General features: G+C 44.7%; 1 protein-coding gene across 1 annotated transcript; it reads left to right on the forward strand.

Annotated features, from left to right (window-relative positions):
- Nucleotides 1–10,500: 10,500 nt before the first annotated feature.
- On the forward strand, nucleotides 10,501–109,950 carry SNX5 (sorting nexin 5). The gene is made up of 13 exons (XM_077282833.1): nucleotides 10,501–10,658; nucleotides 68,557–68,661; nucleotides 72,686–72,796; nucleotides 74,750–74,871; nucleotides 80,064–80,187; nucleotides 80,498–80,593; nucleotides 90,287–90,392; nucleotides 94,139–94,214; nucleotides 104,080–104,119; nucleotides 104,224–104,310; nucleotides 105,443–105,602; nucleotides 107,544–107,629; nucleotides 109,273–109,950. Exons 1-13 carry the CDS (start codon nucleotides 10,629–10,631, stop codon nucleotides 109,321–109,323), a joined length of 1,194 nt encoding a protein of 397 aa, XP_077138948.1. The 5' UTR covers nucleotides 10,501–10,628; the 3' UTR covers nucleotides 109,324–109,950.
- Nucleotides 109,951–144,179: the final 34,229 nt, after the last annotated feature.

A 144,179-nucleotide genomic window follows, 5' to 3' on the forward strand; every position in this document is an offset into this window, starting at 1 on the left:
TTCATATGTCTGCATATATATTTTTTAAACCAATTTTACATTTATATCTACATTTTATACCTATTTATACACATATTTATAAGTTTTTAGTCACAAAATAAATAAAGATTGTTTTTTATAGGGTGAAGGGAGCATTATCATTCTTATTGCTTTTTATACACATTCATTATAGTTGCAACTAGGAGTTTTAAGTATGCCCACAGTCCAGTAGTTCAACAGTAGCTGCCGGGTTGGCCTGTTGTGAATTCCGCTCTTGGACTCCCTCCGGTGGTTGTAAGTGGCACTTTTGTGAGTTCTGCTCTTGTGCTCCCTCCGGTGGATTTAAGTGGAACTGCTGCTCCTTGGATTTAGCAGTCAGCAGCTGCTTCCACTGATCGTCTATTCTGGCTATTTATCCTGGCTCTATGCTTCAGCCAGTGCCAGTTGTCAATGGTTCCTGCTTGGATTCACATCTCTCTTGGATTTCCCTGATATTCTGACCAGTTCAGCAAAGATAAGTCCTTGCTTTGTTCTTTTGCTTTCCACTTGTTGTGGACTTAATCGTTCAGCACATTCTTGTTTTTTCTAGTCCAGCTTGTCAGTATGGATTTATTCAGTTAAGCTGGAAGCTCTGGGAAGCAGATTTACCCTTTGCACCTTTAGTCAGGTGTGGAGATTTTTGTAAACTCTGTGGTGGATTTTTCTAGTTTTTAATACTGACCGCACAGCATTCTGTCCTGTTCTATCTATCTAGCTAGATTGGCCTCTTTTGCTACATCCTAGTTTCATTCTGTGTATGTCCTTTCCCTCTCCACTCACAGTCAATATTTGTGGGGGGCTGTCTGTCCTTTGGGAATTTTCTCTGAGGCAAGATAGCTTTCCTGTTTCTATCTTTAGGGGTAGTTAGTCCTCCGGCTGTGACGAGGTGTCTAGGGAGTGACAGGAACATCCCACGGCTACTTCTAGTGTTGTGTTAAGCTCAGGAACTGCGGTCAGTACAGGTACCACCTCCTCCAGAGCACGTCCCATGTTGCTTCTAAACCACCAGTTCATAACAGTACAACTGGCCAAAAATGAATTAAATGCATCTCAAAAGAAGGAAAAAAGAAAAATTCTGAGCCATTTTTTTTTCTGTAGTCTGTTTTGTCTTTTTTTTCCTCTTAATCTCTGGGTGGTTCAGGATTTTGGCTCTGGCATGGATGTTCAGGGTTTGTTTTCTCGTGTGGATCAACTTGCTGCAAGAGTACAGAGTATCCAAGATTATGTTGTCCAGACTCCGGCTTTAGAGCCTAAAATTCCTACTCCTGATTTGTTTTTTGGGGACAGATCCAAGTTTTTGAACTTTAAAAATAACTGCAAATTGTTTTTTGCTTTGAAACCCCGTTCCTCTGGTGATCCCACTCAGCAGGTTAAAATCTTCATCTCTCTGCTGCGTGGTGACCCTCAGGACTGGGCATTCTCCCTTGAATTAGGGGATCCGGCATTGCTTAATGTAGACGCATTTTTTCAAGCGCTCGGATTATTGTATGACGAACCTAATTCTGTGGATCATGCAGAAAAAACCTTGTTGGCCCTATGTCAGGGTCAGGAAGCAGCAGAATTATACTGCCAGAAATTTAGAAAATGGTCTGTGCTCACTAAATGGAATGAGGATGCTCTGGCAGCAATTTTCAGAAAGGGTCTTTCTGAAGCCCTTAAAGATGTTATGGTGGGGTTCCCCACGCCTGCTGGTTTGAGCGAATCTATGTCTCTAGCCATTCAGATTGATCGGCGCCTGCGCGAGCGCAAAGTTGTGCACCATATGGCAGTGTCCTCTGAGCGGAGTCCTGAGCCTATGCAATGTGATAGGATTTTGACTAGAGCAGAACGGCAGGGATTCAGACGTCAGAATGGGCTGTGTTTTTACTGTGGTGATTCTGCTCATGTTATTTCTGATTGCCCTAAGCGTACTAAGAGGGTCGCTAGGTCTGTTATCATCAGTACTGTACAGCCTAAATTTCTCTTATCTGTGACCCTGATTTGCTCATTATCATCCTTTTCTGTCATGGCATTTGTGGATTCAGGCGCTGCCCTGAACTTAATGGACTTGGAATTCGCCAGGCGCTGTGGTTTTTCCTTGCAGCCTTTGCAGAGCCCTATTTCTTTGAGGGGGATTGATGCTACACCGTTGGCCAAGAATAAACCTCAGTATTGGACTCAGCTGACCATGTGCATGGCTCCAGCACATCAGGAAGATTGCCGTTTTCTGGTGTTGCATAACTTGCATGATGTTGTTGTACTGGGTTTTCCATGGTTACAGGAACATAATCCGGTGCTGGATTGGAAATTTATGTCTGTGACTAGTTGGGGTTGTCAAGGGGTACATTGTGACGTTCCTTTGATGTCAATTTCCTCTTCCCCCTCTTCTGAAGTCCCTGAGTTTTTGTCGGATTTCCAGGATGTGTTTGATGAGCTCAAGTCCAGTTCCCTTCCTCCACATAGGGACTGTGATTGTGCTATTAACTTGATTCCTGGCTGTAAGTTCCCTAAGGGCCGACTTTTCAATCTGTCTGTGCCAGAGCATGCTGCCATGCGGAGATATGTCAAGGAGTCTTTGGAGAAGGGGCATATTCGGTCGTCTTCGTCACCATTGGGAGCGGGATTCTTTTTTGTTGCCAAGAAAGATGGCTCCTTGAGACCCTGTATTGATTATCACCTTCTTAATAAGATCACGGTCAAATTCCAATACCCTTTACCTTTGCTTTCTGATTTGTCTGCTCGGATTAAGGGGGCTAGTTGGTTTACTAAGATTGACCTTCGAGGGGCATATAATCTTGTTCGTATTAAACAGGGTGACGAATGGAAAACTGCATTTAATACGCCCGAAGGCCATTTTGAATACCTTGTGATGCCTTTCAGGCTTTCTAATGCTCCTTCTGCATTTCAGTCCTTCATGCATGATATTTTCCGCAATTATCTTGATAAATTCATGATTGTGTATTTGGATGATATTTTGATTTTTTCCGATGATTGGGAGTCTCATGTGAAGCAGGTCAGGATGGTATTCCAGATCCTTCGTGATAATGCTTTATTTGTGAAGGGGTTTAAGTGCCTATTTGGAGTTCGTGCCTTTCACTTGGCTCGTCCTGATCGGCCTGGGGGCTCTGGTGTGGGTTCGGTGACCCCTCCTCAAGGGGGGGGGGGTACTGTTGTGAATTCCGCTCTTGGGCTCCCTCCGGTGGTTGTAAGTGGCACTTTTGTGAGTTCTGCTCTTGGGCTCCCTCCGGTGGATTTAAGTGGAACTGCTGCTCCTTGGATTTAGCAGTCAGCAGCTGCTTCCACTGATCGTCTATTGTGGCTCGGCTATTTATCCTGGCTCTATCCTTCAGCCAGTGCCAGTTGTCAATGGTTCCTGCTTGGATTCACATCTCTCTTGGATTTCCCTGATATTCTGACCAGTTCAGCAAAGATAAGTCCTTGCTTTGTTCTTTTGCTTTCCACTTGTTGTGGACTTAATCGTTCAGCACATTCTTGTTTTTTCTAGTCCAGCTTGTCAGTATGGATTTATTCAGTTAAGCTGGAAGCTCTGGGAAGCAGATTTACCCTTTGCACCTTTAGTCAGGTGTGGAGATTTTTGTAAACTCTGTGGTGGATTTTTCTAGTTTTTAATACTGACCGCACAGCATTCTGTCCTGTTCTATCTATCTAGCTAGATTGGCCTCTTTTGCTACATCCTAGTTTCATTCTGTGTATGTCCTTTCCCTCTCCACTCACAGTCAATATTTGTGGGGGGCTGTCTGTCCTTTGGGAATTTTCTCTGAGGCAAGATAGCTTTCCTGTTTCTATCTTTAGGGGTAGTTAGTCCTCCGGCTGTGACGAGGTGTCTAGGGAGTGACAGGAACATCCCACGGCTACTTCTAGTGTTGTGTTAAGCTCAGGAACTGCGGTCAGTACAGGTACCACCTCCTCCAGAGCACGTCCCATGTTGCTCCTAAACCACTAGTTCATAACATTGGCCATACTATGCCCGGTCGGGCACGAGTTGACTAGGATATTGTACCATCCATTGGTAGATTACAGGGTTGTAGAGGCGCGGTTAGATATATAAGAACAGCAGCAGTGCTGGTGCCATACCTTGAGGAAGAGGGACGAAACGTGTCGGGATTGGCACCTACACACGTCCGTTACACACGGACAGGTGACATCACCACCTAACCACGCCCCCCACTCACCTCGCCACGCTGTCGGCGGCGCCATCGGCCGAGGCTACCGCTGAATCAAGGCGGCGGGTTTCCACGGGGGACTGCTACCCTAGGGAGGACGCCCCCATTGCCAACTACTACCGGACAGTGGGATAACCGCTACGCAAGTGGACAGTCCTTGCACAGGACTATATATCAATCCAAAGTAAGTGCCTTCAGCGCGGCAACCTCTTCACAGACTCTGATCATTATTTGGCAGTTATCACACCATACTAGCTGGTCTTGCTTGCTGCTGTTTCGTTAGGCACACGTGTTCAGCGCCATTGTGATTTACAGATATATTATTTGTATGGAGCATTATATGGGGCTCCTGATTCAATATGGAAATTCAAAAACACGTAACCTACTGATGTCTCAATTAATTTTACTTTTATTGGTATCTATTTTTATTTTTGAAATTTACCAGTAGCTGCTGCATTTCCCACCCTAGGCTTATACTCGAGTCATTAAGTTTTCCCTGTTTTTTGTGGCAAAATTAGGGGGGTCGGCTTATACTCCAGTATATACGGTATATATAAAGATATATTTAAACAAGAACATAAATGACACAAGTGATGGGAGGAGTAACACGAAGACTGGGGTGATACGGGGGAAATAGGTTGTTTATACATTTTTTAATGTTTCTGACATCAGTACAGCTCTGATCTTCTTACACATGCACTGACAGAATGAGAATTGGACCTGAGCTGCTTTTTCAGCACTGTCCTCCTTTGTATACATGCTATGATTGGACAGTTACATTCAGTAACCAAGCAATCACAGCGATCGGAGAGCGGGTACCACTGTAATCTCTAGCCGTGACGGTAAGCTGTCAGTGACTGCTGCCAGCACGGAGCGGTCAGTGTGTGTTTTCACACAGAGACAGTTCAATTACATGACGGGTATAGCATATCATGATGCGGGAACTGACACCATCATTTGGCGTTCAGGGGTTAAAAGAAGTGACAAAAGACAGGACATGTACACAGCAATGTGGCTCTTACATTGCTGTGCACTATGTTCAATATTTGGGGCACTTTTTCAGGAGGATTACACCAGAAAAAACGTTATGTGCTCGGAGCCTTTGTTTTTCCCGTAGTAAAAAAGCCTGAAGAAGCTCCCCATAAACAAGGCTTCGTTTTCCAGAAGCAGCTTTGCTGGCGGGTTTGCAGTAGCTCCAGCGTCTTTTTCTTCATTCTTTCCAGCATGGAGCGCAGGTGGCTTCAGCTAGGAAAAAGATGTTGTGTACATAGGATGTGTGGAACCACAGACCATGGGTTTTTAGGTCTCTGTGCGGTCAGATAGCACTCAGACCAATAGAAAGTATTGAACCAGATCAGATGAGCCCTATTTCACAAGGACCATGTGTCTGTGAGAAGACCCCACAGCTTGCATCGGTCTTGGTAATTTTGCCACATACTCCATATTGTCCGTGCATTGTCCATTACTACATAGAGCAGAAGCTGACACAAGCGAAGGCCCCAGGCTTTAGCGAGGGCTGTTGGACCAGTCAGGTGGGCTGCAGAAGAAGTGAGGTGGGCTGTAGGAGCAGTGAGGTGGGCTGTAGTAGTGAGGTGGGCTGTAGGAGCTGTGAGGTGGGTTGTAGCAGTGAGGTGGGCTGTAGTAGCAGTGAGGAGGTCTTTAGGATCAGTCAGATGGGCTTTACAATCAATAAGGTGAGCTGTAGGAGCAGTGAGGTGGTCTTTAGGATCAGTCAGGTGGGCTGTAGGTGCAGTGAGGTGGTCTTTAGGATCAGTCAGGTGGGCTGTAGGTGCAGTGAGGTGGTCTTTAGGATCAGTCAGGTGAGCTGTAGGAACAGTGAGGTGGTCTTTAGGATCAGTCAGGTGGGCTGTAGGAACAGTGAGGGGGTCTTTAGGATCAGTCAGGTGAGCTTTAGAATCAATAAACTGGGCTGTAGGAGAAGTGAGGTGGTCTTTAGGACCAGTCAGGTGGGCTGTAGGAGCAGTGAGGTGATCTTTAGGACCAGTCAGGTGGGCTGTATAAGAAGTGAGGTGGGCTGTAGGAACAGTGAGGTGGGCTGTAGCAGTGAAGTGGGCTGTAGTAGCAGTGAGGTGGTCTTTAGGATTAGTCAGGTGGGCTTTAGAATCAATAAGGTGGGCTGTAGGAGAAGTGAGGTGGTCTTTAGGACCAGTCAGGTGGGCTGTAGGAGCAGTGAGGTGGGCTGTAGGAGCAGTGAGGTGGGCTGTAGGAGCAGTGAGGTGGTCTTTAGGATCAGTCAGGTGGGCTGTAGGAGCAGTGAGGTGGTCTTTAGGACCAGTCAGGTGGGCTGTATAAGAAGTGAGGTGGGCTGTAGGAACAGTGAGGTGGGCTGTAGCAGTGAATTGAGCTGTAGTAGCAGTGAGGTGGTCTTTAGGATCAGTCAGGTGGGCTGTAGGTGCAGTGAGGTGGTCTTTAGGATAAGTCAGGTGGGCTGTAGGAACAGTGAGGTGGGCTTTAGGATCAGTCAGGTGGGCTGTAGGAGCAGTGAGGTGGTCTTTAGGACCAGTCAGGTGGGCTGTAGGAGCAGTGAGGTGGGCTGTAGGAGCAGTCAGGTGGGCTCTAGGTGCAGTGAGGTGGGCTGTAGAAACAGTGAGGTGGTCTTTAGGATCAGTCAGGTGGTCTTTAGGATCAGTGAGGTGGTCTTCAGGATCAGTCAGGTGGGCTGTAGAAGCAGCAGTGGGGTGGTCTTTAGGACCAGTCAGGTGGGCTGTAGGAGCAGTGAGTAGGCTGTAGGAGCAGTGAGGTGGTCTTTAGGATCAGTCAGGTGAGCTTTAGAATCAATAAACTGGGCTGTAGAAGTGAGGTGGTCTTTAGGACCAGTCAGGTGGGCTGTAGGAGCAGTGAGGTGGTCTTTAGGACCAGTCAGGTGGGCTGTATAAGAAGTGAGGTGGGCTGTAGGAACAGTGAGGTGGGCTGTAGCAGTGAATTGAGCTGTAGTAGCAGTGAGGTGGTCTTTAGGATTAGTCAGGTGGGCTTTAGAATCAATAAGGTGGGCTGTAGGAGAAGTGAGGTGGTCTTTAGGACCAGTCAGGTGGGCTGTAGGAGCAGTGAGGTGGGCTGTAGGAGCAGTGAGGTGGTCTTTAGGATCAGTCAGGTGGGCTGTAGGAGCAGTGAGGTGGTCTTTAGGATCAGTCAGGTGGGCTGTAGGTGCAGTGAGGTGGTCTTTAGGATTAGTCAGGTGGGCTGTAGGTGCAGTGAGGTGGTCTTTAGGATAAGTCAGGTGGGCTGTAGGAACAGTGAATGAGGTGGGCTTTAGGATCAGTCAGGTGGGCTGTAGGAGCAGTGAGGTGGTCTTTAGGATCAGTCAGGTGGGCTTTAGAATCAATCAGGTGGGCTGTAGGAGCAGTGAGGTGGTCTTTAGGACCAGTCAGGGGGGCTGTAGGAGCAGTGAGGTGGGCTGTAGGAGCAGTGAGGTGGTCTTTAGGATCAGTCAGGGGGGCTGTAGGAGCAGTGAGGTGGGCTGTAGGAGCAGTGAGGTGGTCTTTAGGATCAGTCAGGTGGGCTGTAGGTGCAGTGAGGTGGTCTTTAGGATAAGTCAGGTGGGCTGTAGGAGCAGTGAGGTGGTCTTTAGGATCAGTCAGGTGGGCTGTAGGTGCAGTGAGGTGGTCTTTAGGATCAGTCAGGTGGGCTGTAGGAGCAGTGAGGTGGTCTTTAGGATCAGTCAGGTGGGCTTTAGAATCAATCAGGTGGGCTGTAGGAGCAGTGAGGTGGTCTTTAGGACCAGTCAGGGGGGCTGTAGGAGCAGTGAGGTGGGCTGTAGGAGCAGTGAGGTGGTCTTTAGGACCAGTCAGGGGGGCTGTAGGAGCAGTGAGGTGGGCTGTAGGAGCAGTGAGGTGGTCTTTAGGATCAGTCAGGTGGGCTGTAGGTGCAGTGAGGTGGTCTTTAGGATAAGTCAGGTGGGCTGTAGGAACAGTGAGGTGGGCTTTAGGATCAGTCAGGTGGGCTGTAGGAGCAGTGAGGTGGTCTTTAGGATCAGTCAGGTGGGCTTTAGAATCAATCAGGTGGGCTGTAGGAGCAGTGAGGTGGTCTTTAGGACAAGTCAGGGGGGCTGTAGGAGCAGTGAGGTGGGCTGTAGGAGCAGTGAGGTGGTCTTTAGGATCAGTCATGTGGACACTAGGTGCAGTGAGGTGGGCTGTAGAAACAGTGAGGTGGTCTTTAGGATCAGTCAGGTGGTCTTTAGGATCAGTGAGGTGGTCTTCAGGATCAGTCAGGTGGGCTGTAGAAGCAGCAGTGGGGTGGGCTGTAGGAGCTGTGAGGTGGGCTGTAGCAGTGAGGTGGGCTGTAGTAGCAGTGAGATGTTCTTTAGGATCAGTCAGGTGGGCTTTAAAATCAATAAGCTTGGCTGTAGAAGTGAGGTGGTCTTTAGGACCAGTCAGGTGGGCTATAGGAGCAGTGAGGTGGTCTTTAGGATCAGTTAGGTGGGCTGTAGGAGCAGTGAGGTGGGCTGCAGGAGCAGTGAGGTGGTCTTTAGGATCAGTCAGATGGGCTTTAGAATCAATCAGGTGGGCTGTAGGAGCAGTGAGGTGGTCTTTAGGACCAGTCAGGTGGGCTGTAGGAGCAGTAAGGTGAGCTGTAGGAGCAGTGAGGTGGTCTTTAGAATCAGTCAGGTGGGCTCTAGGTGCAGTGAGGTGGGCTGTAGAAAGTGAGGTGGTCATTAGGATCAGTCAGGTGGTCTGTAGGATCAGTGAGGTGGTCTTCAGGATCAGTCAGGTGGGCTGTAGAACCATCACCAATAGATGCAAGCGTACTACAGGAAAGGCTGGAACAGTGTCAAGCCCTACGCTCTCTAAGTGCCCCCTAGCTGCCTGCAGAGGTTGGCACCCTATTGTCCTACGCCGTGGCGCCCCCGCTCCATGCCATTATACTAGTACATCCAAATAATAAAGGGTTACTTAGCTTGTGTACAAATTCAGCAAGTCAGCAATTCAGATAGCTGCACCACCGGGCCGATCCCCTATCCATGTAGTGCTTAAAACCTTATTTGGATGTACTCCTGATGAACCTCTTTGAATTAGAAGGGGAGAAACGCGTTGAGTCTAAAGGGATATGATTTTTGCATAAGACATAATGTGGTTTAGTGTTTTGGTCTGCATTAGGGTCACAAAAAATAATTATGTCATTGATTAATGAGCTAACATATGGTGGTTTTAGACATTTATTGTAAATTGTAACACTGCAGTGTGGCATTAAAAGGTTAGAAGTTGGTATGGGATATGTTTGACACTACAGCAGACACATCTCCCTACTAGTATAATGGCATCTTGAGACCCTATTATACAGGAGCAAACGGACCGAAATCACATATGTGTTTAATTTTATCTCGCATCCCTATCTGCCGTTATTTGTTGTTTTTTCTGGCTAGAGAAATTACGGAGTAAAGGGACACAGATTACCAAGTTAGTTGAGAACTTTAGTTCTAGCTAGATATATTTTTACTGACATATTTATGTCCCTCCAAGTCATCTACATTCATACATTGTATATGTGAGTATTTCTTCCCCTATCCCGCTAGGGTATGACAGGGGTAGTAGGGAGAGCCGGCGAGGAGCGAGGGCGCCACGGAGTAGGACAATAGGGTGCCAACCTCCGCAGGCAGGTAGGGGGCACTTAGAGAGCGGAGGGCTTGACACTGTTCCAGCCTTTCCTGTAGTACGCTTGCATCTATTGGTGATGGTTTTGTCAAGTGCACACATATTTTTAATATCTAAAATAAAGGTTAATTTTTATGATAATTTGAAATTACTTCTTGGGGATTTTTCTGTGAGATTAGTTCAATTTACTCCAAGCATTTATATATTTTTGACTGTGAAGAGTGGGCTGTAGAAGCAGCAGTGGGGTGGGCTGTAGCAGTGAGGTGGGCTGTAGTAGCAGTGAGATGTTCTTTAGGATCAGTCAGGTGGGCTTTAGAATCAATAAGCTGGGCTGTAGGAGAAGTGAGGTGGTCTTTTAGGACCAGTCAGGTGGGCTGTAGGAGCACTAAGGTGGTCTTTAGGACCAGTCAGGTGGGCTCAGGGCTGTAGGAGCAGTTTGCCGCCCTCTGTGCCTCAGCACGGCTGCTCTATGTACAACAAACACCGTCCTGAAAGTGAAACACAAAACTCTTCCTTATATTACAAGGGGCGTGGCCAGAGGATGGGCGGGGCTACAAAACTTTTTTTTTTTTTTTTTTTTTTTTTTTTTTACAGAAACTACAAAGTCACCGCCCCCTCACGGAATAAGCGCCTGAGAGAAGAGCTATAGGGGCGTGGCTATACCGGAGGGCGGTTCTTATAGGGTCTTTAGTGGGCGTGGTTAAGTAGTAGAGTGCAGTGTGGGAGGGGCGTTAGCGCTGTGTGCTGCCGGTGAACTTCAGTGCCTGTGAGTCCGGGAGCGGAGCGGGGTCCCAGCAGTCAGCGGCTTCTCCCGGGGACACTGCGCTCAGTACCGACAATGGCGGCAGAGGACAGCGGCCAGAACAAGGTACAGAACTGACGCGCCTGGTTGTGTGCGGTCCCGGTGAGCGCTGGGAAGCTGCTATTTCACCGCAGCACTTCCTGATCTCTGCCCAGTGCTCCCAGCGTACACATCACGTGGGCTGGGGTTATGGTTTGCACTTTTATTAGTTTTGCTTGTGATCATGTGATAAAAGTAAACAGAGGACTATTCTAGACAACTTATCTTGTGGTGGTCCTGCGTCCCAGTGTTCTAATGTGGGGGGCACACAAGCCTTGTGTCATTGGAACCCCTGAAAAGGCATTAACTGCCATACGGCTGTTGTGTGTCCATGGTGCCCAATTCCCAGGTCTCCCCCTTATCCCAGACATCCTGTACCCCGGTGTACGGTAACAACAAGGTCTAATCACATCACTCCTACTGCAGGCGCGGTGTCACTAGGATGTTCCCAGGTCCCCCTTATCCCAGACATCCCGTATCCCGGTGTACGGTAACAACAAGGTCTAATCACATCACTCCTACTGCAGGCGCGGTGTCACTAGGATGTTCCCAGGTCCCCCTTATCCCAGACATCCTGTACCCCGGTGTACGGTAACTACAAGGTCTAATCACATCACTCCTACTGCAGGCGCGGTGTCACTAGGATGTTCCCAGGTCCCCCTTATCCCAGACATCCTGTACCCCGGTGTACGGTGACAACAAGGTCTAATCACATCACTCCTACTGCAGGCGCGGTGTCACTAGGATGTTCCCAGGTCCCCCTTATCCCAGACATCCTGTACCCCGGTGTACGGTAACTACAAGGTCTAATCACATCACTCCTACTGCAGGCGCCGTGTCACTAGGATGTTCCCAGGTCCCCCCTTATCCCAGACATCCTGTACCCCGGTGTACGGTGACAACAAGGTCTAATCACATCACTCCTACTGCAGGCGCGGTGTCACTAGGATGTTCCCAGGTCTCCCCCTTATCCCAGACATCCTGTACCCCGGTGTACGGTAACAACAAGGTCTAATCACATCACTCCTACTGCAGGCGCGGTGTCACTAGGATGTTCCCAGGTCTCCCCCTTATCCCAGACATCCTGTACCCCAGTGTACGGTGACAACAAGGTCTAATCACATCACTCCTACTGCAGGCGCGGTGTCACTAGGATGTTCCCAGGTCTCCCTTATCCCAGACATCCTGTACCCCGGTGTACGGTGACAGCAAGGTCTAATCACATCACTCCTACTGCAGGCACGGTGTCACTAGGATGTTCCCAGGTCCCCCTTATCCCAGACATCCTGTACCCCGGTGTACGGTAACAACAAGGTCTAATCACATCACTCCTACTGCAGGCGCGGTGTCACTAGGATGTTCCCAGGTCTCCCTTATCCCAGACATCCTGTACCCCGGTGTATGGTAACTACAAGGTCTAATCCCATCACTCCTACTGCAGGCGCGGTGTCACTAGGATGTTCCCAGGTCCCCCTTATCCCAGACATCCTGTACCCCGGTGTACGGTGACAGCAAGGTCTAATCACATCACTCCTACTGCAGGCGCGGTGTCACTAGGATTTTCCCAGGTCTCCCCCTTATCCCAGACATCCTGTACCCCGGTGTACGGTAACAACAAGGTCTAATCACATCACTCCTACTGCAGGCGCGGTGTCACTAGGATGTTCCCAGGTCCCCCTTATCCCAGACATCCTGTACCCCGGTGTACGGTGACAACAAGGTCTAATCACATCACTCCTACTGCAGGCGCGGTGTCACTAGGATGTTCCCAGGTCTCCCTTATCCCAGACATCCTGTACCCCGGTGTACGGTAACAACAAGTTCTAATCACATCACTCCTACTGCAGGCGCGGTGTCACTAGGATGTTCCCAGGTCCCCCTTATCCCAGACATCCTGTACCCCGGTGTACGGTAACAACAAGGTCTAATCACATCACTCCTACTGCAGGCGCGGTGTCACTAGGATGTTCCCAGGTCTCCCTTATCCCAGACATCCTGTACCCCGGTGTATGGTAACTACAAGGTCTAATCCCATCACTCCTACTGCAGGCGCGGTGTCACTAGGATGTTCCCAGGTCCCCCTTATCCCAGACATCCTGTACCCCGGTGTACGGTGACAGCAAGGTCTAATCACATCACTCCTACTGCAGGCGCGGTGTCACTAGGATGTTCCCAGGTCCCCCTTATCCCAGACATCCTGTACCCCGGTGTACGGTAACAACAAGGTCTAATCACATCACTCCTACTGCAGGCGCGGTGTCACTAGGATGTTCCCAGGTCTCCCCCTTATCCCAGACATCCTGTACCCCGGTGTACGGTAACAACAAGGTCTAATCACATCACTCCTACTGCAGGCGCGGTGTCACTAGGATGTTCCCAGGTCCCCCTTATCCCAGACATCCTGTACCCCGGTGTACGGTAACTACAAGGTCTAATCACATCACTCCTACTGCAGGCGCGGTGTCACTAGGATGTTCCCAGGTCCCCCTTATCCCAGACATCCTGTACCCCGGTGTACGGTAACAACAAGGTCTAATCACATCACTCCTACTGCAGGCGCGGTGTCACTAGGATGTTCCCAGGTCTCCCCCTTATCCCAGACATCCTGTACCCCGGTGTACGGTAACTACAAGGTCTAATCACATCACTCCTACTGCAGGCGCGGTGTCACTAGGATGTTCCCAGGTCTCCCTTATCCCAGACATCCTGTACCCCGGTGTACGGTAACAACAAGGTCTAATCACATCACTCCTACTGCAGGCGCGGTGTCACTAGGATGTTCCCAGGTCTCCCCCTTATCCCAGACATCCTGTACCCCGGTGTACGGTAACTACAAGGTCTAATCACATCACTCCTACTGCAGGCGCCGTGTCACTAGGATGTTCCCAGGTGGTGATAACATTGCGGATTTGTGGGCAGAGAGTCTGCAATAGCTGCAAAGTGAACAAGATTTCGGATTGACACGACCTGCACATTTTAAAGGAAACCTGCCATTTAAAGGGACTCTGTCAGCACAGAATGACTGTACAAACCAATCACAGGCGCTTGGTGCTTCACGACGGGGCCAATCATTTATTTACACCTTCCCACCTGCTTGTTTTCTCTCTCGCAGCCCTTCTCTATCGTTATGAAGTTAGATCTGTCAATCAAGTATGAATGACATAGTTGGAAAGTTTATTTAAAGAGGTAGTCCACTACTTTAGCATTGATGACCTATCCTTAGGATAGATCGTCAATGTCTGATCGGCCGGGGTCTGACACCCAGTGCCTCCACCAATCAGCAGTAGTAAGTAGTCACTTGCCGAGCTGGTCCGTCTACTTGTAGTGGCCGGGGCTTGGTACTGCAAGTCCGCCTCCTATTCAAATCAATAGGTGGCGGATGTTTAGTACCCTGCGGGGACCACTACGTGTAGACGGAGTAGCTCGGCACATGAGAACTTGCTGCCGACACTGACTACTTCTGATGGGCAAGGGCGTCGTATCCCGGCCGATCAAACATTGATGACCTATGAGGAAAAACGAACAGTTCATCAGCTCACCGGTGGAGAAGATATATTAAAGCAGGGCCCGGTGCATGGAGGGATCAGACTGGCTCCTGAGCTAAAACCACAGAAGAAGTAGGGGAATAATCTAGCAAACGCAAAAATGTTTTCCAGGTCACCACCTGACAGCACACTGGAGGACGTCCTTCTTACCCATGATGGGACAGGAAACACGAGAGGTTAAAAGGACCCTCCCCCTACCACCCTTCAGTGTTTTTCCTGTCCCATTATGGATAGGAACGGCGAGAGGAAGCTACCGTTCTGTGCGGGGGGATGTGGATCGGGGGGGCTTTGCTTCACCCTTCCCTCCATGAGGCACCCGCTGGCTGACACCCGCCCGAGGGTCCCTCTGCCTACCAGTGTAGCGCTGCTCCTGGTATGAGGATCGCTTCCCCCTGCCGGGGGCTCTCGATCCTTCCGTCACGCCCCCTGGTGTATGCGATCCTGCCGGTAGCCTCTGCAGATGTCGGCGTCTCCATGCGGCCGGCATGGGGGAAGGAAATTCTCGCTACACCATCCTCTCTTTCCGGCCGCGCGTCACTTCCGGTTTGCGGCTGAGGGGGGCGGGCGGCGTCTCCGAAACAGGAAGCGGTAGTGAGCGCGGTACAGATGAACAGATGAACAGAAATATAAGGTATGTGCAGTAAGCGTTCTCCGGTGCATCATGGAGGACGCAGCTAGAGAAGGGCAGGAGTCCACAGCGCCAGTAAGTAGAGCAGGGCCGGTATTATGGATACTTAAAAAAAAAAAAAAAACCCCGGAGCATTTGCTAGAGTTTGTTATTTTTCTATAGGCGGCCTCATTACCAGAAAAATCGTTAAAGAAGCTGGGCAAAAGCAGGAAATGTCCTATTTGTGCAGCCAAGCTGAAAGATACCTGGCAGAAACCCCTATGTGAAGCATGCACCTGCAAAATCATAGGAGAGGAGCAGGCTTCTCTTATGTCAAATATGAGAGCCATGATAAGAGAGGAGGTCCAGGCTTCTGTATCAGGTCTGGTACTACCTCAAGCCTCACCTTCAGAGAGACCGAGCAAAAGGCAGAGGGTTGATTACTCCTCGGAAGACTCGTTACGTTATCTGTTGTATCGGATATAGAGGAGGAACAGGAGAGCAGAGACCCTCCAGAGAGAGGGAGAAAATACTTATTCTCCGCAGCAGACACAGGAGAACTGTTGGAGGCTGTGCGGCATACTATGCAGATAGAGGATCCACAACCATCTTGTTCGGTTCAGGATGAAATGTTTGGTGGCCTGCGCTCACAGACTGCGAAGGTGTTTCCAGTAAATTCCCATATCAGATCCATGATTCTGGATGAATGGGAAGAGGCGGAGAAGAGATTGACTATCCCTAAAGATTTCCGTCTCCGCCTGCCGTTTGACCCGGAGGAAGTTAAGGAATGGGTCGATATTCCTAAAATAGACATTCCATTGGCTAAAGTGTCTAAAAGAACTTCAATCCCCTTTGAGGACTCTTCCAATTTAAAAGAGCCCATGGACAGAAAGGCAGATGGACTTTTGAAACGGGCCTGGGAGAGTTCTTCGGCGGTTATCGGAGCTAATATCGAAGCAACATCAGTAGCTCGCTCCATGGACCTGTGGCTAAATGATCTTCAGGATCAATTAATAGCCAAAACTCCTAGAGATACTATCCTAAAAAATCTGCCTCTGTTAAAATTGGCAACCGCCTTTTTGGCAGACGCGTCCGCGGAAACGGTTAGATTTGCGGCTAGAGGTCAATCTCTCTCTAATGCGGCCCGAAGAGCTATTTGGCTCAAAAGCTGGTCGGGTGATATGCACTCCAAAAATAAATTATGTTCCATACCCTTCTCTGGGGGCAGGGTCTTCGGACCGGTCCTCGACGATATCTTAGAGAAAGCCTCAGATGTAAAAAAGGGGTTCCCCGAAGAAAAGCCTAAAAAATTCCAGCCCTTTCGGAGACCCCGCTATAATCAGAAACAGGATTACAGGGGTAAAGGGAAGCAAGGTAGATGGAGCTACCAGAAAGGGGGAGACAGTAGACCCAAAACCAAAGACTCGAGTTACTCAGGTCAGAGGTCTAGCTACCATAGAAAATGACGCCATCAGAGTAGGGGGTCGTCTAGCCGGATTCCTAGAAGGTTGGAGGGAAATAACAACGAGTCCTTGGGTGTTACAGGTGGTGTCCCAGGGGTACAAAATCGAATTTTCCTCCCTTCCACCCGAAAGATTTCTAGTGTCCAGCACACATCTAAAATCGTCATCCCCCATGTGGTCGGATATACAGGACCTCTTAAAAATGGCGGCAATTGTTCCGGTCCCCTCTCAAGAAGAGTACAGAGGTCATTACTCGAATCTCTTCTCGATAACAAAACCATCGGGAGAGTCGAGAACGATAATAAATCTGAAGCACCTAAACAACTGGGTGGTATACAAAAGATTCAAAATGGAGTCAATTCGGTCTACCATTCCTCTGTTGGGAAGGGGTATGGTGATGTGCACTCTAGACCTAAAGAGTGCATATTACCATGTTCCCATTTACCTAAACCATCAAAAGTTCCTGAGGTTCGCGGTAAACATGGAGGGGAAGATCTATCACTTTCAATTTCGTTGTCTCCCCTTCGGCCTGGCGTCGGCTCCCAGGGTTTTAACGAAACTTATGGTAGAGGTAGTCGCATATCTGAGAAATCAGGATTTGATGGTAATCCCTTATCTGGACGACTTTTTGGTAGCAGCAGAGTCAGTAAACCAGCTCAGAATCAACTGTCAGTTCCTCATCTCCACTCTAGAGAGGCTCGGTTGGATCATAAATTGGAAGAAGTCAGATTTAATACCGAAATCCAGAATAAAATTCCTAGGAGTCATGCTCGACTCAGAAACAAGGATGTCCTACCTTCCGGAAGACAGGCTAAAGGGAATAGTAAAAAAGGTCCATCATTTCTCCCGAGGCCGAAATACGATCAGAGACGGGATGATAATCCTGGGATTAATGACGGCCTGCATCCCTTGCGTGAGATGGAGCCAGTTTCATTCCCGGCAGCTTCAGCAGGGAGTACTGAGGAGCTGGAACAGAAGGCAAAATTCTTTAAATCAAAGACTGAATCTCTCTTTTCAGATCAAGAGGTCTCTGGTGTGGTGGACTCTCTCCAAAAATCTCCGGCTGGGAGTACCATGGCTTCAAACCCCGAGTGTGTCAGTCACGACAGACGCAAGCCAGGAAGGTTGGGGAGGTCATGTCCTGGGAAGATATTTCCAAGGTCGTTGGGAAAGGAAGGACAGCAAGAAATCATCAAACCACAGAGAGTTGCATGCGGTTTGGAAGGTCTTAACGGCGGCACAACATATGCTGAAAAACAAGCATGTAAAAATCTTCTCGGACAATACGACGATCGTAGCCTTCCTTCGACATCAGGGGGGCCCAAGACATCTGGCATTACAAGATCTGGCGGAACAGATCTTCAAGTGGGCAGAGAAGTCGGTGCGGTCAATCTCGGCTGTACATCTGGAGGGATCCAAGAACCAGTTGGCGGATTTCCTGAGCAGGAAAAGTGTATCCCCTACAGAGTGGGAACTAAACGCCGAAGTATTCAGGGATCTTTGTCATCGTTGGGGGAAGCCGACTGTGGATCTATTTGCTACAAAGCAAAACGCAAAGGTCAAAACCTTTTACTCCCTAAATCCCTGGGAGAGCCCAGCTGCGATCGATGCCCTGTCACAACCCTGGAACGACGGTCTTCTGTATGCGTTTCCACCTCTGGCCTTGATTCCAAGAATACTCAGGAAAATCTGCGAGGACGGGGCCAAAGTCATCCTCATAGCTCCTCACTGGCCGAAACGAAGTTGGTTTCCAATGTTAAGAAGATTATCAGTGGAAGAACCCCTCCTGTTACCAGAGAGAAAGGATCTTCTTCTACAAGGTCCAGTACTACACCAGAACCCAGGAGCGCTTCAGTTGGCAGCTTGGATCCTGAACGGAAGGTCTTGAGGGCAAAAGATCTTTCAGATGACGTCATTTCTACCCTTCAAGCCAGCAGAAAGCCGGTGACATCTGCCATCTACACAAAAATATGGAAAACATTCTGTGGATTCTGTGGGAAGATGACAGTTGATACTGACCATCCAGATATCCCAAAAATTCTTGACTTCTTGCAGTCAGGATTTCAAAAAGGCCTTAGACCAAGTACATTAAGAGTCCAGATAGCGGCCCTAAGTGTATTTTTTGATTTTTCGTTATCTACCCACCCCTGGATTAGTCGATTCTCTAGAGCAGTCCAGAGGCTAAGGCCATTCATTAGGAAATCAGTCCCGCCGTGGGATCTTAATCTGGTCCTGAATTTTCTGTGTGATCAGTCCTGGGATATAACGGGAGACATAGACATTAACAAACTCTCTCTTAAAACCGCGTTTTTAGTTGCGATCACATCGGCAAAAAGATTGGGGGAACTACAGGCTCTTTCGATACAGAACCCGTATTTACAGATCTTTGATGATAAAATAGTACTAAGGCTTGATCCGGCTTTTCTCCCTAAAGTCGTTTCTGATACTAATATGAATCAGGAGATTGTTTTACCATCTTTTTGCCAATTCCCTAAAAATCAAAAAGAAAGATTTTTTCATAACCTTGATGTAAGAGAGTCAGTACTCAGATACCTTGATCTATCTAGACCCTGGAGACAGGACAATAACTTGTTCGTTCAGTTCAGGGGTTCAAATAAAGGGAAAAAAGCGTCTAAAGCGACTATCGCACGGTGGATAAAGTCTACAATTGATTTAGCCTACAAAGCTAAAGGTCTAAATTCCCCGGTTAATCTTAAAGCCCACTCATCTAGGGCCATGGCCACATCATGGGCGGAGAAAGGGGGGGCTACGGCAGACCAGATCTGTAGAGCGGCATCATGGTCTAATCTTAGTACCTTTTCTAAACACTATAAACTAGATGTAGTTTCGCCTCAGTTGGCCTTTGGTAGAAAGGTACTTCAAGCAGTGGTCCCACCCTAAATACCATTCTCCTTTGGTATTTCTCCAGTGTGCTGTCAGGTGGTGACCTGGAAAACAGTAATTAGACTTACTGGTAATTGTATTTCCAGGAATCCATCCTGACAGCACTGTTAGTTCCCTCCCTATTGTCTGATCTTTATACTTATGTGATGTAACATTTGTATGATTGATTATTTTGTTGTAATAAAACTTGTGTTTGCATCCATCCAGATGTGTTACTTTGGAAAAACACTGAAGGGTGGTAGGGGGAGGGTCCTTTTAACCTCTCGTGTTTCCTGTCCCATCATGGGTAAGAAGGACGTCCTCCAGTGTGCTGTCAGGATGGATTCCTGGAAATACAATTACCAGTAAGTCTAATTACTGTTTTTTATATCTAAATCATCACATTTATTTGGATATGGCTAAAAACAAAAAATGAAGACTGTATAAAATAACATGGTGGGCATCCGGTCTACGCGTTTTGAGCCTTAGTCTTAGAGATTAAGAGCCTGTAAGGCTCGAAACTTCTAGCCCTGGTGCCCACAATGTTATTTTATGCTATCTTCATTATTAACCATATCCAAATGAATGTGATGTTTTAATATTTTAATAATTTTTTTGCGGTTGCTGGATTTTTCCACTATTTCTTCATAAGAATAGGTCATCAATGTAACAGTAGTGGTCAACCTCTTTAAATGATTGGCGCCCGCCATGAAGCACCGAGCGTCAGGTCCTTTTTACGAATTCTAGGAAATATCAGGTCCAGGATTGAGCTGGGTAATATTTTTCCAAGGATAACCTTTCCTTTGGTGCTGAAATTTGTATTTTATGAATGTGTTATTTAGGCTTGCCCTAAGTGTAATGGTGCACTTGTCCTGCACTCCTCTGTCCCCCGATGGTCGTCCCTCTATTGCAACATTTCCCAAACTCCAGTCCTCACGGACCCAGACAGGTCATGTTTTCAGGATTTCCATAGTGCTGCACAAGTGAGAGAACTCGTGATACTTCCATCACCTGTGCAATACTAAGGAAATCCTGAAAACATGACCTGTTGGGGTCCGTGAGGACTGGAGTTTGGGAAACACTGCTCTATTCTTAATTGACAGTGGAGAACAGAGGTGATGATGACATTGTGCAGTAGAGCCTCTCTCCACTGTCAATCAAGAAGCGGCACGAGCGCAGAGAAGAGGAGCCCGGACTGTAAGGACTGATACACCGAACATTGCACTTGTAGTTTGAATAAGACACTGACTTCTGCGTAGTGAAGCTCTGGATGGCCACGGAATGGGTGTCCTGTGGAAGATTGCTACCCAGCCCTATCTGGCTCTACTTCTTGGGCACCTTTGCGTGGTCATAGTTATCAGCTTTGTTCTGTGCATGTGTCACTTTGAACTGTACAGCTTTTCATCACTACAGCAGTCTATAGTCCCCAGCGGGCTATGAAGACACCTTAAGACAGCACAATACTCGTTCATTTGGTAATTTGATTTTTATGCATTCAATATCATTATCAGGAGACATTGCCTTGTGTAGAAGTGAATGTACTGCCGAGAACGTGTCCTGTGTATGGGGACAGAAGAATTGTATTAGCGAGTGTTCAATCCTTGATCAGCTAGCCACTGGACTAGGGCCCTAGGTCAGTAGTCTGTGGCTACTACCCTGACTAGGAGGCCTGGAGTGATATCCTGCTGCAACGATGAAGTCACATCAGGTATAGAAGTCAGAAGTGTGGGGGATTCTAGTAGAAGGCAGGTCGCTGGGCTACCATCTGTGATAACTTAGGAACCGTCAAAAATCTGATGTATATGGATGCCTCATGACTGCCCTTGGCTAAAGGGTTTTTTCAGGACTGAGCGACTGATTACCTAACATCTCAAAGGTCAGCAATATATCGTTAGGTGTCTTTACTACTAGCACCCACACCAATCAGCCGAAAATTGCTTCCACAGGAACCGCTGCGGGTTTGACGCTGCAAATTTATGAAGCGTCAAACCCGCATCGGCCAGATGTGACAGCATAGTGGATGGGAATTCGAAATGCCATGTCCACTATGCGTCCAGACGCCCAGGAATCACCCATGGAGGCTGGCATGCGGCTCGTCTCTCCAGACCGCAGCATGTCAATTACATCAATAGAATGTATTGGATGCAGTTAATCCGCACGGATCAGTGAACACATGCAGATTTACCTGCGTTTAATAGAAGGCAGCGCTTTGGACGCAACGAACATACGCTGCGTCCAAAGTGCTGCTAGTTCTGGATTGTAGGCACCCGGCCTTAGTCTCTTATTTTTAAAATGAACTATATTATGACGAAGTGTGCAAGTCTATGGGGACATTAGAAAACGATCTGTTCTGCCAATTTTGTTAATATGCCGATAAATAGTGTTTCCTGCTATGGAAAAAAAACAACCGTTGTTACTAGTACCTGTCGTCATTTTCTGATATGCGCTTACACAAATGGTCGTAGTGGATATCTAACTAATCGTATAATGGTATATTGCTTGAGTTCGCTCGTTTAGGCCCCATTCATACGTCAGTTTTTCTCAGATTGAACATGTACCCATTATAGTGCATGGGGCTGTTCACATGTCTGTGTTTTTGTGGAGTGTGTTCACAAAAAAAATCATGGAGACTTGTTTTTTTTTTTTTAATCCATGTCACAGATAAAAATCGCCCATACAAATCTTTGGATCTGTGAAGATCATGGACAGGGTGCAGGCCATGTTATGTCCATGATTGCCAATGTAATGTATAGAAGAAGCTTTATAAGCTTTAGGACTCTGCCCTGTCCTTCAAACCGCACATCCTAGCTCTCGCCACCTCCTGTCGCCTCCAGCTCAAAAATATTTCCAGAATCCGTCCTTTCCTCAACCCTCACTCTACCAAAATATGGTTTGTGCATGCCCTAATCATCTCCCGCCTCGACTACTGCAACATACTCTTCTGTGGCCTACCTTCTAACACTCTCGCACCCCTCCAGTCCGTCCTTAACTCTGCTGCCTGACTAATTAATCTCTCTCCTCGCTACACTCCTGCTTCCCCTCTTTGCAAATCCCTTCACTGGCTCCCAATTTCCCAGCGTATCCAGTTTAAACTACTAACACTGACCTACAAAGCCATCCATAACCTTTCTCCTATATATATTTCCAAACTAATCTTTCAATATCTTCCCTCACGTAATCTCCGGTCCTCCCAAGACCTCCTTCTCTCCTTCACACTTTTTCGCTCCTCACCCAATCGCCTCCAAGACTTCTCCCGAATACCCCCCATCATCCGGAATTCTGTGCCCCAACACGTCTGGTTATCCACCACATTTGGATCCTTCAAAAGAAACCTGAAAACCCATCTCTTCAAAGAAGCTTACAGCCTGTAATGACCACACGACCACCTTAACACCATCGGAGCTACTGCAACCCTCGACCTACTGTCTCCTTCCCCATAATCCTGTAGAATGTAAACCCACAAGGGCAGGGTCATCTTCCCTCTGTATCAGTCTGTCATTGTTAGTTTTGTTTACTGTAACTGATATTTGTATTTTGATGTAACCCCATCTAATGTACAGCACCATGGAATTAATGGTGCTATATAATTAAATAAATAATAATAATAACTTACTACCCCATACGTAAAACTGCTGATGGGAGAAAAACACTGATGAATGATACCCTGATCCAAAACACTTATTACACTTACGTTTTTTATTTTTTATTTATGTACTTGAAAAATCACTGATTGCCAATCCTTCCTCGCGAAGCACATTTCTGCTGTGCAGGAGAACAGTCAGTTGGATTTTGCTCCCTACATTCTTGAGGTGGCCATACACATTATGGAGAAGTAAGCTGGATTTTACACATCCTTGTGTTGCTGTCTGAGTCTTGACCGTGGTAAACAGACCAGCCGCTGGCCACCTGACCCATCTCGACAGCCTCATGTATTCCTATGAGAGGTTTATGATTTTTGAGTCAGTAGACCTGAGTGTGGTCTGTGCATTGCGGTCTGCAGTCAGACCGTGAAAAACGAGTGTGTGAATCCAGCCGTAGATTGATAGTTATATAGGAGACTGAGTAATCTTTCACATGACTTTTGGATAAAAAAAAAGTTCAACTTTTCCAGGCCTGTTGTCATCAGTCAGCTAAAACCATTTACCAAATATGGCCGGTGTCACACTGGCGTTTTAAACGTCTGAGTGCAATGCGATAAAAAATCGCATTGCACTCGGACCAATGTTCAGCTATGGGGCAGCTCCCACCAGCCGACTTTTTGTCGGCCGTTTTCCTCGGTCCGAGACAATCGCAGCATGCGATTACTAACTATACAGCCAGTGTATGACTATATAGCGAGGAGCCATCAGAAAGCAAAATAGTACAGACACACAAACAGATGCACATTCACTATGATAAAACAATGCTTTATTCACATGTGACGTACACAGAACGATGCAATTACACCTGACCAAAGACACAGAGGCCCTGATTCCAGATCCAAATCTGGCCAAAGACATCCACACGTGGAGTACAAAGTACATGCTAAATGGATGTAGTCACAGGTAGCAAAGAAAACCTCCCTTGTGCACATATAGAGTAGGAATTATGCAGTAACTGTTGTGAACATTAGGATCTTGTTATCATCAAAACTTATAAAAAAGTTATCTACTCCTCTGCGGGACCGTATATTCAATCGGTGCCTTATCTGAGTGTCCAGGATCTAAGGACCAATGCCCGACATAAACTTTTTCCTTGAGGAATATACCCGTTTGAGTCATGTATTGAACATGCCTGCCCCGGTGTTATGATCCCAATGGCAGGGGACCTCAAAGATTACAGCAAAGTCTGCAAAACATAAATACCAGCTCATAGGGAAGTGGTAACTAGGCTGACCATATACCTGATCCTAGCGCAAACACTAACAGCAGCCGGGGAACGTGCCTACGTTGATTCTAGACGTCTCGTGCCAGCCGGAGATCTAACTACCCCTATCAGGGAAAATAAGACCTCTCTTGCCTCCAGAGAAAAGACCCCAAAGTAATACAAGCCCCCAACAAATAATAACGGTGAGGTAAGAAGAAAAGACAAACGTAAGAATGAACTAGATTTAGCAAAGAGAGGCCCACTGACTAATAGCAGAATATAGTAAGAAGACTTATATGGTCAGCAAAAAAACCCTGCAAAATGTCCACGCTGAATATCCAAGAACCCCCAAACCGACTGACGGTGTGGGGGGAGAATATCAGCCCCCCTAGAGCTTCCAGCAATAACAGGAATCACATATAGTACAAGCTGGACAAAAAATATGAACAATGCAAATGATCAAGAGTACGAAAGCAGAACTTAGCTTATCTTGCAAAGAACCAGGACCTGAAGACAGGAGCAAACAGAAGTGAACTGATTACAAGGATGCCAGGCACTGGACTGAGAATCCAGGAAGTTTAAATAGCAACACCCCAGGCCTAACGAAGCAGGTGAGCACCAACCTGGTAAAAGACAATCCAAGTGCCAAATCACTAGTGACCACAAGAGGGAGCCAAAAAGTATAGTTCACAACACCCCGGGTGGGAGGTATTATGTATTCTGGTGACGTCTTTGGGTAGTATATCATTGATATGGAGAAATTCTGAGCTTGCTTAAATGTTGCACTACCGCTAACTGTCACCATAGGAGGCACCTCTATATTGGCAGTGCCGAAGTTGACCACATAACAAAAGTGCAATTGAGGGTCGGATATTGATTGCACGAATACCTATATGCATAGATACGCTTTCTGTGGCCTTGTTATATATTTAAGGCAGGTATTAATAAAGTGGTATTTTTATGTTGATGTGACTGACCGTTTGAGGATCTATAAAAGAGGGATCTCTGATCTGTAAGAGATGGGTATAAAATCTTGCATAATTTTTACATATGACTATACCTAATAGTCCTAATTAGGGTTGAGCGACCTTGACCTTTTTAGGGTCGAGTCATGTTTTGTGAAACCCGACTTTTTGAAAAGTCGAGTCGGGCGAAATCGGCCGATTACTGCGAAAAGTCGAGGATCGGCCGGAACACGAAACCCTATGCACGTCAATTGAGAATATTTATTTATTTATTTATTTTTCTCTCCCTCTCCCTCTCTCCTCCGTCCCAGCACAGAAAATCTCGTGTTACACATTGCAAATCCCTACTGCGCACAAGCGATAAAATGATGATAGCCGTGCACGCCCCTAACCCCTATGTCATCACTCTGCCCACACTCCTTCATTGGCTGAAAAAATGGCGCTAAACGCGTAATTCGAAACGCGACTTTGGTGCCAAGATCGCGTACCGCATGGCCGACCCCACACAGGGATCGGGTCGGGTTTCATGAGACGCCGACTTTGCCAAAAGTTGGCGACTTATGAAAATGAATGATCCGTTTCGCTCAACCCTAGTCCTAATTATTATCTCTAAAAGATTGAGATACGTGGTATGTGCAATTGTTACTTGTTTGGTTTTTATTTGCACTTATGGTTGAAGCACAAGCACTTTTTTGCACTATTTCCTTGCACTTTGTAGATTTTTAACTTATTTAATAAAAGCTAAGTTTTACTATTATCCTCCAACCAGCTGATAACCACCATCCATTGATTTATCTATGAATAGATATATCTATCTATCTCATTCCTTCTGTCTATCTCATTCCTTCTGTCTATCTCATTCCTTCTATCTATCGATAGAAGGAATGAGATTGATAGATGATAGAAGGAATTAGTTGGATCTAGATAGATAGATCGATAGATAATATCTATCTCTTTCCTTCTATCTATAGTTCTATAGATCTATCTATCCATCTCATTCCTTCTAACTATCTATCTATTATCTATCTTTATATCTATCGGTCTGTCTACCTATCTGTGTGTAATGGAGTGTGGGTTGGACAAATGTAAAAGAGGAGGTTGGACCAGAAATGACATCACAAATCATTTTTTTTTGTTCAATAATAGATCTTTATTAAGCTTTCAAAAACGCATACAAATCCGCGTTAAAAAAACGCATCAAAAACGCACCTGCATTTTCTGCCAACAGATGCGGATTCAGTGCGGAAAAATCCACAGGCAAATCTGCAACGTGTGCACATAGCCTAAAACTTCACTTTGTCCACCGTATGTGTATGATTTTGCCACTTGTCAATGATTAGACGCCCCCTTGTGCCCTACAGCAGGATCCTATGTCCTGTGAATAATGCGATTTAGTTCCCCATTTAGTGTAAATACTCCTGTATAATAAACATCAGTGTACGTGACGAGATAATGTATTTTATCCAGTTTTAGACGCTAGTAATAGTAATACCAGCTTCTTTACAGCTTTGATCTACATAGTATGAATCCCAGCTGTTAATGACAATGGGCGAGGTGTGGCATGGTTAGCCTTCCTCTTTGCAGTCATCACTCATATGAAAACATGAAAGTACCTGAGTGCATGTCGCCTTCATTATTCAATCATAATGGTTATAACATTGTAGAAATTTTCATAAATGGCTGCCGAGGTTCTGTCTCCCTGATTGTCATTGCTCGTCAATTGTCCTGGATTTTACCAATAAATGCATAGTAATGGGTCTAACTGGAGATCTCCTTAAAGAAACTCTCCTCACATCAAAATTTGTATCCTCTTAAAGGGAACCTGTCACCCCCAAAATCGATGATGAGGTAAGCTCACCGTCATCAGGGGCTTATCTACAGCATTCTGTAATGCTGTAGAAAAGCCTCCGATGTTACCTGAAAGAGGAGAAAAAGACGTTAGATTATACTCACCCAGGGGCAGTCCCGCTCCGATGGGCGTCTCAGGTCCGCTCCGGCGCTGTAGATAAGCCCCTGATGAAGGTGAGCTTACCTCATCATCGATTTTGGGGGTGACAGGTTCCCTTTAATATATTGCAGTCATCATATTATACAGCACTGTGTACTTACAATTGTTCATTTTGCCTTTCTACCCAGATAATCCTTCTTTTCCATTAGGCTTATGACATCATATGATTAAAAACTGATTAGCTGAATCCTTCTAAGGGTTTGTGTCCACGTTCAGGATTGCCTCAGGATTTGGTTAGGATTTTATGCAGGTAAAATCCTGACCAAATCTGCACCTGAGGTCACTGGCAAGTCACCTGCGTTGTCCTTGCGTTGTTTCAGCAATGCAAGGACATGCTGCGTTCTAAACGCATGTGCGTTTTTGCGGGTCTGCCGCATGCGTCTTTTACTGCATAGTGGAGACGGGATTTCATGAAATCCCCTCCACTATGCTGTAACATCTGGACGCTGTGTTTTTGACGCTGCGGCTCAACGCAGCGTCAAAAACGCAGCGTTTCCTGAACGTGGAAACATACCCTTAGCTCTATGTAGAATCACGGAGTCTTTTTCCACTGCAGGACTCGTGAATCACTTCAAAAGTCCCTGGCAGAGTTAGGAGAGAGCAGCTTGGTCAGGAGTTGAAGAGGGAAATGATTTTTGCAGGGAAAAGAGACTTCCTGTTTCTACCCAGAGCAGAGAAAAGTGAAGAATTAACTGAGTAGAAAGGTAAAATGAACCATTGTAAGTGCACAATGCTATATAATGTGATAATTGCAATATATTAAGAAGTTAAAAACTTTGATGGTATTACCTCTTTAAATTAAGATATAACCCTCCTCACTGTGCCTGTATGATAGTTAATCATTTCATTTATTACACCACAGTCGTGCACTAGTGCGCTCACCCCTATAAACAATCCCTTTTACTGACTCCGCAACAAAAAAGCCCATCTACGCCACCGTTGTTCAGTTATACTTGTAGCTTATATATACAGGTTGGTTCCTGCCCTCTGGGACGTGTTATCCGAAAGAAATTTGGCATAGTAATGTGCACCATATATTATCCTGTCCTGTGAAGGTAAAAACAAAACAAAAAATTCTGAAACCAATTGTTGTGCTAATTACCATAGTTATTGATTTTCTGCAATGTTTGTGCCCCTCAGTCTGGTCTATGTTATGTATTGAGTGTCATTAACTGGAAAGTTTTAGATCAGTGTGGATCCCACATTCGGGTCCCCCAACAATCACCAGATCTAGTGGATAGATGATCACTTTTGTAGTGTGGGATAACCGTTTTAGGCTGCGTTGCCATGTTGTGGGTGAAATGTGGCCGTGAATCACTTCGGCATGCCAAGCACTGCATTTAGCAAATGTCATCCGCTAAAGTCCCTTCAGCATGTGAGCGGTGAACGAACACTTTCACAGGCCTGCAAGGGTAAAAGTGTTTGAAAATTAGGAAGTGATTTTTTTTTTTTTTTTTATACTTTCGATTGCTGAACTCTGTAAACATATCAAAAAAATTCCATCATGTCCAGTTTTTTCACAAACATTGACTTAATAGGCTTTTTCTTGCACTATACTTTGACCCCTTTGTTTGTTTGACCCATTTGATGGATGATTTTGAGGTCTTTAGATTGGTTAGAAATTAATGAATGCTGTTTTTATTTGCTGCTGTGGGCAGAGATTATCTTTAGGCTGCTTTCACACATCAGTGAAACTGCATAATTTTTTTTCTCATAGACTCGTATTAGCGACAGATAGCCTCACATTTCATCCGTCGTTCGCCGGATCCGTTGAAAATTGTTGATCTGGTGACGGGAAAAAACGGACAAAGTAACTTTTTTTTTTTTTTGTCTCCGGCGAAAAGCCGGACAGTGCCGGCGCCGTCCGGCGTTTGCTAGAATGGAAGCCTATGGGCGCCGGAAGGCACCGGATTCCATTTTTTTTAAACTGCACATGCCCAGATACAATTGGCCAGCCTCCAATTAGGAAAGTGATATAAAGCCTGCCAGGTAGGGCTTCACTCATCGATTTACCAACCAGCCAGCAAGCAAAATACAGACCTGCCGCCAGAGCTGAGACCTGGCAAGCAACCGGATTGAGCCTGACTGCAAAAATATGATGTGTGAAAGCAGCCGAAGGCCCATCGACCCCCGTCGTCGGTACGGGCCCATCGCAGTGCGTTGGTCCGACGCATGCTGTGAAAGAAATGCCCGACGTGGGCAGCGGAACCAGTCTTAAGACGCTTCCGCTGCCCCATTGCAAGGTCCGGGGAGGAGGGGGCGGAGTTTCGAAAATGGCGGACTCGACGCACAAAAAAAGTTCCATGTAACGTTTTTTTTCTGGCGGCGGTCCGCCAAAACACGACGCGACCTCGCACGACTGTTGCGATGTGTGGCACTGCGTCGCTAATAAAAGTCTATGGAGAAAAAACGCATCCTGTGGGCAACTTTGCAGGATGCGTTTTTTCTCCACAATGACGCATTGCGACGTGCAGTGCCCGAAGCTAGTGTGAAAGTAGCCTTACCCAGCTTCCACAGAGTGTGGTGGTGTCCATAGCTTCCAATCATACCACAGGTTTCATTTTACCTCAGCAGTATAAGAACTGAAAGCTGCACTGACATTGGTTGCTATGGGGAGCAGAGGCAGATTGTCTTTTAGACAGAGTTCATAAGTGTGGTGGCGAGCTTAGTAGTTATTGGTTGTGGTGGATTAAGCTCTTGATTCTAACATGATTGAAATGGCTACAAGGAGGTGTCGTAGTTTACCCGACAACTTTTGCTACACTTGCGGTTGTTTTGTAGTGAAGAAACAATGAAGGGACATTATGGAATTTGTTAGAAAAGTGTATTGTGTACTGTGGTGTAAAACTAGGTGATCAGGACAGGGCTCCACATGTTGTGTGTTCTGTTTGTGTAGAACTTAGACAGTGGTCTAAAGGGAAGAAAGAGAGCTTTGCTCTTGGCGTGCCTATGATCTGGAAGGAACCACAAAATCATAGTAATGACCACTACTTTTGTACATGCAGCATGGAGGGATTCAACCTTTAAAAATGAGAAGGAAATTTATATACCCGGACGACACATCAGCGATTCACACTGTGCCTCACCGTCCTGTCACCTTTGGAGAAACATGAAGATACACCTAAGGCCGGGGTCACACTACAGCGTAATACGGATGAGTGTTAAGCGAGAAAAAATCGCATAGCACTCGGACCAATGTTAATCTATGGGGCAGCTCCCATCATCCGTTTTTTTTCTCGTCCGTATTACACTTGCTTATCTCAGCTGAGAAATGCCAATGCAAGTCTATGGGTGCGAGAAAAAATCGCACAGCACACGGACCATCAGTGTGACTTGCGAGAAATTCTCCGGCATTGGGCAGGTGACAGGAAAGGCTTAGCCATTATTTGCTCATTTTGCAAGTGTGTGAGAAAATTTCACCATACGGATGACACACGGATACTTTTTTGAGGGAAAAAATGCATCCTGGCATTGCACACAGATGAGATCCGGATCACCATACGGAGAACATTTGTGCGATTCTCAGCAGACAAAATCAGACAGATTTTTTTTTATACATTGTGTGTGACCCCGGCCTTATTCAGAACATGGAGAGCAGGATTCTGGCGAAAACTTTCATGCTAGTCCCAACGAGCCACAGCTTTTTCACAGCTCAAATTAAATGATTTAGTTAGGGATTTGGACCTTCCTAAACATTCTGCAGAGCTTTTAGGCTCTAGACCAGTGTTCCCCAACTCCAATCCTCAAGAGCAACAGGTCAGGTTTTCAGGATTTCCTTAGTATTGCTCAGGTGATAAGGAGTACCTGCACAGGCAACAAGTCCATCACCTGGGCAATACTAAGGAAATCCTGAAAACATAACCTTTTGGTGGCTCTTGAGGACTGGAGTTGGGGAAAAGTGCTCTAGACTAAAGGAAAAGAACCTGCTATCTCCTGATACCAATTTTCATCCTACAGGAAGCAGAGAAAAGGAATTATTTCCATACTTTTCTCGAAATGGTGCTGTAGTGTATTGCAGTAAAGTTCCTGGGCTATTGGAAAAATGTAACAATGAGTTCAATCTGAGCGAGTGGAGACTCATTATTGATTCATCCAAAAAAGTCTGAAAATTGTGTTATTGCACAATGGCAGCAAGTATGTCTCAGTGCCTGTAGGCCGTTCTGTTCTCTTGAAAGAAATTTGAGAATTTTGACTTTATTCTCATGAAACTTAAAGGGAACCTGTCACCCCCAAAATCGATGGTGAGGTAAGCTCACCGTCATCAGTGGCTTATCTACAGCATTCTGTGATGCTGTAGATAAGCCCCCGATGTTACCTGAAAGAGGAGAAAAAGATGTTAGATCACACTCACCCAGGGGCGGGCCCGCTGCGGTCCGGGTCCGATGGGTGTCTCAAGTCCGGTCCTGAGCCCCCCATCTTCATTCCATGACGTCCTCTTCTAGTGTTCACGTCGTGGCGCAGGCGCACTTTGTCTGCCCTCTCTGACCTGTCCCAGTGCCTGTGCACTGCAGTACTTTGCTCTGCCCTCAACAGGGCAGACAAAGTACGCCTGCGCCGGAGCCGCAGCGTGAAAACAAGAAGAGGACGTCATCGTAAGAAGATGGGAGGCTCCTGACCGGACCTGAGACACCCATCGGACCCGGACTGCAGCGGGACTGCCCCTGGGTGACTATAATCTAACGTCTTTTTCTCCTCTTTCAGGTAACATCGGGGGCTTATCTACAGCATTACAGAAGCCCTTGATGACGGTGAGCTTACCTCACCATCGATTTTGGGGGTGACAGGTTCCCTTTAACTCTGAAGATCTAGGATGGTCAATAAGTGATGATCTGAAGGTTCTCTCTTTGCTCCTTGGGCTTAAACCCTTTCTGCCAGCTGACGGAATAGTATGTCAGCTTGCAGATCTCCTGCTTTGAGGTGGGCTTCTGCGGTGAGCCCACCTCAAAGCCACGACATGTCAGCTGTTTTGTACAGCTGACATGTGCGCGCAATGAGCGCGAGCGGAATCGCGATCCGCCCGTGCCCATTAACTAGTTAAATGCCGCTGTCAAGCGCTGACAGCGGCATTTAACTAGCGCGCCGCGGCCGGAAGTACTCGCACCGCTGACCCCGTCACATGATCGGGGGTCATCGGTGCATTGCCATAACAACCGGAGGTCTCCTTGAGACCTCTATGGTTGTTGATGGCCGATTGCTTTGAGTGCCACCCTGCGGTCAGCGTTCAAAGCAACCCTGATCTGTGCTTCACCTCTATGTAGCAGAGGCGATCGTGTAGTGCATGCTTTTAGCCTCCTATGGAGGCTATTGAAGCATGCCAAATTTAAAAAAAAAAAGTGTTTAAAAATTAAAAAAAATATATATATAAAAGTTCAAATCACCCCCCTTTTGCCCCAATCAAAATAAAACAATAAAAAAAATCAAACCTACACATATTTGGTATCGCCTCGTTCAGAATCGCCCGACCTATCAATAAAAACAAAGGATTAACCTGATCTCTAAATGACGTAGCAAGAAAAAAAATCAAAGCGCCAAAATTAAGTTTTTTTGGTCGCCGCAACATTGCATTAAAATGCAATAACGGGCAATCAAAAGAACGTATCTGCACCAAAATGGTAAAATTAAAAACGCCAGCTCGGCACGCAAAAAATAAGCCCTCACTCGACCCCAGATCACGAAAATTGGAGACGCTATCGGTATCGGAAAATGGCGCAATTTTTTTTTCTTTTAGCAAACTTTGGAATTTTTTTTACCACTTAGATAAAAGAGAACCTAGACATGTTTGGTGTCTATGAACTCGTAATGACCTGGAGAATCATAATGGCAGGTCAGTTTCAGCATTTGGTGAACCTAGCAAAAAAGCCAAACAAAAAACCAGTGTGGGATTGCACTTTTTTTGCAATTTCATCACACTTGGAATTTTTTTCCCTTTTTCTGTTACACAGCATGGTAAAACCAATGGTATCGTTCAAAAGTACATCTCGTCCCGCAAAAAATAAGCCCTCACATGGCCATATTGACGCAAAAATAAAAAAAGTTATGGCTCTGGGAAGGAGGGGAGCGAAAAACGAAAACGAAAAAAACGGAAAAAGCTCCGGGGGTGAAGGGGTTAAAGGAGGATACAAGAAGTACCCATGCTTTTTGTGTGAATGGTACAGTTCTGATGGGACTCCTCACTGGAGCCAAAAAAGTTGATCAACAAGAACAGCTTTGCAACCTGGACTCAAAAACACAGTTGCAGAAAGTTTAGTTGATCCCACTAATGTTCTTCTGCCACCACTTGACATTAAGCTTGAACTAATGAAGCAGTTTGTGAAAGCTCTACCAAAAGGAGGAGAGACTTTTAGGGTATGTGCACACGCTGCGGATTACCCTGCGGATTTTTCCAGACTGATTTTGGTAAATCCGCAGTTTAACCGCATTGTGGATTTCCTGCGGAATTACCGCGGATTTACCTTGAATTTTTTGCGGATTTTGATTCCTATTATGGAGCAGGTGTAAACCACTGCGGAATCCACATAAAGAATTGACATGCTGCAGAATAAACAACGCAGCGTTTCCGCTCGTTTTTTTTCCGCAGCATGTGCACAGTGGATTTTGTTTTCCATAGGTTTACATGGTACTGTAAACTCATGGAAAACTGCTGCGAATCCGCAGCGGCAATCCGCTGCGGATCTGCAGCAAAATCCGGTACGTGTGCACATACCCTCAAGTATGTGTGTACCAAGTTTAAGGGGCTGTCCGAATAAAAACTGAAGGAAGGTATTTTTATGGCTCTGTTTATTCAGAAACTTAAGGATGACGTTTTTGAACCAAAAATGAAAACTCCTGAGAAAAGGGCTTGGGATTACTTCTAAAGAATTTAATGAAGAAATTTCTAGGTAATAACAAAGATTCCAATTTTAAGTGTATCTGAAGAACATGCTGAAACGTTTCAAAGCCTTGGGTTGTCTGATGAATTTGAAGTTACAATTTTTAAATTCTCATTTAGACTACTTTCCTAGCGAAGAGGATGGAGAGATTTTATCAGGATACCAAGGTAGATGGAAGGACGATCCCAAGGTAGATGGAATGTAAACCTTGTGGAGGACTACTTCTATAGTCTCCACAGAGCAGATCCGCAGGTCTTTTATAAGAGAAAATATATTAAAAGAAGCTTTGAAGAGAAAAGGAAAAGGCGGAACAATTAATTTCCAACAAAGTTGCAGAATGAATGTTCAATAATTTTTATATATAATGTACATTTTTGGCTGCAATAAAGATTGTTCTTGTTCATCTCGCATGTATGTAACTTCACGCACGTTTTCTGCAAAATCCATATGCGATGGTTAAAAATAGAAGTTTTGTTTTTTTTTTGTTTTTTTTTTAAATTGGCATTAGAGAACATAAGAATCAGTCATTGGATTAAAAAAATAATTCATAAACCCAAATTTTGCATATTTGTGTAATAGAAGATTACGTTTTACACCCAGCACCCCTATTGTTGGGTACTGCAGCAATTCCCTTCAACAGGAGCTAAGGTGCAGTACCAGAGAAGGGCCACAAGATAGTCTACTGAGACTTGTTGTACTTGCTGTTTACCCTGTTTACAACATGTGGTGCTACAACTAGCTCCTCAACTGGGGTGGTGGTTGTCAGTCTTCCCCCAATCTGATGCTGATTATATCTTTCAAAGGGCCATATACACTGCAAGATAATTGTGAACAAGCATGATTCATGTTCCCGATCACCCGAAGACGCTTGTTCATCAAGTGAAGTGATCTTTTGTGTAGCATAAAAGACCTTTGTTCTTGGTGGTGTATCATCCTGTGTAAGGCTACGTTCACATTAGCGGCGGGCGCAGCAGCGGCGCCGCATGCGTCATGCGCCCCTATATTTAACATGGGGGCGCATGGACATGCGTCGCACTTGTGTTTTGCGCCGCATGCGTCGCTGCGGCGCCCGCGTCCGGGCGCAGAGGACGCAGCAAGTTGCATTTTTGCTGCGTCCAAAATCAATTAAAAAAAGGACGCATGCGGCGCAAAACGCAGCGTTGTGCGTGCGTTTTGCTGCGTTTTTGTTTGCGTTGTGCGCTGCGGCGCACAACGCAAATGTGAACGTAGCCTAAACAGGACCCGCGCTCCAGAAAACAATGTCGGACTATGCACACTGAGCAATCTATTATAGATCCCTTTAATTATTTGCAAGACAATTTGTCATATACCAGTTTGCTTTATGGATGTTTTGTATGATGTCTGTGGTTTTTTTTTTTGTTTGGTTTTTTTTGTGTGTGCACACTCCTAGACTCGATTGGGTGGGCCTGACATATGGAACAAACTAGTGCATGCTGTGATTTTATTTTATTTTTTTACCAAATCTGTATGTGGGGGAAAAAAACTCACCTGAGCAGCCCAGTTGAATAACATTGTAACATTGTTCCTAGTGCTGACCTTTTTTTTTATTTTTATGAACTGCACCTAAAACCTAAAAAGTGTTTTTTAGGACGCTTTCACACTATTTTACATTGGTATTTGTCAACCGAAATCAGGAGTGGATGATAAATGCAGAAGTGGTGCATGTATTTCAGTGCAAATATTGATGTAAAATACTGCCTAAAAACTGAACATGTGAATGTGGCCTTAGGGCTCATGCAGAAAGTGATCGTACACAGACAGCACACTGACCCATGTTATTCAATAGGGCTGTTTAGATGATCATTTTTGTTTTTTATTTTTCTTGGTCAGATGGTCTGTGAGGGAAAGAAACACAATGCACTACTTTATTCCGTCTACACCCGCCCTTAGATCCCGCTTGTTTAGCTGCAGCTGTTCAGGGATGTATTTGACTAATGCTCACTTAACGCAGTACTTATGCAGTAAAGGTTGTTGCCTTTGCTCCTTCCTATTTCGAGGCAGCGGCGGACAACCATCTGTCAGGAAACGCACCTAGCGAGGTGGTCATTGAACTCTTATGTGAAGCAGATGTCTGGTGCCTAGTAAACACATCCAGGGTGCTGCCATATCTCTGCTTACAGTGTGTGCAGCATGGCGCATGATATATTCCAGGTATCCGATCCCCGTGGAGATCAGTCTTCTACAATTCCACAAAACCGTTGCTATAAAGAAAAAAGATCCATTGTAGATTTGGTTGCATTCATAGACCAAAAGATTTATTCTCAGAACTACGGTATTTATCGCCCTCTCTTAAGAAAAAACCCCAAAAAGCAAACAAAAAAAAAAACCATACAACATTCTCCGCATTCTTTGGATGCAGCGATTTGGATGATGTGACGGAAAATGAATCAAAATGAAGGGATTTGATTTGCTGCATTCATAACTGCACATCCACTAGTATTGGCCATGGGGTTTTGGTTATATTTCGGATTGTGCTTATTACATTACTAGATGGTGGCCCGATTCGAACGCATCTGGTATTCTAGAATATGTATGACAGAACTTGTTCAGTAAACATAGCATATAACAGCCCACATAGCATATAGCACAGCCACGTAGTATATAGCACAGCCACGTAGTATATAGCACAGCCACGTAGTATATAGCACAGCCACGTAGTATATAGCACAGCCACGTAGTATATAGCACAGCCACGTAGTATATAGCACAGCCACGTAGTATATAGCACAGCCACGTAGCATATAGCACAGCCAGGTAGCATATAGCACAGCCAGGTAGCATATAGCACAGCCAGGTAGCATATAGCACAGCCCATGTAGCATATAGCGCAGCCCACGTAGCATATAGCGCAGTCCACGTAGCATATAGTACAGTCGACGTAGCATATAGTACAGTCGACGTAGTATATAGTACAGTCGACGTAGTATATAGTACAGCCCACGTAGTATATAGTACAGCCCACGTAGTATATAGTACAGCCCACGTAGTATATAGTACAGTCCACGTAGTATATAACACAGCCCACGTAGTATATAGCACAGGCACAGCCCAAGTAGTGTATAGCGCAGCCACGTATATAGCACAGCTGAGCCCACGTAGTATATAGCACAGCCCACGTAGTATATAGCAGTGTGGGCACCATATCCCTGTTAAGAAAAAATAATTAAAATAAAAAAGTTATATACTCACCTTCCGGTGGTTCCCGGATCCAGCCCAGGAGTTAGCGATGCTCTCGCCAGGTCCGTTCCCAGTGATGCTTTGCGGCAATAACCCTTGATGACGTAGCGGTCTCGCGTGATCCTACGTTATCTGGGGTCATTTCGCAAAGCATTACTGGGAACAGAGCTGCCGAGAGCATCGCGAGGATGGGGAAGGCTTCGGTGGGGCTGCCGGAAGGTGAGAATAGCACGATTTTTATTATTTTTAACATATCTCTTTACTATTGATGCTGCTTAGGCAGCATCAATAGTAAAGCTTGTCGCTGATTGGTCGCGCCCGGCCAGCCGCGACCAATCAGCGACGCAGGATTTCCGCTACAAACAGACAGAAGTAGACTATATATATATGTGTATGTGTATATGTAGTGGGGGTGAAAAAAACAGACTTATCTGCTTTGTTTTTATGTAGCCAAGTGTTACATTCAAGTTTATGTTCTCTGTGCCGTTTTATATAATACTAGCTGAAGAGCCCGGCGTTGCCTGGGCATAGTAAATATCTGTGGTTAGTTATAGCACCTCACTTCTCTCATTTTCCCATCACGCCTCTCATTTTCCCCCTCACTCCTCTCATTTTCCCCCTCACTCCTCTTTTTCCCCCTCACTCCTCTCATTTTCCCCCTCACTCCTCTCATTTTCCCATCACGCCTCTCTTTTTCCCCCTCACTCCTCTCATTTTCCCCCTCACTCCTCTCATTTTCCCCCTCACTCCTCTCATTTTCCCCCTCACTCCTCTCATTTTCCCCCTCACTCCTCTCATTTTCCCCCCTTCACTCCTCTCATTTTCCCCCTTCACTCCTCTCATTTTCCCCCTTCACTCCTCTCATTTTCCCCCTTCACTCCTCTCATTTTCCCCCTTCACTCCTCTCATTTTCCCCCTTCACTCCTCTCATTTTCCCCCTTCACTCCTCTCATTTTCCCCCTTCACTCCTCTCATTTTCCCCCTTCACTCCTCTCATTTTCCCCCTTCACTCCTCTCATTTTCCCCCTCACTCCTCTCATTTTCCCCCTCACTCCTCTCATTCCCCCCCTCACTCCTCTCATTCCCCCCTCACTCCTCTCATTCCCCCCTCACTCCTTTTCATTTTCCCCACAGTATATACATGTTTGTCATCTCCCTTATATATAGTATATACCTGTAAGTCATCTCCTCTTATATATAGTATATACCTGTAAGTCATCTCCTCTTGTATATAGTATATACCTGTAAGTCATCTCCTCTTGTATATAGTATATACCTGTAAGTCATCTCCTCCTGTATATAGTATATACCTGTGTGTCATCTCCTCTTGTATATAGTATATACCTGTGTGTCATCCCTGTGTGTCATCTCCTCTTGTATATAGTATATACCTGTGTGTCATCTCCTCTTGTATATAGTATATACCTGTGTGTCATCTCCTCTTGTATATAGTATATACCTGTGTGTCATCTCCTCTTGTATATAGTATATACCTGTGTGTCATCTCCTCTTGTATATAGTATATACCTGTGTGTCATCTCCTCTTGTATATAGTATATACCTGTGTGTCATCTCCTCTTGTATATAGTATATACCTGTGTGTCATCTCCTCCTGTGTATAGTATATATCTGTGTGTCATCTCCTCCTGTATTAGACCTCGTTCACACGTTATTTGGTCAGTATTTTTACTTCCAGTATTTGTAGGCTAAATTGGCAGCCTGATAAATCCCCAGCCAACAGGAAGCCCACCCCCTGGCAGTATATATTAGCTCACACATACACATAATAGACAGGTCATGTGACTGACAGCTGCCGTATTTCGTATTTGGTACATTTGTTGCTCTTGTAGTTTGTCTGCTTATTAATCATATTTTTATTTTTGAAGGATAATACCAGACTTGTGTGTTTTTTATGATGAGTTTCATGTGTCAAGTTGTGTGTGTTGAGTTGCGTGTGGCGACATGCATGTAGCGACTTTTGTGAGATGAGTTTTGTGTGGCGACATGCGAGTAGCAACTTTTTGTGTGTCGAGTTGCATGTGACAGGTTAGTGTAGCAAGTTGTGTGCAGCAAGTTTTGCGCGTGGCGAGTTTTATGTGTGGTGCATTTTGAGTATGTGCAAGTTTTGTGTGAGGCAACTTTTGCATGTGTTGCAACTTTTGTGCATGTGGAAAATTTTCCGTTTGTGCAAGTTTTGCGTGTGGCGAGTTTTCCATGAGGTGAATTTTGCGTGAGCCTAATTTTGCATGTGGCGAGTTTTGCATGTAGCGAATTTTGCGCGTGGTGACTTTTGTGTTTCGACTTTTATGTGGCGAGGTTGGTGTATGTGTGGTGAAATGTGCGCTGAGGGTGGTATATGTGTTCAAGCACGTGGTAGTGTGTGGGGCATTTTGTGTGTGTGTTCATATCCCCGTGTGTGGTGAGTATCCCATGTCGGGGCCCCACCTTAGCAACTGTACGGTATATACTCTTTGGCGCCATCGCTCTCATTCTTTAAGTCCCCCTTGTTGGAGGCAGCTGTCAATTTGCCTCCCAACACTTTTCCTTTCACTTTTTCCCCATTATGTGGATAGGGGAAAAATTATTTGGTGAATTTGAATGCGCGGAGTTAAAATTTCACCTCACAAGATAGCCTATGACGCTCTTGGGGTCCAGACGTGTGACTGTGCAAAATTTTGTGGCTGTAGCTGCGACGGTGCAGATGCCAATCCCGGAGACTGACTGACTGACTCACTCACTCACTCACACTCTCACTCACTCTCTCACACACTCTCACTCACTCTCTCACACACTCGCACACACACTCGCACACACATATTCAGCTTTATATATTGGATAATGATGAACAGTTCTTCGTGTTGTATTGGTGACATTTTTGGTGTGTGGAGGTTTCAATTATTTTTTTTTTCTCTTTACATCTTTTGTCAGATGTACCAAGCAAAAAAAGTCATGATCCCTTGAAATTGAAGTCAGAAATTTTGTGTAATTTTTTTTTCTTCAGAAATATAGGTGTCAGTTGATACAAATAAACTATTAATATTATTATTATTCAAAGTGAATGAACAAAAGAAAATCCTAGATCAAATATTTGGTGTGTCCAGCCTTTGATTTCAAATCTGCATAAAAGCATCCAATCTTCTAGTTATACGTGCACACAGTTTAAAGAAGTTGTCCACTACTATAAAGTTGTTTTGTTTTTTTCATAAATCTTGCTATTATGTGCCACTGAAAACATCTACTGTGTTTATTTTAACAATATTACCTGTTATCATGCTGTAGCAGCACATCTTCAGTGCTGGATTCAGCTCTCATGGGGTTAATCGACTACTTCCTTATTGTGCCCTAATACTACAAGTTCCATGATGCATTGCACTGCCACTAAGCCCGAATCTAGCACACCCACTCCAAAACACACCCAAACCCCTCCCTCCTCTCCCTCCTCTCTCTTCAGGCTGATGAGGAGAGGTCACATCTTGGTCACAAGCTGAAAGCAGCACCAAGCACTACACAACCATGGTGATCAAGCTTTGAGCTTTTTTTCTTTCTCATCTGTTTCATAGTATATATAGTTTAGTATACATATGATATACTGTAAAGAGATCCTACTGCGTATATGTCTTAGATATGTAAATTACACAGTACATGTGTGGTTATATGTGTCCATCTACATACGCTTGTGTGCATGTATATATATTATGTGTGTTCTTATTTTACACTATTTGTGCTCATATACAGGAGAGACCCCAGTTTCAGAAACAATATATGGGCCATTGCAGTATAACAGCTCATGCTAACTCACAATTCCACCTGCTCTGGAGGTAGATATGGCCCCCAATGCCTCTTCGCTGCAAAGATTGCACCAATATGCGGTCAAACCTCTTATATACACACAAATATATACTTCTATGTGTATGTACGGAAAAAATTATTTATTCAGATACATACACTTTATTATTTTGATGCAGAGTGATATATACATATATATGGAACTTGGAAGGGTTTGTCCACTATTCTAACAACCCACTCTCAGTCTGTATGTTTCGCATTGATGGTACCCTGTGGTCAATCAGTGGCCGCATCACTCTCCCCGCCTTCTAAGCAAACTCTTATATCTGTTGGAAGTGAGTGTTGCTGCATTTTTTTTAATATTTACCAAATGTAAGCCACTTCTTCCTAAAGGTACCGTCACACAACGATATCGTTAACGATATCGTTGCTTTTTGTGACGTAGCAACGATATCGTTAAGGAAATCGTTCTGTGTGACAGCGACCAACGATCAGGCCCCTGCTGGGAGATCGTTGGTCGCTGAGGAAAGTCCAGCACTTAATTTTGTCACTGGACTCCCTGCAGACATCGCTGAATCGGCATGTGTGACGCCGATCCAGCGATGTCTTCACTGGTAACCATGGTAAATATCGGGTTACTAAGCGCAGGGCCGCACTTAGTAACCAGATGTTTACCCTGGTTACCAGCATATACCAGCATAAACGTAAAAAAAAAAAAAACACTACATACTTACATTCCGTGTCTGTCCTCTGGCGCTGTGCTTCTCTGCACTAGCTGTGAGCGCAGGCCAGCCGTAAAGCACAGCGGTGACGTCACCGCTTTGCTTTCCGGTTGACCGGCGCTGACAGTGCAGAGGAAAGCACAGCGCCGGAGGACAGACACGGAATGTAAGTATGTAGTGTTTTTTTTTTACATTTACAACGGTAACCAGGGTAAACATCGGGTTACTAAGCGCGGCCCTGCGCTTAGTAACCCAATATTTACCCTGGTTACCAGGGGACTTTGGGATCGTTGGTCGCTGGAGAGCTGTCTGTGTGACAGGAGACAATGGCTCCAGCAGTGCATCACTGAGGTTACTCTAGTTCACTGGTCTCACTTTATGGCAATTGCTGCGTGGGAAAATATCTCACCCAGCAATGCCAATAGTGAGACTAGGGACTATTTTCTCACAGGGGCGTAGGAATACCTTGTGAGGAATACATGATGGAAGGATACCTTCCATCATGGTGTTCCTGGAGCCCCTGGAGAGTGGTCGCATCAACTGATGCTCCTGCTCTCCACGGGAGATCGTCGTGGGACACTCGTTTTAATTGGATTTCTGCGGACAGGGAGTATATTTTCTTTGTTTATTATTTTAATATTTTTTACAGGTGACAATGGCTTCGGGGAACAAAGTGACAAGTGATGGTGAGTATGTACTCTATGTTATATGTACTGTATGTCTGTAGTATGTATGTATGTACTGTATGTCACATGTCGTTGCATGGTGCATGTCGTCACATGGTGCATGTCGGCGCATGGTGCATGTTGCCTCATGGTGCATGTTGTCGCATGTCGTTGTATGGTGCATGTCGTCGCATGGTGCATGTCGCATGTCGCAGCATGGTGCATGTTGTTGCATGTCGTCGCATGGTGCATGTCGGCGCATGGTGCATGTTGCCTCATGGTGCATGTTGTCCCATGTCGTCGCATGGTGCATGTCGTCGCATGGTGCATGTCGTCGCATGTCGTCGCATGGTGCATGTCGTCGTATGGTGCATGTCGTCACATGGTGCATGTCGCCGCATGGTGCATGTCGTCGCATGGTGCCGCATGGTGCATGTTGTCGCATGTCGTCGTATGGTGCATGTCGTCGCATGGTGCATGTCGCATGTCACCGCATGGTGCATGTTGTTGCATGTCGTCGCATGGTGCATGTCGTCGCATGGTGCATGTCGTCGCATGGTGCATGTCGTCGCATGGTGTGTTGTATGTATGTATGTATGTATGTATGTATGTATGTATGTATGTATGTACTGTGGTTTTTTTTTTTTTTTTACATTCAACACATTAGCCGGATGATGGGACTACTACTGTCCCATCATTGACTAATGTGTCACTCACTGTCAGTGTAGCAGGCAGAGCCCGATGGGACTTGTAGTCCCATCGGACGATGCCTGCACACACACGCACAGCGTCGGCATGCACACACACACGCACGGCGCCGGCACACGCACGGCGCCGGCACACACACACGCACAGCGCCGGCACACACACGCACAAAGCACACGCACAGCGCCGGCACACACACGCACAGCGCCGGCACACACAGCGCCGGCACACGCACAGCGCCGGCACACACACGCACAGCGCCGGCACACACGCACAGCGTCGGCACACACACGCACAGCGTCGGCACACACACGCACAGCGTCGGCACACACACGCACAGCGCCGGCGGGCAGAAGCACCGGCGCCGGCGGGCACAAGCACAGGCAGACCCCCGGCGACCGAAGCACAGCCCAGCCACACATCATGATCCCAGCACTGAGCAGTGAGCACACACAGCACCGCCCACAGCCCAGTCACTCTTGCTGAGTGACTGCTGACTGTGGGGGCTGGTCACGCCTGCTGCTGACGTCACGTCAATTTTCAGAGCCTGGAAATTGACGTGACGTCGGCGGAAATGAGCTGCGGCTGCAGTCTGGGGGTCATGTGACCCGGACTCAGCAGGAGGAATAGCGCCGCTCACAGGTGAAAACGTCAACAGAAGGTAATGGCACAATTCATTAGGGGCCCGGGGGGGGGTACATTGGGGGGTTAATTGAAAGTAGTGAACAACCCCTTTAAGTGACTCGGCAGGTAGGTTGTTCCAAAAGTTGTGAAGAACTCCACTATCCACAGATCTCCTGTGATGTAGACTTGTGCAAATCCTTCTGTCGTTTCATGTAATCCCAGATACCCGATGTTAAGATCCTGGCTCTGTGGTGGCCATATCATCACTTTCAGGATTTATTTATTTTTTTTACAATGAACATAGTTCTTATTGACATTGGATGTATGTTTCATATTGTTGTCCGGCTGCATAATAAATTTGAACGACTGATACTGTTGCATGATGGATGAGTATCTGCCTGTATTTCTCAGTCTTGAGGACTCCCAAGAAATGGACATTGTTTAGAACCGTAGATGCAGTAGTCTGCCAAAGAAACTTGGTGCAGCAGATAAGTCACATCATACTTGCTTACATGTAAAATTGGAAGATGCACAGCAGTGCCAGCAGCTCAGAACTTACAACAGGAACAGAATAGCCGGTCTCAGGAGCGCAAAAGGAGAACACAGACACCAGTTAGGGTAAAACCTGCGCTCCGGAGACCGGTTATTCTGCTCCTGTTGTAAGTTTTTCTCCCCTGTTGTGGGGTATCCGGCTGGAGCTGCAGGGACCTGCGCACTTATTTCCTCCTCATTGGGACGGCCGCTAGCGCTCCTTCTACAAACTGCCATTTGTTGTTCTACATCAGCTCATTACTAGCAGTAATCAGAAGGTTCCAGCTACACTCGTCATTTAGAGAAGTCTGCCCAGAAGTGGTCTTCCTAGAAGAATTGCATCCAAAGGCCATACCTTCGTTTGGAGCTGCATTTTGGTAATAGGTAGTAATTTGACCAATATAGTGTCCTCACGAATTGAGAAATAAAGGCAGATACTTATCAATTATTCAATACCATCATGAACTGGTCTGATTGGCTCATAATGTATTCTGCAGCAGGACAACAACCCTAAACATACAGCCAATGTCCTTTTAATAACCATCTTCAGTAAAGAAGGACAAGGAGTCCTTGGAGTGATGATATGGGCCCCACAGAGCCCTGATCCCAACATCATGAAGTACCGTATTTGAGATTACTTGAAGAGATAGAAGCTTTTGCACTAACCCTTTTCCACGGAAGATCTGTGGTTAATTCTCCAAAGATCTTTGAAACAGCCGCCCCCCCCACCGCCCTACCGAGTTCCTTCAGAAACTGTGTGCAAGTGCATCTTGAATAATTTGAATACTGTGATGTTGCTTTGAATCCAAAGGCCGTGCACCCCAAATATTGATTTGATTTAGAATTCTTTTATTCAATGTTTTCCCAAACCTGCCCAAAACTTTTGCACAGCACTGAATGTGTGTGTGTGTGTTTGTGTGTGTGTGTGTGAGATCTAACCGTTCTGTTAGGCAGGATGTGCTGTGATCTATGTCCGCGCCTTATCAGTGTTTTAAATATTGGGCTGAGCCTTTTTAATATTATCATATAAGGAACATCTGCATTAATCATAGGGTGCCTGAAAGACACTTTATGGTTTGTAAGTGTTGTGTATTTGTTAACTCTATAGTGTTCTGGTGACAGGTAAAAAAAAAAAGTCCAGGGTTGCCTTCGGAGTATGTTTTGGATTTGTGTCTATCTGTACTACGAAGCGCCGTCTAATCAACCTTGCTGCAATTGGTTGAATATGAAGAGAAAGTATAGCAATGTACACTTTAGAATTCATCTGGCTACAGCTGTCTTCAGTCACATCATCAATAAAAACCAGTGACCCAATGCAGTTGGAAGCGATGCATGCCCATGTCATCAAACTGTCTCCACCATGCTTCACCGAGGTTGTGGTGTGCTTTGGATCATGAAATATTCCAAGCGTTCTCCAAACTTTCTTCTCATCATTCTGGTACAGGTTGATCTTAGTTTAATCTGTCTAAAGAATGCTTTTCCAGTACTGGGCTGGCTTCTTTAGCTGTTTTTTTTTTATCAACATCTAATCAGGCCTTTCTATTTTTAAGGCTCAATAATGGTTTGCACTTTGTGGTAAACCCTCTGTATTTTGCTCTCATTATGTCTTCTCGTTTTGGCAGACTTACATGCTGAAACACCTACATTCTGGAGAGTGTTCACTCACATGGATCTTGTGAAGGTGTTTTTTTTTTTTTTTTTTTTTTCACTATGTAAAGGATTCTGCGATCAACCACCACTGTGTCTTCCATAGACATCAATGCCTTTTTCTGTTCCCAAGCTCACCAGTGTGCTCTTTTTTTGCAGAATATACCAAACTGTTGATTTGGGTACTCCTAACATTTCTGCTATCTCTGATTCTTTTTTTTTAGCCTAATGATGGTCTGTTTTTCTTCCATTGAGAGCTCCTTTGACCACACGTTGTGAGTTCACAGCTACGGTTTCCAAATCCAAATGCCACACCTGGAATTAGCTCCAGACCTTTTACCTTCTTAATTCAGGATGGATTAATGCCGGAATAGCCCATGCAGCCCATTAAAGAACTTATGAGATATTTATCCAATTTGTTTTGCTTTCTTTTAAATAGAGACAGCTACATATTAAAGAGCTCTAATTCCTAACCCTTAATTCAATTAGGATGGGAATATCCTCAAAGCTGGGAGTCTGCACTTTAAGCCCTTTTTGATTATATAACTGTAGCTTGAATATATTTTTTATAAACAGCTAAAATCCAAAAACTTGTGCCACTGGTCAAATATTTCTGGACCTAACTTTATAACTTTGTTTTTATTCAAAACCTAGAACTCACCAGGGTTGTTGTTCTCTAAAGGTAAATTGCATTTCCGAGAGCCTGTAGCTTTGTTATGGACTTGTAGGTACTTCCCATGCAGAAATGATGTCTCCATGAGCCCTATATTCTTCTCTACAACAGGCAGGTGTGAGTGTAATGCGTGTAGTCACTCATCGGTAGCCATCTTCACTCGTTTTCAGCCCCACTCCAGCACCATGTGACTGCAGTTGTGACCTGCCAAATAACAGCAGAGGTCACCTTTTTTTTTTTATCTTCTCAATGCAAGACTAATGGAATTTTGAATGAGGTGCTGTCGTGTCGTTCTGGGTCCGGTAGACTTGTACTGAGAAAAGTGACTTCCAGAACACGAAAATTCGTTACATGGTCCTGGATCTGGGCTTTAAATACAGTAGACGATCCCTAACAAAGGGATTTGGAAAAACATAGGTCCATCATGCATTACGTGTGAAAATGAGAAATAACACTATTTGTGATCTCGTTTGTCTTATCATCTGCAATTTTTCACCAGTATTTCTCCATCTGCAAGCTTTAGCTTTAATTTGCAGTTGACTCTGAGCTGGTGGGTCAAGACCAGCTACTATGGTGTCACCCATATAGTAAACATACTTAAAAAGTGATTTGTGCCCTTTTTTTCCTTTAGTATCGCACACAGAAGCAGGAGCAACGTGGACAGGGCCGGTTTTAGGCAAAGTGGGGCCCTAGGCAAAAGTTTAACATGGGGCCCCAAATGCTAACATATTGCACCAACAGAAACATTTTGGTTGTAGCTACATGCGCTGATTTCAGGCCACTAAACGAGCGTGATCAACAATATTGAAGTCATTCGCCACTTGTTTCCAGCCTCTTTACACTGGCTGGGGACAGAATGATCACTAGTAAATCAATCTGTCCCCATACAGTATCATCTTAGCAGAATATCTGCAGTTTTAACTGGGCGATGTGCTGATGAGAACAATGATTTTTGTTCCGGCATATACTGTACATACATACACCGTACATACACACAGATACACATACCGTACATACATACACAGACATACACCTTCATGCATACACACATACAGTTATATACACAGATAGTATACACATACCGTACATACATATACCATACATACACACAAATACACATACATACACCGTACATACACACAGATACACATACAAATACAGTATATGCAAACACATACATATATCATACATACACACAGATACACATACATATACCATCATGCATACACATACCGTACATACACACATGCATATACCGTACATTCACACAAATGCTGTACACACATATACCGTACATACACACAGATACACATACATATACCGTACATACACAGATACAGTTATATACATATAGTACACACATACCGTACATACATATAAAATACACCCAAATGCACATACCGTACATACATACATATACCGTACATGCATACACACACACATACCGAACATACAGATACATACACGTACCGTACATACACACATACAGTATATACACATACCGTACACACATATACATACACATATACTGTATGTACATGCACATAAACATACATATATACCATATATCCATACAAATTTATTTCACATACACAGATACACACATACTGTACATGCATACACACACTGCCATACAACTATACCATACATACACACATATACTGTACATACACAGATACACACACACACAGATAGAAACATACACATAGATACACACAGATGCACACATACATATACAAGCATATACATACACACATACTAATCTTGTATAGGTGATCAGATGAGCCCTGCAGGTCAGTTCAGCTGGAGAGGGCTGCAGACCCCACTGTGGGGGATGGGGCACAGAGCAGGCAGCACTGATATCGGCCCCCTGCTGCTGCCGTGCTGCCCCTGCAGTGAGCTCCTCCCCCATCTCTTCTCTGTGAGGAGACGCTGCAGCCTGCTCTGAACAGAACAGTGGAGGGAGCAGAAGACCCCCTGTAAGTCCTGCTCTTCCTCCACTGCTGTCTCTATGTGCTGTGCAGCCGGGGCCCCTGACTGTAGCCGAGTACTCACCATTGGGACGCTCCATGCAGGGGGACAGACGGCAGCCAGTGAACGCTCTCCTCAGTCTGGTCACTGTGAGGTAAGGAAAGCGTTCATTGGCCAGCGTCTCTCCCTGCATGACACGCCCCCTTTTTGATCTCCTGCACTTCGCGCCCCGCTCTCTCCCCAGCACCCGGTGTTCCATGATTACAGGAGGGAGTGAGGGGCCCGATCCTGCATGATACCGGGCCTGCCTGCAGGGGCCCCCCTCCACCTCTGGGCCCTGGAGCAGTGCCATCAGCAGTATGTCTGCCCCTGGCTGGGGGCCCCTAGGGCAGCGGGGGCCCCAGGCAGCTGCCTAGTCTGCCTGCCCCTAACGCCGGCCCTGAATGTGGATGACATTGTATATCAGTGGAAGTAGTATAATGAGGGAGGGGAGGATAAATTATTTGCAAGAAAACCTTTTCCTGGATGTGTCTCCATGTAAAATTTGAGACGGTCAGATCGGCTATGAGCCCAGACTTTTCTATGGTTGTGCCATATTGTGTATATGTACATGAGCTGTGAATGTGTATGGATAAAAACATATAACCAAGATCACAACCAGTTAAAGGGAACCTGTCACCAGGCTTTTTTCAACGTAATCTGAGAAGAGCATAATTTGGAGACCTATACCCTTATTCCAGCGATGTGTCACATACAAGGCTGCTTGCAGTAGTTATGATAAAATTACTGTTTTCTCAGTAGTTCATTCTTGGAGGACTAGTAAATCTGCTAGCAGGTAGTCCAGCCAGGCCCTCACCACTGATTAGCATTTACCATTGGGTAAATATAAGGACTTAATGCTACAGCACTGAAGAACGTGAGACATATTGGCCCCAATTCATCAGATAATAACACAAGAATTCTGGGGTAAATAAGTCACACAAATTTTGTGCACACAAAGTTACAGATATTTTTAAAATTTGCTGTTTACACCAGTTTCTGATTTAAGATTTGTGGAGGATGAATGAATCAGACACCCCTCATCAAGATCCCCATGAGCAACGCCAGTTGTGATGAAATGAGGCCATTGGGTCCAGTTATACAAAAAATGCAGCATGCGGTCCTTATAAAAATCCCAGCCTTCTGGACTTGGTACAAGAATGCAGGGAGCCACATCCAAGACGGTTTCCGAGTCTGAAAAACTTCGCTAAGAATTGTGGAAACTTCAGTTTTCTGTATACTGGATTTTCAGATTTTACACCGATTATATTAATTATTTAGATAATTGAAAACATTAATATGATTTGGGCAATTAAGAAGGAGTTTTTCAATAGTGGACAACATCCCTAATCTGGTGTAAGAGTATTCCTTACCTTTCAGCTTGAAACCTCAGAGAATAGGGACCTGGCCGCTCTTTTACTGGATGTGAATCCCTAGTAATCTTGTTTTCGTTTGCCTCTCAATGAGTTGTGTTGTGGCTCGGTTGCGGCTGAACCTAAGGAATATTAATTTCTGAATTTTCTTCCTGAGTAATCTAAGCATCAGTGGATTTGGTAGATTAAGGAATTGTTTTGAGGGGAAAATCTAGGGAAGGGTTTATTTGCTGATTAAAACACAGGCTAGCTTTTCTTGGTAATCTAATCTCATGCTGAGGATCATCAGATAATGACTTGGAAGATTTCCCAATGATGGCTGAAGGGCAATGAAGCTGGACCCCAACATAGGAAATGGATGAGGGATGGAATCAAAGTAGTGTCTACTTGTTAGAGACTGTCGGCACAGAATGTGACTGTTCAAACCAAGTACAGTCGCTCGGTGCATCATGGTGTGTCCAAACATTTAAAGCACCACTCCAGTAGGTTTGTTAATTTCAGCTCTGGAGTGGTGTCACTAATGTAAGTTCTCTGCTCCTAGTATTAAACTTACCAGCCACCGTCTCCATCTCTTTTCGGCACCGCTCCGGTTCTGTGCTGCCATGTTGTGATCCCCCAACTTCCGACTGACAGGAAGTCAGATGTAACGGTCAGAAGAAAAAAAAAATATAGAAAAGAAATACCATAAATTAAGAAATAATTTTTTTGAAGAAAAAAGTGTAGCAGCACTGCCCCATAAGTGAGATCAAACATGAAATTCAGAGGTCACTATTAGAGCCCAGTATTCTCGGGAGGTGCTCGCATCCAGAAAAAAGATGGGAATATACAGCAAAAAATGAAGACGAATGCGGCAGCACTCACTGGACCTGTGATTCAGACTTTTCCTTTTATTGAAGAAACTGTGAACACATCTTCACGGCACGGGGGAGACAACAAGCAAGTGAGGTGAACGGTCACAGTTTCTTCAATAAAAGGAAAAGTCTGAATCACAGGTCTGGTGAGTGCTGCCGCATTCTTCTTCATTTTTTGCTAAGAAATAATTTAGTGATCCATGAATTCCATAAATATAACACACCAGCCAAAGAGTGTATTCTTGAATATTAAAACATGATTACACAACAGGAAAATAAAACATAATTACACAAGAGAGTGAAAAAACAAAATCTAAAACAATATATGTATAATGGGGGCAAGATATGTCAGATGAATTGGCATGTATTGAAAAATCAATATGCCTAGTAGATTATAAGGAAATAGACACCGATGGTAGAAAATACATTTGCAGGGGCTGATGTATACTGATTGCCATATATTTGGTTACGTGCATCAGTTAATAAAAGTGCATGGTGCAATCATTTAGAGATGTAAATGCCAATATTGCCTTAATTTTATAGATAATAATGTTCATATAAAAAATGCATGACTAATATATGGATGGATGTGGGGTAAATGTTGGGCTCAATATACAGCAGACAGAGCAGAGGCAAAAATCTATAGAGGAAATGCATGATGAGTCTGTCTGTCTAGGAGATTCTCTTTCTGGCCTCATTCTGGCTCTCATAGGCTAGTTTCACATTTGCGTTTAAATCCGTAGCATTTAATCCGCATCCGCAAGTGGTGGAAAAACGCATATAAACGCGCACAAACGCAGCATTTTTTAGAAGCATACGGTAACTCATGCGGTTAAAAAAACGCCGCGTTTGTACGCGTTTATATGCGTTTTTTCCTGCGTTTGCGTTTTTGGTGCGCATGATGAGAAATTTCACAAGAGAAAAATCAAGATAACCAGACACCGCCAATGGGACTACAGAGGGCGTATATTATGGGATTTCTTTATATAGACCCCTGAACAGCTGTAATCTTCAGATTTTGCTCATGTATCCTGTGTCATGATGGATCTTCGCATGGAGAGCTTTTATTTCAACCTGGATTTAAGCATCAAGCTGTTTCTTGCCTGTGCTTTTGCTTGGGAGCAAGACAGAAATCGCGAAAGATGGAGAAGGAGACAACGTAGGCGTTTTTGGAGGCACCCCATTATCGAACTACGTGAGAGCCGTGGAGCCTATCACACGCTGTATGGCGAGCTTAATGCCAACCTGGAGAAATTCCATGAATATACAAGGATGTCGCAAGACTCGTTCCGGGATTTGCTTGCTCGTGTCCAAGGAGCCATACGGAGACAGGACACCCAGCTCCGTAGAGCGATTCCACCGGAGGAACGTCTGCTGGTTACATTAAGGTACGTTCCAAATCTAAAACAATGACAGTCCAAATTTTGTGTTTTCTGACATGTATGTTTTGGGTATTTTCCTTTCTTCTTTCTTAAGCATAGCCACACCATAAATAGAATAGTTTGTAATTTTTGGGGGGTTTCTTTTTCTTACAGATTTCTGGCAACCGGAGAGAGTTTATCATCCCTCCACTTCCAATACCGGCTTGGAATATCCACCCTGTCCAGAATAATTGCGGACACCTGTCGGGCTTTGTGGAATGTACTCCGGGATGAGTTTATACCCCTACCCACCTTGGACATGTGGCTTGAGATTGCGGAAAAATTCTGGAGTGTGTGTGATTTCCCCAACTGTTTAGGAGCGGTGGATGGAAAGCACATCCGCATTATCAAACCTGCCAGAACAGGATCGGAGTACTTCAATTACAAAAATATTTTTCTGTTGTGCTCATAGCAATAGCTGATGCGAACTGTCGCTTCATCGCCGTGGACATTGGAGCTTTTGGCCGTGACAACGATTCCCAGACTTTCAAGAATTCGGATATGGGCCCCTGTGTGTATGGCAAAAATTTAAATTTTCCCCCGCCACAACCTCTCCCCAACACTCAAGGTCCACCGATGCCATTTGTTATTGTTGGGGATGAGGCCTTTCAGATGAGTGAAAACCTACTGAACCCCTATTCCAGTCGGGACTTGAACCACACTAGAAGGATCTTTAACTACAGACTGACCAGGGCCCGAAGAACAGTAGAGTGTACCTTTGGCGTTCTGGTCTCTAAATGGCGCATTCTTGCATCAGCCATAAATCTAAAAGTGGAAACAGTCGACGAGGTGGTCAAAGCCTGTGTGGTTCTGCACAATTATATAATGGCTAAGGAGCAACCCAACATTGAACTGGATGAACCAGTTGCACACCCACTGCCCGATTTCCATCATCACCCGCTGCGGTCAATTGCAGCAGTTGGGCACATGTGGGACCAATTGGCTACCTTTTTTTATTCGGATATTAGACTTGTGAAATGGCTGGACAATGTTGTGTAAATGTCCTGTTGTTATTCGATCTGTACCAGTAATTTTCTGAAATGATAATATTTCTTATTAATAAACTTTAGTTTTGGTTGTGTTGACCGTGTCTATGTTTTTCCTCTACAAACCAAGGCTGTCCTAATACTAGCAGTATTTGGTCTGTATTTAATATCAGTATTTGTAATCCAAAACCAGGAGTGGGTGATAAAGGCAGAGGTGCTAGTTATTATGTTAATATCATAATTTACCTCTAATTGTTCCACTCCTTGTTTTGGCTTACAAATACTGAAATAAAACACTGGCCACATACAGCTAGTGTTATGGCAGCCATGTTGCTTTATTGGTAAGCTTGTTGACGTCATTGCGTCGTGATTCTGTTCTGCTGTATCCATTGGACACAGACTGAAAAGACAATGACTGTCACATTAAAGAGATCTATACTCATCAAGTCAGGTGTCAGAAATAATGAATTCATGATGCACATATAACAGCTTCATGAATTCACTATTTCTGACACCTGTGCAGGTGAGCATAGATATGCCGTGTGTTCACCATCGTCCCTTCAATTTGTGTGTAATAGATTATGTACACAGAAGAGAAAATGGGGGTTATACAAGGCAGTTCTCTACTCACCAGGTCAGGTGTCCTAACTAATGAGTTTTTTGACACCTGGCCTGTTGAGTAGAGTTCTGCATTGTATTTCCGCCATTTTCTCTTCTGACCGCAACACTAGTCACAGACAAAGCAGAAAGAAGAGATTATGGAGATAATACAATTATACATTTTTTGGCCCACCTCATATCTCTATACTAAAGACACACAAAACTGCACTCTTTTTTTTTTTTTTAATAACTACTGGAGATATGATGTGGCCAAAAAATAAAGTGTGTGGCCAAATTTCTTATTTGGCACACGGTGTGTGTTGCCGGCGGCGGAAGACACAATAAACCAAACATAATTGGGGCAAATCAATTTTTTTTTTTAATTTTTGAACAACCAAAAAATTTATTTAACTGCGCCGGCTTGGGGTAGAGTGATGTAAAGGGGGGGGGGGGGTGTGTGTGTGAAGTACTGAGGCCTGGCTAACCGTGGACGACGCAGAGGTTGCAGGAGAAGGTGCAATGAAACTAGAAGGGTCTGGAAGTTCGGGGATGGGGCTTGACACATGAGAGGCTTGAGACGCACTGGAAGGGTGAGACAAACCTGACATTACAGACACATTGCGATGTGAAGGGGGAGAAATACTAAGAGTCCTCTGTTTTTTGGGGAGTTTGCCGGGTTCTGGGAAGCCTTGGTGGGCTCATATGGCATGGCGTAGTGGTGGGTGACCTGTCAGAGTCTGGCTGCACCATGCCAGAGTCCGTAGTGCTCGTAGAGCGTGCAGCCATGCCAGAGTCCATAGTGCTCGTAGAGTGTAAGGCCATGCCAGAGTCCATAATGCTTGTAGAGCGTGCAGCCATGCCAGAGTCTATAATGCTTGTAGAGCGTGCAGCCATGCCAGAGTCCATAATGCTCATAGAGCGTGCAGCCATGCCAGAGTCCATAGTGCTCGTAGAACTTGCAGCCATGCCAGAGTCCATAGCGCTTGTAGAGCGTAAGGCCATGCCAGGGTCCTGCTGCATCGTGGTGGTGGCGGTACGGAAGGCCATGTCAGGGTCCTGCTGCATCGTGGTGGTGGCGGTACGGAAGGCCATGCCAGGGTCCTGCTGCATCGTGGTGTCAGTGGAGGAGGTCCAAGCAGGAGCAGCGGTTGTCATGGTGGTGGCGGTGGGATGTCCAACTGCACTCGGCATGGTGGTGGTGCTGTAGTGGTGTCCGGCACTGCTAGGAATTGAGGTGGCCGTGCAGTGGTATGCAGCAGAGGTCGGCATTGAGGTTAAGCGTGACAGTGAAGGCACAGGTGGATATGCCGCCACTGTCTGCTGGAAATACCGACTCTGCTGCATAGCCTGCAAGTAAGCAGCATTGCAGGCCTGCATGACACTCAGCTGGAGATCAGGAGTAAGGTGTTCAAACATGCCCTGCTCAATTTGGTTAAAAAAATGATGTCCTGGCCTCTGGAGGTCGGCTTTCACTTGGTTAAGGCTTTTGCTGACTGACCTCCTGGATATGTGCATTCAAGAGGCTATGTGAAACATCCATTCGGTCACCCAAAGCCTTGATTGCTTCGTGTAAAACCGAGCTCAAGTGTAAAAACTCGGGCATGAGTGACCTGTCCGAAGCTCGCTGCCGGGAGGAGCCCAAAAAAAAGGGGCAGTGGAAGAGGACTGCGAAAGGGGAAGACCTGATGGACCAGCTCCCTGGTCTCCAGTTAGTGTGGCAGGCCCACTTGCTGCTGTGCTGCTGGATGGTTGGGACGGGTCCGTGGCTGTCGGATGAAGGACTGCTCCAGAACCTGGGCCAACAGTAGTGCTGTATGTGCTGTGAAAAAAGGAAAAAGAAAATTAATACCAAAAATTAACCAGATGCAAAATCCTGTGGAATATAAAAATACAGATTATGGCAATACAATACAACCTAATGCACGTGATAAATACTTACGTTCTCTGGGCAAGGACCGGTCTTAAAAATGCCAGAACTCGATGGTATTTGTATCTTCTGATCCTTGCTCCTGAACCACTTGGAACACGGCTCTCTTGACGCAGGTCCTTATTGAAGCGGTCCTTCATCGAACGCCAACGTGTTTTGACTTTGGCCACTGTTAAAAAAAAAAAAAAAAAAAATTGTGGTGAGAAAAAGGACTTTTGGCCATGCTCACACAACTGTGTGTGATGACAGAAACTCCTGAGAGTTTCTTTCATCACACAGTCGAGTGAGCACGGCCAAGGTCTCTGCTGCTTCACACTGCAGTGCAATACTTACCAAATGCATTTCGGACCCGTGTCGGTGCGTTGTCCCATCCATCTCACATCTCTTTGGCCACCTCATTCCATAAGCGCCGGATCGTGACGTTGTTTGAGTGCAGTGCATCCCGGGTGTCCCACAACAAGACTCGTTCCTGGACCAGGGAGATGAGGAGGTCATTCTCAATTAGATCATCCTCCCATTGTGAAACCTAAAAATTAAATAAAGTCATTAAAGTTTGCTCAATTAACATAAGGAAAAGAAAGAAAAAAGATGCTGAGAAATGGCATGAATAGGAAAGTCAACATACAAAAGGATTCCAGAAGAAAAAAGTACAGAAATACGAATGGAAAGAAAGGAAGATTCAAGAATATTACACTGAGGACACATAAAACAGTCAGCCTTGTATACGTACCCACTGCCGTCTTTCCACCGGACCTTGACTCCGCTGCTCCTGCCCTGTCTCTGCCGCAGTAGAAGAAGAGCAGTGAATAATCTGACGAGGCAAGTACTCACCTCACTGACATGCTCGACTTCAGACGGCCCAGGAAGAAACTCCTCATGAGAAGAATCCGAAGAAGAAGACATTCTGATGCATGTAGAAAGAAAGAAATGGCAGAAATTAGGACATGTAGAGAAAGAAAATAGAAAATAAAGGCATTGGCTAGGATATACTCACATTGTTCAGGGGCTTGTTTGCTCCAAGGTGCTGTGGTCTGTAGGCTCTGCTTGGCTGTCTGCTGTGGTCTGTCTGCTCTGCTTGGCTGTCTGCTGGGTTGTGACCTGCAAATGTCCACTCCCTCCCTTTATCACCTTGTATGTGGGGGGCGGCTTATCAGAGTCTAGACATGTTTTTCTCTTGTGGAACGCATGCAAACGCATGTGCTTGTAAACGCATGCATTCATATAGACAGCAATGCGGTTTTTTTGCTGCAATCCTTGTGCAATCGACCGCATACGTTTCCAGGCGGCAAATTGATGCCTCTAAAAATTACTACATGTTGCATTTCCGCGCCAAGCCGCAAACGACGAAACGACGCATGCGTCGTCGAACGCGGCAAAACGCGAACGCTCGCAGACGCATACGTCCCTAATGTTAAATATAGGAATACATAACGCATGCGGATATATGCGGTACAAACGCTGCGGACACAACCGCAAATGTGAAACCAGCCATAGACTTAAAACACAATTGAACTTCTGGATCGCTCCAGCAGACCCTGAATAACAACCCGCAGAATACTGACTGGAGTGGCACCGATAACAGATAAAGATGGCAGCTGGTGAGTATAAGACATGGGAACAGGGAACTTAGATTAGTAGCACCACTCCAGCACTGGAGTTAAAATCCATGTGATAATAACTGTAAAAAACTAATATTAAAGTAAGCATTTTTTTTTGAGTCCAGCTAAAAACTGAGCCCTCATAAGTCCAAGTTTATAGAATCTCTGCCCACACAGTACTGCTACCATCTTGTGCTAAGCAACATAGAGGACAAACTACAGAGCTGTCAGTCCATATTATTTGGCGAAAATTGAGTTTAAAAAGTTGTCTCTATTTCTTAAATGGGGAAAAATTGCACCGTGCTTGTAAAAACAAGTCTCTGTGCAATGATTTAAAATCCACTCTGTTCTTAAGGATGGAGAGATTTTTAATTTTATAGTTTACTGCTCGTTGCTTGGTTTACCAGCCATCACTGCAGTCTGACAGAAGTGGTCGGTTTCCTAGGCAAGGAGTGCGCGCTTGAGAGCGGTTTGCTGCAGAGCTTGCAAGCACAGCTCTGTAATCTGGTTGGATCGCTGGATCCTGCGAGCTTCACTGCCCCTGCGCTCTTCCAATGCGGCGGAATCAAAAATGTCCTCTGCCTGCTGCATTGGAGAGCGCACAGTTCAGACGAGCGGCGAAACCTTTGGGGTGATATGTGCAAATGAAGGCAGATTGCAAAATGAGTTATATTGGCACAAATGAAGACCTACAGCCATACTTTGATTAATCAAGGCTTTTTTGCCATGATTCACTAATAAAAAGCTTTGAAAAAGTCACAACTTTCTTGCTCAACAAGAAGTTGCGTAAAAAAAATTCTGCTTTTTCCGGTAATTTTCGCAGAGCTCCAACAAGATCGACAGAACTGGAGCATATTTGGAACATTATAAGAATGATCCTTAATTAATTTCATGGGGTTCCAAATCTTGAAATGGAAATATTTCCCTGTGTTCAGTATTCTTTATAATCTGTTTTTGTTGGTTTGTTGTCTACTACAGCGGTTTCTTCATACCAGTGAAGGAATGTGTGTTGTAACAAGTGGAGAAGATGCAATATTTGTCATCCGCCCAATAGTCCCTATAGGTTGGAGCTGTTTTCGAGATTTAGCTGGTTCATTTCCTGTGTCAATGAGATGTTACTGGCATTTCTGGAAGTATGCTTAACCCCTTCCTGCCACAGACATTCTTTTAAAATTTTCCCTCCACATCTACCTAGAGCTCGAAGTTTTTTTTTTTAGTTTTTTTTTCCCATCTATACAGCCACATGAGTTGTCCCTTTTATATGATACCATTTGTTTTTCCATGTAAAGTAGAGAAAAATTAAAAAATAGGTGAAAAAATTCCAAGCGCAGTGACGATGTGAGTAGAAAAAAAAGCAATTCAGGTTCCATCTTGTGGTTGTTTAGTCTTTATTTTCAGGTAATGAGATTCTCGTGCTTCAGGGCGGCCTGTGGGGGGGTCTTCATGTGGTGCTCTGATTAGCTTTTCACCAGTTTCGCTTCTGACAGTTCAATGATCCCTCAATACTTCCTATTTTTACATACTGTATATCTTATTGTTTTGAAAACAAATTACATTTATCATGGAGGTTGTAGCATGATGATATCTAGAATATCCTTGTATTCATTTTATTTAGTGATATAAATTTGTTAAAGAAAAAAAAAAAATTCTTCCTCAGAATGGCACCGTCCGCTGCTGCACAGTAGCATAATTCAGAACGTGATTGATGCTATTGTGCAGGCACCACCGCCATTTTGCTAGAGGAAAAAAAAATGTCTCCACCAAGATGGTGCCGGTCGCATCTGCGCAGTAGCATCTATCAGCGATCTGATAAATGCTACTGCGCAGGCAGTGTTGGAGAAATGCAGGAGGAGCGAGGACACAGACCTGGGTAAGGGAGCACTGCATTATGCATCCTCCTCCCTGCTGTATCCCCTTTTCTCAGCAGCATCCCTTCTCAGCAGCCCCTGTTATTATTGGACATGTGCCTTGTCATCTCAGAGCTCTGTTTCTCGCTCTCTCTCTCAAATCCTTAGATCCGGATTCGCCAGATTTTAAGAAAACAGTGGATTTGCTGATTGAGGCTGTCAACCAGGCTCTGGATCAAACCGTGCCCTTTAAGAGAACTAAACGCTCTCATAAGGCATTTGCTATTCATCCTGAATTTAGAGCCATAGTTAATAGGCACATAGAACGCCCGGATAAACGCTTCACCGGACAACGGCCTCTTGAAGCAAATTATCCTTTTTCAGCCACTCTGAAAAAAGATTGGGCTGAATCTCCGGTGGTAGATCCCTCAGTATCCCGCCTAGCATCTAAAACTCTCCTGTCCGTGCCGGAGGGCTCATCCATCAAATCCCGGGCAGGCGATTACCTGGTGCATGCATCCTTGGATGCGGCCGGTTGTGCTGCTCAGTCAGCAGCCAATGCCATCACTATCAGAAGAACATTATGGCTCAGAGAGTGGAAGGCAGACTCTGCATCAAAAAAGTCTCTCACCTCCCTTCCTTATCAAAGTGGCTGTGGAGCGCCCCCACGTTAAGGGCAATGGGGTACTCTGCACCGGGTCCTTCAGTGTTCTGCGGGGATGTCACGGTGGCCTGACCCGGTACCGTGGCCCTTAGAGGGGTGTCCAATTAAAGGTGTAGTTTGTCTAGTATTCGTGACGCCACCTATGGTACTCTGTCAGGGTGACCGACGCTGCTTAGGGGTCCGCTGGGGTGATGGAATGGCAGCTAGATGGTATACCTTCCCACAGGTGAAGTATGTCCCCAGGGCTTCCCAGATGAGTAAGTGGTGATGGTGGACTATGTAAGGTGCAATGAATAACGAGGACACAAGGTTGCAGTCTCTTTACCTTTTACTGAAGACTTCAGCATCCACAGTCCAGAGTACAGCCGGTCCGAAGGCAAATCCAGAGTTTTCTTATCCAGGTGGAAATCAGTAGCCTTCCTACTAGCGCCTGTGTGTTGTAGTACCTCCCTGCTGAGCACCACGGGATAGTCCTCACAACCTTTGTAGATGTTCTAGATGTTATTTCTTCCTCTCTGTCTCCCAGATGGTATGGATAGGACATACCCGTATGACTGATGGCCTGAGGCTTGTTTATAGGGACCCTAGAGACGCCCCGACCCCCACAATTTGCCACTGTGTCTTCTTAGGTTTTTAGGTCGGGCAGCCAACTTGGAATTGACTGTCCTGCCCCGGTCTTTGAAGTAGTGCGTAGAGTCAATTACTCCCTCGGTGTTCCGGCCACCGGCTACGCGCCTCAGAAGGAGGCAGCCTCTTACAGGACAGAACTCCTTCTGGTGTTGTCTCCTTGTGCTGTGACTTCGTTTCTCACTCCCTGCAACACAATTCCTTTCTTGTCCTTCCTTAGGATGCTGCCGCACGTGGGGCAGGCGCAGCTCCGTATCTTTCTGTCTCGTGCTAGGCCTCTGTCAGGATCCCACCCCTGACAAGGACCCTCTCTCTGCAGCTCAGATGTTCCTCCTTTCCTACTGTCTGCCTGACAGGTCCTCTCTGGGTCAAACCCAGGCAGCTTCTCACTAACTTTCTATCCAGCCCACCAGTTTTACCCTAGTGTGAGGAGTGTCCTAATAGATAGAGACAAGGCTCCCCCTGGTGGACTGGAGTGTGAAGTGTGGTGTCTGTTTTGTGATATCTGGAAAGATGAACTCCTTTAGTACCATCAGACGTAATATCACTCCCCCTGGTGGAAGAATAATATTACTGCAGCAACCAGGACTCTGGGGCGCTGCAGCTGCTTATTTGGAGAAAAGCTAGATCAGCTTATCTCCAATGCTATGGGAGGGAAGAGTAAATTTCCTCCCCAACAGAGACTTAGGCATCCCTTGCATCCCTTTCGGAGACTGCAACAAATCCCGTTCCGTTCCTTTCGCTCCACTCCAGGCTGGGCACTACCACTACTTCGTCCACTTCAGGACATTCTGCACGAAGGGATAGAGGAGCTTGGGTCTCATTCAGACCTAACCAGCATTGGAAGTCCCGACCCAAGCAGTCGAGACCTAAAGGTTCTAGGTCTCAGAGATTTTCCTCACGCTGACTACCAGCGCTATTCGGTCAACACCGGCAGGGTAGGTGGCCGCCTACTTCTTTCGTCAGGTCTGGCTTTCTGTCGTCTCCGACGAGTTGGTCAGAAATCTGGTGTCGTCCGGATACAAAATCAACTTTGCTACGCGCCCCCCTTCATGTTTCTTTCCCTATCGTCCTCCCTCTTCAGAGGCAAGAGCAAATGCTTTCTCCTGAGCCATAGTGCCATTGCGTCACGATGGCGTCATTGTCCCCATTTCAGAAAGCAAAAGGTTTCAGGGTTTCTATTCAAACCTTTTCGTCGTCCCAAAGAAGGACAGAAAGGTAAGACCCATACTAGACCTCAAACTTCTAAACAAGACAAGGTCTGTCATTTCCTCATGGAATCTCTGCGCTCCGTTATCACTTCCCTGGAAGAGGGAGAATTCTTGGCCTCAATCGACATCCGAGACTCTTACTTACATATTCCGATTTTTCCCCCTCCCCAGAGATTCCTGTGCTTCGCCATTCGCGACCAGCATTTTTAATTCACGGCCCTGCCCTTTGGCCTTGCTATGTCCCTCAGAGTGTTCACAAAGGTCATGGTGGCTGTCATGTCCATCCTGCACTCTCAGGTCATTCTGCCCTATCTGGATGACCTGTTGATCAAGGGTCTGTCTTTCCACGACTGCGTGGAGTCCATTCGCATTACTTGCGGATACCCTTTCTTGCCTGGGCTGACTGATAAACTTAAATCCTCTCCTGTCCCAGCCCAACAGATTTCCTTTCTAGGAATGTCCTTGGAATCATCTCGGGGGGTTGGTAATTCTCCCTCCAGACAAAGTCTTAGCCCTTCAACAAGGAGCCCGAGCGCTTCGTCAGTCTTCCCCTTACTCCATCCGGATTGCAATGAGGGTGCTAGGAAAGATGGTGGCCTCAATGATAGCAGTCCCTTTTGCCCAGCTGCACCTTTGTCCCCTACAACATGCCCTTCTGGGAATTTGGGACAGAAACCCGTTCTCTCTCAACCACAGGTGCCACTTGTCCCTTTCAGGTCAGACAGGCTCTCGGGTGGTGGACGTTGAACTCTTCCCTCAATCAGGGGAAGTCTTTCCTATCCGTTCAATGGCTGGTGGTGACTACCGATGCCAGTCTTTCGGACTGGGGAGCAGTCTTCCGCCACCACACTGCTCAGGGACGCTGGTCAATTCAGGAATCTAAGCTACCGATCAATGTTCTGGAGATCCGTGCTATTCGGCTGGCCGTGCAACAGTTCCATAATCTTTTAGCGGGTCACCCCATCCGTATTCAATCAGACAACTCCAAGGCTGTGGCATACATTAATCATCAAGGGGGTACCCGGAGCAGGGCGGCCATGTCTGAGGTAACTCCCATCCTTCGATGGGCAGAGAACAACCACTCGGTGATCTCAGCCGTGCATATTCCAGGAGGGGAAAACTGGACGGCGGACTTCCTCAGCCTTCAGGGTCTCACCTCGAGGGAGTGGGAGCTTCATCCGGAAGTCTTCAACCAGATCTGTCTTCGCTGGGGGATCCCAGTTGTGGATCTCATGGTGTCCAGACTGAATGCCAAGGTTCCCCAGTTTATAGCGAGGTCTCGAGATCCGAGAGCTATCGGTGTCGACGCTCTGGTTCTTTCGTGACACCAATTCTGCCTTCTGTACATTTTTCCCCCTCTACCGTTGCTCCCCAGAGTAATCAAGAAGATCAAGGCGGAAGGAGTCCCAGTGATCCTGGTCGCTCCCGATTGGCCACACGCACGTGGTTGGCAGAGTTGGTATGCCTCGTCAGCAACATACCCTGGAGGCTGCCGATCTACCACTAGAGCTCAGGGGCCCTGTGTTTAATGGCGTGGCCGTTGAATCCTGGGTCTTGACCCAAGCTGGGTTTTCTCAGCAGGTCATTTCCACTATGGTTAGTGCCCGTAAACACACATCGGTTCGTATCTATCACCATACCTGGAAAACATTTTTTTTGCTTGGTGCAAGGATCGTGGTCTTTCCGCTCTCGTCTTCTCATTTCCCACCATTTTAGAGTTCCTTTAGGCTGGTATGGACTCCAGTCGGCCACTCTGCTCTCTCAAGGGTCAAATCTCCGCTCTATCGGTCTTTATTTCAGAGACGCATTGCGTCAAAACTTCAGGTTAAGACCTTTCTTCAGGGGGTGTCACACGTCGCTTCTCCCTATCGCATGCCTTTAGAGTCTTGGGACCTCAACTTGGTGCTAAGTGCCCTTCAGGAACCTCCCTTTGAACCGCTTCAGGACATTTCGTTGGTTTTTCTGTCCTGGAAGTTTGCCTTCTTGTGGCGATCACATCGATCAGAAGAGTTTTGGAATTAGCCACCTTATCCTGCCAGGAGCTTTTCTTTAATTTCCATCAGGACAAGGTTGTCCTCAGGCCGTCGCCGTCCTTTTTGCCAAAGGTCGTTTTGTCCTTCCATCTTAACGAGGACATTGTTCTTCCTTCCTTTTGTCCGGCCCTTATTCACAGGGTTGAAAGAGCTCTCCACACTCTGGACCTGGTCAGAGCTCTCCGAAGGTACATCTCAAGGATGGTGTCCTTCAGACAAACAGATGCTCTGTTCGTTCTCCCGGAAGGTCAGAGGAAGGGTCTTGCCGCTTCTAAGGCCACGATAGCTAGGTGGATTCGTTCCACCATCCAGGAGTCATATCGAGTCAGAAGTAAGCCCATCCCAGTGGGGATCAGAGCACACTCCTCTCGTGTGGTGGGGGCTTCTTGTGCCATTCTGCATCAGGCAACAGCGGAGCAGGTCTGTAAAGCTGCGACTTGGTCCATTTTACAGACCTTCGCAAAGCACTATAATATTCACTCAGGCTTCGGATGCGAGTCTGGGCAGAAGAATTCTGCAGGCAGCGGTGGCACACATTTAGGCAGTTATTGCATGAAGCCTAATCCTTTGCATTTGTTTTCCCACCCAGGGACTGGTTTGGGACATCCCATGGTCTGTGTCCCCCAATGAGGCGAAGGAGAAACAGGGATTCTTGTGTACTCACCGTAAAATCCTTTTCTCCGAGCCTCTCCTTGGGGAACCCAGCACCCACCCTGTTAGCCTAATGGCTTATATGGCTTTGACTGTTCTTTTAAGTTGACGTGTTGTACTCTATGTTGTTACTGTTTGTTCCTACTGCTTTTGCGCCGAACTGGTTCTTTGGGAGCCAGCACGAGGGTGTATGCTTAAGAGGAGGAGCTAACTTTTTTTTGTGTTAACTTAGTGTAAGCCTCCTAGTGGCAAGCAGCATACACCCATGGTCTGTGTCCCCCAATGAGTGGCTCAGAGAAAAGTATTTTACGGTGAGTACACAAAAATCCCTGTTTTTTGTTTTACTAAATTTGATCAGCATGTACAAGAGACAAATGCACCCAGACAAAAACATCGCGAAAAACGCAGCACAAAACACAATAAAAACGAAGCAAATCCTGCTTTTTTGAGACGTTTCTTACAGCAAAGAGAGCAGGTTTCCCTTAGGGTAAAAACGCATCAAAAACGCAACGTGTGAACATAGCCAAGCTAATCATTTGGAAGTTTAAAATGAATATAAGAAGGAACATAACTAATGCAGATGGAGCAAAACCTTGGGGTATGTGGAGACGTTCAGTAATTGTCTGCTGTGTCCAAAGTGCTGTTGGCTTTTGAACACAGGTGGATCCGCATGTGTTCATTGAACCGCGTGGAATCACCATGTCCAATACATTGTACGAGTGACATTTATCTTGTGGAGGCTCGCATCTCTCCAAGATAAATGGACATGCTGCGGTCTGAAGAGACGCGCCACGTGTCCGCCTCTGCAGGGAAGCCGTGGACGTCTGTGTGCGCATAGTGAAGATGGGATTTCTTGAAATCCCATCCACTATGCTATAACATCTGGACGCTGCGTCCAACCCGCAGCGTTTACTGTGTGCACTTACCCTTAAAGTTTACTGATCCCTTCTCACAAAACTTGTAAAACATGGTCTTGCAGCAAGGACTGTGGAGTTGGTATAAAATGGACCGACTTAAATAATACATTTGGTACAGTAGTTCAGTGCAGGATGTGATGTAAATGTTTCCATAATAATTTGGGAAAGTTATGAAATGTCCTATAAATGTCTGTTCTGTTCCTAATCTAAGGATCTCTGCTTTTAGCTGAGATGAATCTGTGCTGCACTTTATGTACATGCTCAGTAGTGACCTTTGCTGTGGAGTCCGAGTTGGGGAAATTGAGGCTTTGGAGGTTTGGCTTACCCACTCCACAGCCCTAGTCTTACTGCCCTTATCCCCACAGAATTTTAAAACTGCTTTTAGTTTACATTCTAGTCAAATATGTTTAAGATCTGTCCTATTATGCTCAGTAACTTTTGAATACTTTCTTTTTAGTGGGCAGGTCTTCAGCATTCTGCCTGCGCGATATGTGCTGGAAACTTCCCTTATATTGTGAGATGCTTTTGTCCAATGGTTTGACTATCCAAAGGAACTTATTTGGGGTTATATATGGTACCCACAGTGTATAGTAAGAGTAAAATAAAGCCATGGCCACCTGGAGTCCAATGCATTAGCTTAAATGGGACGAGGGTAGCGGGGTGCGCACAGCACGGGCCGAGAGTAGCGTGCTACGGCAGAGATTTACTACTAGGCAAACCAGTAAGTGAATGCAGTAAATGGAGCCCACTGATGGGATCTACTTGCCCTTGGTGTGATGAACAGACTAGCTGATCATCGTGATCCATCACACATTTTAACAGTGAAATGCACGTTCTGATTGGAGTGGTCCTATAGACTAAGAACAGTGATGTGCATTACTTGCGTCTCCATTTGAATATATTTTCATGCTCAGATGGCCCAGGGATGGCCTTTATATATTAACCTTGTGTAACCAGGGGCAGCACTGTATATTAAGATATGTCAGTATTAACCAGTTCTGAAGGGTTACAGTTCTGTATGCTTTCTGCACAGTGAGGAGCTGGGTTAGGCTACGTTCACATTTGCGTTGTGCGCCGCAGCGTCGGCGCCGCAACGCACAACGCAAACAAAAACGCAGTTGCGTTTTGAACAAAAAACGCAGCGTTTTGCGCCGCATGCGCCCCCCCAAAGTCTAGACGATGTTTGGCATTTTTATTGGAAAACGCATGCGTCGTACAACGCACCACGACGCAAGTACTTGCGTCGTCTGCGTTGTCAATACAAATCAGTGGTAAAAAAGGCGCATCGACGACGCAAAAGCGACGCAAACACGACGCATGCGTTTTTTAAAAAGTCTGCGCCGCAAAAAAAATGCAACATGTTGCGTTTGCCGCGCCCCGACAGGTGCGCCCTAACGCCGCATGCGGCGTGCGACGCACCAAAACGCATGACAACGCATGTACATGCGGCGCCATGCGGCCCCAATGTTAAAGATAGGGCCGCACGACGCATGCGTTTTGTTGCGGCGACGACGCTGCGGCGCACAACGCAAATGTGAACGTAGCCTTATATGTTGGAGCGGACTGTGCCCCATCCAGCGGTTTCCTGACATTTATCTTCTAGGATGTTGATTCTTTTCAGTTATCTATTTTTTTTCCTTGATTCAGCAGATTCCTGTTTAGTTTTAGTCTTCAGTGGAAAAGGAAACAGATTTTTCTGATTCTACGACATCCGTTCCCTAAACTTTCACTGTATCCAGTGTTTTAAAACAGGAAGTATTTTATCCGTGCATTTCCACCTGATGGCTATCACTTTCTACCAGTCTTTATAAGGCTCTGCTGAGGTTATACTGAACTAGCTATTGAACCCGTTCTGCGCCCGGCTGGTGAGTGTTTTTATTGGTAAATTTTATATTGTCTTCAATAAAATGGCGCTGGAGATCACAGTATGCACGAACGCTGACTCGGCGCCATTTTATTGAACTAATGAATTATAACTTCAACATAGCAGTGAGCACACGCCAGCGCATGGATTGACTGACTCTGGTGTGGTGCCCAAGTCAATCCATGCGTATCCCGCAATATCCGGCACCATTTTGTTGAAGACACTGTGTCTGCAAAATTGCACACTAATTCACTTCAGACAGAAGGACACATCTTCCGCTATCGAGTGTCATTTTTGTGAAACCACTCATGTGAATTTCCATATATAGTGTCTTCAATAAAATGGCGCCTGAGATCGCTTTATGCACATGTGCTGACTCCGGCGCCATTTTATTGAAGTAATGTACTGCAATGTCGTCATGGTAGTGCACACGTCCTGGCCATAGGGATAATGGCGATGGCCGGCGCGTGAACACTATGTTGAAGTTGTAGTACAATTCTTCAATAAAATGGCGCCATTTTGTTGAAGACAGTCTGCGAATTCGCACACAGTGAGTGTTTTTTAAAAAACCAAATGGGGCTGTAGTGCGGTATGTGCACGCGCTCACTCTGGCACCACATGGCGCAGGCGCCCCCCATCCCGGCTTCGTACGGAAAGACGCATACACCGGTATGTGTAAGATAGTGTGGCGTTCTGGCGACATGTTTTATCTAGTTCTATTCTCACACATTTAGTGCATGGAAATGGGGTCACCGGAAGGAACTGTGCACGCCAATGTACTAGTGAGTTGGGGAGCATGGACATTTCCTAGTATTTGTAAACATTTAAAGGGGACTTCTGTAGGAACCTTTTGCTGGGGGCATTCTTGTCCAACCTAAGTTGGTTTCGGTGCTATGTTGCTCAGTGGGAAAAATAAAAATGGCCAGTGTAGGAAAAGTATTTTTTGAAATCCAGATGTACCATCTCCTTTCTATCTTTGTATATAGAATGACATGGTATATTCTTTATGCTGCTATTTGGGAGCCTCTTTAAAGGGATATACCATTAATGTATGATAATTGGGGGTTCCACCTCAGAACCGGTCTCTCGTCACACCTGTTAAAACAGGAAATGAATGCAGAGTTGGCGCCCGTGTGTGGCGTTACCTATTCATTTCTATTGTTATACTGGCTGTACTGGAAATATACATGGAAGCCTGTTATGCGGTTTCTGTAACCTTTATAGAAATGGACGTTAATATGAACTGACAAATCTCCATTCACTTCTTACCTGGATTAGCAGGGAACGTGCTCCCGGTCGTAGTTTACTGGCTGCATCAGTGACCTCACGATTACAGTGCTTCTCACCGCTGCTGCCAATCGCTGGGCTCACACTTTCACACTCTTCTTGGTAGCAGTAAAGAAAGATACAGACCTGTGCTAAAAGTGCACCCCTTCTATCATGTACCTGTATGTGTATCATGTAGGAGAGTCCCCCATTCGCATCAGATGGTTGACTTTCACCTTCCAGCTGTTTTTCTGTGATGTTTCTATGTGCATTACCAGGTGATAATAAACAAAAATTTCTTGCGTGTCACTACAGTTAACATGTGCTCTTCTTCATCCTTCAGGTCAGGTCCGTATCTGTGGATCTCAACACCGACCCATCTTTGCTGATTGATATTCCGGATGCACTTAGCGAGCGGGACAAAGTCAAGTTTACTGTCCATACAAAGGTGAGATACTTGTGAATGGGCAGCGCAGTGTTTTGGTTATAATTTTTTTTTTTTTTCTTGGGCATTTTGAGTTACAGGGCTCCAGATGGTGACCACAATGGCTGCCAAAGCGCCCTAGAATTGGCCAGTGTTAACAAGAGTTCCATCTTTTTTTTGCATACCTATAAGGCAGTGATGGGCAACCCTTTGAGCTCGGTGTGTCAAAATTCGCCAAAAAAACGAGCATAACTTGGGTGGTGTGTCACTTTGATAAAAAAACATAATTTTGCGACATGTATAGTTTAAATAACAAATATGTATAATTAGAATTAACTTACCTGCTTAGTGACTTCTTTGTTCATCTGTCAGTTGGTTTCTTTTGTTGGTCTTGCTATTATTTAACTTGTGTGGGGTGCCGTGAACTAAGATAAGTGAGGGGGAGGGGGAATTCTTCCAGTGATGGCGAACCTGTGGCACTCCAGCTGTTGCAAAACTACAATTCCCATCATGTCTTCACAGCCAAAGCCTTTGCTTTGAATGGCCAGCCATGATGGGAATTGTAGTTTTGCAACAGCTGGACTGCCACAGGTTCGCCATCACTGATGCCTCCCTCTCACTTATCTCAGTAATGGCCAATGACACCCCACAGTTCACTGGATGATGGTTGCTGTAGTAGTCACAGGGCCTGCAGACAGCAATCACAGGGCCTCCAGACAGCTATCACAGGGCCTCCAGACAGCAATCACAGGGCCTCCAGACAGCAATCACAGGGCCTCCAGACAGCAATCACAGGGCCTCCAGACAGCAATCACAGGGCCTCCAGACAGCAATCACAGGGCCTCCAGACAGCAATCACAGGGCCTCCAGACAGCAATCACAGGGCCTCCAGACAGCTATCTCCTCAGGCCTCAGAAGTGCAGCCTGGGACTTCTGGTCGGTGCAGCCTGGGACTTCTGGTCGGTGCAGCCTGGGACTTCTGGTCGGCGCAGCAGGGAGCAGCGCAATGTCGCCCAAACAACACAGATCCGACGCAGAGGCCTGGGACTTCCGGGAGCTGCGCCTGGCCTACCGGAAGTCCCAGGCCTAGACGCTCTGCACCGGAGCTCTGTTGTTTGGACCCACAGACCTCCTGCATGGCATCCGATCCGATAAAAAATCGAATCGGATGCCATTGTTTAGTATTCCGATACCGCAAGTATCGGGTATCGGCCGATATTTGCTGTATCGGAATTCCGATACCGAGATCCGATACTTTTGTGGTATCGGGTATCGGTATCGAAACAACATTAATGTGTGTAAAATAAAGAATTAAAATAAAAAATATTGCTATACTCACCTCTCCGACGCAGCCTGGACCTCACCGAGGGAACCGGCAGCGTTGTTTGCTTAAAAATCGCGGTTTTCCTTCCTTACTTGAAGTCCCGGCTTGTGATTGGTCGCGTGCCGCCCATGTGACCGCGACGCGACCAATCACAGCAAGCCGTGACGTAATTTTAGGTCCTTCAGGATTTTAAAATTACGTTCCGGCGTTGTGATTGGTTGCGTCGCGGTCACATGGGCGACGCGACCAATCACAAGCCGGGACGTCACGGGAGGCAGGACACGCACGCATTTTAAAATGCGCGCGTGTCCTGCCTCCCGTGACGTCCCGGCTTGTGATTGGTCGCGTCGCCCATGTGACCGCGACGCAACCAATCACAACGCCGGAACGTAATTTTAAAATCCTGAAGGACCTAAAATTACGTCACGGCTTGCTGTGATTGGTCGCGTCGCGGTCACATGGGCGGCACGCGACCAATCACAAGCCGGGACTTCAAGTAAGGAAGGAAAACCGCGATTTTTAAGCAAACAACGCTGCCGGTTCCCTCGCTGAAGTCCAGGCTGCGTCGGAGAGGTGAGTATAGCAATATTTTTTTATTTTAATTCTTTATTTTACACATTAATATGGTTCCCAGGGCCTGAAGGAGAGTTTCCTCTCCTTCAGACCCTGGGAAAGAAGCAATTTCTATGGGGCCGCGGCCGGCGTGTCACTGAAAATGACTACGCGTGTCAGCACTGACACGCGTGTCATAGGTTCGCCATCACTGCTATAAGGGGTAGGTTATTACGACAGTATAAAAGATCACTGAGCTTCATCCAGAATAATGGGCCAATTTTTTTCTCACTTGTCGTCCATGTGCAATCCATCGTATGCAATTTGTTTTTTTTTTACTCTGCAGCTATTAATAATTTACAAGAACATTTGCAGTTTCCTTTTAGTACAGAATTGTAATGTAGCCGTAAAAATCTGATGCTATGGTGTGGCATGTGATTTTGTCTCACACCCATAAGCTTGAATGGGTGAGTCTCATCCGAGTTTTCATAGGAAAACTGAGCATACTGCAAATTTTTTTTTTTCATTATTTTTTTTTTCACATGAAGATTCAGGCAGTGAAAAAGAATTGCTCATCTGCACTACCTCATTGAATAACATTGGTTCGAGTTCTATCTGCACAGATTGCACTCAGTCATGTGCAAGAGCCCTAACTTTAAGAAGTTAATCCATTGCCACCTCGCCTTAACTCCATTACAGTTTTGGAAGTATAGGGACGTCCAAGGTCGCCTACCAATGTTTGTTACAGGCTCAGGCAATGGGCCCGCAATTTTTCCAGCATATGTCAACTGATTTCATCAGCTGACATCTGCCCCTAACAGCCACGGGTGGAATCGTGATCCACCCGTGGCTGTTCACATGTTGAATGGCGCTATCAATCTATGGCAGCAGCATTTAACATGATCATGCCAGAAGCATGTCAGCAGTGCGTGTGTCACATGACTGCGGGTCACTGATGAGTTGGTGTGACAACCCCCGGGGTCTGCAGGAGACCCCTTTGGTTGTCATCACTGAACTGCTATGTGCGCTGCCCAGTAGCTGGCACTCATAGCAGGTAAGCATTTTAGTTATACATAGCAGGGCTACTATTGGCCACTTTTAAAGCCAGTAAAAAAAAAAAAAGTTTTTTAAAATAAATGTAAAAGTGTAAATCATCCCCCGATACGACCCATTCAAAATAAAACCATAAAAAGAAAAATACACCTAGTTGGTATCGCTGCATTCAGAATCGCCCGATCTATTGGTATATAAAAAACAATCCGATTGGTAAATTACGTAATGAGAAAAAAACTAAAAACGTGAGAATTACTGTTTTTGGTCGCCACAACATTACATTAAAATGCAATAATGGACAATCAAAATATCATATGTACAGCAAAATGGTATCAATAAAAACATCAGCTCGGCATTCAAAAATATGCTGTCACCCAGCCCCCAGATCACGAAAAAATGGAGACGCTACTGGTCTCGGGAAAACGGCAATATATATATGTTTTTTTTTAATGCAAACTTTGGATTTTTTTTTTCACCATTTAATTAAAAAAGAACTTATACATGCTTGGTACCTAAGCACTCAGTGACCTGGAGAATCATAACGGCCGATCCGTTTTAGCATTTAGTGAATATGGTTTAAAAAAAAAAAAACATTGTAGAATGGCACTTTGAATTTTTTTTCCCGTTTTTCCAGTACACAGTATGGTAAACTCGTCCCACAAAACAAGCCCTTGCGTGGCCATATAGTGGTGAAGGGGTTAAAAAAAAATCTGTGCCGAATGATGAGCGATTTACAGATTTCAAAATCCACATCTCATATTATTTGTGCAGATTCTGCGTGGGAAAGCTGCGGATTAACCCCATTACTTTACAATGAAGCTAATTCATGTGCAAACTTGTGGCAGGTTATAGCTGCAATAGGCAGAAACAGAGGAGAAAAGCGAAAGATGTAAGACATGGACCATGTGTTTTTTATTTTTATTTTTTTTTTTTTTGTTTTTTTTATAGCCTTAGTTAGATTATTTTTAGATTCTAACATTTAATTACATGTTTAAAACTGTCCGGTCAAAGAAAATGTGTCTGATGCCAAAACCTTTCAGTATTTGAGCCAAACACACCAAGATAAACATTTTGATCTGTAGCACTGAACTTTAAATTTTGTTGTTGTTTTTTTTTCAGACCACATTGAACACCTTTCAGAGCCCCGAGTTTAATGTCACCCGTCAACATGAAGACTTCCTCTGGTTACATGACGCCCTTATTGAGACTGAGGAGTATGCCGGAATTATTGTGAGTCCCTTAATGCCAACAGGGTATATACCCTACCACAAGTAAAAAATACATTATATTATATAAATTCTATAATATTAATTATATGATATAACTCGTGTGTATACAAATATATAATAATTGTAGGGATCCATGCTCTCAGGTAGGCACTAAAGTTCACACAGGCACTGGATTCCTGTGCCAAAGCAGTGTGAGGTTTATTGAACTCTTTAAACTTGTGCAGCTCTTTACACACGTAGTAATAAAAATCAGTCCTTTTCCAATGAAGGCACACCAATAACAACAGGGTTTCACTCACACAGCAATTCACATCCTGCTTTAGGCTCTGTGGGCTCACATTCAATGGTGACTCAAACGCGGCTCACCAAGTCCCAGTTCGGTCAAAGAAAACCGCTATTGTCCATAGCAACTAGTGATACTTGAAGTTTGGTACACATGGCCTGTGTAGTCTCAGAGAAATTCTGACTTGGCTCTCTCCAGCTCCAACACAAATCCTCTCTGCTCATCTTCCCCAGCTGACTGACCAGTGAATACAAGGCCTGGTTCCATTCATGGCTATCCAGGTGCATCTAGTCAGAACCTGTACTGCCAGTATTTAATTTCAGCCTACCTGGCTTTCCTACAATATATAGTCACAGCAATCTATAAATCTCTAGTCATCAAGACGGGCAATCTTCACGGTTGTCTAGATGAGGGGACTGGGTGGAGTGCACACACCTTTTGATGAATCAGGAGTGTCTGACGAGTGGCGTGCCTCCCTGCCGGAGTAAGAGTTGTGGCATTGCAAATGCCGTCACTCGTCATGAATTTGATGAGCATTGGTCTCCACTTCCACGTCCCGCACCAGATTCGTCCACTTTAACAACAAGGAGTTGGAGTTATAATACGCATTGTTGCAAAGGTGAATATTTGTCTTCTATTAGCTACTCTTAAAATATATTTTTTGGCGAATTTAAAATGGGGAACACAAGTCAATAGGTTGTGCAGTTCTGTCAAGATCAGCCCCTGAAAAGTGGGATCAGTGTAGCTGCTGCTACACATTGAATAGGGCTGCGCTGTCCCGCTCCATTGAGCTACTTAAAGCTGATCAATAGGGGTGGCGGCTTTTAGATCTAGATCGTTTTAATAATGATTTATACTAAGGACACGTCATTAATATTAGATGCCTGGACACCCCCTTTAATGTGTTGGATTATTACATTTAGATTATAGGAAAACACCTTTGTCATCTAATCACGGGATAATTAATATGTGTTTGATTGCTGCCCCCATGGTGGACCAGCATGGCAACTGCTGACCCATTCAGTTACTCTGTGATCGCCCTGCTTGGCTGGCTCCATCTGTTGTATAGACCTTGCGTAGAGCGGTGGTGCTCATTGTCCTCCTCTATTCCATTCAAGTGCGGGCCATGAGATCCCTATTCTTGTATCACTTATTTTGTGGATATAGGTCATATGTGGCTCAGTGGTTAGCACAGCAGCCTTGCAGCGCTGGAGTCCTGGGTTAAAATCCCACCAAGGACAACATCTGCAAGGAGTTTATATGTTCTCCCTGTGTTTGCGTGGGTTTCCTCCTGGTTCTCCTGTTTCCTCCCACACTCCAAAGACATACTGATAGGGAATTTAGATTGTGAACCCCATCGGGGACAGTGATGATTATGTGTACAAACTGTAAAGCGCTGCGGAATATGTTAGCGCTATATAAAAATAATGATTATTATTAATAAAGATTATTATGGGAAAATCCCTTTTTTGTGTTGATTTTAGGGTTAGGAAACCTTTATTCTCGGTTGTTGCCTGTACCAGGCTTTCTAGACCTGCTTCCTCTTAGTGTGTAGAAATGAAAGTTTTTACTGTGCTTTGCCTACATTTAGGTATTTTGCTATTTTACAATCCGCTTGTTCATATATAGAACAATTACATGAGGTTTCGTTTTTTTTCGTTGTACTTGTAGATACCACCATCTCCTGCAAAACCTGATTTCGATGGTCCCAGAGACAAAATGCAGAAACTTGGAGAAGGCGAAGGCTCCATGACCAAGGATGAATTTGCCAAAATGAAGCAAGAATTGGAAGCGTAACTATCAGAACAGAATATGCACACATACATCGATCAGCCATAGCATTAAAACCACCTGATTAATATTGTTAGGTCTCCCTTGTGTCACTAAAAACACTCTGGTGGAAAACTGTTGGGAATAGGAGCCCATTCTGTCCTCCATGCAGCATCATAAGGGCAAATGATCATGCTTATAAATGAATGCGCATTCACCAATTATCAGCTTTTCTAAATGTGTAAAATATAACAATCTTTCAGAGACATTGATCATTTAATTGTGAACTATGGCTTTGAAATGAAAAAATATATATATATCGCATTCTTTCTATGGCAAACAAAGACTGAGACAGATTTCAAATGTTCACTGCAACATGCCCAATAAAAAGTCCGTGAATAGCATCTGAGCGGATGAGTCATGGAGAACACACCTGGATGTTTCAGGAAACTCTTTCAATCTTCAAGCGGTGTAAGGGCTTAATATAAAGAGAGAGGCCTTGATTCACCAAGCTTTTATGCCCAAAAAGTGGAGGAAAAGCTTTGAAAAGTCACAAAATTGTTGCAACTTCTGGAGTTTTCACACCAGTTTCTTCCAGCTTCGCCAAAATGGGCACAACTGGGGTGAGGTGAGAACTTGCTGCCACAGCTCGTCTAATTCATAACAATCTATGGCGTTCATGTGTCAACGTCTGGAGTTAGATTTCTGGCATGGTGCGCAGAGGCGCACACCACTTGTGAGGCACTCCAAATTCATAAATCCGGAGTGTCTCCACCACGCCCGCTCTCCTACTGTGCCAGTCTTGATGAATCTGGCCGTTTGGGTCTATACATGGCTGTGCATATGCTCATGCAGGAGTTGAGTGCCCCTGCCTGCTGATCTGCGCTCTTCTACACTGTCTTTTGAGTGATTGGTGGGGGTCTCGGGACCCAAACTCTCCATTGTAGTGGGGTGACACATATATAACATTGTAAATGATGGGTACTTTTTAGGGGTTCATGTAAAACTCTTACATATGTGACACTTAGCAGCCAGATTGGCATATTTTTTCACAATCCCAAAGCTTTCTTGGCAAGAATATATTTAGCATGTGATATGTCAGTTATTGAGAAAAAGTAGTGACTCATGTACTTCTTAACTGGTGATGAGTTGTCACCGTGCCCACAATCTATTATGTAATGATGTGTAACCGTACAGGGCAGAGCTGGGATGGACCTTGATGTTTGAGTATGGGGTCTTAGGAGAAACTGGAAGATCTATGACCTTTTGTGGTTTTGGCAGCGGTGCTTGGTGTTCCTGGGCGGCTCTGCTGGGTGCACAATGCTTTATGCTGTAAATATCACGGTCATGTGAAATGCTGCTGAACTCTCCATACAGGGCGTCTTTGTCAGTTTCAGGCAGAATCCATAGTGCAGAATGTTTTTAGTAGCCGGTTACTATTTTTGTAGCAGTGCACAGTTTATGTTCTGAGAAGTTAATCCTTTGTTATTTTCCCAGTATATACTCTGCATGCACCAAAGTAAATGCCTTTTTGCAATATTTGTCTTATTTTTGGGGCTTTAGGTAATGTTGCGCTGCCCTCAGGATATGTTCTACGTAAAGTCAAAACTTTGTTTTTGAAAGTTTTTTTCCATTGTAAAGCTTGAAGATCACATGTGCAACACTGCAAGGTGGCGGGAAAATATAACCGCTAAATAACCGGACACCTGAGACTGATCAGTGTATTTCATCCTGAACTTTCATTTTAACATTAGAAATACTTCCAGAAGAAGTGAATAATATTGATTATGCCATAGTGGATGGGTACTGACTAGTGATGAGCGAGCATACTCGTTACTCGGGTGTCCTCCGAGTATTTGTTAGTGCTCGGAGATTTAGTTTTCGTCGCCGCAGCTGCGTGATTTGCGACTGCTAGACAGCCTGAATACATGTGGGGGTTGCCTGGTTGCTAGGGAATCCCCACATGTACTTATGCTGGCTAACAGATGTAAATCATCCAGCAGCGGCAATAAAAACTAAATTTTCGAGCACTAAAAAATACTCGGAGGTCACCCGAGCATGCTCGGGAAATCTCACGTACCGAGTATATTCACTCATCACTATTTATCATCTCTACCTTCCTGATCTCCGTATACTCTGCATTTCCTCCTCCCGTCCTAGTGACTGTGTGATCACTTGGTGCCAGGAGGGAGTAATCCAGCTATGAGGGTCCTATCTACATATCAATAAAATATAACCTTTATTGGAAACCATAAAAATGAATTCTGGACCATCCATATGACACAAAAACAAACCAAACATAAAGTGCGCGTGCTCAACAGTGCTCAATTAAAAATTGGTTTGGTCTCACCAAGCTTCGTTGTCCCATATCGAATCCATCATGAACAGGAGCAGAGATGTGTACCTACTTGTATAAATAGCAGGGGGAAGAGGATATTTATTCTTCTGTCGTGCCCCTGCGTTGCTCCCGTCCTAACAAGGACAGTCCCCAAATATATGCTGTTTGGGTTACCCACCACCTCTCAAGAAATGCATGTCTTTTTTCCTACGCGTTTCCTCCCCGCTAGAGGGGATTCATCAGGGGAATCTCATGATAAGTATTGAAGAGTGGGATCTCTTTATAAATAAAGGTACCTTCACACTAAGCGACGCTGCAGCGATACAGACAACAATGCCGATCGCTGCAGCGTCGCTGTGTGGTCGCTGGAGAGCTGTCACACAGACGGCTCTCCAGCGACCAACGATGCCGAAGTCCCCTGGTAACCAGGGTAAACATCGGGTTACTAAGCGCAGGGCCGCGCTTAGTAACCCGATGTTTACCCTGGTTACCAGCGTAAATGTAAAAAAACAAACAGTACATACTCACCTTCTGATGTCTGTCAGGTCCCTGGCCGTCTCCTTCCCGCACTGACTGTGAGCGCCAGCCATTAAGTGAAAGCAGAGCACAGCGGTGACGTCACCGCTGTGCTCTGTACGGCCGGCGCTCAGTCAGTGCGGGAAGGAGACGACCAGGGACCTGACGGACATCAGAAGGTGAGTATGTACTGTTTGTTTTTTTACATTTACGCTGGTAACCAGGGTAAACATCGGGTTACTAAGCACGGCCCTGCGCTTAGTAACCCGATGTTTACCCTGGTTACCACTGTAAAACATCGCTGGCATCGTTGCTTTGGTTGTCAAACATGACGATACACACCGATCTGACGACCAATTAAAGTTCTGAACTTTCAGCAACGACCAGCGATATCACAGCGGGATTCTGATCGCTGCTGCGTGTCAAACACAACGATATCGCTATCCAGGACGCTGCAACGTCACGGATCGCTATCGTTATCGCTGCAAAATCGGTTAGTGTGAAGGTACCTTAATCTTGTAGTTCAAAGATATCAGTGGGGGACCTGCAGTGGCAGATATCACCCTCACTAGGTGTGACAGTTTGCATCATCAACCCTATTGGAAATGTGGCAATGGGAGGGCGTAGAAGTTGAAGGTTCTTAGCAGACATTGATCAGCTCGGACATCCTTTCGGGAGGCTGCGTTTCCCTTGGAACCGGTGCCAATATGCCAGTCCCAGTTACAGAGGAAATCTGGGCACAATGTATGTAATAAATTAATAAATAAATAGAAAAAAAGCGAGGGGACGGAAGCTACCACCAGTACAATTTGCGGTTTCTAGTTTGCCCGACATAAATAAAAAAAGGTGTCTGATATATAAAAATAATTGCTCGAGTAAGGGCATCATAATTTTAAAACATATTTTAGCGGCCATAAAAAGGGAAAAGCAGACCTGTATTTCCTTTTTTTTTTCCTTTACATTTTATTCCAATATCAGAAAAATACTACAGACTGTAAAACCTAAAAATGAGGCTCCACATACGGTATCTTAGAGTCAAAATTTATGTGAATACCAGAACGAGAAAAAAATAAATGTTTCTCTTTAAAAAAACATGCAAAGATATCTGAAACGTTGAAAATCACACTGCTCTTAATGATGAAATAGTCGACAGATTCTGCCTCATTTGGTCCCCATGGGATACCTTCTGGTACTTCTGAATATTTGGAAACCGTATTTGTTAGGTCATATATCTTCTCCCAGTCTTCAACGCCTAACGCCTCTACTCTTCCCCTTACCCTCTATTGGATGTCTCAATTTGTATCCCCTTTGTCTTTTAGATATATTTATATTATTGATTAGTTTGAAGGAAGAACAAAAAAATCAGCAAAATTGTTAAGGTTATTTTAAAAGTGTTGAATCTTGTGGGGTGTTACCAGTGTGCAAAGTGGGGGAAAAAAACCTCTTGAGAACTAGAGATGAGCGAATATGTTCAGAAAATGATCACCAAATCCGAATTTGCCATATTCTTAACAGATTTGTGCCGAATTTCTTTTTGACGATAGTTTCTGAACATATTCGCTCATCTGTACTTCCATTGACTCCAATGGCATTTGGCGAATATTGCAAATATGGAGATCGTAATGCGAACCGAGTATTGAAATATTCGCTTATCTCTACTCTGAATCCTTTAAAAAAAATGCTTAAGAAGGAAAAAAAGTATCCAAAACAAAAAAGCAATGTTTCCTGAACTGGATTCATTTTGAAAAACTTGTCTGATCTTTCCTCTATTAAAAATGTTGAGCTCGCCCTTGTGCTGTGTTCGGAGTTTTTTTTGCAGAGTTTTCGGTGGAGAAACTGAGCAGAAGCTCGAAGTGTTTGAGGAGTTTTGAGATTTGGAGAGTAGTTTTCACTTGGCCTTAGAGGTCTTTTGAAAACCATGCCTTGATAGATCAGAGTTGTTTTTGGAGACCCAAGGAATTCCTCCATGACATCAGGTGGGGGGTTTCAGGGTGGGTACACATGGTACAGATTTGATGCATATTTTCTATGTGAATTTGCATGTAGACAATTTTCAACCATCTAAGTTAATGTGATTTAAAAATCTCTCCAAATTTGTAGGAATTTTCCACCTATAATTTGGCCTGCTTTTCATTTTCAAAATCTGCAGTGTGTGCAATTTTTTATGCGGAATTCTTTGTGGGCTTCATTCTTGCGAGATGCACAAGGTGAAATTGTAAACACAATTTACATTTTGACACTACGAATATAAATCAGAAATTCTGCTTTAAATCCGCGATGTGTGGATATACCCCGACGGTTGTAGTGTGTACCAGATGTGCCGCTCTGCATTCTCCATCTCTGCTTTTCTCGCCCTGGCAGGGAATACCTGGCGGTGTTTAAGAAGACGGTGTCAGTGCATGAAATCTTCCTTCAGAGAATTGCTTCTCACCCAATCTTGAACAAAGACCACAACTTCCATATTTTCCTGGAATACGACCAAGATGTAAGCCATCTTCCTTCCTGCATAGAAAGTAAAGCTCGAATGCTGAGGCAGCAGTTTTATTCGCTGACTTTTCCATGGAGTTGCACATTTTATTACTTGGAAAATCCTTTCGCAAAGCACAATTTGCTTTTTTAGGTCGAGTGTCTCAACACATTGTATTCTCCTGTTAGTTAGAAATGTTTATTACTTGTTTTATGCTTTTTTATATTACCATTATGTTATGATGAGTTGTCACCCAACATGTATATTAATTTAATTAATTAATTAAACCGATTTTCATAAGAATTGATTGTGTTTCTGCTTATCTTAGTTAAGTGTAAGAAGAAAGAATACAAAAGAAATATTTGGTGGCTTTTTCCGGAGCATGGTGAAAAGTGCCGATGAAGTTCTACTTTATGGAGTAAAGGTGAGATAAGCTGCGTCATTTTTCATATTAAAAAGTTATACAACTTGCTAATATATTTTGTTTCCATTCCATAGTTTACCGTCAGTTGTCTTTTAATTACAAAGTTTGATAAGACACCTGGATCGGCCTCAGACCTTGCTCCGCAATTTTGCCTGAATAAATTGGTCTGAAAAAAATCATGGACTTGTGTACAGCCCTATAGACTATTATAGGTACAAGCACAATCTACGAAAAACAAAGAATCCGGGTAAAGTGTCACTTGTTGCGCTGTTGTTGGATATGTACGGCCAGACAGTATACTTTCAAAACTTTATTTAAACAGGTTTTATATATCAACGCGTTTCGAGGACAGCACACGACCTCTTAATCAGGACAAAACCTAAAAATCATGCTGTCCTCGAAACGTGTTGAAATATAAAACCTGTGTACATAAAGTTTTGAAAGTATACCGTCTGGCCGTCCATATCCATCCGCAGCACAACAAGTGACACTTTCCCCGCATTCTTTGCTTCTCAGTCCCTATGGACCCGTGTCCTGCGCTATACATATTGCTAAAGTGCAACTCTACCAGGTGAGCAGATTCCCTTTCTCGGTACCACATTGTTAACCAGTTAAGACCCTATTGCACTTTTTTCTCCCAGTTTATGTACCCTCATCTATGAAAAACATTGATACCACTTGTACATGAAAAACTGATGTCTGGATGGGGGAATTCAGAGGAAAACCTAGAGTGGATACAATTCTAAAGACTCTACCATTTGTCTTGGCTAGCGGAGGAGTTTAATTTTGTAGTCATAGATTTTTTTCGTAGACTAGGTCATAAATACTAGATCTGTGGGGGTCTTACACGCTCTGTCTCACCGATCATTTACTTTTGACCACTGCACTGATAACTGGTGAACAGCGCTAGACCATCACAGTGCCGTGTAGTGGTCAGTCTTGAGTAGTTCAACTCAGTTCCTATACACTTCAAAAACCACTCCAAAACATTTTTATTAGCTAAACCTGTGTAAATGTAAGTCTAGTGTCTGCGTTAATATACTCACTGATTGCCGTCTTCCCAGTTTGCAGTGCAACTTTGGGCCTCATCTGGATCATATGACTTGTATTCTGACTTGCCGGATCACACTGGACTCCATGGCTCCATTGTTGCATTTGCGCCTGTTTTTTTTTTTTTTTTTTTTTCTAGTATGTTTTGCGCCTTTTTATTGTTTGTGCCCTACTCACTGTTCTGTTTGCACCTTTTTTAAGTCCATTTCGTATGTGCTCTCCTCTTTATTCTTGTTTTCCACTTTGTGGGAGAAATTTAGCGATTCCAGATGTCGTCACCTGATTCATAGATTGAGACATTTTCACCGTCGCAAAATTTGATGCACCTCCACTCCAGTCCCCACCTGGTGTACTTTTAAGCGTGACATTATTTTGCCACAATTTTTGCACCATTTTGTGAAACATGAGACTAAAAAGTTCAAGGCAGAAAAAAAGACAAAGAATTTCCGCTAAAAACATCAGCTAATATCACAAGACAAAAAAGGAAAGTGACTTAAAGGGAACCACTCACCCCCCAGGGCCTATTAAGGTAAAAGAGCCACCTTCAGAAGCACTAAGGCTGCATTCTGTGAAGGTGGCTCTTATGTTTTTTTATCCCTATTACTGCAGTCATAATGACTTTTATAACTTTGGCGCCATACCTGTAGTCCAGGGTGTACGTTTTCTCCCCCTGACTAAAGCGCCTCGCATCCGTCCATCATGCCCCATTGACCACCGGGCCCCGCCTCCTCTGTGTCTCCTCACGTCACTGGCGCCTGCGCTGTGCAATCATTTTTCGGGCATGCGCCGTACGCGCTGCTCTGGGACTTAATCAACTGATGTATGGAGATCGCGCCTGCGTGTTGCGGAGGCCCCAGATCCCGCCCCGCAGTGTGTTATGATTTATTCACACTTCGGGGCTGGGATTACCAGCCCCGCAGGAGGGAGATGGGGACAGTTCAGGGCAGCGCGTACGACGCATGCCCGAAAAATGATTGCACTGCGCAGGCGCCGGTGACGTTAGGAGACCCAGAGGAGGCGAGGCCCAATGGCCAAAGGGGGATGATGGACAGATGCGAGGCGCTTGAGTCAGGGGGAGAAAACGTACCCCCCGGAATCAATACAGGTAGGGCGCCAAATTTATAAAGTCCCATTATTTCTGCGGTAATAGGGATAAAAAACATAAGAGCCACCTTCACAGAATGCAGCCTTAGTGCTGCTGAAGGTGGCTCTTTTACCTTAATAGGCCCTGGGGGGTGAGAGGTTCCCTTTAAACAAAATAACACATGATGAGCCAGACCTTGCCTTTACAGTACAGATTTATGGAGAGTCAGAATGAAGCGACTTCTATCTCACGCAAGGACAGCTGGTGCGAGACGGCAAGTCAGAATAGAAGTCATGTGACACAGAAGAGAGCTAGTGTGGCCCCACAACCCGAGGAAGACGGCGATTGGTGAGTATATTGCTGTATTTGTGCTAGATTAGACACACATATACACAGGTCTAGCTAATATAATTTTTGGGAGTGCTTCTTTCATTCGCATAGCCCATCTATTCCAAAGTCCTGGACATACCCACAACACATGCAATAATTTTCCGATATGTTGGGGTTTCATTCCAGAGGATATGCCCTAAATGTTTAAAGGTGTTTGCCACGTTCACAGGTTGTGTGTGACATTACAGCTCAGCCTAAAGCTCTTAAAGAGTAAATAAAATTTAATTTCCTTTTTAATAATTTTGTCCAGCATGGAAACATATGAAAATTTGTATATTTCACTTTATTGGTGTATTTGTCTTATTTTCTGGAAAAAAAAATCATGTACGTGGTTCCTAACAGTTTCCCAAACCAGTGATAAACCTATGTAATATAAGGGGTGTGTGTGTGCCAGGGTTGTGTAAAAAAAATAAATAAATACAAAAATCATAATCTCTGATGATCTCTCTGAGCACCATCAAATCCATTATCACCAAGTGGCGAGAACATGGTAACACAACAAACCTGCCAAGAGTGGGCCACCCACCAAAACTCTCATCTCGAGCAAGGAGGGCATTAATCAGAGAGGCAACACAGAGACCAAAGGTAACCCTGAAGGAGCTGCAGAGTTCCCAAGCAGAGACTGGAGTATCTGTCCATACGACCACAAGAAGCCTTACACTCCGTAGAGTTGGTCTTTATGGAAGAGTGGGCAGAAAAAAAGCCTTTACTTGCACACAGAAATTACAAGGCTCATTTTCAGTTTGCCAAAGACATGTGGGAGACTCCCTAAATGTATGGAGGAATGTGCTGTGGTCAGATGAGACCAAAGTTAAACATTTAGGCCATCAAGGTAAATTCTATGTCTGGTGCCCAACCAACACAGCTCATCACCCCAAGAACACCATCCTCTCAGTGAAACTGCTGTGGGGATATTTTTCAGCAGCAGGGACAGGGAAAATGGTCCGAGTCGAGGGGAAGATGGATGGTGCAAGATACAGGGATATTCTTGAGCAAAACCTGTTTGTCTGCTCATTGATTTGAGACTGGGACGGAGGTTCACCCAAAATGACCCAAACCATACTGCTAAAGCATCAAGTGGTTTAAGGGGAAACGTGTAAATGTTTTGGAGAGGCCAAGTCACAGCCCAGACCTTAATCCAATTGTGAATGTGTCATCAGACTTGAAGATTGCTGCTCACCAGAGGAAAACATCTAACTTGAAGGTGTTGGAGCAGTCTTGCCTTGAGGAATGGGCAAAAATCCCAGTGTCAAGATGTGGGAAAGCTCATAGAGACTTATCGAAAGTGAGTTGCAGCTGTAATTGCCGCAAAAGGAGGCTCTACAATGTACTGACTTTAGTGAGGCAGAAAAGGCAAAATTTATCCGCACTGCTGAAACACCTGTGGCTAACACACCTGACCGTGTCAGGGGAAATCTGAATGATCCGTCCCCAGGATCTCGGGTGCCAACCCAATGCAGTCAACAACATGGGTAAAGTCTGTATCAATAGAAATATGGGTGGATTGTACCTTAATGTTGTTTGTCTATTTGGTAAGCAGGAGGTTCTTTGTTTCTTTTCTATTGAAGTGATGTCAGGAATGTGGAGGCTCTGTACCGACACCTGTATATGAGCCTCGTCATTTCCCCTCCTCTTTAGGATCCGTAGAAGCACATACAGCGCAAAACCGCCATCATCCGGCAAGCTCCACACAGGACTCTCCTGCCTCCGCTATTTTGTGCATCTTAAATAAAAGCACTTTTAATGCGACGGTGAGAGCCACCCTTATTTCTATTGATACTGACTTTAGGGAGGTGAACAGTTATGCACACTGAAGTTATTGTTTATTTTGTCCTATTTTTTGTTTGCTTCACAATAAAAAGAAAACTGACATTCCAGGTTGTGAGGCAGCAGAACACGAAAACGTCCAAGGAGGGGGAAGGGTGGTTGTTTAAAGGGAACTTGTCACCCCCAAAATGGAAAATGAGCTAAGCCCACCGGCATCAGGGGCTTATCTACAGCATTCTGGAATGCTGTAGATAAGCCCCCGATGTAACCTGAAAGATGAGAAAAAGAGGTTAGATTATACTCACCCAGGGGCGGTCCCGCTGCGGTCCAGTCCGATGGGCATTACAGAATGCTGTAGATAAGCCCCTGATGCCGGCGGGCTTAGCTCACCTTCCATTTTGGGGATGACAGGTTCCCTTTAATACTTTCGCAAGCGTGTGTGTGGATAGATAGATGGATAAATATAGACACACAACATAAATTAGGTATCAATGGGGGAGACTGTTTCTGGAAGTAAATCCAGTCCTTTCATTGCATTCTACTGCACATGGGGCAGTGAGAGTTGGTCTAGGCTGCTGTAGGAGCTTGTCCTGATAAGGCCAGAGTCACACCAGCTAATCACATCTCATTTGAGATACTAATGACCCTCGGCTCCTGTTCTGCTGGGAGCGAGTGTCAGTGCTCTGTGCTCCGATCATCTCATGTCAGAGCACAGATGCGGAGGAGACAGAGAAATTAATTTCTCCATCTCCTCAGCTGCCAGCTTCGGCAGGAACAGCACTGCACTCATGTGATTTCCGAGAGCAGTGTGATGTTGCACATGCACCTATAGACTTATTTGGGTGCGTGCGATTTTGATTTGGCATGCAATTTTTTGTTGTTGTTGTTTTCCTGTCCGATCGGAGCAGGTAAAAAAAACCCGCCATTGAGAACAGAAGCACAGGATTAAATTGGTACGAATGCAATCCGATTAGTCTGATTTAATCACAAATGGGAGCGACCCCTAAGCAGAACACTGAGAGGGGGACGCAGTTGCTGAACCTTTCACTGCCAGCGTCTGTTCTCCAAATGAGTGTATTCTAATGTGAATGCAGCTAGAGGCAGATAAATAGATTGCGGAACAGCAGGAAAAGCCATTTACATGATTTTTTTTTTGGATTGAAGACAAATCCCTGAATAAAAGGATTTGCAAAGTTCCATAACTTTCCATGCTGGACAAAATAAAAATGGAAAAAAACAGGATTTTTGGTTGCTTACCGTAAAATCTGCTTCTCGGAGCCTCCATTGGGGGACACAGGAACCATGTGGATATGCACCGCGGATATCACATGGTTCCTGTGTCCCCCAATGAGAGGCGATAGAGGAAGTTTAGTTATACTTTAAGTGGCACCGAGCTGTGCTTCCCGCTGCAGCCGATGCATTTGTGTGGTGCTGTTTTTAAAAAAGATTGATCATGTTCTTCCAGTCCTGGGCTCCCTTTTAATGCTATGTTTTTGTTCAATAAAATGGAGAGGTTAATGGTTATTTGATGGTCTGGTAAATGGACAGAGTATGTCCCACTTACTTATTTTATTCTACTTATATAGAGCTATTATTTCCACAGCACTTTACTGACATTATCATCACTGTCCCCATTGGGGCTCACAATTTAAATTCCCCATCAATATGTCTTTGGAGTTTGGGAGGAAGCCCACACAAATACGGGGAGAACATGCAAACTCCTTGCAGATGAGTTTGGGTTTGAACCCAGGACCCCAGTGCTGCAAACCTACAGTGCTAACCACTGAGCCACCGTACTGCCCACTTGTGTGATAATCTGTATCTGTAGTATAGCGTTGAGTGCAGGGACTCAGGGAATTGTGCAGCTGCCATTGAACAGACCGAGTGGTCTTTGTGTATGATAAATATATTTATACTAGATGGTAGCCCGATTCTAACGCATCGGGTATTCTAGAATATGTATGTAGTTTATTTATGAAGATTTTAGAATAATACATTGAATACACAGGATTCGGCCGGCCGCGACCAATTAGCGAAGCGTGGTTCAAATCCCTCCCCAATTCGCAGCCGGACTGCGCCTGTCGCTGATTGTTCGCGGCCGGCCATGTAGTATATAACAGCCCACGTAGTAAATAGCACAGCCACGTAGTATATTGCACAGCCATGTAGTATATAGCACAGCCCACAGAGTATATAGCACAGCCACGTAGTATATAACAGCCCACATAGCATATAACACAGCCACGTAGTATATAACAGCCCACATAGTGTATAACACAGCCCACGTAGTGTATAACACAGGCCCACGTAGTGTATAACACAGGCCCACGTAGTAAATAACACAGGCCCACGTAGTGTATAACACAGGCCCACGTAGTGTATAACACAGGCCCAGTAGTGTGTAGCACAGGCCACGTAGTGTGTAGCACAGGCCACGTAGTGTATAGCACAGGCCACGTAGTACATTGCACAGCCCACGTAGTACATTGCACAGCCCACGTAGTACATTGCACAGCCCACGTAGTACATTGCACAGCCCACACAGTATATTGCACAGCCCACGCAGTATATTGCACAGCCCACGCAGTATATTGCACAGCCCACGCAGTATATTGCACAGCCCACGCAGTATATTGCACAGCCCACGCAGTATATTGCACAGCCCACGCAGTATATTGCACAGCCACCGCAGTATATTGCACAGCCCACGCAGTATATTGCACAGCCCACGCAGTATATTGCACAGCCCACGCAGTATATTGCACAGCCCACGCAGTACATTGCACAGCCCGCGCAGTACATTGCACAGCCCACGCAGTACATTGCACAGCCCACGCAGTACATTGCACAGCCCACGCAGTACATTGCACAGCCCACGCAGTACATTGCACAGCCCACGCAGTACATTGCACAGCCCACGCAGTACATTGCACAGCCCACGCAGTACATTGCACAGCCCACGCAGTACATCAATGGAAAAGAGGAAAAAGAAGCCACTAAAAAATCTGCACACCACCAATTGAACTTATCAAAAAAAGGAACAACTTTATTGGTAACAAGTGTTAAAACCAATGAAAAACAATACACAGACAAACTCCCCCATGAGGCCTGTTCAAAGACAATTATTGCATAAATAGCATAAATAACATACATGGTGCTGCACACAATAACTAATCCTAAAATGACACACAGCTGGAACCAATAAAGGTGCATATATGCTAATACCACAAATACGCAAATGCTCATATATGAGAGAAATGTACTTATACCTAATAAAGGGAGGAAGACAGGGGTCTGATCCCTCATACACCTCTAATATGCAGACATAGGTCCCAAATGTAACAGAGCATGAATCCTAATGCATAATAAGAAAGTATAGCAAACGCTATCCATGACCAAGGGCCAAAGTCAAGGAGACCCTGCTAGAAACATCCCCCCAGCAGTGTGCAAGCCGCTACCCAATAATCACCTAAAATAATGAGGGTAACCCAGCGACCAATGTGCAGAACAAGGCCAGATGGTGGTTTGGGATCTCCCACCATCTGGCCTTGGTCATGGATAGCTTTTGCTATACTTTCTTATTATGCATTAGGATTCATGCTCTGTTACATTTGGGACCTATGTCTGCATATTAGAGGTGTATGAGGGATCAGACCCCTGTCTTCCTCCCTTTATTAGGTATAAGTACATTTCTCTCCTATATGAGCATTTGCGTATTTGTGGTATTAGCATATATGCACCTTTATTGGTTCCAGCTGTGTGTTATTTTAGGATTAGTTATTGTGTGCAGCACCATGTATGTTATTTATGCAATAATTGTCTTTGAACAGGCCTCATGGGGGACTTTGTGTATTGTTTTTAATTGGTTTTAACACTTTTGTTACCAATAAAGTTGTTCCTTTTTTTGATAAGTTCAATTGGTGGTGTGCAGATTTTTTAGTGGCTTCTTTTTCCTCTTTTCCATTGATATCGTTATCAGCCACTTTCTTGCACCCCCTTCGTCTTTGTTTGGATCAGTTTGTTTATATATTGTAGTGCGCCAGCTATATTGTCGTATTTAATTGCCCACGTAGTATACAGCACAGCCTACGTAGTACATTGCACAGCCCACGCAGTACATTGCACAGCCCACGCAGTACATTGCACAGCCCACGCAGTACATTGCACAGCCCACGCAGTACATTGCACAGCCCACGCAGTACATTGCACAGCCCACGCAGTATATAACAGCCCACGTATTATATTGCACAGCCCACGTATTATATTGCACAGCCCACGTATTATATTGCACAGCCCACGTATTATATTGCACAGCCCACGTATTATATTGCACAGCCCACGTATTATATTGCACAGCCCACGTATTATATTGCACAGCCCACGTATTATATTGCACAGCCCACGTATTATATTGCACAGCCCACGTATTATATTGCACAGCCCACGTATTATATTGCACAGCCCACGTATTATATTGCACAGCCCACGTATTATATTGCACAGCCCACGTATTATATTGCACAGCCCACGTAGTATATTGCACAGCCCACGTAGTACATTAAACAGCCCACGTAGTGTATAGCACAGCCCACGTAGTGTATAGCACAGCCCACGTAGTGTATAGCACAGCCCACGTATTATATTGCACAGCCCACGTATTATATTGCACAGCCCACGTATTATATCGCAATGTGGGCATCATATCCCTGTTAAATAAAAAAGAATTAAAATAAAAAGTTATATACTCACTCACCTTTCGTTGGCCCCGGATCCAAGCGAAGCGGTTACCGACGCTCCTCGCACGCTCCGGTCCCAAGAGTGCATTGCGGTCTCGCGAGATGATGACGTAGCGGCCTCGCGAGACCGCAATGCATGGAGCGGTCACCGGAGCGTCGCGAGGAGGAGCGGGGAAGGCCTGTTCCTGATCCGGGGGCCGACGGACGGTGAGTATATAACGATATTTTATTTTTTTTTATTATTTTTAACATTAGATCTTTTAACTATTGATGCCGCGTAGGCAGCATCAATAGTAAAAAGTTGGTCACACAGGGTTAATAGCAGCAGTAACGGAGTGCATTACACCGCGGCGTAACGCGGTCCGTTACCGCTGCCATTAACCCTGTGTGAGCGCTGACTGGAGGGGATTATGGAGCAGGCACTGACTGCGGGGAGGAAGGAGCGGCCATTTTGTCGCCGGACTGTGGCCGTCGCTGATTGGTCGTGGCCGTTTTGCCGCGACCATTCAGCGACTTGGATTTCCATGACAGACAGAGTCCACGACCAATGAATATCCGTGACAGACAGACAGACAGACAGAAAGACGGAAGTGACCCTTAGACAATTATATAGTAGATTCCATAGCCTCTAATCTGACCCAAATCTGACCATATTTATACTTGTAGGAGATTGATGAATTCTTCGATCAAGAAAAAACGTTTCTTGTCAGTTATCACACTAGGATCAAGGACGCCTGTGCAAAATCTGACAAAATGACCCGATCTCATAAAAGTAAGTATTTTGCTCCCATATTTTTTACTTCTCTTTCTCTCTCCCCACACATGCACATGAATTTTCCGAAGAGCATGTATGTGCACAAAGCTATTCATCAGGATGTACTGACAGCAATAGATGCTTCGTTGTTGGCGGAGTTTCATTGTAAAATCGGGTTGGATTTTACTTGTATCATTTATCTCAGAAAACGACAGAAGAGCAGCTCAGTGGCCAAGTTTGCAACATAGGAAAAGCCCTCGCTGATATTACCCTTTTCAAAGAAATAAAATCTACCGTATTTTTCTGACTATAACACGCACCTAGGTTTTAGAGGAGTAAAAATAGAAAAAAGATGGAAGCAAAAAATGTGGTCAATTCTGTACGAACATCCCCATCCTGATATCTATCTATCTATCTATCTATCTATCTATCTATCTATCTATCTATCTATCTATCTATCTATCTATCTATCTATCTATCTATCTCCAGTCAAGGTATGCATGGTCCCTCCCCCCATCCCCATCCTGATATCTCTCTCTGTCTCTCCCCCTCTCTCCCCAATCAAGGTATACATGGTCCCCATCCTGGTATGCATGGCTCCTCATCCCTATTCTGGTATGCATGCCCCCCTCATCTCTGTCCTGGTATGCATGGCCCTCTCATCCCCATCCTGGTATGCATGGCCCCATTATCCCTATCCTGGTATGCATGCCCCCCTCATCCCTGTCCTGGTATGCATGCCCCCCTCATCCCTATTCTGGTATGCATGGCCCCATTATCCCTATCCTGGTATGCATGCCCCCCTCATCCCTGTCCTGGTATGCATGCCCCCCTCATCCCTGTCCTGGTATGCATGGCCCTGTTATCCCTATCCTTATATGCATGGCCCCCTCATCCCTAGCCTGGTATACATGGCCTCCTCATCCCTATCCTGGTATGCATGGCCCCCATCAGAAAAACATAAAAATCCCATAATCGGTTCTACTTACCTTCCCTGTGCTCCTTTGCAGCGTCCTGTTCTGATGCCAGCAGCTGATTTATGCTTGTAAACAGCACATGGCAGTAATGTCATGCGCTGCTTACAAGCAGAGGACAGCTGCCGAAATACTCACTGCTCCCAACGCCGGGACTGTGGGCGTGGAGAGCAGTGATTATTCGTTGATATTTAATGGTGACACAGTCACTTCAGTCGCTGTCTTCCTGCAGCACTGGGCTCTGAAGTGTGTCCACTACTAAAGGGAATGAATATTCTCTGCTCTCCACTCCCATGGACATAGAGAGCAGTGAATATTCATTCTCTTCAACCACTTTTCAACATTGAACGTAATAATACGCCCACGCCGGACTCCCTCCCTTTGATGTGGGCTCAGGCACTGAGCCCACATCTTTCTCGGGACATGTCAGCTGTTTTGAACAGCTGACATGTGCCTCTAACAGCCGCGGGTGGAATTGTGATCCACCCCTGGCTGTCAACCCGTTAAACGCCGCTGTCAGTCTGACAGCGGCATTTTACTTGCACTTCTAGGAAGCGCTCTGGAAATCTCGCCCATCGGTGACCCTGTCACGGGATGTGGGGTCACTAATGGGTTGGCATGACAACCAGAGGTCTCCAGCAGACCTCTATGGTAGTCATAGCCGGATTGCTATGAGCGCCACCTGGTGGTCGGCGCTCATTGCAAGTGAGCATTTCAGCTACATACAGGCAATGTGATCATCGCTTGTATGTAGCACAGCCGATCGGACAAGTGCAGCTTCTAGTCTCCCATGGAGATTATTGAAGCATGCAAAAAGTAAAAAGAAAAAAAATGTTTTTAAAGATATTAAAAATTTTTTTAAAAATATATAAAAGTTCAAATCACCCCCCTTTCACCCCATTCAAAATACAATTTAAAAAATCAAGCATACACATATTTGGTATTTCCGCTTTCAGAATTGCCCGATCTATCAATATAAAAAAAAAATTAACCTAATTGCTAAACGGTGTAACGAGAAAAAGTCAAAATGCCAGAATTACATTTTCTTTGGTCACCACTACATTGCAATAAAATGCAAGAACGGGCGATCAAAAGATCATATCTACCAAAATGGTATCAATAAAAATGTCAGCCTGGCATGCACTCACCCAGCCCCAAATCACGAAAAGTGGACACGCTACAGGTCTCGGAAAAATGGCACTATTTTTATTTTTATTTTGTTACCAAAGTTTGGATTTTTTTCACCACTTAAATAAAAAGAACCTAGACATGTTTGGTGTCTATGAACTCATATTGACATGGAGAATCATAATGGCAGTTTTAGCATTTAGTGAACATTGCAAAAAAAGTGCAATTCCACAGTTTTTTTTTTTTTTTTTTTTACTATTTTACCACACTTGGAATTCTTTTTCCCGATATATAACATATGTTAAAGCCAATGGTGTTGTTCAAAAGTACAACTTGTCCCGCAAAAACAAGCTCTCGCATGGCAGTCTTGACAGAAAAATAGAAAAGTTATGGCTCTGGGAAGAAGGGGAGCAAAAAACAAAAACGGAAAATGGCCCAGGGATTAAGCCAGCGGCTGGTGCTACTGTGCCCGCTATTAAAGATCAATGAGTATTCACTGCTCTCCATGCCCATGGGACTGGAGAGAAGTGGATATTCATTCACTTAAGTAGTGTGCACACCTCAGAGCCAAGCGCTGCAGGAAGCCAGTGGCTGCTGCCTAGCAGCGTGCCCGCTATTAGAGAGAAATTAATATTCACTGCTCTACACTCCTATGGGTATGGAGAGCAGTGAATATTAATTTCTCTTTAGCAGTGGGGACAGGAGTCAGCCGCAGCAGCCGGCTCCTGCCTCTTTTAACCTGCTGCTGCTGCTGCTCCCCCATCCACAGCAGGTACATCTGGAGTATAAGATTCACCCCCCATTTTCCTCCAAATTTTTGGAGGAAAAAGTGGGTCTTTTAGTCTAAAAAAATAACCTGTTCCCAACATCGGCCGTACATGACCGCACCATTGCCAGCAGATGAGCGTGTTGCACAGCCAGCATCTGTCCGTAATAGCAGTGAGTGGAGATGCGCTGTGCTTGCTGGTATTAACCTCTTACATGCTGCTGTCAATTTGAGATAACGCCATTAAAGGTGCATGGTCCAGAGAAGCATGATCATGGGGTGTCAAGAAGTTGCCATGGCAGCCAGGGGCCTAACCTGTGGCTGGCCTTGATATGAAATTGTGAATTTCTGTATATACTGTGATATTGCAGTATGTTGTGCATGTGTCCGATCACAAGTTGAAATTCCCTAAGAGACTTAAAAAAACAAAATAAACAACAAAACATTAAAAAGAAAATCAAATGCCAAAATTGCAGGGAAAACTTGCTGCAACTCTGCAAAAATTAAATAAAAAAAAATGCATAAGAAGTGATCAAAATGTCCTATCTACCCCAAAAATTGTATTAAAGATGTCAGCATGCCTAGGAAAAAACAAGCCCCCACACAGCCCAGTCAACGGTAAAATAATAATGTTATGGGTCTCGGAAAACGGCAACGCAAAACAAAGAAAATGTAGGTGTGTTAATTTTTATTTTTCGTAATTATTATTTTTTTTAGTTATTGATTAAATCCATCTAATAAAGGTTTTGTGTTTAATAAGGGTCTTAATTTTTGTCATATGTCCAAATGTTACAATAACTTGCCGTAGACATGTCCTGGGAGGAGGTCTCCTAGGGACGTGAAGGCCTTTGTGTTGCTGCATAGTGTACAATCAGTGTTTCCTATGTTCTTTGCAGATGTGTCTGACGATTACATTCATATTTCTGCTGCTCTGGTCTCTTTAGCTGATGAGGAGAACACTCCTGTTAGAAAGTAAGTGTTACTATCAGATGTGGGTGGGAAAAGAATTTGGAGTAGGAAGTCATTCTGATGACTTCCCTTTTGTTGAGTAAACACATTCCAGATAGCAGAGGCCTCATAACGTCTCCCAGTGCTCTCTACAACATGTGCGTGGTGACCGGAGGAAACCTTCCTCTCCGCAGTGGCACACCACAAGAGGGCGACTGCTCTTTAGATTTGTTTTATGATGATTTTTCCAGCCTTATCTTACTCATGTGACAAACTGCAAAAATGGGATTCATCCCTCTAATTGGATAGTGGGCAGAGACCTGCAAAATTTTTAAATGTAGTCCTCAAGCCATACTTGTGGCTGTGTAGGTATATATTACGGATGCTGCTCATCCAGGAATTGAGAGCCGTACCTCGAAATAATTGTGCATATTTTTTGAGCAGCACTGATGTTGAAGGTGTATTCCCATCTTCAAAATCCTATCCCAATATTTAGTAGGTGCGATTTAATAATATTAGAGAATTCCTCCAATAAGAAATGTTGTATAGTTCTTCTGATTCACTATGTCGCTTTCCCCATGTGAAGAGCATTGAAGTAGCTTAGGTATCCATAATTATGACCACCCTTATAGTGACAATTGGCTAGACAGATTTTAGTGGTCTTAACCATGGACACCTAAGCTACTGCAGAGCCCTACATGAGATAAAAAAACACCGCAAATCTTGTTTGAGAGGGTGACATTTGGAGGGGGGATTAAAGAGGGACTGGGTCCCTTTCATGGTCGAGTTGTTGTTTTGTACTGTTGTATTAAACAAAAAATAATAATTTTAATACAAAATGTTTGATTAAAAAAAAACCCACAGCAAATCTATATTAAATTTATCATTGTAGGTATTTGATTATTATAATTTATTATTATTATTCCTACTATATATTGAGATAGGATCTTGGAGATGGGAATACTCCTTTAACCTCTCCTTCATCCTGAGTTGGTTGTACAACAAGTGTCCCCAATCTCTTACCTTGAGAGCCATATTCATCTCTAAGAGTTGGGTGCGAGCCCTATTGTTGGAAAATAAATATTACAAGCCCTATGTGTGCCCCCTGAAGTGCTGATGGCCCTGGTCAGTATCCCCCTCCTCCCCCCGAGGCCAGCAGAAACTTAAACTGGATGTGCGTCCTCAGACACACATCCAGCTGAAGTGTATTAAACCCCATTAAGCCTCCGTGTGCAGCAATACACGCTGCTGGCCAGTCAGAGGCCAGCAGCTGACGGCGTGACTGGGGATATGCATGGCAGTAAAGTCGTGCGTTTCCGTCGCACACTGAAGTCAGCTTCCGGCTTCACAAGAGGATTCCGCATGGTGGAGGAGTGGAGGGAAGGTGAGTATTTTTATTTTTTTTTTATCTTCATCAGTAGCTATATTACTACATGTATGTCTATGGACTATGCATTATACTTTATGGATGACTATGGGCTGTGCATTTTACTACATGGATGGCTATGGGCTGTACATTATACTGTATGGATGACTATGGAGTGCATTATACTCTATGGAGGACTATGGGAAGTGCATTGTACTTCTGGTATGGGGCCCCATCACTTCTATGTACGCCCCTGGGGGCCAGGATGAGAGTGATATATATCGGGCTCGGATGCCCCTTTTTAGTACCTTATAAGGGGTCACTCGGTCTGTTAGTCCTTCATGGCCAAAGTATCCCTATAAAATATAGTGCAAACTTCTTAAGATGAAGCTCTTCCAGCGTTTGATGTTGATTCAAAGTGTGCCCATAACTTTCTCCTTGATTTGAACTCTGGGTAGTGTAGTGCTGGCGCCACGCACCATATAGCTGTTTGTCTGTCAAACGAAGGTTCAGACAGCCCTCTCGACTTATCTCTTACTAATGAGTGCTTAGCTAATGAGTGTTTCATAGGGGAGAAAAGCTAAAGTTGCTGCCAGACTTTTTTGGCAGAGGCTGATCTCCGTTGAAAACAAAAGGATTGGGGTTTAAACTGCCAACTGCCCTATGATTACTTCCCTGAATCCTCTGTCGGGAAAGATTCAGAGGGCGCCCAAACCTGTCCGATAGTCTGACGATCCTGCCAAAATTGGTGGGCTCAGGTGCCTTTTATCTAGTATGTATGAAGACTTTAGGATTTGTACCAAGAAACGCTAAGTCCTCATTGTTGTGCATGGAATCTGTTCACATAACCTGTCAGTTCTGTTGTATATGAACCCGACCTATAAACTGCACAATGCCATTAAGAACCTCAGCAGGATTAAAAAGGACATGTCCATATTCCATGGTGAACGATCCTGGTCCCATGCACAATGCAGACCTCGCAACGTCCCTGTGCGGCTCCCTGATGATCTTTGTAATCTGCCCTCTTCATGTCCTTTGGGTCATTTGCCCCATATCACCTCTGTGTGTAATTGTGTAGAATGTTTCCTAATCTGTATCATGTATTCTCAAAGTTCCCATCATTCTTAATTTAGAAATAAATGGTGACCAGATATTACAGGTCACCCTGCCCCTAACAGTAATGTCAGATTGCATTTCTGCGAAGTGCCCTGAATTCCCTCTGCGGTGCTCTCTGTGCTCTTGTACCTATATTTGAGGTCATGATACACAGACACACAGGAGTGTTAATAATGAGAAGCTGCTGATTCTTACAAACCTTGTGCTTTGTGTCACAATACAGCAACCTTTACATATTTGGATGAATTTCTTTTGCATTTTCATTTTCCCTTAAAAGAAACCAGTCACCAGGTTTTTTGCATGTAAAGTACAATCACCACCATTGAGACCTTTTTTTCTTACCTCATACTAGAATGCTGAAAAACAAAAAAAAGCCCCCAATCCACTCGGCAGATCCCAAAAACACCTTTTATTATACTCAGACTGCGTCTCTGGTCTTGATCTGGCGCCTCCTCTCTTCCTACAATCACTGTCCTCCTTCCCGGCTTCCACACAGTGTCCCCCATGGCGCTCCTGCGCAGGCGCACTTCTATCTGCAGAGGATAGTACTGTAGTGCGCATACGTCTGCTTTACCGTTTATGGTGCACACACATTATAGTGCTCTGCTCTACCCTCTGCAGGGCAGACAGAAGTGTGCCTGCACAGGAGCGCGATGTGGGACACTGTGCATCCTACATCATCCACGCGAAGGAGGACTGTGATCGTAAGAAGAGAGGAGGTGCCGGCTCAAGACCAGAGACGCCCATTGGACCAGACCGCTCAATCTTGGAGTATAGTGAAAGGTTATTTTTGGCATCTGCAGAGTGGATTAGGGACCTCATTTTTTCTTTTTTTTTTTCTTTTTACAGCATTCTAATATGCTGTAAAAGAGGCCGTAATATATGTGGGGAAAACCTGGTGACAGGATCCCTTTATTGTAAATGTGTACTAAAGGCATGAAACCAAATTTTTGGGGGGTTTGTAAATGTTTAAGTATTTACTGATACTTTTCTTTAGTAGCAATAAACCGGGCACTCGGGATAGTTTGAACGTAAAACAGATTTATTTGGTAATCCACAAATTAACGTTTTGGCCTGTTTAGACCTTCATCAGAAGTGATTGCCGCGTGGGAGTGGTCAGAGAACAGTGCTGACCATGGTGATCCGTTTTGATGTAGAAAGGTGAAACAGTAATTTGTGGATTGCCAATAGATCTCTTATACATTTATTGCTACTATTGGATTACGGGCTGGAACCCTTCTTAGGCACTGGAGTCACTCAACCAGGAGTGCCGTATATCCCTTCCTACATACTGATACTTTTCTTTAGCCATTACTCATCCATTAACACACAGCCCGCAGAGTTTTCAGTGGCAGAAAGCTTTTATTTCTATCTGGAAGTACTGTGAGGGAGTTTACTCACTGAAGTTGGCTTCTTCTTGACTGACAGCTATTTTTGCAAATCTTGACTCCCTGATATGTGCATGCAATATCAGTTTGACAAAGCATGGATGTGGCAGCTTTTCTTCCCCCTGAGAATAAGAGATTGGGCATGTTGTAATCCGCCAGTCTGAGCCTTCTTTCTACCGTTTTCTGTTCTGGAGGAGAAAGTTGGTAAAGCTTTCTACACATTAGATGGTCTGCTGATCCTTCCCGACTAGATGAGTGTGAGGAGCTGGTCTTGTTCTAAAGGCCATTAGATCAATGCACATAGATTGGTGTCCTCGGCTCTAAGGGAGGCAGAATTTTTCCAGCACGGAGCACCGGTTCCGCCGATCTTATTGTTGTGGTTTATTAGAGACTAGATGGTGGCCTGATTCTAACGCATCGGGTATTCTAGAATATGTATGCGTAGTGTATAGCACAGCCCACGTAGTATATTGTGCAGCCCACGCAGTACGTTGCGCCGCCCACGCAGTACGTTGCGCCGCCCACGCAGTACGTTGCGCCGCCCACGCAGTACGTTGCGCCGCCCACGCAGTACGTTGCGCCGCCCACGCAGTACGTTGCGCCGCCCACGCAGTACGTTGCGCCGCCCACGCAGTACGTTGCGCCGCCCACGCAGTACGTTGCGCCGCCCACGCAGTACGTTGCGCCGCCCACGTTGTATATTGCGCAGCCCACGTATATAGCAATGTGGGCATGATATCCCTGTTAAAAAAAAAAAAAATAGTTATATACTCACCTTCCGTTGGCGCCTGGATCCAGGAAGCGGTTACTGACGCTTGGGATCCAGCGAAGCTCCCCCGAGCTGCTCGCGAGACCGCTAAGTCTTCTGGGTAATTTCGCAATGAATCGCTGGGAACGGATAGGCTGCATCAATAGTAAAAAATTGGGGACACACAGGGTTAATAGCAGCGGTTACGGAGTGTGTTACCCGCGGCATAACGCGGTCCGTTACCGCCGGCATTAACCCTGTGTGTGCGGTGACCGGAGGGGAGTATGCAGGCGCCGGGCAGTGAGTGTGGGGAGTAAGGAGCAGCCATTTTCTTCCGGACTGTGCGCGTCGCTGATTGGTCGTGGCAAAACGCCCACGACCATTGCCACGACCAATCAGCGACTTGGATTCCATGACAGACAAAGGCCGCGACCAATGAATATCCGTGACAGACAGAAAGACAGACAGGACAGACAGACGAAAGTGACCCTTAGACAATTATATAATAGATTTGCTTGCTCATCAGTTCAGCCTCCGGAATCAATGTTTCCATTCAATGACCGTAAGCAGAGGAAGACGTGGAGGATGGATCTTATGCATACATAAAGCAGACCCAAGATTAGTAATCAAGGAAAGCAAACCTTCCATTACGCTTGTTAGTGTGTGTCAGGGGCCTCAAGCCATTGTTCTCCCAGCCACTAGTCTCATTGTGTGGATGGGGATAGCAGACCCAGTGGAGCAGTCACCACAAGGGGCCTCACATGCAGTCCCAGGTGATTGGTTCTGCCTGAGGAAAATACCTCCACCAATGCACAGTTGGCTTTTGGGGGGGGGAGATCCCAAAAAGGGAGGAGAATAAGCCACGTGTTTAGTGGGGAGTTGGTGAAGTGACGCTAAGGGGTGAGGATCTGTTCGCGAGGTCCTGGTGCCCCTGTATACATGGCCTATGGAGATCGGTTGCTGACTGGAGCTTGATACACAGAGTGCGTTTGTGATATGTATTGTCTGAATGTGAGGAATTATGTTAAGGATTGTTGTTGACGGCTGGAGCTGGAGACATGTTTTAAGGTCATGGTATGGTGCATGGACTGTGACTACAGACTATACTGGCAGGAGATACAAAAGGTGTAGGCCAACCAAAAGGTGGGAGACAGTGGGTATCGCCTGGTATGGGCGCAGTGTACTATTGGCCCCAGGATGGGTTTTTGTGGACTGGGGACAATGCATTGTGACCACCTACCCGGAATTTATGTAAGACCATGGATATAAGTAATACAAAATATTTCCATTGTTTACCTGCCTAGGTGATTATTACAACCCAGAACCTCAGATGTTCACAAGGAGTTTGGCAGACAATAGTCTAATGTATATGGCCACACTGAGACCACTACTACTTGTATTTCTCATTAGGTGAAATGGTCTTCATAGAGGAGTAATATTCCCTGCTTGGTGGACTCTACCCATCCATCTATTTTGTGGTTTCACATTTATTTGAACGTCCTAATGGAACTACCACCACAAGGGAAATGTATGGCTGTCCTTAACCTCCACCAGTAATCGGCTGGATAGCCTGCCCTGTAGCCATTTTAGAAATCAGTCCCATGGTGATCAGAAAATAAAAGATCCATGAAAGGCCTAATCTTGCATCCTACTTCTGCACTATGGCTGCTTTGTCAGATGAATTATAGCCATTTCATGCAAGATTATGGCACTTTTTAGATTTTAAAGGAGCTGTCCTGATGACCTATCTAGAGGATTGGTCATCAATATGAGATTGGTGGCGATCTGACACTTGTCACCCCAACAGATCAGATGATCTCTGCATATTGATGGCCCAGCCAATGGATAGGTCATCAGTATGTTAATGCCTGACAACCCCTTTAATTTCCATTCTTTTATTGTTACAATCAGTATTATCTCAGCATTATAAATCAGTAATATATTAGCTAGTGACGTACATAATATATTAGAGGGGGAAGTGTATGCCTTTGCTGTCAGGTGAAAGAGGAGGTCTAAAACTGGTGTCAGCACCACAGTATGTGATTTTGAGGGAACATGGAAAAAGGGTAATTGTGAATGCATTTTATGCCATTCAGTATCGTGCTGTATACAATGTTGTATTAATAAAATAAGGACACGACATACTGTTTGATCCCTAACATGACAATACAAAGTCCAGTGTAAAGTAAACACAATTGTGTAGAAACTTTGTCCATGTCCACACAGCTCCTGTCAAAAATTAACTGTGTAACATAAACTGAAGTATCGCTAGTATTCGATAGCTGGAAACTGAAGAGAACATTGCAGAGAATTGTCAATTTACTTATTTTCTCCTTTTTTTTTTTTTCTTCCTCTAGTTTTCTGCTTTGGGTTTATTTTATTTTCTCAAGCACTTAATGTACAAGAATTACAAAACATGAAAACGTTTAGTTAAATGTCACAGTCAGCAAAGTTTGTCATTGTGCCTTTCTTCAGCCATTTCTCCCTTATTTGGCCCTTCTTGAAAATTTTGGGAATGGTTCTTTTCATTTAAAACTAAATTCAGATTTTGGCTGTCTAAAAAAGAAGTTGCTAATTAAACAGGGCACCACATTTGCAACTTTCCCATTTTTATAGCACTCTCAACAATTTTTGAAAAGTAGGTGCGCTTACAGGGGGGAAGCAGGCCTCCCACGGCCCAACAAATTTATCACAATTTACTCTGCAAATTTATGTAAGCTATATTGCCAATCTACACCAGTGTATATCTAACATAGAATTGACCGTTCGGTATACTGCAAATTTACCACAGTGGCAAAACCAGCAGTTGGTTAACCTTAATGTAAAAGGTTGAAATGTGAGGCTATGTGCACACGTTGCGGAATTGCCGCGGAAATTTCCACGGCAATTCCGCAACTCCCTGCCGCAGGAAATACGCATGCGGAATTGGCATGCGTATTCCCGCTAAACTCTAGCGTTTTGCAAGCGTAATTAGCTTGCAGAATGCTAGCGTTTTCCAAGTGTTACCAACTTTTTACTGATGATGCTGCCTATGCAGCATCAATAGTAAAAAGATATAATGATAAAAATAATTTAAAAAAACCCCCAAAATCGTGATATTCTCACCTTCCGGCGGCCCCCGCAGTCTTCCCGATCCTCGAGATGCTCCCGGCAACTCCCGTTCCCAGCGATGCCTTGGGACAATGACCCCAGATGATGTAGCATCACGCGAGACTGCTACGTCATCACAGGTCATTGTCACAATGCATCACTGGGAACGGGAGCTGCCAGGGAACATCGCTAAGCCTGGGCTGGATCTGGGGGCCACCAGAATGTGAGTATATAATTTTTTATTTTAATTCTTTTTTTTTAAGGGCCTGGAGGAGAGTGTCCTCCCCTCTACCCTGGGTACCATCTGCACATGATCAGCTTACTTTGCACATGGTGGGCATAGCCACATCCGGAAAGTAAGCGGAACAATGCATTCCTATGTGTGCGGAATTGCGATTCCGCACAAAGAATGAGCATGCTGCGTATTTTTCCGCAATGCGATTCCGCCGCAGAAAAATACGCAGCATTAGCACAGCATTGCGGAATCCCATTGAATTCAGTGGGTTGTGTTGTGTATGCGTTTCCACGGCGAAAAAACGCATACAATCCCCAACATGCGCACATAGCCTAAAGGACTTCTTCAGTCTTATTGATGTGCATCAGTCCTTAATTAAATCCACAGCAGTCGTCTGTTTAAGTGGCAGATTTTCACATTAAGGTACCCCCTTCATGGACCCCGTAAAGTATGATGCCCCCAAATATAGTATGATACCCTCACAGTGAATTCCTTCACAGTACCCTATATCAGTCACCACACAGAAAAGTATGATGCCCCCACAGTGACGCCAATAGTATGATGGCCCCCCATACAGGATAATGGCCCTTACACCCCTACACACAGTAGGATAGCGACAACACAACCCTCCACATTGTATAATGCCCTGCTCACAGTGTAATGGCCCCCACATAACCCTCTAAACAGTATAATTGCTTCTATTGACTAAAAAAAAATAAATAAGAAAAATGCTCACCTTTCCTCGATCCCTCCTTCGTTCCAGTCTCACTAGCGTGTAATCTGAAGCCCTGCCCTGTTCAGAACAGCGTGAGCGATGTAGTGATGTCTGAGTTCAGACGGGCAGGGAGAATGATGGAGGGGGGAGCTGATTGTATCATCATCCACGATGCCGATACAGTTGAATGTGTGATACCAGGCGGGGGGCCCCCGCACTAATACCATCCCCCTTCTCTCTTCCCCCCGATTCACAGGCCCCATGGTGGTTGTGTGGTCTGCTGCTATTGGTGGTACGCCATTGATTGTTTGGTTTGGTAAAGGTTTTTGAAGGGAACGCACAAGATTTTGGTGTGGTTTAGAGAACCCAATATTAAAACCCCAATTAGGGCATCCTGATTTAAAGCAAGGTCATCCTCGCATGAGTCCTCCATTACAGAGCTCAGAGCGGCAACACTGAGCATCTCTCTCAATGCTCAGTGCATCCGTGCACTACATGGACAGCCTGAAACCTTTACTTGCATATCTACCCAAGTCTTGTCTGTCTCTAGCAATGGATCTTTTAAAGAGCAAAACTTAAAAAATCCAAGTAATCCACTTGATCTTCCTCTGATACTGTATAATTACAGTCATCACTAGTTATTGTCAATGAAGAATTGGAAATGGAAAACCTTTTCTATAATATGTGTAATGAGCTTTGTTTGTAAGGCTCTAAATATTGTATGTAGGGCAGCACGGTGGCTCAGTGGATAGCACTGGAGTTTGTATGTTCTCTCCGTGTTTGCGTGGGTTTCCTCTGGGTTCTCCGGTTTCCTCCCACACTCCAAAGACATACTGATAGGGAGTTTAGATTGTGAGCCCCATCGGGGACAGTGATGATAATGTGTGCAAACTGTAAAGCGCTGCGGAATATGTTAGCGCTATATAAAAAATAAATAAAAAATATTAAAGGTAAGAAATCATTCTGTAAAAGCAGCAAGTAACACGGGTTGTAGTCATGCCATTATAAACCTTGCCACACACATCACATCCAGGCATCAGTGGTATCCATGACTGTGCCTTATACAAATGGTTGTGTACTACACACCGACTACAGTGTTCTATCACACCAGCAAAATAAACTGTAAAAGTGTCCCTATCGCTGCTGCACGTTCCTGATCTTATACTAATACTTTTCTTTGCCTTCATTACTATTCTTTTTACACCAAAATTCATCCTATTTTTCCACCCAGATATCTACTGAAGCTAGCAGAATTGTTTGAAAAACTAAGGGTAAGCTGCTTATTTTATATAGATTTTTTTTTTACTTATTTTTGCTATTCTTGCAAAAATATCGCACTTGGAGCTTGCATATTTTGCCATCTCTTTTGTTTCAGAAAGTAGAAGCCAGAGTTGCATCAGACGAAGACTTAAAGCTGTCAGAACTCTTAAGATACTACATGCTCAATATTGAGGCAGCCAAGGTATGTGGGAGATATACTGGCGCTTCTCACTAATGTATCATCAAAGGTTAATTTATTTAAGTTCTTCAGTACAAGGTCATCTTACCCATAATAACCCTTGTGAGAGAGCACAGCAAAAGAGCTGTACCAAACCTTGTAAATAAATCCCCAAAATTGAAGGCAGCACAGCAGCAGGTAAAGTGCCGTTTAATGGCCCATGTGCTCCCTCCTTAGACTACTTTCACACTAGCGTTAACTGCATTCCGTCACAATGCGTCGTTTTGCCGAAAAAACGCATCCTGCAAAAGTGTTTGCAGGATGCGTTTTTTCACCATTGATTAACATTAAGCGACGCATTGTGACGGATTGCCACACGTCGCACCCGTCGTGCGACGGATGCGTCGTGCGGTGGCGGACCGTCGGGAGCAAAAAACGCTACATGTAACGTTTTTTGCTCACGACGGTCCGCTTTTTCCGACCGCGCATGTGCGGCCGGAACTCCGCCCCCACCTCCCCGCACTTCCCCGCACCTCACAATGGGGCAGCGGATGCGCTGGAAAAATGCATCCGCTGCCCCCGTTGTGCGGCGGAGACAACGCTAGCGTCAGGAACGTCGGCCCGACGCACAGCAACGGGCCGAGCCCGACGCTAGTGTGAAAGTAGCCTTAGTGATTAAGGTTTAAAACAGAAATGGTAACTAAAGAGTAACCATTGTTTTAATTTTTATTTAATAAATCAATAGTACACTTGAAAATAAGAAACTTTGAAATACACAGGTGCTTCTCACAAAATTAGAATATCAACAAAAAGTTAATTTATTTCAGTTCTTCAATACAAAAAGTGAAACTCGTATATTATAAAAAGGGGGGGTCACCGCGCTACACTGAAGCTGAAAGGTGTGAATTATTATTATTTGCAGCAACAATTATTGATGTTGACTAGTACTCCAGGGCCCTGACGAAGAGGGGAGAAACCCCTCGAAATGCGTTGGCAAACTTCTCTCCCACGCACCCGTCCCTGCTACTTGTGACATCACATGAGCTCTGCCCCCTTCTCCACGCTGCGTCCTCAGCGTTGCATGCAATATATATAATGTGTATGTATGTAATTTTTAATCTTTTTTTTTTTTTTTGCCCTATCCAACGTCCTTCAGGACCTTCTGCTGAGAAGGACAAAGAGCCTGGTCGAATATGAGAACTCAAACAAGGCTCTCGATAAGGCCAGGTTGAAAAGCAAAGACGTGAAGCAGGCTGAGTTGCAACAACAGCAGTGCTGCCAGAAATTTGAGAAGCTTTCGGAGTCTGGTAAACAAGGTAGGGATGAGTGGTTCTCCATTCTCCATCATCACTTCCTTCTTCAGATGCAATACCCTCCTGGTATTATTATTGCACATTGGACTATTTCTCCTTCCAACAAGTGCAAGAATGGGAAAAAAAAACGATAGACTAGTATCCGTAACCATAATTAAAATCTCGTCAGCGCCCGATCTACCATTGTATGTTTAAAATATTGTAACTTGATATTGTAATGTTATGGAAAACTGGTAACTTGCTTCTGAAGTCCCAAAATTAAGAAAAAATTAAGAGTGAGGAAAATTGTAGATATATTATAAAGAGAGATATATCGTAAGCGGAATAATGTGTTTATTCTGTATGTTGAGGACATGAGGTCTCTCCGGCTCCTCTACATTATACACCGGCTAGCCAAAAAGAAAGCCATCTTCCCCTGATGCCCAGAGGAGCTGCTTTTCGTGGTACATGTAGGAAGCCGTGCAGAACATGTAATACTGCGACGTACTATCGAGAGCCTCTACTAGACAGCCAGTCCGTGCCTGCACTAATAATACAGGCGATTTATTGCTCAATGGTGGATGAAAAACCACTTAGATGGCAAAAGTTGAGATTCTCCCACGAGCGCACCATAAAATTGCAGCATGTGAATGCAGTCCTAGGCCTCCTTCACAAGTCCATATAAATTGCGTACATGAAAAAATGGTACTGGTGTCATCTGTTTTTCATCAGTGTGGAATCTGTATTTTTCCAGTAAGGATAAAGAAAGAAATTGCAAAGCTTCTCCTATACTTTTCAGTGTTACTCAATAACGCACATGGATGACACACTGATGCTATTCGTATTCTGTACGGGTTTTTCACGGACTTATAGGCTTGTATAGACTCTTGTCATCAATGCTGCCAGAAAAATACAGACGTGAGCAGCCCCATATGTTATAATGGGTACGTGTTGGATCCATGATAAAAAAAAGGATACCACATGTACTGGAAAACTGGACATATGAAGGAGGTCTTGGGCTCTGGCCAGAAACCTTTTATATTGAGATAATCTATCTAGTATGTATCTGCATATTTGGGAATTATTTTTCATGTGGTCTCATCGAACTGCTAGCGAGAGCAATTCCTATGATTAGTGGTAGTCCAGTTTTCCACCAATTAGAAAGTAATGGCATATCCTAACAATGAGAAAACCCCTGTACGCGTACTTGTATCTCATGACTATATTAACACCGCACAGTTAGCTGTTAAAGGGAATCTGTCACCCCCCCCAAAATCGAAGGTGAGCTAAGCCCACCGGCATCAGGGGCTTATCTACAGCATTCTGTAATGCTGTAGATAAGCCCCCGATGTATCCTGAAAAATGAGAAAAAGAGCTTAGATTACACTCACCCAGAGGCGGTCCCGCTGCTGTCCGGGTCCGATGGGCGTCGCGGTCCGGTCCGGGGCCTCCCATCTTCGTACGATGACGTCCTCTTCTGGTCTTCACGCTGCGGCTCCGGCACAGGCGTACTTTGCCCTTGAGGGCAGAGCAAAGTACTGCAGTGCGCAGGCGCCGGGAAAGGTCAGAGAGGCCCGACACCTGCGCACTGCAGTACTTTGCTCTGCCCTCAAGGGCAAAGTACGCCTGCGCCAGAGCCGCAGCGTGAATACAAGAAGAGGACGTCATCGTAAGAAGATAGGAGGCCCCGGACCGGACCGCGACTCCCATCGGACTGGGACCGCCCCTGGGTGAGTATAATCTAACCTCTTTTTCTCATCTTTTAGGATACATCGGGGGCTTATCTACAGCATTCCAGAATGCTGTAGATAAGCCCCTGATGCTGGTGGGCTTAGCTTAGGTATCAACCACTGAGGACTCTCAATTCTAAATATCTTTCATAAATAGACATTTGTGAGTTGAAAAAAATGTAGCAAAAGTTTTCCTTCTTTGGAAATCTCTCCTTTACTGTGACTTCTGTTCTAGAATTGACCAGCTTTAAACAGAGAAGAGTATCTGCTTTCCGAAAAAACCTGGTGGAGATGACGGAGCTAGAAATTAAGCATGCCAAGGTTTGTGGTGTTAGATCGTAACTATATTTTATCAGTTCACATCAAAATAAGGTAATTTGTTGTACAACGTGCGAATCTCTAGTTCCAGAAGTTCTTTGTTTATTGCTGAATATTTGTGCTGATATTGGGTATCAACAATATATCTATAGTCATGGCCGGAAGAGTTGGCATTTTCGCTTTCTTTCCTTTTTTTTTATTTTTTATTTTTCATGCTTTCTCTTTTTGCTCCTTAACTGTAATATGGACTTCAAGGAGAAGCCCATGTTCGGCATTCAGCATTGGATACGAATCCCAATCTTTAACATTCAGGTTCCCTCATCTCTATTACACTTGCTCCTGTTTTTGCCTTATTTTTTGTGTTCTAAGCCTGTTTTTGATTTACGCCAATTTTTGTGTGCCTATTTTAAGGCTATTTTTTGAGATTGCATTTAAAAAGTAGTAAAACTTATTGTCAAACACTCTGCTACTTGGACAGTCTTTTTCTGACATGGCTGCAAGGTTCGCATCATTTTGGAACTTAAACAGCTATGGCCTCAGTTTTCATAAGGCTAGGTTCACATTGCGTTAGGGCGATCCATTACTTAGCGGCACTAACGCAATGTAACGGATCCGTTAACCCGCCCATAGACTTACATTCTCGTAACGCATCCTAACACATGTCAAAATCGGCATGCGTTAGCGATGATGCGTTACTTTGTGACGCACCCTCTAACCCGGTTTACCGCGTTTTCAGGTACGTTATGTCAAACGCACAGTGAACGGACGTGTTCGCTGTGCATAGACCTCTATTGCTAATGCATGCCAACGCAATGGTACCATGCGTTGGCGAGATTGTAGAAAAAGAGATTTTGGCCATTAGCGTTAGCGCATCCGTTTAACGGATGGCACTAATGCTATGCGAACCTAGCCTTACGCCGAACATTGACTTTGTCATTGATGGACTGACGTTCTGGACTCCATAACATGCAGAAAGCAGTGACCATAGCTCCTGTGTGACCTGGCTCAATGCTGCTCTTGCAAATCTCTGCTATAAATGCATATGCTGTAGGCTGTAAAGGCCAGCGACTATGGAAAGCGGCATGTTCTTGGCCATGTTGATACAATGTAGAATACCTTGTGCCTCCAGGGCTAGAGTGGTCTGCAGAAGAAGTAGAGACAGGAACATCATAGAGAGAATCATGCAGAGTATCTTGGTTATATTTTACATAACTAGGCAAAACTTTTTTTTTTTTTTTTTTTTTACATAACTTGACGAAATTGTTCGGAGCATAGGTAGGATGTGCATACTAGCTGTATGGAGCGGGTTTAGGGGCACTCTTCAGGCTCCCATGTCTGCCAGGTTTCTACTCCAGTAACCCTCGGGCTTCGGTTGGGCTCCTTAAGAGATCATGGATTTCACAGTGATCACAAGATCAGGTCTCTAATAATTTAAATAAAAAAAATTAATAATTATGGTATTGCTTACATATATTTATGGTTAAATGAAGTGTCCTTCAAAACTCCAACTTGTCTTGCAAAACAACAAAAAAAAGCCCTCCATATGTCCATATCAGAGAAACCATAAGGTATCCAACAAAAGGAAAAATCTGAAAATTGGTTGTGTCTTCAATGGATAATGGTTTCTTCCTTTGTTTCCTTAACAGAATAACATGTCCTTATTACAAAGCTGCATCGACCTGTTTAAGAACAGCTAGACAGGAGCCATGACCTCAAGACGCACCAATTGCACTTCTGACTTCCTGAGCAGAGCGGCTCCGTCTTCATGTGATCATAACTTTGGGTCTTTGAGCATTATCATGATAGAAGTCAATACATTAGTACCGGTATATGTTTTTTGTAAAGTTTCTAACAATGGGGGAAAATCAAGTTTTGTGACATGTTTTCTTCAAAGGGGTTACCCAGGCTTATGATATTGATGACTTGACAAAGGGACAGGTCATCTATTTAGGATTGACGGGGGTCCGACACCCCGCAAACTCCCTTTAATGGACTGGATATTAAGAGTGAACATTGCCAGAAAAGCACAGCTCCATTCACTGTAGGTCGCAGCTGTTGCCAAGAACTGCAGCTCTTGTCCAATTCAATTGGATCTGTGTTATTCTGGTGAAGTCCACACCCGTCTGGAGGTAAAAACAGCTGTTTAGTGGGGTGCTGGGTGTTTGTTCCCCACTGATCTGATCCCTGGGACAGGTCATCATACTCATGAACTCTGGCATCCCCCTTATTCTTTTCCTGAGAAGTTATCTTTTTCATGTATTTGTTTATCAAGATGTTCTTTGTATATATATTAATATATACAATAAAGATTTACATTGTGTTCATTCATTTTCTCAAGGCGTAGTTTTTATTATGCAAAAAAAGAAGCAAAAAAGTGTTGTTTTTTATTTTGGTTTTGTAAAAACAAAAATGTAACCATTTTGCTTTTACAGACTTCTTATTTCCCTGCACATTGCTATAAGTTAAAAGGCGTGTGTCATATTTTTAAATGGGTAAAATTGCAAAGTGCTTAGAAAAACTTTTCAGTTTTCTGCTTATTAAAAATCTTCATTCTCAAGATCAGAGGTATTTAAGTTTTGTAGCCCACTTTTAAGCATCGCTCTGAAGTTGGCATGATCGCTTGACTTTCCCGTGCTCCTGTAATGCTGCAGAGGAAAAGCTGCCTTTGTTTTCAGCTTTGGAAAGTGCACAATTTGGACAGGCGTCTCAACCACACCACTATTCTGAACTGTCAATCATCAGGACCACACTTCCCAGCCCCCCCCCCCCCCCGGCAAACTGCGAGGCAGGGGAGCAGTGGGCTCCTGAGGATAGAAGGTTAGACAACCCCTTTAACTTAGAATCCTTCAATAAGTTTGTTTAGATGGGGACTTTCTACCTCTTTTATCTGGGCGTTTCTAAACTCATCTGTGCTGACTTGTGACCAGAGACAACATCAAAGTTGAGTTGAAAAAGGTCAAATTCCCGCTTACACTATCAGGTGCAGATTCTTTGATTCTCGCTCCACCAGACCAATCTCTGCCTCCTTGCATGTCAAATTGAAGCAGACTTGGGCCTTTCTCCATGATGAGCAGAGACGCAGACTGTTTTACTAGCCTATAAATCTTCCATCTGTGGCTCTAAATTGCTCAAGTGTATTGCCTACACTGACCCCATTTCCTGGAGATGCGGAAGGGCAGAAGGTACCTTTCTACACAACTTTTGGCCTTACTCCTGTCTCTCTTCATTTGAGAGAGATGCAAAAAAAAAAAGGAAAGTTACAAACACTCATCAATCACTGCCAATTTTGATCTCTTCGTGAAATCCTTTAATCCTTCATTTTTGGTAATGGCGGTAAGAACATGCATCCCTTTGCTTTGGAAAAAAGGAATCTTCCTAATATTTGCCTTTGGATCTCTAAAGTCAAGGATATTCTGTATACTGAGATCTGATATCCTCACTCTGGGACTCCCAAAAAAGTGGCACGGTGTTTTGAGACATTCCTTAATATTTTCTGCTCTTTTACTCCAATGAATTAATAAATCCGCTCTTATGATGCTTTGGAGTTAGTCTGAGACTCTGCGAGAGAATGGGAACCTTTTTTGTTCCAAGTCTCCCTTTATCATCTGTGTCAGTTTTCCTCCTTCCTTCCTTTCCACCACAATCCCTTTTACTGTCTTTTATCGGGTTGGCAATTACTTAGGGTTGGCCCCTCATTAGGTGGTGTATAGGTAAAATGGATTACTTTATCTATCATAGGTGGTTCTGCCTTGATGTTTGTAAGAATCATTCTACCTGACATTGCTTTTTGTATATTTTATATGATTTTCTCTCGATTTTTATGTTTTTCATCTTTCCTGACTTGGTCTTTTGGGGCTCCTGTATCTCAAATAATTATTATAAACAGAAACTAAAAGTTGAGCTGGTCTTTGAGGTTAAAAATCAGCTGAGAGGAGGGCAGAAAAACACATAAAAAGTTCCAAACTCTTAATCAGAACGAGCTCACTGACGGGTTCTCCGTTAATTTATTATGCAGCCAGCCAAGTAAAGGGAAACAAAAATGAAATAGTTCAAAATGTCCAGTGAAGCACCAAATTTTTTTTTTTGTCCCCAAAACACATCCATTTAGTTAACAACAAATTGTTCCTATAGGTGTCTATTTCCTTTCAAAGAATCAAAGGAGTATTCCCATCATGTCATTTTATGGTAAATGGTAAGATGTGTGGGGTCCAACCATTGGACGCCACGGCTGTGTTTGTCTCTTGCTTTTCCTGTCGCTGTGGATGGAAAGAAATGCACGTTTACATCCAACTCATCTGACATCACTTTTTATAGCAGGACCCCCCTTCCCCCGCATTGTTCCTGCAATTTTTTGGCTGCTCTTTGATTGTGGTATGTGCTTAGAGGAGAGATTCACAACCGGCAGCTTGAGGGCCACATGCAGCCAACATGGCAATTTGGTATGGCTCTAAATCTGGTCACGGATATTTTTGTCTGTCTGGGGGTTCACATGTATTTTCATTGTCAGACAGAAGAGGAAAGGCGGGTGCAGGGATGGGCAAGTAGTAATGGTGGACTGTGGACCTTCTATAGGATCCAGAGGTGGACGTAATTTTTGGCCCCCTGCGAAGCTACACAGGCTGCTCCAATGGTAAGGGTGCTAACTACCACCTCCCAAGGGGAATTGTGTATTATAATGATCTGCTGGATTGCAATGGGCTCCTAAGCTGTTCTTGCACAAGAACCCCCTCTTGTCTGAGTTTGGTCCCGATTGGGTCTCATGTAAAAACTGGTCTTCTGACCATCATTTGCCTCTCCATGTTTTTTGAGACTGAACAGGATGGAAGAGGATCTTATTCTACTGATTTAGAAAAAAAAAAAAAAAAATATATATATAGTAGGCTTTTCCCCCATTGATGTTTAAGCCCAGGTCTCCAGTTGTTCAGGCTTTCTGGGCTTACATTGGTTAATAAGTATGTGCATCCTACAGATCTTATGTTTGCTGTCATGTACAGATACATTTTAATACGTAAGGCAAATTTTCCATTTCCAAAGAGAGACGACATTTGCTAACAATAAGGATCTAGTCATTTCTTCCCTAGATAGTGCTTCCCCGTCACAGAGGAAATGTGCCATGCAAATATTTTTAACAAACGAATGCTCTTCAGAGGAAGAGTAAAAATAAATGAGTCCACGCACCAGATGTGTCTGATGCTTTCTTAATACGAGACAGATGGTGAAAGAGAAAACTCTAGCAAAGACAAGAAATGGTCACAAAACTGCAGCTCAAGAACCTCGGCTTCTTCTGTACGGATGTATAGTGGACTAATGAAGCGTGACTGACTGCTTGTAAAATAAGCAGTTTATGAATCCTCGTCTACTGCAAGTGTCAATCAGGAAGTCCGACACAACGGATGTGACAATGACTGAGCCACAACCTTGTAACTTGTTTGCCAACTTTTTGATAAATCTGCCCAAGTTAAGTAGATGAGACGAATACTGTAGTAGTTCATACTCTGACATTATCAGGGCAATAAGTATATTGTGCAATGTTGTTGTCCCATAGGTCACCGCTTCCCAAACCGTACCTTAGCGAGCTCTGCGAGGGCATGACTTCAGTATTTTCCATAAAGAAAATGTGTTAATTATCTATTTAGTGAAACCTATTCAATCACATGCGTAACACTATGGAAATCCTAAGCATGATTTATTTGGTTTCCTCGGACAGGTTTTGGAATTACTGCCGTAGCTAATTAGACTGCTCCTGGTCTGTAAAGTCTCTGTACAGCGTGGGAGCTGGTAACTCCCAACGCTTAGCCAAAAAAAGTGAACTGGAGTATAAGTTGGTATGAATGCAAAATATAGGAGCATGTTCACACTGGCCATTAAACGGACAAAAGCGAAGATAGAAACATCGGTTTTGATAAAAAGTGTAAAAGCCATCCCACCAGCGACTAGGTGTACCCAGTCAGGATGGTCCTAACCTCTAGTATTAAAAGTTGCCATGTATCAAAGTGACATCAATGTGAATAAGGGCCGAGCAGGACTGGGGCCTGAATATGGACACCCAGCAATAGTAAGTTACATAATGTCCAGCTCAAAGAAAAGGATATTACTTTTATATATCCCATATTCGGGCCAAGGTTCTACTCGGCCCTTATTCACATTGACGTCACTTTGATACATGCTAAGGTTTTAATATTAGAGGTTAGGACCATCCTGATTTGGGTACACCTTGACACTGGTTTGATGGCTTTTATGTTTTGTTTTTTTAATCAAAAATTGTTTACTAAGTCCCCCTTGTTACTTATATGCACTATTGCTTTTACTTACATGCTTACAGCAGGGTATATGTTCATTTTCTTTCTAATTCCCAACGCTGTATGTTTTACGGTACTTTGATTTTTGGCTTAAGTACCCCAATAAAATAAATTAAAAAGCTTTATTCTGAAAGTCAAAATTAGCCATGCCCTTAAAGGGTTAAGTTGTATGACTATTTTGACCTTAATGACCTGGCCATTTTTTGCAATTCTGACCAGTGTCCCTTTGAGGTAATAACAAAAGAACACTTCAACGGATCCTAGCGTTTCTGAGATTTTTTTCGGGACATATTGAGCTTCATGTTAGTGGTAAATTTAGGTTGATAATTTTTGTGGTTTTGTGAAAAAAAACAAATTTGGCAAACATTTTGAAAATTTCGCAATTTTCAAATTTAGAATTTTTATTCTCTTAAACCAGAGAGTTATGTGACACAAAAGAGTTAATAAATAAGATTACCCACATGTCTACTTTACATCAGCACAATTTTAGAAACAAAAATTTTTTTTTTTGCTAGGAAGTTATAAGGGTTAAAATGTGACCAGCGATTTCTAATTTTTACAACAAAATTTACAAAACCTTTTTTTTTTTTTTAGGGACCACCTCACATTTGAAGTCAGTTTGAGGGGTCTATATGGCTGAAAATACCCAAAAATGACACCATTCTAAAAACTGAACCCCTCAAGGTGCTCAAAACCACATTCAAGAAGTTTATTAACCCTTCAGGCGTTTCACAGCAGCAGAAGCAACATGGAATGAAAAATGAACATTTAACTTTTTAGTCACAAAAATGAACTTTTAGCAACAATTTTTTATTTTCCCAAGGGTGAAAGGAGAAACTGGAAACCGAAAGTTATTGTACAATTTGTCCTGAGTACGCCGATACCCCATAGGTGGGGGGGAACCACTGTTTGGGCGCATGGCAGGGCTCGGAAGGGAAGTAGTGACGTTTTGAAATGCAGACTTTGATGGAATAGTCTGCGGGTGTCATGTTAAGTTTGCAGAGCCCCTGAAACAGTAGAAACCCCCCACAAGTGACCCCATTTTGGAAACTAGACCCCCCAAGGAACTTATCTAGATGTGTGTTGAGCACTTTGAACCCCCAAGTGCTTCACAGAAGTTTATAACGCAGAACCGTGAAAATAAAAAATCATTCTTTTCCTCCAAAAATCTTTTTTTTTTAGCCCGCAATTTTTTATTTCCACAAGGTAACAGGAGAAATTAGACCCGCAAAGTTGTTGTACAATTTTTCCTGAGTATGCTTATGCCCCATAGGTTTGGGTAAACCATTGTTTGGGCACACGTTGAGGCTCGGAAGGGATGGAGTACCATTTTACTTTTTGAATGCAAGATTGGCTGGAATCAATGGTGGCGCCATGTTGCGATTGGAGACCCCCTGATGTGCCTAAACAGTGGAAACCCCTCAATTCTAACTCCAACCCTAACCCCAACACACCCCTAACCCTAATCCTAACCACAACCCTAACTCCAACACACAGCCAACCCTAATCCCAACCATAACCCTAACCCCCAACACACCCCTAACCTTAGCCTTAGAGTTAGAATTAGGGTTATGTGCCCATATTGCGGATTCGTGTGATGATTTTTCCGCACCGTTTTTGAAAAATCCGCAGGTAAAACCCACTGCGTTTTACTTGCGGATTTACCGCGGATTTCCAGTGTTTTTTGTGCAGATTTCGCCTGCGGATTCCTATTGAGGAACAGATGTAAAACACTGCGGAATCCACACAAAGAATTGAAATGCTGCGGAAAATACAACGCAGCGTTTCCGTACGGTATTTTCCACAGGTTTACATGGTACTGTAAACGTGATGGAAAACTGCCACAAATCCGCAGCGGCCAATCCGCACCTTGTGCACATAGCCGCCCTAATTCTAACCCTAGTTGCAACCCTAACCCTAGTTGCAACTCTAACCCTAATTGCAACCCTAACCCTAGTGGAAAAATAAATAGGCGGAGGGGAGAGGAGGGCAGCGGAGCACCGAATGGAGGGGAGGAAAGACTGACAGTGGCGGCAGATCGCCGCTGTCAGTCGGTGGAGGGGGCAGATCGTGGCATCCAGCCATGGCCGAATCACCAAGCTTCATAGGTGAAATATTACAAATTGCTCTGATTGGCTGTTTCACTTTCAACAGCCAATCAGCGATCATAGCCACGTGGGGGCAAAGCCACCCCCCCGGGCTGAAGTACCACTCCCCCTGTCCATGCAGGTCGGGTGAAATTTTAGTTAACCCTTTCACCTGATCTGCAGGAACGCAATCCTGCCATGACTCCACATAGGCGTCACAGGTTGGATTGGCACCGACATGCCGCCTACGTGGCGTGTCAGGTCAGGAAGGGTTAAAGATTCTCCTCTGAGAGCTGATGAGGAGCCATAAACTGCATGCTGTGTTCCTAACACAGCCAACAGGAGCCACAAATGCTGCCATTTTACTGAATAGGCGATTTAAAAAAAAAAAAAAAAATGATGGCAACTCCAATGGTATGTGCACACTAGTACTTGCAGCAGATTTTTCTGCACCGAAAACCAGAGTGTTGGCAAGAAAAATAAGTGTCAGCATGAGATTTCCGAAATCTCACTCACTTTGCTGGTACTGTAAAGTGCAGTGTTTTTTTACTCTTGAAAAAACGCGCAATAAAAACTCAGTGCGTGAACAAGCCCTTAAAGATAAATGTAAATAAGCAGCCGACATAGAGGACAGACTTTTTTGTTATTGTAAATGTAGCTATTTTTGCATGGTATTTTATACGTTTCATCAAATAATTACCAGGCAAATTATAATTGACGTTATAAATAGCTGAAGCTTTCTGCGAGTCATAAAAAAAAAAAGACATACCGTACTTTGTAACCGGTTGTCAGCCAGTGAAAACCTCAGCAGAGTCATCTTGTGAGGTCTGATGGAATGCTGCACTTCCCTCCCGCTGACACGGGCAATGAAATGCAGAACGGAGTGATATAATAGCTAATTATTTAATGTGGTGTCAGAATAGGGAATTCCCAAACTGCAGAATAACTGGTTCTCGAAGACGTAAGATTAGTGGAATGATTTATAGAATATTGCGGAAGTCATTTTTAAGCTCAAAGTAAATGCATCTTACGTTTCTATTTAGTTTCATTAATTGGATGTAATGTGGAGAGAAGAAAAATATGCTTTCTCTCTTTAAAATAAAGCATTTTATTTTGTATTTTTTTAATCCTTCCATGTGGCGATTCTATCAGTGGCATACATTTCCTTCCTGTAATGTTGGTATAGCAAGTAAAACACTGCCTTTTAGGGCGGCTGTAGTGTATTAACTTTACCCCTGGAGGTGGTTTGCATGTTAAAGGGAACCTGTCACCCCCAAAATCGATGGTGAGGTAAGCTCACCGGCATCAGGGGCTTATCTACAGCATTCTGTAATGTTGTAGATAAGCCGCCGATGTTACCTGAAAGAGAAGAAAAAGAGGTTATAATATACTCACCTGGGCGGTCCCGCTGCTGGTCCGTGGTCAAATGGGCGTCTCAGGTCTGCTCCGTCGCCTCCTATCTTCATTCCATGACGTCCTCTTCTGGTCTCCGCACCGCGGCTCCGGCGCAGGCGTACTTTGTCTGCCCTGTTGAGGGCAGAGCAAAGTACTGCAGTGCGCAGGCGCCGGGCCTCTCTGACCTTTCCGGCGCCTGCGCACTGCAGTACTTTGCTCTGCCCTCAAGAGGGCAGACAAAGTACGCCTGCGCCGGAGCAGCGGCGCGGAGACCAGAAGAGGACGTCATGGAATGAAGATGGGAGGCGCTGTACCGGACCTGAGACGCCCATCGGAGCGGGACCGCCCCTGGGTGAGTATAATCTAACGTCTTTTTCTTCTCTTTCAGGTAACATCGGCGGCTTATCTACAGCATTACAGAATGCTGTAGATAAGCCCCTGATGCCGGTGAGCTTAGCTCACCATCGATTTTGGGGGTGACAGGTTCGCTTTAATGATCAGGCCAATTTTTACAATTCTGACCCCTGTCACTTTGACGTAAGGGTATGTGCACACGCTGTGGATTTTGCTGCGGACCTGCAGCAGTTTTCCATGAGTTTACAGTACCATGTAAACCTATGAAAACCAAAATCCGCAGTGCACATGCTGCAGAAAAAAAACGCACGGAAACGCAGTGGTTTATATTTCTCAGCATGTCAATTCTTTGTGTGGATTCCGCAGCGGTTTACACCTGCTCAATAGTAGGAATCCGCTGGTGTAAAACCGCACGTGTAATCCGCACAAAAAACAGTGCGGTTTTCCTGCAGATTTACCAAAATCAGTGCGGACAAGTCCCCACAAAAATGTTATTTTAGCCCCAAATATTGATTTTCATAATGGTAACAGGAGGAATTGCACCACACAATTTGCTGTGCAATTTCTCCTGAGTACGCCGATACCCCTTATGTGGGGAATACTACTTTTGAGGCACAGTGCAAAGCTCAGAATGGAAGAGGCGCCATATTGGAATTCAGATTTTGCTGGAATGGTTTGAGGATGCGATGTCACATTGGCAGAGCCCCTGACGAGCCAGAATAGCAGACACCCCTATGTGTGAACTAATTATACAAACTAGACTCCCCAATGAATTCATCTAGTGGTGCAGTGATCATATTGACACCACATGTACCTCACAGAATTATATAACACTGAGCGGTGAAGAAAGAATAAATTACATTTTTACCACTAAAATGTTTTAGCCCCAAGTTTTTAATTTTTCTAAGGGCTAAAAAGAATTTTTTTTTTTTTACAACAAACTGAGGGCCATTTTTTCCTGAATGCCTGAATTACCCTACATGTAATCGGGAAATATTTTTCAGGCACAGTGCAAAGCTCAGAAGGCAAGGAGCGACAGATTTTACTGTTATGGTTTGCAGGTGCCATGATGGGAGAGCCCATGAGGTGCCAGAATAGAACCCCCATAAGTGACCCCAAACTACACTTCTCAGTGAATTCATCTAGGGGTGCAGTGATTATATTGACACCATGGGTGGGTCACAGAATTTTATACCATTGGGCAGTAAAGACAAAATAACTACATATTTACCACCAAAATCTAGTTTTAGCCCCAGATGTTAGATTTTCACCCAAATGGGTAAAAATGGCACCAAAATTTTATCCCACAACTTCTACTGAACGTGACAATACCACATATGTGGCTGTACAGTACTACTTGGGCATATGGAGAGACTCTGGAGGACTTGGGCTCTATTTGCCTCCTGAAGCGCATATTTTCCTAGAACAGTTTGCAGACTCCATATATGGAACCCCTAATTGCTATAAGAGCAGAATCCCCCCTTTAGTGACCCCATTTTGGAAATTATACCCCTTGACAATACCCATGTGTAGTGACGATTTTGACTCCATGGGTATTTTCGAGAAACAAGCAGCAATGAATGTTGCCAAGGGAAAATTGCAATCGGCCATTGTAGTGACCAGTACCAGTGACTAGTATGCTTCTGGAGACATGCACTCGTAAGGTGGGCTCTCATCACTTCAGAAATGCCATGGGACATTTGGATATGGGAGCGCAGAATTTGGTAAATTTCTTTTGTTAGGTGAGGAGCCTTTGTACTACCAGTAACATGGAAGACCCCCTATATTTCTGTTAACTGATGACAGACCTGAGTGGGGACAAGCTTTTTGGAGGTGGAAATTTCATTCTCCAGCAGGACTTGGCACCAGTCCACACTGCCAAAAGTATCAATACCTGGTTTAAAAGCAACAGTACCACTGTGCTTGATTGGCCAGCAAACTCCCCTAACCTTAACCCCGTAGAGAATCTATAGGGTATTGTCAAGAGGAATATGAGAGACACCAGACCCAACAATGCAGATGAGCTGATGGCTGCTATTAAAGCAACCGGGGCTTCCATAACACCTCAGCAGAGTCACAGGCTGATTGCCTCCATGCCACATTGATGCAGTAATTTAATGTAAAAGGAGCCTCAACTAAATATTGAGTGCATTTACTAAACATACATTTCAGTAGGCCAACATTTTGGATTGCAAAATGATTTTTCAAGCTGGTGTTATAAAGCATACCTCCCAACCGTCCCGATTTCAGCGTGACAGTCCCGCTTTGGCACCGGGGTCCCGCTGTCCCGCTTCGGGCATTTAAAATCCCGAATTTGCGGCCGCCGGTGAAGCCCCGCCCACTTCCGGGACGTAGAGAGAGCCCGATTAGGACTCCCGCACTCCGGGCGGGGTCAGGAGTGACGTAAGCGGCCGGCATGATCTATTGTCTGGTCATGCTGCTGCATCATACATGCTGGGTCTCCTCCCGACCGATACCGCCCCCACCCCCCGCCCCCTGTGTGTGCGGCGCTGCCACGCTGAGGCAGAGAGCCAGCAGCGATCAAGATGAGAGGTCAGCGACTCACTTCCTCCTGTGTGTGCACGGAGCTCCGGCTTCTCCTTCTCTTAGCTGCTATCCCGGCAGAGAAGGAGAGAAGGGGGAGGTGCCGGGACACAGCAGAGCTGTGAGCAGCCGGAGAAACTGAAGAGCTGCACATGGACAGATCAGCCGCCCCTGCACCACAGAGGAGATTGTGTGTGTGTGTGTGTGTGTGTGTGTGTGTGTGTGTGATGTGTGTGATATGTGTGTGTGTGTGTCTGATGCTGCATGTGTGTGTCATTGTGTGTGTGTGATGCTGCATTTGTGTGTGTGTCATGTGTGTATGAGGTATCTGGTGTGTGTGTGATGGCTGGGTGTGTGTGTGATGGCTGGGTGTGTGTGTGATGGCTGGGTGTGTGTGTGTGTGTGATGGCTGGGTGTGTGTGTGATGGCTGTGTGTGTGTGTGTGATGGCTGCGTGTGTGTGTGTGATGGCTGGGTGTGTGTGTGATGGCTGTGTGTGTGTGTGTGATGGCTGCATGTGTGTGTGTGTGATGGCTGCGTGTGTGTGTGATGGCTGCGTGTGTGTGTGATGGCTGCGTGTGTGTGTGTGATGGCTGCGTGTGTGTGTGTGTGTGATGGCTGCGTGTGTGTGTGTGATGGCTGCGTGTGTGTGTGATGGCTGCGTGTGTGTGTGTGATGGCTGCGTGTGTGTGTGTGATGACTGCGTGTGTGTGTGATGGCTGTGTGTGTGTGTGATGACTGCGTGTGTGTGTGATGGCTGTGTGTGTGTGTGATGGCTGCGTGTGTGATGCATTTGTGTCAAAGCTGCATGTGTTTGTGAGCTGCGTTTGTGATGCTGCGTGTGTATGTGTGATACTGTGTGTGTGATGCTGCGTGCGTGTGTGAGCTGCGTGCGTGTGTGAGCTGTGTGTGTGCTGCGTGTGTGTGAGCGTGTGTGTGAGCTGCCTGCCTGTATGTCATTATACAGTATGGAGCATCATGTGCTGTCATTATACAGTATGCAGCATCATGTGCAGCCAGCATACAGTATGGAGCATCATGTGCGGTCATTATACAGTATGGAGCATCATGTGCGGTCATTATACAGTATGGAGCATCATGTGTAGTCATTATACAGTATGCAGCATCATGTGCGGTCATTATACAGTATGAAGCATCATGTGTAGCCAGCATACAGTATGGAGCATCATGTGCGGTCATTATACAGTATGGAGCATCATGTGCGGTCATTATACAGTATGGAGCATCATGTGCAGTCATTATACAGTATGGAGCATCATGTGCGGTCATTATACAGTATGAAGCATCATGTGCAGCCAGCATACAGTATGGAGCATTATGTGCGGTCATTATACAGTATGGAGCATCATGTGCGGTCATTATACAGTATGGAGCATCATGTGCGGCCATTATACAGTATGGAGCATCATGTGCGTTCATTATACAGTATGGAGCATCATGTGCGGCCATTACACAGTATGCATGCAGTCATTATACAGTATGGAGCATCATGTGCGGCCATTATACAGTATGCATGCGGTCATTATACAGTATGGAGCGTCATGTGTGTTCATTATACAGTATGGAGCGTCATGTGCGGTCATTATACAGTATGGAGCATCATGTGCGGCCATTATACAGTATGGAGCATCATGTGCGGTCATTATACAGTATGGAGCATCATGTGTGGCCATTATACAATATGGAGCATCATGTGCAGCCAGTATACAATATGGAGCATCATGTGCAGCCAGTATACAGTATGGAGCATCATGTGCGGTCATTATACAGTATGGAGCATCATGTGCGGTCATTATACAGTATGGAGCATCATGTGCAGCCAGTATACAATATGGAGCATCATGTGCGGTCATTATACAGTATGGAGCATCATGTGCTGTCATTATACAGTATGGAGCATCATGTGTGGCCATTATACAGTATGGGGCATCATGTGTGGTCATTATACAGTATGGAGCACTGTGTGGCCATATTTTTTTGTTTATAACTATTGTATATGAAACAGTGTGATCGGCAGTGCTAAATGGGTGTGGTTGGGACGTGGATATGGGTGTGACTAATTATGAATGGGTGTGGTCAGAGGCGTGGCCTAAAATTTGCCGCGGCGCGCCGCAAACTTTGTCCCTCTTTCCCATCTTCAAAAGTTGGGAGGTATGATAAAGTATTCTAATTTACTGCGATAATGACTTTTGGGTTTTCATTGGCTGTAAGCCATAATCATCAACATTAACAGAAATTAACACTTGAAATAGATCACTCTGCTTGTAAAGACTCTAATATATGAGATTCACTTTTTGTATTGAAGAACTGAGGTAAATTAACTTTTTGATGATATTCTAATTTTGTGAGAAGTACCTGTATGATATGGGAATAAAACTAAAACAACCAACAGTTAAGGTATGTGCACACGTTGCAGATTGCATTGTGGATTTTTCCACGCGGATTCTGCAGAATCCGCAGGTAAAATGACCTGCAGATTCCCCGCGGGTTTTGTGCAGTTTTGGTGCGAAATTTCGCCTGCGTTTTTACACCTGCGGATTCCTATTATGGAATAGGTGTAAAATGCTGCCGAATCCGCACAGAATTGACATGCTGCAGAAAATAAACCACAGCGTTTCTGGGCAGAATTTTCCGCAGCATGTGCACTGCAGATTTGGTTTTCCATAGGTTTAAATTGTACTGTACAACGCATGGAAAACTGCTGCGGATCCGCAGTGCCAAATCCGCTGTGGATCTGCAGCCAAATCTGCAACGTTTGCACATAGCCTAAAGGTACCTTCACACTGAACAATATCGCTAGCGATCCGTGACGTTGCAGCGTCCTGGATAGCGATATCATTGAGTTTGACAGGCAGCAGCGATCAGGATCCTGCTGTGACATCGTTGGTCGGAGCAGAAAGGCCAGAACTTTATTTCGTTGCTGGATCTCCCGTAGACATCGCCGAGTCGGTGTGTGTGACACCGATCCAGCGATGTCTTCACTGGTAACCAGGGTAAACATCGGGTTACTAAGCGCAGGGCCGCGCTTAGTAACCCGATGTTTACCCTGGTTACCAGCGTAAACGTAAAAAAGAAAAAAACACTACATACTTACATTCCGGTGTCTGTCCCCCGGCGCTGTGCTTCTCTGCACTGTGTAAGCGCCGGCCGGAAAGCAGAGCGGTGACGTCACCGCTGTGCTCTGCTTTCCAGCTGGCGCTTACACAGTGCAGAGAAGCACAGCGCCGGGGGACAGACACCGGAATACAAGTATGTAGTGTTTTTTTTTTTTTTACGTTTACGCTGGTAACCAGGGTAAACATCGGGTTACTAAGCGTGGCCCTGTGCTTAGCAACCCGATGTTTACCCTGGTTACCCGGGGACTTCGCATAGTTGGTCGCTGGAGAGCTGTCTGTGTGACAGCTCTCCAGCGACCACACAGCGACCCTGCAGCGATCGGCTCGTTGTCTATATCGCTGCAGCGTCGCGGAGTGTGACGGTACCTTAAAGGTACCTTCACACGAAACGACATTATAACGATATCGCTAGCAATCCGTGACGTTGCAGCGTCCTCGCTAGCAATATCGTTTCGTTTGACACGCAGCAGCGATCAGGATCCTGCTGTGATGTCGCTGAATAAAGTCCAGAACTTTATTTGGTCGTCCGATCGCTGTGTATCGTTGTGTTTGAAAGCAAAAGCAACGATACCAGCGATATTTTACACTGGTAACCAGGGTAAACATCGGGTTACTAAGCGCAGGGCCGCGCTTAGTTACCCGATGTTTACCCTGGTTACTAGCGTAAAATGTAAAAAAAACAAACAGCACATACTCACATTGCGTCCCCTGCAGTCTGCTTCCTCCTCTGACTCAGCGCCGCAAAGTGAAAGTGAAAGCAGCACAGCGGTGACGTCACCGCTCTGCTCTCACTGTACGGCGCTCAGTCAGTCAGGAAGTGGACGCAGGGGGACGTGAATGTAAGTATGTGCTGTTTGTTTTTTTTAGATTTTACGCTGGTAACCAGGGTAAACATCGGGTTACTAAGCGCGGCCCTGCGCTTAGTTACCCGATGTTTACCCTGGTTACCAGGGGACCTCGGCATAGTTGATCGCTGGAGAGCGGTCTGTGTGACAGCTCTCCAGCGACCAAACAGCGACGCTGCAGCGATCAGCATCGTTGTCGCTATCGCTGCAGCGTCGCTTCGTGTGAAGGTACCTTTACTCTTTAAATGTTATTTTCTAATGTTACTCTATTTTTAAACAAAGGTTCAGAAGATAAGCGATGAGAAGTGAATGACCCGGTGCAAATAAACTTGGTCTACTAGGTGCAGAAATAGTTATCTGTAAGAACAAACAAATCTTTGTCAACAAGGTCCAGAGTGGTTAAGAATATGGAGGAATAGCAGGTTAGAGCGCTTAGCAGAGAGTGTTCCATATGGGGAGGTGTAGGGCTATATTCCTATGATGAGTGCATTTTCAACACTGCAGAATTTCTGCACCTATTATTTAAATTACGTTATTTACATTCGTTTGGAGTGTGTTTTTTTAATGATTTTCGTCTCTTTTTTTTTTTCTGACGTTTCATTTATTTTGTGTCTTTTTGGTATGTCATGCTTTAAATAAAGCTGCTTTGTTTTTGATACTTCCTGGTATTTAGCTTTGACAAATCTTTATTGACATGGTCAGATTACATGCATTTTGATGCGTTTCCATTGCATGTGTGTTTTTTTTCCTGTTTTTCACATCTATTGCAAATCTATGGGGTAAGTCCGCACCGAAAATTTAGCGTACCCGCAAGACAAATTGACAAGTTACCAATTTGAAATACGCACCGTGGTCAGTTTATGCTGCGTAAAAAAGCACAGTGGGCCTCGGGTTTCTAAAAATCCCATCCAATTTTCTGGAACTGTAAGGCTATGTGCACACGTTGTGGATTGGGGTGCAGAATTTTCTGCACAAAATCTGCATCTCCTGGCAGAAAACGCAGGTGCAGATTTGACGCGTTTTTATGCGGATTTTGTGCGGATTTCATGCATTTTTTTACCCCTGCGGATTTCTATAATGGAAGGGTGCAGAAACGCAGCAGATCCGTACAAAAGAAGTGACATGCTACTTCTTTTGATCCGCAGTGTTTTCCATGCGGATTTTTCCACACCATTAGCAAAGCATTTTTTTTTCCTATTGATTTACATTGTACTGTAAATCACTTTGCTGATCTGCAGCCTTTCTGAGCGGAAAAAAACGCTACGGATCCGCAGGAAATCCACATCGAGTGCACATAGCCTTTGAAACTATGTTTTTACGCATCAAAAATACACAGCGTCAAAGTCACCAAAGGCCTCAGGGTCTGAGGGAAAGGCTTCTGAGATATACAGTGGCAGTGTCAAAATGCTAAAAAAAAAATAAAAAAAAAAGTTTTTAGAGACTGTACCTAAAAGTATTATTATGGGAGTTGAAGCCAAGATAAGCCCCTCTAAGGGTATGTGCACACGATGTGGAAAACACTGCTTATCCGCAGCAGTTTCCCATGAGTTTACATTACAATGTAAACCTATGGGAAACAAAAACCGCTGTGCGCATGCTGCGGAAAAAAACGCACGGAAACGCAGCGGTTTACATTCCGCAGCATGTCACTTCTTTCTGCGGATTCCGCAGCAGCTTTACACCTGCTCCAATAGAAAACCGCAGTTGTTTTTGCCCTGCAGATTTATCAAATCCGCTGCGGAAAAATCCGCAGTGGACCATTATACGTGTGCACATACCCTAACAACACTTATGTGGTTAGGAGGTGACACATGTGGTGTGAATATCGAATGCTAAATTCCAGTATGTTTAAAAGAAATCTGTCAGCAGGATTTCACCCCCCATATTAGTTTTATGTCCATATTATTACTGAAAAATCAGTAATTGAATTGATATACAAATAAGGCAGAAGAACTATTTGTTGATCTGCAGCCTCTGTCACTCCAGATCTATTTCACGCCCAGCCTTGCCTCCTTCTACTTGACTCATGGCTCCTTTGCCTGAGATCACACCGCGTAGAGTCTGTGACAACCAGGAGACAGCACTTGGCAGAGAATAGATCTGGAATGACAGAGGCCTAATTTGCGTAACAATTCAAATGCTGATTTCTAAGGAATAGAGGAACAGACTGGCCATGTAAATTAAGGTATTGCTGGATTTGTCTTCGAAATAGCTACATTGCAAATAAATAGTTTTTTTTTTTGGGGGGGGGGGGGGGAGAAATCCTGCAGACAAATTCCCTTTGTTTTGTATTTAAGGAACTGCAAAGAGACAAAAAAATATTTCTAGAAACAACCCTTAGTTTTAAATGATCATTTCCTATATTAAAGATATAAAAGTATCTGAACATCAACTGACCTAGGGAGAAATGTAGTTGCATCTATTTATATCTAAATGAAAAATAAACTTCAGTTTGAGCATACAGTGTGAATACACCCGTAATTATTTGTTCAGCAAATTAGCCACATTTTTTGGAAAATTTGGTTTAAATACGACTAATATGACCATTAATACGACCAAATGCTTAAATAGGACCTTACTAGTGGACTAATCTAAATGGTTTCAGCAAGCAGCACACCGCGCCACGATCCAACGAAATTCCTGGTAAAACAATAAGGAAAGTTAATGAAATGATGTACATTAGTCTAGAAAGGATTGAAAAGTAGTTTTTAAAGCTATTGGATTCTCCTGATAGCATAGGTACCAGAGGGGGGGGGGCCCGAGCTTTGAAGGGCCCACCCGAAGCTACACTACTGTAACTGTATTAGCATGCACAGAGCGCCCATACAGTTACACTCTGTGGCAGAACAGGGAGACTCGATCAGTTCAGAACAGTTCTTCAACTGCGGCAGAGGCCGAGCAGGAGCAGGGTGGACATGGTCGTGTGGCAAGGCGGCATGTAAGTATACCTGACTGATTGTACTCTGCTTATTGTATCCTGACTTTACTATTCTTCACTGTTCATTTCTTTACTTTACTCTTTACCTATTTCTTCTTGACTCCTTTTTTTTTTTTTTCTTGACTATTCTTGCCTGTTTTCTGTCTGTTGTTTTCTTTCTTTTCCTTATGTTAATGTCTCAAACATTAATGTATTTATTTATTTTCTAGGTTCCAGAACGGGATGAGGACCTCATTGACAATGACCTCCTCATCTCCCTGGTCCATGAGCGAGTCCCCGTTGTGGGACACCCGGGTTCTGCAGCACTCGGACACCGTGACGATTCGGCGGCTATGGAATGAGGTGGCCAAAGCGATGTGGAATGGCTGGGACAACGCCCCGACTCGGGTCCGAAATGCATTTTGTAAGTATTGCAATGCGGTGTGCTGCAGCAGTGACCTTGGGCGGGATCACACAGATCGTTTCTCTCATCACACACAGTTGTGTGATCACGGTCAAAAGTGCATTGTCTAACGATAATTTTAATTTTTCAACAGTGCTCAAAGTCAAAACACGTTGGCGTTCGATGAAGGATCGCTTCAACAAGGACCTTCGTCAAGAGAGTTAGGTTCCTAGTGGTTCTGGAGCAAGGATCCGAAAATATAAATATCACCGCATCCTGGCATTTTTGAGACCGGTCCTTGCCCAGAGAATGTAAGTATTTTTTGTGGTGTATTGGGTTGTTGTATTGCCTAATCTGTATTTTTCTATTCCACAGCAGTTGGCGTTTTTACTATTGTAAATGTGTGGTACTAATGGTTTGGGTTTTCTTTTTTTTTTTCACAGCACATGGAGCAGCACTCTTGACCCTGGTTTTGGAGCGGTCCGTCATCAAACAGCCACGGGACCCATCCCAGCCATCCAGCAGCGCAGCAGCAAGTGGGCCTGCAACACAGACTGGAGACCAGGAAGCTGGTCCATCAGGTGTTCCTCTGTCCCAGTCCTCTGCCTCTGGGGGGGGGGGCTCTTCCTTGCAGCAGCAGAGGGCCTCGGACAGGTCACTCATGCCCGAGTTTTTGCCCTTGAGTTCGGTCTTTCATGATGGACTCAAGGCGATGGGAGACAGACTGGATAGTGCCATAAACCATATGAGTACGCTTATCCAAGATGTCACCAGAAGCCTTGATCAAGTGAAAGCCGACCTCCAGGGGCCAGCACATAATTTTTGCAATCAAATAGAGAAGGGCATGTCGGAATGCCTTACGCCTGATCTCCAGCTTAGTGTCATGCAGGCCTGCAATGCTGCTTACGTGCAGAGTCGGTATTTTCAGCAGCCAGTGGTGGCATTTCCACCTGTGCCAACACTCATACTTGACCTCAATGCCGAGCTCTGTTGCACGGCCACCACCATTCCAAGCACTGCCGGACACCACTACAGCGCCACCACCATGCCGAGTGCTGTTGGACAACCCACTGCCACCACCATGCCAACTGCTGCTCCTGCTTGGCCATCCTCCACTGCCACCACCATGCAGCAACAGCAGCACCCAGACCCTGGAATGGCTTTCCGCACCACCATCACCATGCAGCAGCAGCCGGACCCTGGCACGGCCTTCCGCACCACCACCATGCAGCAGCCGGTCCCTGGCACAGCCTTCCCCACCACCACTACCATGCAGCAGCAGGATCCTGGCATGGCCTTCCGCACCACCACCATGCAGCAGCAGCCAGACCCTGGCACGGCCTTCCCCACCACCACAACCATGCAGCAGCAGTGGCACACGGACCCTGACAGGTCGGCCACCATGACAAGGTCGCAAGAAATGAGCCCACCAAGGCTCCCCAGACCGCAACGCCGATCCCAAAAAGGAAAAAAATAAAAAGCAGCTGACTATCTCTATTCCTCCCCCATCACCTCCCAATATGTCTGTGATGTCAGGTTTATCTCACCCTTCCAGTGTGTCTCTGCCTTCTCATGTGTCTAGTACCATCCCCGAACTCCCAGACCCCACTACTTTAATTGCCCCTTCTCCTGCAACCCCTGCATCGTCGACAGTATCTACACCAAAATGGTATCATTAAAAACGCCAGCTCGGCACGCAAAAAAATAAGCCCTCTCCCGACCCCAGATCATGAAAATTGGAGACGCTACGGGTATCGGAAAATCGCACAATTTTTTTTTTTTTTTTAGCAAACTTTGGAATTTTTTTTCGCCACTTAGATAAAAAATAACCTAGACATGTTAGGTGTCTATGAACTTGTAATGAGCTGGAGAATCATAATGGCAGGTCAGTTTTAGCATTTGGTGAACCTAGCAAAAAAGCCAAACAAAAAACCAGTGTGAGATTGCACTTTTTTTGCAATTTCATCACACTTGGAATTTTTTTCCCGTTTTCTGTTACACGGCATGGTAAAACCAATGGTATCGTTCAAAAGTACAACTCGTCCCGCAAAAAATAAGCCCTCACATGGAAAAATTGACGGAAAAATAAAAAAGTTATGGCTCTGGGAAGGAGGGGAGCGAAAAACAAAAAAAACGGAAAAAGCTCCGGGGGTGAAGGGGTTAAAGGTGGTTGTCCAGGGTTGATACACAATGTACTGCTGAATTCTGTGTGAGTGTTAGTCGTGCAAGAGAATATCACTACAATAAGAGAGACTGGCCTCTCTGGCATTCACTCCAGCCAGGGAGTAAAACTGTCCTGCATCCAGAACTCAAGTTGGACCTAGTGAAGAACTTTGTAAAGGCAATGGATAGAAATGCAAAACCATTCAAGTATCTCATTGATACATTTCCAAGGTTGAATGAAGCAAAAATTAAAAAAAGGAGTCTTTATTGGACCTCAGATTTATAAGCTTCTTCAAGATGAGGAGTTTCTCCGTTTGTTTGAGGGCAAGGAAAAGGCCACATGGGTAGCACCCTCATTAATGGTTGTGGCACTGGTGCCGGCGCCCCTGCATGGTGTCCCCTACTCCCTCCATGCAGGGATGCGGTCTTACTGCCCTGGTGCTAGGCATGGTCCACAGCAGAGGTCTCAAACTGCATTCCTCAAGGGCTGCAAACAGGTCATGTTTTCAGGATTTCCTTGTACTGCACACAGGTGATAATTTAATCACCTACACACGTAATGATTACAGCACCTTGTGCAATGATAAAGAAATCTTGAACATACGTATGGTTTGCAGCGCTTGAGGAATGCAGTTTGAGACCCCTGGTCCACAGCATGCCCCTGATCCCTGTGAGTGCACCGCAGTATGGGTAGCGCACGTAGTATGCACATTCTTAAAGGGAAGGGAGCATTTTGCTAAAACCCTTCAGCTTGTTGCTGAGAGGCATTTAGCATAAGTAGTAAACCTGCAACATGTCTCCCAGCCTATAATTCAGAGGCATCTTGTATAAAAGACTCCCTCTCCCCTAGGGAGTCACCAAGCAACATTTAGAATCATTAGTTAGTAAGTTGTACTACTAGTGAGTTGTGAGGTTTCCTGGTCCCGGTGCGGCCAGTATCCTGAACCTGTATCCCTGGTCCCGGTGTGGCCAGTCCTGTATCCGTAGTCCCATGGTCCCGGAGCAGCCAGTGCCTGAACTTCATCCCCTGGTCCTGTGTGGCTAGCCCTGTGTCCAAAAGTCCCCTGGTCTCGGTGCAGCCCGTCCATAAACATTATTCCCTGGTCCATGAGTGGCCAAACCCTGATCTAGTATTCTAGACCAGCATGTCTTAACCAAGCCCTAATTCAGAGTTAACATACCTGACCCCCTAGGGTTAACAATTGCAGTACCAGGGTTCTGCCCAGGAATGGTACCTGTCAGCTGTTTGTTAGGCAATCCCCACATGTATTCAAGCTGTCTAGCAGCCGCAAGTCATGCAGCTGTGTCGGCATAAACTAAATCTCCAAGCACGCCGAAATACTCGGAGACCACCAGAGCATGCTCGGGAAAACCCGAGCAACAAGCACACTCGCTCTCATCACTATTAATTATACAGCTCTGGCAAAAATTAAGAGACCACTGCAACAAAACCCTGGGCAGCCCAATCTCAAGACCTGAACCCCATTGAAAGCCTCTGGAGTGTAATCAAGAGGATGATGGATAGTCACAAGCCATCAAACAAAGAAGAACTGCTTAAATTTTTGCGCCAGAAGCAGTGTGAAAGACTGGTGGAAAGCATGCCAAGACGCATGAAAGCTGTGATTAAAAATCATGGTTATTCCACAAAATATTGATTTCTGAACTCTTCTTGAGTTAAAACATTTGTATTGTTGTTTCTAAATGATTATGAACTTGTTTTCTTTGCGTTATTTGAGGTCTGAAAGTACTGGTTTTTTTTTTTTAATTTTGACCATTTTTCTTTGTCAGAAAAAAAATACAAAATTTATTGCTTGGAAAATTCAGAGACATGTTGTCAGAAGTTTTTAGAATAAAAGAACAATATACATTTTACTCAAAAATATACCTATAAAGAGAAAAATCAGACAAACTGAACATTTTGCAGTGGTCTCTTAATTTTTGCCAGAGCTGTATTTTTTAAAACATTTTTTTTACATTTGGCATGCTTCAATAGGCTGCATGGGAGACTAGAAGCTACCATAATCCAATCGGCTCTGCTACATAGATGCGATGATCAGATCGCTTCTATAGAGCAGATTTAGTCACTTGCTATGAGCATCACCGGTGTCTTTCCGGCGCGATTGCTGGAAGCGCATGTTAAATGCCGCTGTCAGCGTTTGCAATGCAGTGGACTTTAGGAAAATGGCCTCCGGAAGCAGATTTGAGATGCAGATTAAGATGAATTAACACTGCGTCTCTCCGCCCCGATGCGCGTTTCACCCAGTTTTGTCCCCCCGAATGAGCTGGATGAAATGCATGTCGAGATGGAGGGACACAATGCTAATTCACCCCCTCACTACAATATAACTAACACAAATTGATTACAGGGTCATGCATGTGGATCATATCTGCTAGGTATGACTGCAGGATTCATAGCTTAGCATGAATAGAGGCACTTTCCTCATACTGCAACACCATAGATGCACGTCTCCCATATACTGTATATTACCATTGTTTTAGCTGAAAGATGCAAAAACTCTCATAACTATATGAATTGGCCACAGGTACGGACTGGGGCTGTAATTCAGCATTTGAAATCACACAGGCCCATGCCCCAAGCATCAGATGGAATATATTACTAATATTTCCCTGGATGGAGGTAAGTAAGATTTACTACAAGACCAATATATTAATGATACCCGTGGCCTGCTAGAGTAAGTGATGGAGTCAGCGACTTTGTGCTCCATCACAATTCTTAACAGCATGGCTGTCTTGAGAACACTGATTCTGTTAACAACGTTGCAGACAAGGCAGCCCACAACCAGACAGGCCCTTCTGGCCTTTGCCAGAATTGCCAAATGGCCAGTCTGGCCCTGATTGCCCTGGTATTGTAATACTATAAGTTGATATTATTATTTAGATTGTACAGCATCATTTCCCGTGTCCCTCAATTTTCAGCACCTTTTTTTGGTTTAATTTTGTTATTAATATAATACGTAATAAAATATACTTTTTTATAATGGATGCAGCGCCCCAGGGTCCTGGTCGTTGCAGTAATGTCATTTTCCTGTAGGGGAGAGTGATGATATGTTTGGAGGCCAAGAAGGACAACTGCATCCAGGTATCACAAACGTGCAGCACATTTCACACTCCAGGCCACCAGTGGGAGCTCTTGCTCCTATTTATTAGGTCACTCCCCACATTGGTAAAACTGGTGACCTATAGGGAAAGTTAGTTGCTGGCTGAGCTTCGCTCAGGTAGTTGGTCCCTGACAGGGGTGGGATCCTGTCAGAGATCGAGATAGAAGGACACGGAGCTGTGCATGCCCTGAGAGCTGCAGCTTCCAGAAAGAGACACTGAAGGAGAACTGTATTGCAGAGAGGGTGAAAGAAGTCGTAGCAAAGGAGTGGATACCAGGAGGGGATCAGCCCTACACAGGCTGCCTCCTTCTGAGGCGCAGGATCCCGGTAGCCGGAACACCGAGGGAGCAGCGACCCATTATGCCTTGCTCCAGAGACCGGCAGGACAGATAATTTCACGTTACCTGCCCGCCCTACACCCAGGAGGCAAGGTGGCACCCCTTAGAGGCTGGGGCATGATAGAGTCCCTATAAACCGCCTCAAGCCACTGGTCATACGGGTTTGTCCTAGGACCTTATGAAAAGCTTAGCAGTAAGGGACTACAACACTGCAGCGCTGGAGGAAAGCTACTGATTTCCACCTGGACAAGGGGACTCTGGACTTGCCTCCAAACCGGCCGGACTCTGTCTGCCCTGTGATCTGGTGCTCTGGACTGTGGATGCTGAAGTCTTCAGTAAAGGTAAAGAGACTGCAACCTTGTGTCCTCGTTCTTCACTGCGCCATTCATCATTCACCATCTACACACTGGGAAGCCCTGGGGACATACTTCATCTGTGGGAAGGTATACCATCTAGCTGCCATAACATCACCCCAGCGGACCCCTTAAAGCAGCGTCGGTCACCCTGACCGAATACCAGAGGTGGCGTCAGGAACATTTCCTCTTTAAAGACCTTTCCCTTTTACACGGACGTCCCAGGGCCATAGACCGGGTCAGCCAGCGTGACATCCCCCTGTGAACCGATGGACCCGGTACAGAGTACCCCACGGCCCCATGGGGGCGCTCCATGGACATATATAACCAGGTTGCGGTATGTAGTGACGCAAAAAGGCAGAGTAAGGGTTAACAAATTTAACGGTAAATAAACTCCTTGCAGGGAAATAGATGATTAAATGGTGAAAAGCAAACAGGATAATAATAGTCCAATTATTAAACTTATCGTGTCCTTTATATTCCTCCACCGCAGATTATCCCGCAGGGGGTTGTAGCACTGGCAAAGGTGGGGAGATGTCCACAGATGGGGTCCCTCAAACAATGATCTGTCTTCTGGCAGCAACGGGCGGTCTCCGGTTTTACCTGTTGAGCCCCTAGTCCATGAGCCTGTGCAGCCAAAGTAAACAGGGCCACAGCAATCCCGTGGCTAAGTGTGGGCTGAGGTGCAACAGATGGCAGAGAGGGTTGCAACCTACTGTCCTCTACCTGGCCCTCACTTCTCCGCACGTGCGCAGTACTCAGTCACTGGGCACACGGCGCTCTTAACTCTCACTGTCCCACTAGCGTTACCAGGAGCCGTCAAGTGCAGCCTGTCGCAGCACCGGCGCTCGGGGTGCGGAGCGCGCTTCTCACACTGCTGCTCTCTGCCTGATGGCAGGAAGCTCTGCCTCACTTCGCGCACTTTTCCCTTGATTTCCGGTTCACCCGGGCCCCCGCCTTCCGGGTCATGGGATCTGTCCAGACCCCTATTCCTTCCCCCGGGCAGCAGGAAACACAGCCTTGACAGTTCCGGGCTTGGCTCAGTACAGGTACCCGCAGCCTGGTCTTACACATGTATTCACTTCTGTTACTGAGCAACACCTGATCAGGGCTTGGTTATAGTACATAGGTATTGAAGTGGTTTCCCCATGAGGTTTTTTTTCTCAATATAAGGATTTTTATTATAAATATAAGGAACATATTTACCAGGATGGAGGACATATATATATGTCAGGGTGGGACCAGGATGGAAAACATATAATACCAGGATAGGGGGCCCTGTCCAAATCTTACACTGGGTCCCATGAGACTCTAGCTACACCACTTGACGGTATCATGAATACACAGATGTACTGTTTTATATTGAAAGAGAATATGCTGCCATCACTCCGTGCACTTGGTAAACATGCACTTTTCCAACATGACAATGATCCAAAACACACATTGCATTTCTGAAGAACAGGATGAAAGTGAGTCAGCGGCCAAGTGTCTCCTGATCTGAACCCAAGTGAACACCTATGGAGAATTCTGGAGTGACAAGTTAAGCATCAATCTCAATTCAGCATCCAAGCTCTAAAAGAGGTTGTTCTTGAAGAATTGAAAAAGATAGATGTCGCAATGAGTCACCAACTTGTTAAATCCATATCTAGAAGACTTGGTAATTGAAAATCATGGAGTTCATTCAAAATACTAGATGTAGTCCTTTTTGATGTAGGGTGTATTTATTTTTGCATGAACTAATTTTGATTAAACTGCAGATTTTGTAATGACTGTTATTGACATTACTTTCATGTTTATGGTTTAAAAAAATGCTCTATAAATCTCCATCTGCGCAAAATGTTTGTTCTTTTGTTCAGTGAGCCTTAAATTTAAACGAGGAGTACTCATTTATACGAATATATACATTACATATATATGGACATGACGTACATGCCTTCCCTTTACTTTTGCGGTCGCAGGTCTGGGAGACAACACATATGTCAGAAGCAGTTAAACGACCTCATTACATTTGTTAATTGGACCTGAATGTTCACATTCATTGTACATTCCTAGATATAAGGATATTAAGTGTTATTGTGATGTTATGTAACACATAAGCAATATATTATTCACGGTTTCTTTGAAGCCTACTGCCATGTAATGCTTAAATAATATAGTCCATAAATTATCATATCATAAAGTTATCTTAAAAAAAAGTACATTTCCTTAAAGAGGTGGTCTGAAGTCCAGCTAAATTTTATTCTAAATCCCTATCTATTTAGTGCCCTAATCTAAGCTATTTTCTAATATACTAGCATTAAAAATTCCCTAACTATATTAACAGATATTGCATTTTTTTCTATTTCTTGTGTGTTGACATTTCATTTGTGAATCCCAGTGCATGCTGGGATACTCAAACGAAGCATCATCAGAGCAGGGGTAGAGGCTGAGGTCACGGTCATGCATTTTTCAGGGGCTTTACTCGTCCCTGCTGTGTTTCTCCCTGTGAGCTATGTACTGTGCAATCTGCACGGTGACAGCATGTGGTCTGTTGTCGGCTCAGATCAGTAATAATCAGCTGGCAACAGAGCGGTGTCAGAATACCCGGTATGAAGGAGACCAATGACGTCAGCAGTGGAGGTGACGCTAGTTTTCTGCACGCCGGGTATTCTTTCACCTATCTGTTGCCAGCTGATTATTACTGATCTGACCTGACAACAGACCAGATGCTGTCACCGTGCAGACTGCACAGTACACAGCTCACAAGTAGAGACACAGCAGGGACAAACACAGCCCCTGAAATGAGTGTCATTCATGACACTTCATTTTAGGGAGGGGGCAAGGGCTTTGACAGTGACCGCAGCCTTTGCCCCCTGCTCTGATGACACTTCATTTGAGTATACCTGTGGAACACCCGCCAGGGCCATGGGGTACTCGATACTGTCATTATTCATACTGTCATTATTAAAGGGGTTGTCACGGTGGCAGCGACCCAGTCCATGGCCCTGGGTGCCCAAGTAAAAGGGACAGTCTTTAAAGAGATCTGAATAAAGATTGTAGAAATAGGAAATGTTTGTGATGCCACCTGTGGTACTCAGTCAGCAGTGACCGACGCTGCTTAAAGGGGTCCTCCGGGGGTCATGCAAAGATGGTATCACTTCCCACAGGTGAAGCTGGGTCCCCAGGGCTCCCGGTGTGTTTGGGCAAAGATGGTGTGGTGCCGGAAATAAATGGAGGACATAGGGCTGCAGCCTCTTTACCTGGTTTACTGTTGGTAGACAGTCTCAGTCCAGGGTACTGGCAACAGGTGACAGTGGAGTCCAGGCAGCCTGGAAACGAATTGAACCCCCTTTGTCAGGTCAGATTGGGGGCCTTCCACTATGCGCTGAATGTTAGTCCCTTGCTGCCTGCGGCTTCCTGACAAGGTCCTCTTTCTCTCCTGTCCTGGGAAAGTACCGGCACGGTAGGCAACTCGAGCCGTTTCCTTGGGGTCTCTATCCATGGTGATTCCGGACTCTAGATGTTGCTGTACCTCAGGTGTAATGTGGACAAGTCACTTCCAATTTCCTGCCCTTCATTTCTGCCTTGGGACATGTAGTTCCCCACAGCCTCGGGCTCCCTGTGCCCGGATTTTGCGCTTCTGCTTAGAGGGAGTCCATTCGCAGCTCTCCTCTAGCTCCTGACTTCTTCTGTGCTCCTTCACTGTTCCTTGTCTGCACCAGACTAACTAACTCCTCCTCCAGACCAGAATGTATATTATCTAGGGAAGCTTCCCTGAAAACCGGGTTCAGAGCTCCCCTTTCTGGCCTGGAGTCAGAATGTGTTGAATGTACAGATTATCTGCCAAAGGGATTCTCCTCGTTTCCAGGCATGGCATCACCCTCCCCGAGAGGAAGGCAATACCACTCTGGTGCCTGAACCCCTGGGGTGCCACATCTGCATGCCCCGGGATTCTCAAACGAAACGTCATCACACAGGAAATAGGAAAAAATATAATAGCAGTTAGTGTAGTTAGCGAACGGTAGCAAATTTTTAAGGCAAGTATTTTAAAAAATAACATTTAGTTTGACTTCATATCATCCCTTTAACCCCTTCACCCCCGGAGCTTTTTTCGTTTTCGTTTTTCGCTCCCCTCCTTCCCAGGGCCATAACTTTTTTATTTTTCCGTCAATATGGCCATGTGAGGGCTTATTTTTTGCGGGACGAGATGTACTTTTCAACAATACCATTGCTGTGTAACAGAAAACGGGAAAAAAATTCCAAGTGTGATGAAATTGCAAAAAAAGTGCAATCTCACACTTGTTTTTTGTTTGGAGTTTGTTTTTGCTAGGTTCACCAAATGCTAAAACTAACCTGCCGTTATGATTCTCCAGGTTATTATGAGTTCATAGACACCAAACATGTCTAGGTTATTTTTTATCTAAGTAGTGAAAAAAAATTCAAAAATGTGCTAAAAAAAAAAAAAATTGCGCGAGTTTCAAATACCCATAGCGTCTCCAATTTTCGTCATCTGGGGTCAGGTGAGGGCTTATTTTTTGCGTGCCAAGCTGGCGTTTTTAATGATACCATTTAGGTGCAGATACTTTTTTTAATCGCCCGTTATTACATTTTAATGCAATGTCGCGGCGACCAAAAAAACGTAGTTTTGGCTTTTTGATTTTTTTTCTTGCTACGCCATTTAGCGGTCAGGTTAATCCTTTGTTTTTATTGATAGATTGGGCGATTCTGAAAGCGGCGATACCAAATATGTGTATGTTTGATTTTTTTTTAATTGTTTTATTTTAGTTTCAATAATTTTTATTTTCAATAACATAGCAATTGAACAACAGATTCCCTTGCAAGGGAGTTCAGTAAGCTTTTAACTAAACAAAGAGGCAAAACCATACATACATTAACTCAGTTTCAAAGATACAAATAAAACAAGACAAAGACATGGGGGGACAAAATGGAGGGAAGATGGGGAGGGAAATGAGATTCTGCTTTTTACTTCGCGGTAAGCTGCAGTATAGTTACAAGACAGGATTATACTTCATTCCGTTTTATGAGTTCCGCCCCTCACCTCCCCGCACCCCACCCAACACAGGTTCAACCCCAATGACATCAGAATCTCCCACAGGGCAGCGGAGACTCAAATAGATATAGTCAAGGTTTGTTCAATATTCAAGTTCGTGTTAAGATCCATCCACGGTTTCCAAATTTGGCAGAAGGCCTCCCACCCATCTTCCCTAGTCGCATGTATACGTTCATATAAGAGGATTGAATTCATTTTATCCCTAACTGTTTGGATCGAGAGAAATGGCGTTCTCCAGTTGGTAGCTATATGCAGCTTAGCAGCCATAAGCAACTGGTTTATCAGCCTGTGAAATTTGTTAGAAAATCCTGGATATTTGGCTCCCAAGAGGAATGTGGTCGGGTCAGGTTGTATTGTCCCGCCATACATGTTTTCAATTATTGATCCCACTTCCCGCCACATAGTTGAGGCTATCGGACACTCCCACCAAATATGTTTCATATCTCCCACAGCGCCACAACCTCTAAAGCATTGATCTGAAATGTTGGGGTATATAGTGTGGAGTTTACTTGGGACTTGGTATGTTCTGTGCAGAACTTTAATGGATGTCTCTGCTAGAGAGGCTTGATGACTACCTCTAGAAACTGTGTCACTGCATCGCCTCCAATCCTCCAAAGTTAATTGGATACCCAGGTCTTCCTCCCACTGTTTCATGTAATGCAATTTGTCAACTTCGTGCGTCGTGTTGAGAGAATTGTATAGCAGAGAAATAGTTCCTCTTCCCAGTGGGTCAGCCATACACCTTTGTTCAAAGCTAGTCGCGCGAAAAGGGGTTTTATGTTGTAGAAATTGTTCCGCAAAATGGAAAACCTGATAGATACGAAAGGTTTCATTAGTGGGTGGATTATGTTTATGTAGGAATTCTTGTCTGGTTAAAATGATATTAAAGGGTGAGCAGAGATGTTTTAGAGTGGTGATTCCATTAAGCTTCCACCAAGTAAAAGAGCGCGGGTCGAGTCCCGGTGGGAACATGGGGTTGCAGAAGAGGGGGGTCAGCGGGGCGAACCTAGATTGGAGTTCAAATTTAAACCTTTCCTTCCTCCAAAGGATCAGGGAATGAGCTGTGAAAGGTGCCGTAATGTGTAGGCCTTTTGGCAGTTTTTGTGTGGACCACATAAGGCCAGGCAAGGAGAATGGTTGCAAGAGGGACGATTCTAGACCAACCCATCTTGGAGCATGGGTGGCCGCACATGCGTTAGTCAATTGGGCTAACTGAGCCGACTTGTAATACAGAGTAAAATTAGGCATGGAAAGCCCCCCCAGCTTTCTGTGTATGAACATAGTTTTTTGACGGATTCTGGGTTTTTTTCCCTGCCAAATAAATTCTGAAATCACAGAGTGGACCTCGCGCAAGGTCTCACGAGGCAACGGAATGGGGAGAGAGCGGAATAAGTACAGAAATCTAGGCAGAGAGACCATTTTGATTGCATGCAATCTGCCCAACCAGGTCAGCTTCATGGCAGACCATCTGGTTAAGTCAGCCCGGAGATTTTTTATTAATGGGAGATAGTTCCACTTGAATAAGGTTGACCTATGAGAGGTAAGATTGACTCCAAGATAAGTTATATAATGTTCATTTCTTGTAAATTTGAATTGCGAAATAATATTTGTTTGCATATCCTTAGTGGTGTTAAGAAATAGAGCTTCGGATTTGTCAACATTAATTTTGAGTCCTGAGATCGACTCAAATCTACGTAGGACTGAAAATAAATTTGGGAGAGTGGTAAATGGGCTGGACAAAGTCAGCAATAAATCGTCCGCAAATAAACTCGCCTTATATTGTGCGTCAAAACCTGCAGGCCCTAGTATGTTCGGGTTAAGCCTTATTGCCTCAGCCAGTGGTTCCATGGCCATGGCGAACAGGGCTGGGGAAAGTGGGCAGCCCTGTCTCGTCCTCCTTTGTATGGTGATAGGAGTAGGTCTAGTTGACGGGAGTTTCAGGTAAGCTGTAGGGCTGTCATACAGCAGTTGGAGACACGAAATAAGGGTACTAGGGATGCCGAATCTGGCTAGGACTTCAAACAGATAGGGCCATGAGACTGAGTCGAAAGCTTTCTCTATATCTAAAGCTAATAATAGCAGGGGTTGTTTGTGGAAGTTTGCTGAATGTACAATATTTAAATTTCTCCTAATGTTATCGGGGCCCTGTCTATTAGGTATGAACCCCACTTGGTCACGATGAATAAGGGTAGGTAAAAATTTGTTGAGTCTAGTGGTAATGATGGATGTAAAGAGTTTGAGGTCAACATTTAATAACGATATGGGTCTATAATTCTTGGGAAGGAGATGGTCTTTCTTTGGTTTTGGGATTACCGTCACATGAGCAATATAGAATTCAGGAGGCATTTGGGTGCCATTTAGTAGAGCATTACAGTAATTTTTAATGTGTGGTGTGAGGACGTTTATAAATTTTTTGTAATATAGTGCCGTGAGGCCGTCAGGCCCGGGGGCTTTGTTTTTCTTTAGGTTTTTAATTACTGCAGAAATTTCGTCCTCTGATATTGGTGTATGAAGTTGATCTACAGCAGAGTTGGGGATTTTAGGAATTTTCAATTCATCAAGAAAGGAAGATAAGGACTGTGGTGAGTTTATTTGTGGGGAGGAATATAGTTTCTGATAATAGTCTCGGAATGTCTCGTATACTATATCCGGGTGTGCGGAAATTCTGCCCTTGGAATCTTTGATGGAGGTGACATTATTTAAAAATTCTTTGCATCTGAGTCTACGTGCCAACATGCTAGAAGGTTTATTTGCATATTTATAAAAAGTCGACTTAGTCCATGTTAACGCCCTCTCTGTTTTGTTTGTAAGTATAGCATCTAATTGTAGTTTAGTGTCTCTAATTTGTTTAATCAGGAAGAGGGTAGTAGTGGTTTGATTAGCAAGTTCAAGTTTCATAAGTTTAGTCTCTAGGCGCGTTTGTAATTCAGACCTTTGTTTCTTTTTATTGGATGCAATTTTAATTAGTGAGCCGGTAATAAATTTTTTATGTGCCATCCACACTAGTCCAGGGGAAGTGTCATCAATGGAATTGGTCTGGAAGTACAGATCCAAATCCTCTTTAATTTTAGAGAGAGTAGCAGGGTCAGTTAGTAAGGATTCGTTCAGTCTCCATTTGAATAATTTTGAGGTGGTGACATTGAATTTAAATGTCGATAGGACAACATCGTGATCAGACCATGATGATGGAATATGACGCGAGAATAAAACCGATGGAATCGTTCTTGCTGTAGTTAGGTGTAGGTCTATTCTCGAGTAGGACCGATGTGCAGGTGAGAAATATGTGTAACCCTTTACAGGACCATTTAATTCCCTCCATACATCGACTAGGTAGTTTTCTTTCATTAGGTGTTGGATTTTCTTTTTGTCAGCCTTAGATATGTCTGATCGCTTCTGAGCGCTGCTATCTAAGTTAGGATTAATGATAAAGTTGAAGTCACCACACCAGATAAGGTGGTCATACGTAAGAGTGGCTAGTTTTGATGTAATTAGTTGAAAGACCGACCTCTGGGAGGTTGCGGGCAGATAACTATTAACAATGCAAATTGTTTGGTTTCGCGATGTTCCAAGGATTATGAGGAATCTGCCCTCCGGGTCCGACTGTGCGCTGATAAGTGTAAATGGGAAGTTATTTCTAATGAAGGTAGCGACACCTCTCGTTTTTTTATCCCAGCTCGACATATAGTGTTGTGAGTAGCTGGCATCAAAGTATTTAGGATAGGAAGTGGTGGAAAAATGAGTCTCCTGGAGACAGATAATGTCTGGTGCATGCTTTGAGTAATCAAGGAAAGCTTTCTTGCGTTTAATGGGCGAGTTGAATCCTCGGACATTATGAGAAATAACATTACACATTCTTTAATAAATAGTTACCGCTAAAGTATGAGGAGGCTCGAGCAGGGTCCAGAACTGTGTTCCCGATTAGGATTTGTTGAGTTGATTGGTAAATGCGGTGATGATCTCTGTGGGAAAACAATAGGAAGGAAACAGACTGGGGGGAGACATGGACAAACATAACAATTAATATTAACAGACGGATGTCAAATCCGGAAAATATGGCGATCTGGTTTACCATATTAGGTGGAGCACCAGGTGTCGCCAGGTTTAGGCAGCATGTAATAGACCCGACATTTAGGCCCATGGTAAAATGCTAGGTGCGAAGGGGAGTAAAGCGGGTAAGGAAGAAGAGAAGAAGGAGAAGAAGAGGGGGAGGAAAAAAAAATTAATTGTTTTATTTTGATTGGAGCAAAAGGGGGGTGATTTGAACTTTTATATATATTTTTTTTTTTTTATATTTTTAAACACTTTTTTTATTTTTATTTTGGCATGCTTCAATAGCCTCCATAGGAGGCTAGAAGCATGCACAACTCGATCGGCACTGCTACATAGAGGTGAAGCACAGATCATCTCTATGTAGCAGAAATGCAGGTGTACTTTGAACGCCGACCACAGGGTGGCGCTCAAAGCAATCGGCCATCAACAACCATAGAGGTCTCAAGGAGACCTCTGGTTGTTATGGCAATGCACCGCTGACCCCCGATCATGTGACGGGGGTCAGCGGTGCGAGTGCTTCCAGCCTCGCGGCCAGGAGCGCTAGTTAAATGCCGCTGTCAGCGCCTGACGGCGGCATTTAACTAGTTAATGGGCGCGGGCGGATCGCGATTCCGCTTGCGCTCATTGCGCGCACATGTCAGCTGTACAAAACAGCTGACATGTCGCGGCTTTGAGGTGAGCTCACCGCCGAAGCCCACCTCAAAGCAGGGGATGTGCCAGCTGACGTACTATTCCGTCAGCTGGCAGGGGTTAACATTACTCCCATACAGTTCCTAAAAAGTTGGCCACAAAGTCTATAATTATGGAAACTTCACAGTGATCAAATAATATAAAATATCTGATATATGTCCCAGGGCCAATCCAACTTTTCTGCTACCTGTGGTGAAAATTGAAATGGCACTCCCTAAGGGCTTGTTCAGACAAGTGTGTAAAACAAATCGCACATGGACAGCAGGACTGACCCTTGTTAGTGTGTCTGTTTATATGAACGATTTTTCTTGCAGACCAAATGTCTGGGTCGAAAAAAAATGTCAGTATGCACTACTTTGGTTCAATTGAGGCCATGTGCACACGTTAAGTATTTTTCGCGTTTTTTTCGCGTTTTTTCACTATAAAAACGTGATAAAAACGCGAAAAAAACGCTTACATATGCCTCCCATTATTTTAAGTGTATTCCGCATTTTTTGTGCAAATGTAGCCTTTTTTTCCGCGAAAAAATCGCATCGCGGAAAAAAAAGCAACATGTTCATTAAAATGCGGAATTGCAGGGGATTCTGCACACCTAGGGGTCCATTGATCTGCTTACTTCCCGCACGGGGCTGTGCACACCATGCGGGAAGTAAGCAGATTATGTGCGGTTGGTACCCAGGGTGGAGGAGAGGAGACTCTCCTCCACACACTGGGCACCATATAAGTGGTCAAAAAATAAGAATTAAAATAAAAAATAGTCCTATACTCACCCTCGATGTCTTCCCGCCTCCACTGCACGCTGTCGCTTCG

This window comes from Ranitomeya variabilis, chromosome 2, assembly GCF_051348905.1.
Source record: "Ranitomeya variabilis isolate aRanVar5 chromosome 2, aRanVar5.hap1, whole genome shotgun sequence".
Classification (NCBI taxonomy): Eukaryota; Metazoa; Chordata; class Amphibia; order Anura; family Dendrobatidae; genus Ranitomeya; species Ranitomeya variabilis.

Excerpts from the sequence above, each read along its gene's own strand:
- SNX5 (XM_077282833.1), top strand. The coding sequence starts at position 10,629 with ATGGCGGCAGAGGACAGCGGCCAGAACAAG. Across the intron at positions 80,594-90,286 it reads TTCTACTTTATGGAGTAAAG|GAGATTGATGAATTCTTCGA; the intron begins GTGAGATAAGCT and ends TTATACTTGTAG. Across the intron at positions 94,215-104,079 it reads GAGAACACTCCTGTTAGAAA|ATATCTACTGAAGCTAGCAG; the intron begins GTAAGTGTTACT and ends TTTTCCACCCAG.